The sequence below is a fragment of the Rattus norvegicus genome, chromosome 4, assembly GCF_021556685.1.
Source record: "Rattus norvegicus strain SHRSP/BbbUtx chromosome 4, alternate assembly SHRSP_T2T, whole genome shotgun sequence".
In the NCBI taxonomy this organism is placed as follows: Eukaryota; Metazoa; Chordata; class Mammalia; order Rodentia; family Muridae; genus Rattus; species Rattus norvegicus.
In genome coordinates, this window is record NC_141537.1 from 34,123,214 (window position 1) to 34,267,392 (window position 144,179).

Here is a 144,179-nt window from a genome sequence, read left to right on the forward strand (position 1 = left end):
CCTAGCAAGCGCAAGGCCCTGGGTTCGGTCCCCAGTTCCGAAAAAAAGAAAAAAAAAAGAAGTTTTCAAAGAACTAAGAAAAATATTATATTTACATTTTAAAAGTTGCAAGGCTGGACAGGCTTTTTCCTAAGGCTATAAGCGTTAAGTAATTGAAGGAAATAATGGTGCTCTTCTCTTGAGTTGCCAGTGAGCTGGACAGTGAGCTCTAGGCTTCCAGCTTTCATGTGTAATCAATCACCTATTCTGGGTTGGATTTTTCCGTGACTTAAGTGCCCTTGAGCCATCCATGCTCCTGCAAGTAACCCTGATGAACTCATTGGATCACCAAGCTTAAAAACTAAGGTACTTTTGTTATCTCTTAATATCTACTGAGAGGGAACCCAGGCACGGTATGGTAAGTTTTTACCACGACACTGAAGCTGGATGCTGTTGAACTGGCAGACATGGTTTCAGCAGCTTCAGCAAGTTCAGCTGAGGTAAAATCAGACATGGTTCCTTCCAGAGTTGTCAGTCCCTTGCTTCATAGGCTTGTCTCCAGAACTATGGCGGGAAAGGACAACTAGTCTCTCTTAAGAGTGAGCTGTCTTTCAGAGTGAGACAGCAAGCCAACAGACATCTCCCCTCCTCCCCCATCAGAAGCTGCCATCTTTGAAAAGGTTAAGCCCTAAAGTGACATCCCAAGTTCTAGTTCACATTCAAGGGCAGAAGTAATTAAGTCCCACCTCTTGTGGGGAGGCACAAAGAAGATGTTCACAGGTGTCTGGAAACCCACCACAACTCCTGAATAACCTTTCCACATTTCCACAGCTGCCCCCGCATTCCGCTCGCCATTCTCAGACTAGAACAACCCATTCTCTGTTTTTGTCCTAATCCTCACCCATTGCACAAGAAATTTTCGAAAAATGTAAATCAGATTATGCCAGTTCCCCCTGCTTCAAATCCTCCCTCCCACAGCTTCTGGCTTTACTTTCCTGTCACAATCCTAAAAAGTTCCTCAAGACCTGACCTATGCTTAACCACCTGATCGAATTTCTTATCAGTCCCTCTGCACCCTGTGCCAGCTACCCAAGCTTTGTGCTGTTCTGCATGTGTGTCAAGCTGCTCTGAGTCCTTACCTTTGCTGGGTGTTGAATCGCGTGCTCTCCCCTTGTCCTCAGTTGGCCCCTGGCTGACCATCCCTTGCATTTCCTTCTTGCCACTTGGGGATTAGCTTGCATGCTGCTTCTTCTTGATGTCCTTTTCTCACTTCCCTACCCACAAAGGGGCCTTCTGCCTCTATCCCTGCTATCAGGTTCTAACACCTCAGAGCTCATTATCAGATGGTTGTTTCAAAAACAGTGTTAGTTGTGAGGATAGTAAACTTTGGTTGCTGGTTGGTAAATAACCACTTTATCAGCACCACAGTCTCTCACAACCTTGACCCTTCTACCACCTCTCTGAACTCTCCTCTCTTCGTTTCACAATAATTGGCAGCTGAGAGGCTTTAGTCTGGCACAGCAAGTTCTCTGTGGTGTGTTTCCAAATAGCACTTTGCCACATCTGACCACAGACCTCTGCTCTTTCGGCCCTCTTGCTTCATCCTTTCTTCATTTGCCTACAGCCTGGTTTCTCTCACCAGCCTGTGAACTGTAGGAGGGGCATCATCCTCAATTGACTTGCTAGCTACTGTCATCTCTATCTCCTACAGTAGTTTCTGCCTCACAACAATTACTCAAACATTTGTAAAGCACGAGGAAAGGGCAAAGGACGAGGACTGAGCTATTGAGGAGTTGGTAAGCAGCAGCAGATTAAAGGTCCTGTCACGTCCTGTCCCTCAAGTCCAGTTGTTCCAGAAGCCAAGTGGTTCCGGCAGCACAAGGAACACAGTTTGAGGTGCTTGGTTGCTTATCTTATCTATGTCCTCTTATTTTTTTTCAGCCCATCTTGTCTCACTTTCCTTGTCCAGCCTGCTTATCTCTTCCAAAGGCGAGAGCAAGGTTCATCTAAGCCAGTCTGCAGCATGTGATATTGTGGGCTGGAGATGCAATGACAGAGACCTTTCTTTTGTTGTGTTGCTCTGACCTACACATTGATTTTCTCTTGAGCCCTCCCATCCTTCTGACTGCCCATAGCACCCACAGGCTAATTCACCTGGAAGAAAAAGAAAAGTAGATGACTCCCCAGGGGGACGGGGCTGCTTTGCAAGTTCCTGGTCTCCTACCAGGGAGAAGTACATACAGTCTCTGACACCAGAGTCAAGTGGGTTTCTTGAAATTTGCCTCATTCAATCCAGATGTACCGTTTACTATTCATCAGTCCTCTTCGAGATTAATCATACAACCTGGAGTAATGAGGAGGTTATCTCAGTCCTCATTTCTACCACCAACTTGCTTCTTTGCTTCCCCAAAGCTCCTATATTAACAAGATTGCCAGCATGGGAGGTGCTTTCGGAATCAGAAACCGTATGCTGGTTTGTCTTGGAAAGAGCTGAACTTCCTAAAGACAGGTGGAAGGTGGCGATTTAACCACATCCGCAAGAGGTGCAGCACGCAGGGAGTAACAAAGCTTCTAAACACCTTCATTTCTTTTCTGAGGGAGAAATATGCTCAGTTTTTGCTGGAACAAATAGGGAAACAGTACTATTCCCATGGGAAATTCTTAGAGGTCTTGAGAAGTAGAGCTCGTGCAGAACATCTCCATCATCATCTTTCAGAAGCCAATGGGTAAGAGCCAAGAAACATGAACAAGCAAAGGTCTGTCAAGGAAATATAACAAACACAGTGAAATATCACACAGCATTTAAAAAGAAAAAGATCCTGTCTCCCTGCAAGAGGCAGATGAATCTACAAGGCATTGTGCTAAATGCAGGAACTCTGGCAAGAAAGAGAGATCCTGCATGATCTCACTTAAATGTAGCATCTAAAAATGTTGAATGTACAGGAGTAGAGAGTAGAAAACCTTTGGTTACCAAAGGCTCTGGTGGTGGTTGGTTGAGGAGGTATAAGTCAAAGAATATAAGATTTCAGTCAGGAAAAATCTATAATGTAATTGGTAAGTAAAACATAATATTGTTTTGCTCAAAATTGGGAAGAGAATGGATATTGGCCTTTTGGCCACAGTACAAGGTTAAGCTTTAAAATAGAGGCACATGCTCCAGTATTGTATACATACCCTAAATCATCAACTAGTCCACAATGGATGTAAGTAAGCAATTTTTAGTTGTTCGCTGTCAATAAGTTTAGAAAAGAATAAAGCCAGGTTCTGTTCAAATGGCTTTATTATCAATATTTAAAACTAAAGCTTGGACTATATGAATCAGCTGTAACTTTTCCAATTTATTTGTTCAGCTCCACTGGCTGCACAGCAACAAGTCTTAGTGTGGTTTCCAGTATCTAAGTAGCCCTGAGATTCAGATGGCTGTGACCAATCTTCCCTGAGCTTCATGCATATGCATAACACTCACATTCCACCCCCACAGAGGCCATCGTGGCCAGGTCATAAGCTGGGACTCTTGACCAGGAGAAAAGTGATTAAGTCCCAGCTAGTTAGGAATACCCAGGAGACAACCATGACTTTCAGTCTGTGAACACTTCTGAAACTCTGGTCCTTGCTTTTGTCCTCACCTCTTCTTTTCCGATGTGTGTGTGTGTGTGTGTTCGTGTATGTGTTGGGAGGCTTTTTCTTTGTTTTGTCCTTTAGATTTTTTTTTATTGAAAATATTTTTTCTCACATATTTCCTAATCGTTTTCCCTTCCCTCTACTCCCTTCGATATCTCCTCCCCTTTCATCTAGACACACTCTCTGTCTGTCATCAGAAAACAAGTAAGCTTCTAAAGGGATTAAATAAAATAAAATAATGCAAATCTAACATATTGGCCAAAACAGAAGGAAAACAGTCCAAGAGAAGGCATATGAATCAGAGACCCACTTATTCACACTCTCAGAAATCTCATAAAAATGTTAAGCTGGGGGATTGGGGATTTAGCTCAGTGGTAGAGCGCTTGCCTAGCAAGCGCAAGGCCCTGAGTTCGGTCCCCAGCTCTGAAAAAAAGAAAAGAAAAAAAAAGTTAAGCTGGAAGTCAAAGTATGGTACAGACTGGTGCGGCCCTGTGCCCTATGTACCCAGTCTCTGTGGTTCATATGAGTTGAATCATGTTGATTTACAGGGCCTGTTTCCTTGGTGTCCTCTGTCCCTTTTGACACTTACACTCTTTCTGCCTTCTCTTCCACCTTGTTTTCTGAGTCCTGGGAGGAGGAATTTTATAGAAATATCCCACTTAGTGCTGTGTTCTAAGGTCTCTCACTTTCTAAATAATGTCTGGCTGATATGTTTCCCAACTGCCACATGAGAAAGCCTCTTTGATAATGGCTAAGCCAGGTTCTGCTTTATGAGTATGGTAGAATGCCACTAAGAGTCCTTTTATTGTTACATTTGTTGTTGTTGTTGTTGTTTTTGTTGTTGTTGTTGTTTTTAGACCAGCAGTATTTGATCCTTGGGCTGTCTACTCTCAGTTCCTTGGTCACCCAACTAATCAGCTCAGGTATGGTTTCTATCTTGTGGAATTGTCCTTAAGTCAAATCAGATATTGAATGGTGGCTCCCACAAACCTTGTGCCACCATTGAGTGAGCATATATTGCAAGCAGAACAGCATTGTCAATCAAAAGGCTTATGGCTGGCTTGGAGTTTATGTTTCTTCTTTGGGAGAGTGCAGAGAACCTTCCTGTACCAAAGACACTTGCATATAGGGATCAAGGCTCTATGTAGACACCAGCCGAACTTCTCCATGTTCAATCAGCAATGGGGCTTTGCAGTCAGTTTGTGGAGAGCATTCTCCTTTCTTGGCAACAGTCTAGTGTTTTGTTTGTTTGTGTGTTTTGCTTATTTGCTTGGTCAGAGGAGGGATCCTATAGGTCGTCTTTAGACAACAACTAAGTTAGATGTAACCCAGTGCAAACTTCATTTGGTGACAAGAAATGGTCAATTAGGGCTTTGTGATGATTTTATGTAGATCACATATATATCTCCACCAGAAATTGAGCAGTGTCCTCACCATGTATGTGTATAGAGATGTATAGATATAGATATATAGATATAGGTTAGATATAGATATAAATTAGATATAGATATAGAAATAGAGATGTGGAAGTTTCTACTGTACTAGGTTTCCCTACTACTCCTCAAATGACCCAGAATTTTAGCTGTTTCTCCCTGTGTTCCCACCCTTGTCTCCCGACCCACCTCACCCTCCTTCTCCAGGCCCACTTCCATCCATAAATATGTGTTCTATTTTCCAAACAAGTTATATCTGTAACCCCTACTCTGGTACTCTATACCTAACTGTGCTTCTACAGATCGTAGCTCAGTTATTATTTATTAAATGCTAATATCTGCATATGATCAAATTCATACCATATCTTTTCCCTGGTTCTGGGATACCACACTCAGGAAGGTTTCTTTTCTAGTTGCATTCATTTGCCTACAATAGTCATGATTATATGTTTTTTAATGGTCGAGTAATATGCCATTGTGTGAACATTCCACATTTTCTTTATCAATTCTTCATTTGAGGAACATCTAAGTTGTTTCCAATTTCTGGGCATTATGAACAAAGCAATGAACATGATTAAGCAAATGTCTTTGTGGCAGGATGACGTATCCTTTGGGTATATGCCTAAGAGTGGCTTAACTGGATCTTGACCTAGATTAATTCACATCTTCCTGAAGAACAATCATATGATTTTGATAGAGGCTGTGTAAGTTTGCACTCCCACTGGAAATAGAGGAGTGTCCCCCTTGCTCCATATCCTCACCAGCATGAGCTGCCACTTGTGTTATTAATCTTGGCCATTCTGACTAGTATAAGATGAAATCTTAAAATACTTTTGATTTATATTTCCCTGATCGCTAAGGATTTTGAACATTTCTGTGTGTTTCAGCAATTCGAGAAGCCTCTATTGAGAATTCTCTGCTTAGACATGTACCTCATCTTTAAAATTGAGTTATTTCTCTTTCTATTCTAGACATTTAGTTTCATATATGTTGAATATTAGTCCTCTATTAGAAGTAGAGTTGGTAAGAAACTTTTTCCATTCAGTAGGCTGCCTCTTTGTCCAATTGATGGTGTCCTTTGCCTTACAGATGCTTTTCACTTTCATAGGTCCCATTTATTAATTGTTGATCACAGTGCCTGCACATCTGTGTTCTGTTTAGGAGGTCTTTTCCTGTGCCAGAAAGTAGGCATTCCCCTACTTTCTCTTCTATCAGGTTTAGAAAATCTGCTTTTATGTTGAGGTCTTTGATCCCACTTAGACTTGTGTTTTGTGCATGGTGATAAATACGGATCTATTTTCAGACATGTATTTCTCTGTTTTCTACAGGAGGACATCTAGTTTGACCAGCACCATTTGCTGAAGATGCTGTATTTTTTCCAATGCGTATTTATTTCTGGCTTCTTTATCAAAAATCAGATGTCCATACATATGTAGACTTATGTCTGCATATTCATATCAATTCCATTCATTATTGTGTCTGTTTTTGTGCCAATATCATAATTTTTACTACTATACTTCTAAAGTACAACTTGACATTGGGAATGGTGACACCTCCAGCAGATCTTTTATTATTCAGGATAGTTTTAACTTTCCTGGTGTGTGTGTGTGTGTGTGTGTGTGTGTGTGTGTGTGTGTGTATGTGTTTCAATATGAAGCTAAAAATAGTCCTCTCGAGATCTATCAAGAAATGTGTTGGCACTTTGGTGGGGCTAGATTGAACGTGCAGATTGCTTTCGGTAGAATGGGAGTTTTTCTGTACTCATCCTACCACTACACGAGCATGAATGAGCTTTCCATTTTCTGAAATCTTCTTCAATTTCTCTCTTTAAGGACTTAAAGTTTTGTTACACAGGTCTTTCACTTGCTTGGCTAAAGTTACCCAATTTGTCTTATATTATTTAAGGCCATTCTGAAAGGTGCTGTTTCCCTGAATTCTTTCTTAGTCCATTTATCATTTGTATTTAGTCGGGCTACTGACTTTTGTGAATTAACTTTGCCAAAAGTATTTTATCAGCTGTAGGAGTTTTCTGGTGAAGTGTTTAGGGTCAATTATACATACTATCATATTAACTACAATAATACTTTGACTTTTTCCTTTCCAATTTGTAACCCCTTGAATTTAGTATGTGTTGAATATGTATGGAGAGAATGGACAACCTTGTTTTGTTCTTGATTTTAGTGGAATTGCCTTGAGTTTCTTTCCATTTATTTATATTGGCTATGGATGGGTTTTCTATAAAATGCCTTTATTATGCTGAGGAATTTCCCTGTATTCCTAGTCTTCCCAGACTTTTACCTTAGAGGAATGTTGGATTTTGTCAAAGGCCTTTTCTACATCTAATGAGAAAATCATGTGATTTATGTCTTTCAGTTTGTTTATATGGTGAGCCACATTTATTGATTTATATATGTTGAACTATCTTTCATCTCTGGGATGAAGCCTACTTGATCATGGTAGACATCATGTATTTTATTGAGTATTTTTGCATCTATGTTCCTAAGGGAAAGTGGCCAGTAATTGTCTTCTTTGTTGAGTCTTTATGTAGTTGGGTATCCAAGTAACTGTGGGCTCACAAAATAAATTGGGCAATGTTCCTTCTATTTCTCTTTTGTGAAATAATTTGAGGAGTATTAGCTTTAACTCCTCTTTGAAAGTTTTATAGAATTCTGTGCCAAACCCATTTGATCCTGGATTTTTTTAGGGTTGTAGGTCTGTTTAAATTGTTTATCTGAGTTTGATTTAACTTTGGTAAACGCTATGTATCAAGAAATATTTTCATTTATTTTAGATTTTTCAATTTGGCAGAATTTACATTTTTTAAAGGATATCCTTATGACTCTCTGAATTTTCCTGGTATCTATTGTTAAATCACCTTTTTCATCTTTACTTATGTTGATCTGGATATTCTCTCTATACCTTTTAGTTAAATCGGATAGGATTTGCTAATGTCACTGATTTTTTTTCAAAGAAACAATTCTTTGTTTTATTGATTCTTTGTATTTTTTTTATTCTGTTTCATTTCTGTTGCTTCTATTTTATTTGATTTCAGTTCTAATTCTGATTATATTTTAGCATCTATTTCTTTTGAGTATGATTTCTTCTTTTAGTTCTAGAGCTTTTAGTTTAAGGTATGCTGTTAAGTATGAAATCTCTCTCTCTCTCTCTCTCTCTCTCTCTCACACACACACACACACACACACATCTACTAATAACTTGCCTCTTAAAATTACCTTCATTGTGTCCCATAAGTTTTGGTATGCTGTGTATTCATTTTCATTCAATCCTAGGAAGTCTTTAATGAAAGACATTCGTTTCTTTAATGACCCATTTTTTTTTTCAGTAAAGAGTAGTTCAGTTTCCATAAGTTAGTAAGCTTTCTGTTGTTTCTGTTGTTGTGAAATCCCATTTTAATCTGTGTTAGTTAGGTAAGATGCTGGTCTTTATTCCAATTTTCTTGTATCTGTTGAGACTTGCTTTGTGACCCAGTATGTGGTCAATATTGAAGAAAGTTCCATAAGGTGTTGTTTTGTATTTACATCAAGTATTCCATAAATATCTGTTGTCAATGTGGTTTACAATGTCAGTTAGCCCTAGAATTTTTCCATTTAGTTTTTGTCTGGATAACTTGTCTACTGCTGAGAGTGGGATATTGTAGTCTCTCTCTTCTGGTAAGGATTGATATGTAATTTAAGCTGTAGTAGTGTTTCTTTTATGAAGTTTGTGTGCCCCTGCCGAAGGGTTCCTGAGAGAAAGGGTATTTTGGAGTGTCAAAAAGAAAAAAAAGACACAAAGTCAAATCATGGGTCCAAGCTGGCAGCCTAGATTCTGCTGTAATGGCTTTCTAAACTGTGATCTCTCTCTCTCTCTCTCTCTCTCTCTCTCTCTCTCTCTCTCTCTCTCTCTGTGTGTGTGTGTGTGTGTGTGTGTGTGTGTGTGTGTGTGTGTGTGTACGTGCTGGCTCTGCTCTGCTTTAAACAGGTTTTCTTGCTATTCTAAAAACTCTCTGTTTGAGATAGCTCTTTCTGCTAGTAAATATTCTAAAAGCTATCTGGAGAACTCATGGGTTTTGTTTTTTGACCAAAGTCAGCAAAAGTGCTATAAAAAATGATTGGATCTTCTGATCAAGTCAGAAATCCTGTTAGAAAAATCCTTGAAGAGCTGTTTTCGCTCTCCACAGATCTTCAGACAGCTCAGTTCTCTCTAGAGAAAATTCTATAGAACTGTTACCACTTTCTGTTAGCTCATCTCATGCAGACCAAAAGCCCAACTTTTTATTTACATATCAGTTCAGTTATTTATTCCAGGTTTCCTTTTGATTATCCTACGAATCAGTATCGGTGACCCTAGCCCCTTAATTCTTAGGAGACAGCAAGCACACATTTTTTTTAAAACCATTGGAAACAAATTCAGAGTTCCCTCGACATTTGTTAAACTAGTTGGGACCATGCCCTGAAATTACCATTTTCACCACACCTGGTCCTAACCTTACTTTGTTCTAGGCTGACCCTAAACTCAGGAATCTGTCTGCCTTGTAAGCATAAACCAAAAACTTAGTCAGGTGGGATCTCCTGCAGTCACCACATGCTAAATCTCTTAATCTCCTTCCTTAGTAATTTTCTAACCAGTTGGCTCACAGTGCAGCTGCTTTCCTTCTTTTAGATTTGTGAAGCCCCTCATATAATTCATATTGCATCATTAGTTTTTGCATAGTTGAGAACCAATCTTTTATTTCAGAGCCATTAAAATGAGCAAACAAGACCACGAGTCTGGGGATCATGATAAAGTAAATGTATGGCAAGCTATTTAAATGCTCTGAACTTGACATTTCTTTCTCACCAGAAATCCATTATCCATTATCTTTAAAGTTTACTTAAAAACCCACTGTGATTTTAAAATCTCTACCTTTTTTCATTTTCCTCTACTAGTCCTTATTTCCTTTCTGTAAAGTATACCACCTTGCAATATTCCAATATAAACGAAAACAGATTTATGAGCGTCATGTTATACAGGCTTATCTGATATGAATTTTAAGAGTGTCACATTTGTACACTCCAGTTTGATCATTTTTTAACCCCAAAACTAGCATTTCAAAAGAAAACTAGCACTTCACTTAAAAGAAAACAAATTAAACTATGTCACTTTCCTTAAGTTACCCAGGCATCTCAAGAAGCTGAAAAGCCCCAAAGGTAACAGAGGATAGAAATAATAAGAAGTTGTCCATGAAATAGAAGCATAAATGTGAAGAAGAAAATTTTACGTTTATCCATTCATTTGAAAGGATGGTCTTCACTCATGCTGTGACATGTGTAAAATCTTGCAATCACTATGCTACATAAAGCTAATCAGACAGAAAAAGCAACAAGTGCCAGGACTGCAATTCTAGGAAATGGTTGTGATGGGTGAGTGTTTAATCCAAAACGGATAAGTAGTTACTAGGGCTGGAGGGGCTGAAAGGTGGGTGTAGTACTTGATGAATTTCCTTCCAGAGATGATGAAAATATTCTGACAGAAGAGAGGAGTGATAGTGGCTCATTGAATGCCCTATACATTATTGAATTGTACACTGCAAAATAGTGGAAGAGTGTATTTTATTTCACAGGAATTTTTAAAAGGTAAAAGTATTTAAAAGTTGACCATAGGGGTGGGGACTAATGAAATGTGTGAATTCCTACTAAGAACGAGCAGCACAAATTGTATGTACTAGGAAAAATAAAGAGGTTTCACCACAAGGTCCAAAAGAAAATTTAAAACAGCAAAATGATATTTTAAAAAAACTACGTTATTTCACTGTGAAGGACCCTAGGGGCTTTCACCAGCCTTACCCCCACCGCCTCAGGTCAAGGCTAGACCAAGTTCCATTCTTTGCCCACAGTTCCTGGGAGGAACAGGGACATTCTTGAAAAACTGCAGAATGTATTGACTGATAGTCACCTGACCCTCTGGTCCCAGATAGAGTTTGAATGTGTGTCATATGCGTGCCAGCCAATAGAGTCAAAGGTCAATATGCTTAGCCAATAAGTTTAAACTGTAACCTTGCTACTGTAACCTGTACCCCTAAAATGTATAAAAACTGCTTGTTATAGCCATTCAGAGTCTCCTTCTAGTCACTCACCATGACGAGCTGATTGAGGGTTGACCCTGACGCACCAGAAAAATAAATCTCTTTCATTTGCATTGAACTATGCTCTCATGTGTCACTGGGGGGGGGGGGGGCTGTCTCCTAGTAGATAAGACTAACTTCAAGTCTTACAATTGAAATTTTGAAATTAGACAAAAAGAATTCATTTCTAAAGTTAACAACGCTTATAGAAAATAAAAACAACAGGAAAAACAAAACAAAAAACATAGCATTGTGTGTTTGCTGACAAAATTTAAACTCTGTATATGTGTGGTACATATTCATGTAATACATGTGTGTGTGTGTGTGTGTGTGTGTGTGTGTGTGTGTGTGTGTGTGTGTGTGTATGTGTGCACGCTCTTGTGAAAGTTAGAGAGGAATATTAGCTATCCTGTTCTGTCGATGTGATAGCTATTCCTGGTTGTCAACTTAACTAGATCTAGAATGAACTACCATCCAGAAATAGAGGGCACACACGTGATTGAGATCTGGAGGCTAGAAGACACAGGTTTCTGACCCAGATCTTGACATGGGATGACATACACTTTTTATCTAGATCTTAAGGCATAATGGCCATGGAAAACTTAGGTCCAGGCAAGGTAGTGCATGCTTTTAATCCCAGGAGGCTGGAACAAGTCTGAGTTCAAGGGCAGCCTGGGACAGAGCAAGTTCCAAATTCAGGCATGATGGTACATACCTTTAATCTAGGCCACACTTTTTTCTGAAGGCCTACCTAAGGACAATGGAAGAAAGAAGGCTCACTCTTCTTCACCTGCTTGCATTTACTTGCCAACACATCTGTTGGAACCTACTTCTACAGAAGACCAGATGAAACAACGAGCCTCATGGGACTGAGAAACTAATAGATTCCCATTGAGAAACAATAGGATTTCCCATTTTTAACTGCCCATTGTTGGGTTAGTTGGACTACAGACTGTAAGTTATTCCAATAAATTCCCTCGCTATATGGAGACATTGCATAAGTTCTGGAGACTGGCTCTCTTACCTCAGTAAGGAGCTATGCTAACAGCCATCAAGCCCCAGCAATCCCCTTGTCCCTCCCCACAATGGCAATGACATCATATACCCATGCTCGGCTTTTCCCATGGGCTCCAGAGGTTTGACTCAGGCCAGTCTGTGTAGACAGCAGTGTTTTTAAACTATCCCACACACCCCCAACACACTTTCTTCTTTAAATTCTCCCTGAAAGTTATCTCCAAAGGTAGCTTCATGAATATGTGCTCTTCTAATACTTCATGGAGGAAGAAATACTAAGTTTTACATGAACTCTTCTAGAAAATAGGAAAAAAAAAGAATCCCTCTTAGCTCTTGTCAGGTCAATATGACCTTGGCATTAAAACCTGGTAAACCTATTAAACAGGGAGGAATTGAAATTCCAGATCAGTCTTTTTAATGATTATGGACATTAGTGTTTTGAGAAAGACATTAGCCAAGTTAGTCTATGACATGTAAAAAGGCACAGACATAATACTCGAGGGGAACATGCATTGATCATAAAAACTTGGTTTAACATTTTAAATTGACCCTGTAATTAACAGGACAAAAGAGAAAAATTATCAGAGCACCTCAGCACATGCAGAAAAGGGATTTGTAATAGACTTTCTATAATAAAATGTTAGTAAATCTCGATTGTTTCGTTATATTGTAAATATGTCAGATGAAGAGATTCTACTCACAGGAAATGGTGGCAAACAGCAGACCTGTCCGAAACGGAAGGCTTGCCTTGTGTGAGAGCGTTCACTCCTGTCGTTTCTGCTTATGTGAAATGAAAGGAAAGAAAAAACAAACCTCAAAAGTAAAAAGCTGTAGAACAGTATCCACAGAGAATGTGATTGGAGGGGAGATAATTAAACACGCTCTACAGATGAACTATTCAAATCCACAGGCAAGTTTGCCTACAGAGCTAGACGAAGAATCAGCATGCATAATAATGTGTGCTTGTGTGGTAACAAAAAAATTATTGTTTCTGTATGCATTTGAATTTGTTCATTTTATTAAAAGAATGAAAGAATAAGCAAAAACAGCAGCATACTAAAATGAGCCCCTTAATCTACGCTTCTCAACACAAACAGACTCTACAGCACTGTGACTTTTAAAATCCCAAGGTCTGCAATAGAGGGAATAAATTATTGCATTTGAGGGCAAAATCTTATGCGAATGGTTTTTATTCATAAAATATTTTGATCATTACCTATGTCTATAATTATTGAACTGAGCTAAAAACATTTCCTATTATAGGCATTTTAAAATTGCCATTTATCTGCCCAAGACAAAAGCTTCCACTTTTCACTGCACAGACTGTTGAATGGGTAATATTATCTTTCTAAAAATGACACAAAGGAGTAACCTATGTTTTCATGTTAAAGCAAAGTAAGCCAGACTCAGAGAGATAGGACTCTTTCCCTAATGGATGGTGTCTAGACACACTGAAAAGTGGAGAAGGACTACCCAGAAGAGAGGGGGCAAGAGAGGAAATTTGGTGAGAAGGAACTTGATCAAAATATATTTTATACGTTTATTGAAATACTCTAACAAAATATGTTATATTGTAAAATCATAGTTATCTACTATGTATAGATAGTATTTACTAGCAAGAAAAGAAGAAAAATCCTCATTTATAAGTGGACATGGTGGTTCATACTTTCAGTCTTAGCTACTTTGGAGGCAAGGATGAGAGAATCAAATCACTTGAGGTGAATTTTGGATTAGTTAAGGCGATACACTGAGACTTTTTTTTTCCGGAGCTGGGGACTGAACCCAGGGCCTTAGCGTTTGCTAGGCAAGCGCTCTACCACTGAGCTAAATCCCCAACCCACACTGAGACTTTTTAAAACAGTGGACTTAATTTAAATTATTGTAATTTGGGAACAAATGGCTCATTTTCTAATAACTGGAGCAACAGTTACAATAATAAAAGAAACACATTGGAAAATGCCGACACCAGAATATAATGAAGTGATGGTTCTAGTATTCCCTCGACTGCTACATAATGAAACACAAAACAACAACATAATCTGTGCTCCATCATCAACAAATGATGTCTGTACACAGAAAGCAAGCTTCACGGCCATGCAGCTCTATAATGGACAGTCTTAAGGTTGTATATTTTGGAGAAAAGGCCACTTAATAACTGGATTACTTTTAGATCTGTTGACATGGGTACTTCAAAAGTAGCAAGATGAAAAGAGGACTTCAGAGAATTCTCACAATACCTGCAAAGAGTGGTAACTGATTTCAGAAAGACGTTCTCTTCATGTTAGGGACTGTAACTGAAGTCCTATGTAAACATCAGACTTCTCTGGGATAATCCAGTTTCTGAAGTAGGTGAGTAATTCACTTACAGACAAGAGCAGGTAGAAGGGCTGGAATTTGTAAATCAATCGAGCAGTCCTAGCTGAGGTCATTTTGGCTTTAGTTACATGGTGGATTTGTTATAGTTAAGTCTCAACTTTGCTTCACTGATTAAAACACAGGCATAATGTTTAAACTTCAGCATGTAACTACATGACTGTCACTCTACCCCTTAGGGCATAAATTGACTGGGTATCATTTATGATGCTTCAAGGTTCATTCCTACTCATTTATAGTCAACTTCCGTGAACCTAACATCTTATCACTGCTTAGGGATGTAGCTCAATGGTCCATCACTTGTGTGGCATTTGTGAAACCTTAGGTTATATTCCAAGCACCACATACAACATTTTATCTCTCTATTGTCCTTATGAAAGTTACTTTTTTTTTCTGACTTGCAGATTAATAAAGAAATGCTCACTTAAAGACACTAGTCAAGTAGTGAGGTTAATGGTGGCAGTAAATCTCAAGGGAGCATTCTTACATATAAGATGAAAGATGTGTTTGCATTTTATATCTACAGAAATGGCTGGTCAGATTGTCAGGCCATCTGCTATATGGCTGACCCTTAAATAGTCATGAACCAATGGGGAAAAACAAAAGACATGTCTAAGCTGGCTCCAACTGCATATGTAGCAGAGAATAACCTTGTTGGGGACCAGTGGAAGGGGAAGCCCTTGGTCCTGCCAAGGTTGGACCCCCAGTGCAAGGGAATATGGGGGACAGTAAGGAGGATGTATGGGGGGAATACCCATATGGGGGGAGGGGCAGAGGAGGGGATGGGGCCTTATGGACAGGAAACTGGGAAGGGGAATAACATTTAAGATGTAAGTAAAGAAATATATCTAATAAAAAATTAAAAAAGAAAAAGAAAAGAAATGTATAAGCCAACAGGCCACAAGTCATGGGGCATGTGTAAGGCTTGCTCTGCTTTCTGGCTGTGGTTTATTTTCAGTTGTTTGCTCTGTTTATTTCTTAGTTCTTATTGCAGTGTTGGGAAAGAACCCAGGACCTCATTTATCTGGGAAAGGACTCTACCACTGAAATACGGGAGCAATGGTACTATTTTTTGTTTCCAAAGAGTTAATAATATGGGTAACGATATTTCCACAACCAAGTATTCCAGCCCCAACAATTTTTCCTGAAACCCTCGGCTCCTGTTTAAGAACTTGCCTCTTGGTGTCCCTCCGTTGCACGACTTGCCCATGGCTCTACTAAGTGTGGTCTTTTCTATATCCAATAAACCACTTTGCAAGTTATGATTTTTAAAAAATGTTTTGGTAAGAAGCATGAATAATTTGCTTTCCTACCAGAGGCTAGTTCCTATGGCATTGACAAAGAGCCAAACATGAGTGTGCCACTAACACTGCATGGGCACCCTGATCTTGCCTGTAGGAGGTATGGTGAGACCCTAAACCAATAGCGTAAGCTTCACTTCAAACGTTATGTGTTCCAGAACCTGCTAACATACACGAGTTATAGAGTTTGCTGAATCCTAACTAGTGAGTCAGATTACACACTTCTAGGGCCTTCCCTCCCCAGATACAAAATAGAGACAAGAATGTAGGATGCAATCTTGCATCTTTGGGTCAGTAGGACTTAAGGAGAAGTCATACTTAGAACTAATTAAGTGTGGGAAGAGGTATTATAAGCAAGTCTTTGCTGGGTCGAACCGTGAAAGCAAGACTACATCTGGGTCTCACAGTGTGTGAAAGGCTCTTTGCTGTCTAGACCTTACCAGCCAGTCCTGTACACATTAACTCTCCCACTGATGGAGTAGGAGGTTACCTATATTTTCACCTCCCCATCAACATTTGCCAGTACCAGCCTGTTAATGGTCACTGGCCTGGCAGGTATAAAGTAACTTGAAAGAGCTTCCTTAATTGGCACTTTTCCGACTACTGAAAGCTCTGAGCACCTCTCATGTACTTCATCTTCCCCTTTTCTGTAAATTGCCTCTTCACACTACCCACCTGCTATTCCTTGGGGTTAATACCCTCACTTTGTCATTGTAAGAGTCCCTAATATACTGCTTGTTAATGTCTTGTCAGCTTTTGGATCACTCTTACTCTGACACACATCTACTCTCTTGCATCAGAGTGAAAGAGGACACTGTTAGCATCCCATAAGATCCCCCTACGTTTTCTGTAGTCACAGTCCCCAAATTTCCTTCAAGCAACCAAAACCTACATAGTTAAGATCAACACTGCCTTCGTGCTCTGTGCTCTTACCGCCTTTGCACCTTTAAACACTACTGTTCGATTTCGCCTCTTTGGGGACCCCCAAATAAAGACCTATTGTGCGGCTTTATTTTGACCCACTTTAGCTCCACGCTAAATGCGAACTGTGTCAGTATTGTTAGGTGTGACTTTGCCTGTACAGACACACACATGTTGTATAGAGTCTCATCGGACACTTTAATCCATTTCAGCATTTACGGGAACAGCTGCCTCTAGGATTTAATTTTGTTTTATGTCAACTTCTTAGTTTCCTTAGTGATTATAGAATTATACAAAGATTGCCAAAATTGTTTGTTAAAACTTTATTGTAAAAACAAAACAAAATAAAAAACCGTATAACATGCATTAAAATTAACCAGGCTCCAAGTCTCAACAACTGCTTAACAGTTGGATCCCCCATTTTGCAGCTGTGGTGCTTCAGGTGGGACTTTATACTTTCACTGTTTAGCACATTTTCATGCTTTTGTCTATCACCAAATAACTGGAAAATGTTGTGGTCAAAATTGCCCTCTCAGTACTGTCCCCTAGGCAGTAGTTACCATGCCTGGCGCGCGCGCGCGCACACACACACACACACATACAAACACACACACACACACAAACACACACACACACACACACACACACACAGAGACACACACACAGGCCCTGTGCTATTGTACTCCGCATGGGCAACAGAACCAGATCCACACGCACGCTCCAACTGCCTCTCAGCCATTTCTTTCACACACCGTCCTCTTTAGCCCGGTAAAATCAAAGTTTCAGAAACTTCTAATTTAGCAATTAGATTTATATGTTAAATTCTCAATCCACAATTCATCCATGTAATAAATTCACTGCCAATTGATAAAGATATAAACCGCCTACCCGGACAAGTTAAAATCTATCTAGTCCACCTAAATTTGAACCATCCTCCTCTGTAGACACCATCTTGATCCCCCTTTTCCCTCCTGTCTCCCACCTTCCAAAAACTTTGTCCCCACCCCAACTCTCTACTGTCCAATCATCTATTGCCTTGATATCAACCTACAGGAAAAAACCCATGAATAACTTAGAACTAGAAAACCAATTAGCTGTCTTCCTCTCATGACTCATGTCTACTACCTACATGCAGTCACCCTCCATCATCTAATATCGAACCTTCCTTTTTCTCCCATCTACAGGTTACAGTGCACCCACAGGTCAATTTATATTTTTTACATATTTACAAACATTTAATAGGCTGCCATATTTGCAGCTGTTTTGTTCACCATAGCAAAGAAATTGAATGAACTAGTTTTGAGTCAGTTTGAAGACTATGATGGGGAAGCTATTAAAATCTCTTCGTTTTTGAGCACAAGGCTAAAGTTCCTTAACTCAGTGAAAAAGATAAACTGATTGTGTGTGTGTGTGTGTGTGTGTGTGTGTGTGTGTTGTGTGTATTTTGGGGGGAGGGATTTATGTTTGTTTTTCTTTTTCAAAACAGGATTTCTCTGTGTAGCCCTCCCTGGCTGTCTTAGAATTTACTCAGTAGATCATACTGGCCTAGCACTCAGAAAGGTGCCCCTGCTGCCTGTCTCTGCCTCCCTGCTTGGATGAAAGGTGCATTACCATCACCCTGCTGATAAGCTGGTTTTGATCTCAAAGGTAGCAGCATTGCCCCACAGAATGTATCGAAGTAGAAAACTATTAGTTCTAGATGGACATGAAGACCAAACTTTTCACAAATTCAGACAGTCATCTGGAGTCTTTAAAATCTTCGTCAGAGTGCTGAGTTTTTGAAGCATAAGTGTCTTTGCCACACAAACCCTCAACCACTGAGCTACATTCTCAGCCCTTTCTTATTTTAACTTAGAAATGCAGTCTTTGCCTTAATTATGGTTCCGGTTGCTGTGAAGAGACATGATGACCATGGTAAAGAACATTTAAATGGATCTGGCTAGCAGGTTCAGAGATTCAGTCCATTATCATCAAGGTAAGGGTATGGCAGAGTCCAGGCAGGAATGGTGCAGGAGGAGCTGAGAGTTCTACATCTTCTTCTGAAGGCAAACAGGAGAAGACTGCCTTCCAGTCAGCTAGGAGAAGGGTCTCAAAGCCCACACCCAAAGTGACATGCTTAGTCCAACAAGGCCACACCTACTCCAGCAAGCCCATTCCTCCTAATGGTGCCACTCCCTGGGCCAAGCATATTCAGATTACCACAGTCTTCACCAAAGCTGGCCCTGAGATCTCTGTTGCTTAAGATTCAATGGTGTCATACGATAAGCACTATTCTCTCAGTCACGTACCAACTGTAGGCTGTAATTACTGTTGCTGGTTTCTTAGATGGCAACCACTAATGGTAAATGATAATCGCTGTATTAATAGAAGCCTTAGGCTCAGAGGCCAGAGTCACAGAATAATAGACTGAATTTGGAGTCGAGTCCAGAAAACCGGCCTCCTGGGTCTTCCCCTTGTTGAAAACACCATGATCTCCCAGCAGCGGTTCCATTCTTTAAGCCTCTGTATTTAAGGAGGTCACAGTTTGAACCACTTAATGTGAACTTAAACATATAGGGATTTAAACCCTGCAGGGGGATTCTATAAGACTTTAAGTCCCTGTGAAAAGGGGGGTTAGGGCTTTAATGTGTCTCACAGTTACATAACTGGGAGTCCTCGCTTTGTCATTGCAAAAGAGTCAGTAAACTGTTTCCTGCCATGACTAGAGAGGCTGGCCACTCCTACAGAGACTGATACTAATGGTTGTCAGGCTGGGTACGGCCCGAAGCCTTTGCCACAGGACAGCAAAAAGCTGTGGGCTCAGCTAAGACCTGATAAGGATAGAGGAGAAACGCAGACTGGAGCTTTAGCTAAGGGTTAAAAGTATTTAGCTAGCATGTGCAAGGCTCTGGGTTCAAGCCTCAGTGCTCTAACATACAATATTAAAATAAAGCAATAAGAAAAATACTTCTAAAACTAATGAACTAGAGAAAATATCCAAGGCAGAAATTCGATTCAGTGTCTCAGTAGCCGGAGGTACTACTGTGACAGCTCACGTCCTTCTCAGTGTCTCCCAGTTAGGAAAATCAGGGTCTATAGTGCTGTGCACCGTGACAGCAAAGCTCTCCCTTCTTGATGCTCTTTTATTCAGGTAGTCTCCAAGAAGACATCATTTAAATGAGGAAGTGAGAAATGGATCATGGGAACCAGGAAGTTAAGTCAGAGCTGTGCTCTGACATGAGGTCTGGGTGCCACTGTTGGCACAGAGCTAACAGGAAGTAAACAGGCTAGAACCTATTGAGTTCCCAAGGTACTTGGATTTCAAAAGTACCCAGAAGGAAGGTCAGCCTGAAAATGTTCTGACTCTCACATTGACACTTGTGAAAAGCAGGTCAGTAAGAGCACCAGTGGAAGGGGAAGCCCTGGGTCCTGCTAAGACTGAACCCCCAGTGAACTAGATTGTTGTGGGGAAGGCAGGAATGGGGGGAGGATGGGGACGGGAACACCCATAAAGAAGGGGAGGGGGAGGGTTTAGGGGGATGTTTGCCTGGAAACCAGGAAAGGGAATAACACTCGAAATGTAAATAAGAAATACTCAAGTTAATAAAAAAAAAATTACAGCCTTTCAAAGACCTGATTCAGATTTGACCTTGAGGTCTGACAGAATGGAAAGAATTCAGAATTGAATTTCAGAGAACCTTGGAGAATAGATAATTGCTAGGATGGGAACCTTTCAGTCTCATCTGCAGGTCCTGTAGGCTGTTGAATACATTCATTTTTATATATTATTAAAACTGACTGTTGCAGGTCTAGAGGTCACACTTAACTGCAATTTGGACACGTTGGAGTAGAGCTTTCTCCTTCTAGGCTTATACCTTCAGCCACATCTGGACCTAATCTGAATATGAGAACACTATCCAGTGACTTTTGGTCTTGGTGCTGTAGGTAGGAATTAGGTGGAGCTTAGGAAAAGAATGAAGAGTTGAATTGTGAGATGCAGATGAATTATTCACTAAGATTTACTTTGCATCTCCTGAGCATATTTCTCTCTAGTTGTAGGACAACTGTCTCTCTTGGCTGTCAGTTAGGTGTGGCCTTCTGATTAGCTTTTAGCACTGGAAAGGGAGCAGAAGTGATGGATACCATTCCTGGTTGTGATAGTTTGTATATGCTTTGTCTGGGGACTATTAGGAGGTATAGCCTTATTGGAGTAGATATGTCACTATGAACATGGGCTTTAATAACCTGGTCCTAGCTGCCAGGAAGCCAGTCTTCTTCTAGAAGGCTTCAGATGAAGATGTAGACCTTTTAGCTCCTCCTGCACTATGCCTGCCTGGACACTGCCATGTTCCCACCTTGAGGATACTGGACTGAATCCCTGAACCTGTAAACCAGGCCCAATTAAATGGTGTCCTTATAAGAGTTGCCTTGGTCATGGTGTCTGTTCCCAGCAGTAAAACCCTGACTAAGACAGAAGCTGGTACCAGGGACTGGGGTATTGCTGTGATTGTTCTGACCATGCTTTTGTCTGGAAGAACGTGTATTTTGAGACTTTGGATTTGGAAAGAATGCTTTAAGTTGAGCTTTATGGGCCATCCTAGTAAGAATATGAAAGACTTTGTTGCTGAGATTGACTTTAACTGTGCAGACCTGGCTCAAGAGAGTTCAGTGGAGAAGATTTTTAGTATGTAGTCTAGAGACTGTTTTTGTGGTATTTTTGAAGAATGTGGCTGCTTTCTGCCCTTGTCTGAAGAGCCTAAAGAAATCTCAATAAAAAGGCCAGCAGAAACTTTCATGGACAGCATTTTGAGCTATCATAACAAGCTTAGAAAGGAAAAATATCAAAATATATGGTTTGAGTATTAAAGAGGCACCAGGAAGTGAAATAGAGATGAATCCTGTGTTTAAGGATATTAAATTGAATTAAGGGAGTGGTGACCTTGGGGCATGATCCCACCCTGGTAAGTTTAGGACCAGGCATGGTAGTACATGCTTTTAATTCCAGGAGACTAAGGCAAGCAGATCTGACTTCAAGGTCAGCCTGGGACAAGGCAAGTCTTAGATCTAGGCATAGTGGTACACACCTTTAATTTCAGTGTTTAGGAGACAGGCATGAGTTCAAAATCCTCAGTCTACAGAGCAAGTTCCAGCACAGCTAAGCTTAGGCAGTAAAGGCATTGGAAAACAGAAAGCTGGTGATAATGTAATAGAACAAGGGGGCAAGTTTCAGCCCCAGGAAGCAGCAGAACCCAGAAGTTTTGGTCTTTTGACTCTGGGTTTATAGTCAGGAGAAGGAAGCTACTGGGACAATTGATGCTGGTTAGCTGGAGGTAAGAAATTAGTGGTAATTAAGAGGCCAGCATCACTGAGGTGAAATCTTCCGTGAAATGTTTTCTGACAGCACGAAGAAGCTGTATTCCAAGATAGCAAGGTTGTGCTGCAGTTGCACTTGGTAATGTGTAAGAGTCACCCAAGTGGAACTGGTTTTGAAGGTATGAACGGGTCATGAAAAGCAGCTGAGACTTGTCACTGTGAGAGGCCATGGAAGGACTTGGCGAAGGGGCAGCCTCAGTTGCAGTTGATGGCCCAGGACTGAATGGGATCATGCACAGGAGTTGAGGTTCGGCACCATGAAGAGAGCCTATGGGAGGCTATTGGTGAAGCCTAGTTGTAGTGGAAGACCCCAGCGTATTGTAGATGCCAGTACCATGGGATGATGACCAAGAACAGCAGCAGCAGTGGAGTCGATCAACCTGAGCTTAGAGTGCTGCAGAGGGCAGAGTTAGAGAAGCTAAGTCAACCCTTTGCAGGAGACCAGATCATGTGTGGATCCCAGCCATTGAAACAAGAAGCTGTAACATTGTAGTTGCCTTGGAGACCTCAAGAGTTTGGAGATGCCAGTGCCATTGGATATCTCCTAAGGAAATAGTGACAGGAGGAACAGAAGCTCAGTGTCACCCATGACCACACAGTGAGGTCAAAGACAGTCTGAGCTAGAGAACTCTTAGCTTAAAATAAAACAAAATTACTTCAGACTTGCCTTCAGTAGACTTTTCCTACGTGGCTTCTCTTTCCTGTGGAGTCTAACAAACAGAGTCTCTCAGATGAGATGAGTAGGAGCTCGGAGCCTGAATGATAAGCTCAGCAGGTAAAGGTGCAAACCACCCGACTCAGGTTCAACTTGTGGGACCCACATGGCAGTGGAAGAGAACTAACTTCTACAAGTCGTCCTCTTACAAATGCACACTCAACAAATATAAATGTACTTCTTATAAGGACGTGTCCCCAGGACCTCACAGAAACTGAACCGCCAACCAAAGAGCATGCGTGGTCTGGACCTAGACCCTCTACACATGCAGAGCCGATGTGCAGCTTGGTCTTTACGTAGGTCTTCTAACAATTGAAGCAGGGGCTGTCTCTGACTCTTTTCCTTGATTTCAGATCCCCTTTCCCTAACTGGGCTACCTTGTCGGGCCTCAGTGGGAAAGGATGCTTGGTCCTGCTATGACTTGATGTGTCAGGTCAGGTTCGTACCCACAGAGGGCCGGGGGGAGGGTGCTTCCGTTCTCTGAGGAGAAAGGCAGGAGGAGAATGAGGGGAGGAAGTATATGAGGCTGGGACCGGAAGAAGAGGAGAAAGGAGGGTTGAGATCCTGATGTAAAGTGAATTAATAAGTAAATTAATGGAAAAAAATGTGGTTCCCTGAGGACTCTTAAATAAAAGAGAAATAAGTATATGTTTTTAGGCAGTGAATTTTTATTCTATTTGTTATAATAACAGATTCAACAGTAATTAATAAAGATAGTTTTCTAGTTATTTTTATTTCCTAAGATTTAAAAATTTATTGGTATAATTTATGAACTTTTCTCTCTAGCACCTATAACTTCTATACCTCCTATTCCTTATTTCTGACATCATATATTTGAAACTTTTTCTTATACATCTCATCAAATGTATATTGTTTTTGTTTTATTTCTCAAGGAATAAGTATACAGCTACTGTTGAGTATTTCCATTATACATGGATTTTTCTGTCGCACTAGTCGTATATGTTGTATAAGCTATCATTAGGAAATTATTCCAAAACATAGCTTATGAAAAGAATCCAACATTTAGGATTTTCCGTTTTTATGAGCAAGCAGAAATGGCCTAGATTTCCTGTGATGTGGCTTCCCCAGTCACTGAACAGCATTTCTGGAACATTCTATTAGTAACACATGTCACCCATCTTTGATAGAGGAGGGGACGATGCAAGGGTGTGAACACCAGGAAGTTAGGATAGATTCAGGCTTCTTGGAGGATCGTACCATTTTCTTTCTTGAACTTTCTTTGGGCCTGTTTTATTGTTCTCTTCTCTCAGCTAAACAATGCTTGATTCTGTATCATTGGTCTTCTTTTCTCCTGTGACTGATTCACTTAAATTGAACTTTGGCTGATTTCTGTAGGATTTACCTTTAGGAAATTTTCATTGTTTCATCAAAATAATGTTTTACACAAGATACCACTGTATAGCCCAGGCTGGTATTAGACTTATAAACTTATTTCTGTTCCCTCCACATAAGGACTGAAGAAGATATATCACCAGGCGGAGTTCAAATCTCATTCTAGAATCCTTTCCACCCATCTTCAGTTCTAAAAATTCTTTGGCCCATGGGGTTATTTAGAAATGCTACTTAATTTCCCAACAGATGTCCAATAACTTCCAAATAAGGTAATTTTATAGAATATTTAGAAAATGGAACCAGAAATTCAGTTGATTTGTGACCAGACAATCAGCATACTTTATTGTCTTTCCTGCCTGCCCAGAATGGAATCCGTAATTGAATATGTTCTTTGTGAGTTAGCAAAACAAAGTGTGCCCTCAGTTGCTTGGTACGAGTTTGTATTAGATCAACTCTACCTCATCAGGTTTGCTTATATTCCTGTTCTACTTAGGTATTTTTTAAAATTTCTACTTGTACTACTGCCTAGCGAATATAATTAAATCCAGTGCTCTATTATGACAGCTTATTTGTCATCATCCATGCAGCTCTGCGTGTCACCCTTTATTCAAAGATTCCAAGGGGCTGGAGAGATGGCTCAGCAGATAAGAGTACCGGCTGCTCTTCCAGAGGTCCTGAGTTCAATTCCCAGCAACCACATGGCGGCTCACAATCATCTGTAATGGGGTCCGATGCCTTTTTCTGGTGTGTCTGAAGACAGCTACAGTGTACTCACATACATAAAATAAAATAAAAATCTTTAAAAAAAAAAAGAAGAAGAAGAAGCAGGGGGATCTCTGAATTCGAAGCCAGCCTGGTCTACAGTGTGAGTTCCAGGACATCCAGGGCTATGAAGAGAAACCCTATGTGGGGGGAAAATAAACTCAAAGATTCCATTACAAACAGGGTGACCATTTTTTCAAGTCACTCATGGAAGCTGTGGAAATGACTCTGTGGTTCATGTAGAGGAGGATTCATGCTTTTGTAGAGGAGCCAGTCTCCATTCCCATCAACTGAGCCGAGCTGCACACAGCTACTTGCAATTCCAGCTCGGGATCTGACACCGTCTTCTGGACTCTGAAGGGACCAGCACACGCACTTAGCATACGAAGACACAGAAAAACTGAATCCCTTAAAAACAGACACCAGAAAGACTCTGAAGCCATTCGGTCTTCTGGGGTTTCCCTTTTGACCATGGTGATATTTCCTCTTGACGATGCTGTGCCTTCCACCTTTGACTCTTTCTGAACTTTTTTTTGATTTGGTATTCTGAAATTTTATCAATTTATGCAACTTTATGATGTGTATTTCAAATTTAAAATGTAATCGCTTATTTCATCCAAATTCTTTTTTTATCCCTTTCTTCTCAGACTCCAATTTGTCACAAGCAAAATATTATTACTTTAGCCACCGTGTCTCTTTCTGATGTTTCCTGTTAAGTGTAACGCTTTGTTGCACATACTCTCTTATGTGCTAGCTCCCATTTCACTATTTCCAGCTCTGTATCATCTCTGGTTGAATTTATCCATTTCCTTCTCTCCATATCTTTTTCCCTCACTCCTTTCTTCCCTGTTTTTTTTTGTTTTTGTTCCCTCCCTTCCTTCCTTCCTTCCTTCCTTCCTTCCTTCCTTCCTTCCTTCCTTTCTTTCTTTTTTCAGTCTTACTATCTGAAACAACCACAAGTGTCTTAGTTAGGGTTTTACTGTTGTCAATAGACACCATGACCAAGGCAACTCTTATAAGGACATTTAACTGGGGCTGGGTTACAGGTTCAGAGGTTCGGTCCATTATCATCAAGGCAGGAGCGTGGCAGCATCTAGGCAGGCCTGGTGCAGAAGAAGCTGAGAGTTCTACATCTTCATCCGAAGGCTGCTCAGAGAATAATGGCATAGGATGAAGGTCTTAAAGCCCATGTTCACAGTGGCACACCTCCTCCAACAGGGCTAAACCTTCTAATAGTTCCACTCCCTGGGTTGACCATATACAAACCATCACACCATGTTTCTAAACAAGTCTAGATTATGCCCCACATGACTCACTCAGTCAGCCATTGCCTTATGTGAGCAGGCTCTGACCTTGTATGTTCTTGTAGTCTGTATAACCTCAACAGCTAACAAATCATATGCCTTCCATAGATTCAATGATGGATGTTGAGTAACTATCCAGTGACAAATTCCTTGGGTTTTCAATGTCTTAGAAGTCACTCTTACCAAACTGTTAAGTAGAGAAAGAACTCTTGAGTGCTTTGAAAGAAAATAATAGTAAGAAAAATGCATGAAAGACTCATATTGGAAGAATCTTTGTGAATATATATGTGGGCAATTTTCAAACTTCTGTATTCTAGGATGTTTTTCTTTAATTATTATTGTTAAGAATTAAATTCCTTCAATTTTATTTTGCTCAGTTGAGGTGTGTATTTTCCAGGTCCATTCAGTATTTCAGTTCATTAAGTTCTTTTAGTTTACTAGTCTCTGCGTTTAAGCTTGCCTTTTATTTCTTTAACCTTGTAAGTATGCTTGTCAATCCTATAGTTATTATTCTGGTATATACACTGTCTTTATAAGCCTATTTATGCTATAATTTGTTTCTCCTCTTCTTATTTATGTTTACTTTTCTTTCTTTTTCTTGAATGCCCACTCATTTGCCTTGGGAAAATAGTTACAGGGTTTTTGTAACACACAGTATAAAGTCACAAGAGGGCCTGCATTTGTTTCTGCCAAGGAGTTAGTTTACTAGCATGGCATAAGTAAGTTTATTACTTGTTATTTTTTATTGCTATATAAAAAATTTAGAACATATACTGATTACTATGAGATGCTTTGAAGTATTATACTTTGGGTAGTCTTTAAGTCAGGAAAATTTTTCTATCTCCTCAAATATTTGTCATTCTAGGTGGTAAAAACATTCAAGATCCTTTCTCATAGATTTTTGAAATATTAAGAGCATTTCTGTCATCTATACTAATTGCCTTGGGTAATAACACTCTTCACCTCCTCCACTCTATCTAACTGTAACTTAGAACTCGATGATTAACCCCTCAGCATCCATCATCCTTTCCCAGAAAACCCCTACTCTCTTGGTCTCTGGTAACTACCAATCTACCCTCAACTTCTCAGGGCTTCAGGTAGGTTGTGATGATTCAATGTGAATCTGAGCTCCAACTTTGAATAATGACAGGCATATGATTATCATCTCTCCCCAACATCCGATCTCTTCCTTCTCAACTGTCCTTTTAGTCTTCTGGGAGTAGAATGTGGGGGTAGTTCACATCGACTTTGACCTTAACTGAATATTTGTCTCTTTGAAATCTCGGGTTTTCTAGTAGGTGTTTCACTATCTGACTCCCTTTCGATTTAGCTTATGCTTCTTTTGTTCAGTTACAAACGTTCATAGACAAACGTTAAATAATTCATTAGCTCTGATGGTTAGAGATCAAAAAAAAGATTACCATATTATACAAAATGAACTGAATTATAAGTGTGCATGGCTTTTAATCATCATTTTTATTCAGAGTCTTCTCCATACCTACATTTTGTACATGCATAAAGTTTTGCATGCTTGTGTACATAGGTATGTGAAAGCCAGAAAACAGCTTCTGGGGTTGCTCTGTAGGCATCATCTACAATTGATTTTTGTTGATGTTGTTGTTGTTTGAGACAGTTTTTTACGGGCTGGCCTGAAGTATACAAAATATGCTAGACTTTCAGCCAGAAAGTCTCCAAGATCCACTTCCCTGTGCTGGGATTGCAAACACAAGCCACACAACTAGGTTTTTTTATGTAGATGTTGAGGATCGAATTTAATTCCTCATGCTTGTAAGGCAAGCAATCAAATAACTGAGCCCTCTACAACATACAGCCATGTTTTGAAACATAAATTATGACAGCTACGTCTAACATTCAGCTGGGCTACTCCTTCCTTGAAGTATTGAAAGTTATAAAATCTTAATGTCTGAATAAAAAGTGATTACACAGTTTAAACCATTTTATCCTGGTTTAAAACTATACACAAAACTTTAACTAAGTAGTGCTCTTTAGAATATAAATAGGTCTCGAGTCCTCATCACCAGTGTGGGAAGGGTTGACAGGACTCTGCCAGCTCTAGTGTGGCAAACATGTCCTGGCATGCCTGTCCCTTCTCTCCTATTCCCTCTAACTTGCAAAAAAATCTTTAGTTCAAATTCCTAAAGACAACTCCAAAGATCTATTCCCTTCTTTGGCCACTTCTCCGAAGTCTGACTACCAAGGTCCACCTATCAAAGTATTGAAGTCTAGCAATCAAAAGCCCCCTTTGGCTCACTGAATTAACACACTCAATTAAAATTGTCTGGTGTCATGATGCACTCCTTTAATCTCAGCACTCAAAAGGCAGAGGCAGTTCTCTCTCTGTGAGTTTAAGGATAGCCTGGTCTACAAAGTGAGTTCAAAGGACAGCCAGGACTGTTCACAGAGAAACCCTGTATCACCCCTCCTCAAATAATAAATAAAAAATAATAAAATAAATAAATAAACACCCATCCTAACATGGAGGCATTCCATTTTATGTTTAAAATCACCATTTGCCTGTGTCCTCTCTATTAAGAAATAGTCCTGACTGGCCCCCGAACCTCGCTGATCCCGGCCCAGAGCTCCCTGCTCCCAAACTCTGTGGGAGAAAGAGCTCATCACCCAGACAGGTGGGCACTCCTGAGACTGAGGGGACTTCTGCCCACCTTTGCCCACCTTTGCCCACATCCCTGGCCCTAGAGGAAACTGTATAGGGCCTCTGGGCACAGGAAGATAGGGGCAGTCAAGCTGCAGGGCATGATCATTTCAATAGATGCTGAGAAAGCATCTGACAAAATTCAACACTCCTTCATGATAAAAGTCCTGGAAAGAACAGGAATTCAAGGCCCATACCTAAACATAGTAAAAGCCATATACAGCAAACCAGTAGCTAACATTAAACTAAATGGAGAGAAACTTGAAGCAATCCCACTAAAATCAGGAACTAGACAAGGCTGCCCGCTCTCTCCCTACTTATTCAATATAGTTCTCAAAGTCCTAGCCAGAGGAATCAGAAAACAAAAGGAGATCAAAGGGAGAGAGATTGGAAAAGAAGTCAAAATATCACTATTTGCAGATGATATGATAGTATATTTAAGTGATCCCAAAAGTTCCACCAGAGAACTACTAAAGCTGATAAACAACTTCAGCAAAGTGGCTGGGTATAAAATTAACTCAAATAAATCAGTAGCCTTCTTCTACACAAAAAAGAAACAAACCGAGCAAGAAATTAGTGAAACGACACCCTTTATAATAGTCCCAAATAATATAAAGTACCTTGGTGTGACTTTAACCAAGCAAGTGAAAGATCTGTACAATAAGAACTTCAAGCCTCTGAAGAAAGAAATTGAAGAAGATCTCAGAGGATGGAAAGATCTCCCATGCTCATGGATTGGCAGGATTAATATAGTAAAAATGGCCATTTTACCAAAAGCCATCTACAGATTTAATGCAATTCCCATCAAAATACCAATCCAATTCTTCATAGAGTTAGACAGAACAATTTGCAAATTCATCTGGAATAACAAAAAACCCAGGATAGCTAAAACTATCCTCAACAATAAAAGGACTTCTGGGGGAATCACTATCCCTGAACTCAAGCAGTATTACAGAGCAATAGTGATAAAAACTGCATGGTATTGGTACAGAGACAGGCAGGTAGACCAGTGGAATAGAATTGAAGAACCAGAAACAAATCCACACACGTATGGTCACTTGATTTTTGACAAAGGAGCCAAACCCATGGAAAATGGAAAAAAGATAGCATTTTTCAACAAATGGTGCTGGGTCAACTGGAGGTCAGCATGTAGAAGAATGCAGATCGATCCATGCTTATCACCCTTACAAAGCTTAAGTTCAAGTGGATCAAGGACTTCCACATCAAACCAGATACACTCAAACTAATAGAAGAAAAAGTGGGGAAGCATCTCGAACACATGGGCACTGGAAAAAATTTCCTGAGCAAAACACCAATGGCTTATGCTCTAAGATCAAGAATCGACAAATGGGATCTCATAAAACTGCAAAGCTTCTGTAAGGCAAAGGATACTGTTTTTAGGACAGAACGGCAACCAACAGATTGGGAAAAGATCTTTACCAATCCTACAACAAATAGAGGGCTTATTTCCAAAATATACAAAGAACTCAAGAAGTTAGACTGCAGGGAGACAAATAACCCTATTAAAAATGGGGTTCAGAGCTAAAGAAAGAATTCGCAGCTGAGGAATGCCGAATGGCTGAGAAACACCTAAAGAAATGTTCAACATCTTTAGTCATAAGGGAAATGCAAATCACAACAACCCTGAGATTCCACCTCACACCAGTCAGAATGGCTGAGATCAAAAACTCAGGTGACAGCAGATGCTGGCAAGGATTCGGAGAAGGAGGAACACTCCTCCATTGTTGGTGGGATTGCAGACTGGTACAACCATTCTGGAAATCAGTCTGGAGGTTCCTCAGAAAACTGGACATTGCACTTCCCAGCTATACCTCTCTTGGGCACATACCCAAAAGATGCTCCAACATATAACAAAGACACATGCTTCACTATGTTCATAGAAGCCTTATTTATAATAGCCAGAAGCTGGAAAGAACCCAGATGCCCTTCAACAGAGGAATGGATACAGAAAATGTGGTACATCTACACAATGGAATATTACTCAGCTATCAAAAACAATGACTTTATGAAATTCATAGGCAAATGGATGGAACTGGAAAATATCATCCTGAGTGAGGTAACCCAATCACAGAAAGACCTACATGGTATGCACTCATTAATACGTGGCTATTAGCCCAAATGCTTGAATTACCTTAGATGCACAGAACACATGAAACTCAAGAAGGATGATCAAAATACAAAGGCTTCATTCCTTCTTTAAAAGAGGAACAAGAATACCCTTGGGAGGGAATAGAGAGGCAAAGTTTAGAACAGAGACTGAAGGAACGCCTATTCAGAGCCTGCCCCACAAGTGGCCCATACAAATACAGCCACCAAACTAGATAAGACAGATCAAGCAAAGAAGTACAGGCTGACAGGAACTGGCTGTAGACCTTTCCTGAGAGACACAGCCAGAATACAGCAAATACATAGGCGAATGCCAGCAGCAAACCACTGAACTGAGAATAGGACCCCTGTTGAAGGAATCAGAGAAAGAACTGGAAGAGCTTGAAGGGACTCGAGACCCCATATGTACAACAATGCCAACCAACCAGAGCTTCTAGGGACTAAGCCACTACCTAAAGACTATACATGGACTGACCCTGGGCTCTGACCTCATAGGTAGCAATGAATATCCTAGTAAGAGCACCAGTGGAAGGGGAAGCCCTGGGTCCTGCTAAGACTGAACCCCCAGTGAACTAGATTGTTGGGGGGAGGGTGGTAATGGGGGGAGGATGGGGAGGGGAACACCCATAGGGAAGGGGAGGGGGAGAGGTTAGGGGGATGTTGGCCTGGAAACCGGGAAAGGGAATAACATTTGAAATGTAAATAAGAAGTACCCAATTTAATAAAGATGGAAAGAAAATTTTCAAAAAGAAAGAAGAGAAAAGAAAAAAGAAAAGAAAAGAAATAGTCCTTTGTCCTGTTCCCAATCTCTCTCAACTCTGGGACAAATACTCCTCCTCTTTCTCTGTTGTCTCTGTCCTCTCCATTGTTCCTGTTTCCTTCTCTCTCTTCCTCTATCTCCTGCATCTGTCCCTTATCTGTCCTTCTAGGGCTAATAAATCTCTTTGAGCTGAGAACTTGGACTTGTGGTGTCTTGAAGTTCCCTACAGGAAAGGTGGTGGTAATCAACCACGAATTATTGGCTATTATTTGCTTGTTTGTTTGTTTGTTGTTGTTTTAACCAATATAGGAATGTCTTTACTTATTCTCATCAAATTAAGTTTAGATTTGTCCTTAGTACATGCCATTTAGCCAGAATTTTTGTTTTCATTTTAGATTTATTGGTGCCAGTCCGTTGGAGGCTGCTTACTAAGTGTTTATTGAGTTAACTAGTCGAAAAGCTGATCATGCCTGAAGAAGATAACTGTCCCAGGGCCCTTCATACATTCAGAGCCAAGATTAGTGGCACTTATAGTGGAAATATCAGTATAAATAAGCCTTATTCAAATAAAAAACAACATAACATGTGCCAAAGCTAGCTGGTGAGATTTATGTATATTAAATTTCCAGAGTCCTCCTCCCTGTATGACTATATTTTGCAGCAAATCCATGTTCAAGGCAGGCTTTGGAGTTTAAAGATGAGAGTTACAGGTCAGAATATGTGCCTGGAAGATGGTGTTGTACACAAGGTAGAAAACAGAACAAGAACTGTAAATAGTTAGCCACTAGCTTCTTTATTTCTATGGACTGCAGAAGCCTCAGACTATCACAGGTGTAGGAGGTGACATTGCTGGATAGATAACAAGGGGCACAAGTTCAAGTGAGTGGGAAACCTAAATGGTCACAGCCTACACATCACAGCGTATACAGAATGTTGGGCATATTAAATGTAGCAGAACACTTGGGTTTCTGGTTGCCTTGCTACTAACCTGACTCTTGATTTTGTGTATGTAAGTTTCTATACTCACTTACTTTTCTCCATAAGAAAAGCCATACATACTGTCACTGGTAATTGTAAAGAATTACAGTTCCCCTTATCAAACAATTACAATTTTACTTCTGTCAAATATAAAGATTTTTAGGAAGATCTAGAGTTCACAATAGAGAGCTTTGTGAAATATTGTGCCTATGAGCATTTTTTTATGATACACAGAAGCCACGGTGCTGCCCTGAAGCACAGAGCCGTTGTTCGAATACAGTGTGCTCACCCGGGGGTTATCTGACAAAGGATCCTGGATGCGTAGTACCTGTCAAGAGAAGATCATTCATTAATATACTGTCCAGGAACATATATTTCGAGATATTTCCCTTCCCACCAATTCTGGGACAAATGCATATTTTCAGAAACCAGTAAACTAAAAATCTGAATTACATCTGAAAGGTACTAATGTCCTAAACTGGACTGTTAACATTCCTGTCAAATTCCTCCATAGACACTTCAGCAGTTTGATAATGCAGGCATCCCTAGAGAAGAAACTTGGGTCTCATAAACACTTGTCTAACTCCTGAGTTGCCAGTAGCTCCCATCTGTACATGTGCCTTTGACTGAGCCTATAACATGGACAGAAAATCCCAGGACGAGTTGAGTAAAAGACACTCAGTTAGCCTAATCTGATAGTCAAGAGGGTGGCCATCCTCTCTGCTGAAGGACCCCATATCTAAGAGGCAGCTAAAAAACAGAAATAAAACACAGGAGTTTGGAGGCACCACTGCCTAGGGCTGTTATTGATCCCTAGGATTAGCTCACCCAGCTTTGCTAATCAGTAAACACATAAGCTCTTAGGTTTCCAAGTAATCTGGATGAAGTTCACAGGGTGGGGGATGGGGTGGGGGTGGGGGTGGGGGATGACTAAGATAGGAACCAAAGGAAAACAGCCAAGCACTGAAGCACCGGTTATGTATATTGATCTCTATGAAGCTTAGGATTGTTTTTTATTTTTCCATTTAATTTTTGTTCTCCTTTTAAGCTCTAACAACTTTTTTTCGAGTTTACTATATGAAAACTCTGAAGCTTGGGTCTCATGCAGAAAACACAAGACTCTACTGAGTGGAGAAAGGTCAGTCACTGTGGTTAAGTAAGTCTTATCTGGAATAAACAGGTATTTAAACTAGAGAACCAGATGTTAAAAAGTTTTCAATTATTTCACAGTGATAAATTTGCATTCCCTGTGTTGACTGGCTTTATGTCAACTATTGATACAAGGTAGAGTTGTCGGAAAGGAAGGAACCTCAATTGAAAACAAAATGCTGATATAAAATCTGGCTCTAGGAAATTTTCTTGATTGATCATTGATGGGGGAGGTCCCAGACCATTGTGGGAGGTGCCATTCCTGAGCTGATGGTCCTGGGTTCTATAAGAAAGCAGACTGAGCAAGCTATGGGGACCAAGCCAGAAAGCTGCACCCCTCCGTGGCCTCTGCATCAGCTCCTGCCTCCAGTTCCCGAGTTCCTATCCTCACTTCCTTTGATAATGAAAAGCAATATGGACGCTTAAACTGAATAAACCTTGTCTTCCCCAAGTTATTTTCATCCTGGTGTTTCCTCACAGCAACATTAACCCTAACTTTAAGGGCAGCCACTGTGATTGAGCTTCTGTAGGGAAGCTCTGTCTTATCTAGAAAGTCAGTGGAATATATAACTGAATAAGGATGGGTAGCTCACTGGGTGGGGTAATGATTCTTCTTATTCTAGGTGTAGGCTATACTTCTGGAAATAATAAATATATGTATATTATTTATTACATTACATTTTAATATAAATATATAAGTATATAAAATTTATGTATAAATAATATATACATATCATATTATATCTTATATATTTTAAAATGTAATTTATTGTGAAAAGAATCTAAAGACAAAGTGAGAATAGGTTGACTAAATAAACCTCAAAGTCCAAGGGATTGTTCTAGGTTCACTTGAGGGCTTCCATGCTGTAGAAAGACAAGTGTTAGCTGCATGATTTTTACTCACTGGATGAACATTGTAACTCATTTAAATGATTGCAAATGAGATCTAGACTTTCTTCAGTATCTAGAATAGGAGCTGTATCCATCCAAAGACATTTAATCAGCTTATCTTACATCTTAAAAAATGGTTTAAAAAGGAAATCTATTACTTTCACATTTGACGTGCTTTTTATTTATTTTATATAAATATAGATGTAAAAAACTAATAATGAAATCAAATAAGTATATGTCAGGCTTTAGATACCTCTATATAATAAGAAAAGTTGGTTTACTGTACTGAAACTTATTATTACATGGTATTTACTTTTCACTATCCCTAGCTCAACTGTTCCCATAGCCCAGTCCCTCTCAGATACATGGTCTCTTCTTCTTTAATTACTAGTTGTATACCCATTCATATTCTGCTGAGTCTGTTTGGTGCTGATGCCCATGTGTTTAGGACTGACCACCTGGGAAATGGATTCTTCTTTTCTCAGCAGCCATTGATTGGCTGTAGCCTTTCGTCTAGGGGCAGGACTTTGTGACATTTTCCCCATCCTTGTTGGCATGTCAACTGCTGTTGTCATTATGGGGATCCTATTTGTAAATGTCTTCTAGAGGTTGCTCGGAAACTGTAACCATAAAATCTCAATAATATGATTGCCTTAAATATTTCTTTAAATTTCTCTTTTAAAGTTCTCATGACTGATCTGTGAATTGCAAAGAAAAAGAATTAAAAACCAGCCACACCGTTAAGAAGGAAATAATCCCACCTTGGTGAATGAACATGTTAAGATTTGAATCTCAGTTTTTCGACTTACCAAATGGGTCACAAAGTACTTCAACCCACACCTTATATTCTAACCTAGGACCTACCATACCTCTGTACATCAGTCTTAACCCTCTATTTAGCTGTGCTGTGTTGTTCTATACAACTTGCCATCTGTACTTTCATTTAGAGTCTGTCCTTCTGTCCCCTAAGAATGGAAGCCTTGCATGGGTTTTTTATGTTTGTTTAAAGTTTTATTTCATAGCTTATTAGTTTTGGTAAGTATGTGTGTTTCAGGGAGCACATGGGCATGCAGGACAGGCACACCCATGCCATATCCCTTGTGGGGTCAGAGGAAAACACTTGGTAGTTGGTTCTCTCCTTCCATGGTGAGACCCAGGATCAAACTCAAGTCATAAGGCTTGAGTGGCAAGTGTTTTACCGTCTAACTAGTCTATGTGTGTTTACTTTCTTTTTTGTTTTTTCGGAGCTGAGGACCGAACCCAGGGCCTTGGGCTTGCTAGGCAAGCGCTCTACCACTGAGCTAAATCCTCAACACCGTGTGTTTACTTTCTGATATAGTCCAAGCATTAAAACAATATCTAGCAAAATGTAATTGTCAGTAATAAGTCTTTCCAAATATCTGTGAAAGAATTTATAGTTGCAGCTAAATTCAATGAAAATTTCTAAATTATGATTATTATCATTAAGCTCAACACCATATTAAATTGCCTTATGCATATTGTCTTATTCAGTTGGTTTAAATGTTTCAGATAATTCAATAGTTTTTCACTTTAGGAGATATACTTTAAAATAAATCAGTCTTTATTACTATCATAATTAGAATTTGAGAATAAAAATACATTTGCTTCAGAGACTAGTCACTTAAACCCTTTGTGCAGGCTCGTGTTCAACGAATGAAGACGGTTTTATACATTTCTCCCTCTCTGACCCCTGCAGAGGCTTCTAAGCTGGAAATACAGTAGTACAAATCTATATCAATATGAATTATCAAGGTCATCTTTCCTCTTTACTCTCAATAGCACAGAAAGCCACAGTGAAGTTAGGACCTGCTGTCTGGCAATGATATTATATTGGCCCCTGGTGACTTAAAAAATGTAGGAGCCCCATCTCTCTAAACTGCCAATATGTCTACATTTTTACATAAAGACTTTGTTCGGTTTTGGAATATAAATGGAACCCAACCCACATGAATCCCCTCAACATCACCTCAGCGAAATTTTCACTCATGTAGATTTCCATGTTAGTTCAAGGAGAAATCGATACTTACTTCTGATCCTGGGGGATCCTCCGGGTTATAGATCAAGAGCTTCATGGGGTTAGGATGGCATCCTGCCAAAATATCTCCGGTGGCTGGATCAACAGTCAGGTTATCCACTAAGGTGCCCAGCTGAATTACCTTCCACAAATATGAAGTAGTAAGGACATTATCTCAATGTTCTTCTCTGCCCTCCCTGCCTCCGGCCAGCTCTTCCCCAGCACTGGACACTAGTATCGCTAAGGGTTTGTGATTGCATCTAAAAATGTAAATAAACGTACATCCTTAAGAGCATCGCTGGGTCAAGTATGAGACTAATGTATGGGGCTTTGTGGTGTGGGTTGGCTGGGGTACTCTTACCTTCACTGGAGTTAAATCCCAATTATTGTGTTTTTTCATTATGTGAATGTTCTTAGCTGTTACATCAGCTACATAGACATACCTGTAAAGTAACACTTACACTTAAGCAAGTGGTAATGAAATATGATACTGTGTCTTATATAAAAATTCACACTAGCTTGAAGAGACACTGTGATGCCTTTCTACACGATAAAAGTAGAAAATGAAGCAGTATTTTTAATATTATTGAAAGGTTTTATACGCTTTTGATGTAAAATATGACCATAAAGTGAAAAGTGGTATTGCAGATGACATACGGCCTCAAAGTCATTGCAGAGGAGAATGAGGAAAGGGAATCCTTCCAAGGATAGAGTCCACACTTCCAAACTTAGTACAGGGGAAATGATGGTGTGGCCACGAAGCTCGATCACACTCATGTTTTTAAAACATAAGGAATGTTTAGAGGCAATTTCTTTTCTGTAGTTGTTTTTGTTTTGGTTTGGTTTGTTTGTTTGTTTTGTTTTTGACAATGGTCCCACTGTAGCCTTTGGTTGTCCTGGAACTGACTATATGTAGGACAGGCTGGCCTCAAAATCACAGATACCTTCCTGCTTCTGATCCTAAGTTCTGGCATTAAATACACGCACCACTACATCCAGCCAACAGGCATGTTCTACAAGGATCATCTCTACTCAGAATCTCAGATCTAAAGGTTGCTATTCATAGTGCATCGCTGTTCTGAAAGCCTTCGCTTCTTAGTCATCTGCCAAGGGTGTTTGCTTTTACAATTTCATGCTTTCTTAAAAACAGTCAGGGAATAATCATATGTCTGACAACTATACCATCACATGTCTAGGGCAGATTTCTCTCTCTGATAAGAGCTTTTGGTTAGCCTGACCTTATTCATGTGGTTAAATAATTTTTGGGCTCATAAAGTGCAGTGATATTTAATAAGCATCCTGCTTTCGGAAAGAATGTTGGAAAGGACTATATCTAGTTATATAAGAATTTAGAACAAGGGCCATATTTTCTCTTCCTACTGGAGGGGACTTGAAATTCAAGAAAACAAAGGGCTTTTAAGATCACACATTTACTATGAACTGTGGGCACAACTGAGGCCTCCACGCACATACTAACTACTTGAACCTAGTGGATCTCTTCAGGCAAGGAGCTCTTCAAAATAACAGGGGCAAAGGGCAGAAAATAAAAAGCATACTTCTGGTCTAGTGAGACTGTGATCCCATTGGCAGAACTAAATCCTTGGGCTACTACTTTGACCTCTTTGGGGCTGTAGAAAAGAACAGAAGTCCAGTGAGGGTCCAAGATCATCTCCAGAAGTACCAAGAAATGACTGGTAAAGTAGTGGTCTCTTGTAGCATAGAACTGCTCTGGCCCAAGAACCACAATGTCATTCACACTAGAAAGAAAAAGAACGAGAAACCCATTAGGTATTTGAATATCTTGATTATTGACAAAGCTCTTAATATCTACCTAGATCAACATGTTCGTCTGTTTTAAATGGTAGAGATCAATTAACTAATCCCATAAAATATTCAGATTTTACTTCCACATATTTTCTTTTGTCTATGATTTTAAGTAAAAAGTGAATATGTATATTAACAAAATCTAGACTTGTAGATGTCAATGATAGTTTTCTGTGACACATACAATATCTTTATTTTAGATCCTCTAGAGTTAGGCTTAATTTTAAAAGCAAAGCACTGTCATATGGCTTGATTTTACCGAAAAAAGATGTGGTTTCTTTTGTTTGTGGATATTTGTGTGCCTATTCATGTATGTGTCTGGGGAGAGCAGGTAAGAGTTCAAGTTCAAGTGTAGTTCCTCAAGTCCCATCTACCTTGATTCTTGAGGTTTCTTACTGGCCTGGAACTTCCCGTGTAGGCTAGGGTGGTTGACCCATAAGCCCCAAGGATTGACCTATCTCTCTCTCCCTGTCACTGAGATTACAAGCACATGCTACTATGCCTAGCCATTCTTTTGTAATTGAGTTCTGAGGGTTAAACCTGAGTCCTCATGCTTGTGAGATAAGAAGTTTACTGACTGAGCCATCTCCCCAGGCCCTGGGTTTGGTTTCTTAATGAAAGAGCTGGAGAACCAATGAGTGGTCCATTGTATTTTCATAACCACCATTTTTTCCCTGAGGGTACACTGTTCTGTCCTCCTAGGACCCTAAGCGACACTAGGTCCCTTGATTGCCATGTGCAACTTGAGTAAGATAATGAAAGAAAACCACACAGCTTTGAGCCATGGGCATTCCTTCCTGTCTTTATCTCTTAACCAAGTCTATCTGGGCATTTACATTTTCTCTTTCTTTTAAGAAAGCTTCGAGTCTATAATACAACCAATGTCATTTTAGAGAAGAGAGTATGGAAATGTGAAAAAGTTAAAAGAAAGATGGAAAATTTTTATTTATCATTTATCTCTGTATGTGTTTGCATGCACATGCGAGCGTGTGAGCGTGCAAGCGTGCAAGCGTGTATGCATGTGCACATTCATTAGCTCTCCAAGACATCCACAATAGTGCATGTGCAGAGGTCAAAGGACAACTTGCAGGAGCCTGTTCTCTTTCTTCTACCATGTATGTCCCAGAGATCAAGCACAGGTTGTCAGGCTTGCTGGCAAGCATCTATACCTACTAAGCCATCTCATGAACCCAGAGGGTTTTCTGTTGTTTGTTTGTTTTGTTTTTTTTAAACAAATACTATTTTAGGAAAGGAAACTTTGGATGAAAATCAGAAATCATTCTGCAGTTTTGTACAGCTTTCCACGTTGCTAGCCTATCCATCCTTCGTGACTTGGCCTGAGTACCTCTCTGCCAAAAGACTTTGAGTGACATCATAAATTGCATTCAAGTCTTGCCTGGCACTCTGTACTAAGTTGCCTCACAGTTTCCTCCTGTGAGGCTGAGTTTTGCCCTTTGTATTTATTGCCCATTGTGTGTGTTACTCCTCTCAAACTCCTTATATCCTGCAGTCTCACTGGCCTCTTCCTACTGTCAAGTAGGCTCAAATTCAACCAGTCTGGGGAGGGCTCCCACAGATGCCACTTCACAAAAGGTCACAGCTATGACCTCTTGCCTTCCACTGTCAAAGCACAGAATAGCATGGGCTTACCTCTCACATGTACGAGTGGGTAGGGCAAGAGTGAGAAGGTCCTTGGCGCACCTTTGACTAAGGAGAACTGAGGTCACAGGATAAACTTCTCTTTTCTTATCATGGTCAGATTATTATGAAACAAGGCTGTTGTTGCATTTTCGAGGTAACCTCTGATTTTAATCTGTGTCAACTGCACTTGGTAATGAGTGACTTGACCAGGCATCTCTACCCCTTCTTCACGTATGTTTCCTGTGTCTGTTATAATAAGCTACCATCAACTGTAGGGATTAAACAACAGAAGCTATTCGAACATGGTTCAACAGAGTCGGAGAGTTAGCAGAGCCATAATCCCACTGAAGTTTCTGTGGAAAAACTCTTGTTTGTGGCTTTTCCACATTCAGGAAACTCCCCCTGACCTATTGATCTTTCACTCCAGAGTTGGGCCAGTATTTGCCTTTGTATGTCTCTCTTCTGCACGCATCTGCCTTCTAACTGGATTACAGATCTGTCTTAGTCTACTAAGTCTGCATCTTTAATTGACCATTTCCAAGCAAGGTGGCATTCTGAAATATGTGTGGAAGAAATTCAAGCATACACTTAATATAAAATTTTAGAAAAGTGAAATTTGGATGACTTGGGGATTATTTTGCATTTTGTAGGACACCGTTCAACTCCCAACAATCCCCTTTCTTTCTTTTCCCTCCCTTTCCCTAGAAATCCTGTGAGGTTCGAATCCACTGTGGCTGCAGAACCTCCTGATGTGCTTACTTCATAAGAGAGAGAGAGAGAGAGAGAGAGAGAGAGGGAGAGAGAGGGAGAGAGAGAGATCTTACCGTTTAAACCCTGAAATTGGCTATCTACTAAAGAATATTAATTTTCCAAATTTAATAAGAATGATGCCTATCACTGCAAATTAAGAGTTCAGCTTTGTCAGACTGGAGCTTACGTGATGACTACGTCAATCACAAACTGACTCAGGCAACCTGCCTGGCCCACAACTTCTATGAGACTCGGTTTACTTATGCTCGTTACTAAATGCCGTGTGACCGTTCAGTTAAACAAAGTATTTTTCCCCTAGCACTTGGCACACAATCGACACACTTAAGGTAATTTTTATAAGTTCCCACAGGTTGTTTTCATTTATTTAATTTTTTATCAAATTCTTCTTTAAAGAATTGGATACAAAGAAATAACTCATCTGGAGGTTGATTATAATACCCAGTGGGTAAGACTCAGAGAACACAACCCACCACTATGATTGGCAGAGGGAGTAGGTGTTTAAAGAGAGCACAGTATTGAGTTGCTGTGGCAAAGAGGTTGGAATTGGAGCTGGGAATCTAATTGAGCACCTTTATGGGATTAAAGAGCTTTCAAAAAGTGGGAAAATATAGAGACATTCAATACTGAACACAGCAATTTCTACTGAGGTGCTGGGCAGTCCCACCATGGGAGGCTTTAGAAAGCTTTAGAGAGAAAAAAAGAATTGCTTGCGAAACAAAAGCTGACGAATGCCTGCTGAACCAAAGAAAGCGGAGGTGCACAGCGGAGGTGCAGGGTAAACAGAAGCACGCCTGGCTTTAACCCCAATACCTCTCGAAAAGCTCATGTTTTATGGTTTTCAGGTGGACGAGAGAACGCGGTTGTTCTTCAAACTTAAATATCTCCACCGTGGAGTCCATGTGGGGGTGATTCACAGCATAAAGATACACAGTGTTGTCTAAATGGGAGAGGGAGGGAGAGATATGATTTCAGAGAAAGATATAATTTTCTCAGAGAAGTTTGAGTGAGCTTCTTGTAACCATTATTAGATGTCTTTAAAAAAAACCTGATTGTCTCCCAAGGCTTTGGTTTTGTCTTGGATGGGATCTTGCTATGCTCTCCGGCTTAAGTTGAACTTCAAGGCTCCACTCATGGAGTATTGGAACGATAGAGGCAGGCACTACTGGGCGATAGTTGCTTTTATGAACTGCCAGTTAGGTCCTTAACGCCAATGCTAGATGCTTCTGGTTTTTTGAAGAAATTAAACCTCCAATAGGGGGTGACCCAGCAATTTTATCAAACACAGCAATTTTACCAAGCAACAGTGCATAGCATGTGTGTTTGTGCAGTGGTTTCTACAGCTTCACTAACACACCCTCTCTAAAGAGAAGAGGCAGAAATGTAGTGGTAGGCAAGCATGTATGTGGTTCCCCTGGATGGCTTGTCACCCAGGGAGTAATCACTTCTGAGACATTTTGGGGGTGTGTCACAAAGGTCTACATTTCGACCAAAGTTCAAGAAAACTCGGGGTATGGGAATGCTTTAAGGGAAGCTGTTCCTCAGCCGTACAATGAACTTCTAACGCAAGCCAAATACCTGAGTTGAGTAACAACATTTACAGACCTGTAAAGTAAACACACTAACATGAACAAGCCAGCTAAACCCGGGCATTGCCAACCTCAAGAATGTTCTTAGCTGCCTGCTTTTGCTCTGAAATGCAAACTGCTGTGAAGAGGATTGAAGGTGGAGGATAACTGACTTATAGGAAGGTGTAGGTCTGAGGCTTTTAGGGACTCCTCTGATCCTGTCCTCTCACTGGGAAATTTATCTGTATCTGTTGTTCCTATTTGCTTCCACACATGTAACGGAGCAGGCCTGAGGCCCATTACACTCAGTGCCTCTGACCACATTAATCTCGTCCATGCAAATTAGGTGGAATTGCTCCCCCTGACAGGTGAATCTTTCCTTTGGTCTCATTTTGCTGTGTTATAGGGCCCAGCATTGGGCAACAGAATGTGGGGTGGATTCCAGGTTCTACTCAGACACTTTTGTGGGACGCAGAATGACAGGTGTCCATTCTGCACTGGATTGGCCCAGTCTTAGGTCTCCACAGCTCTCCCTTCCACAGCAGAAAGATGTTTTATGAAGATAAGTTTTGTTCTGCAGGCTCATTCCATCCCTACAGTCCTCCATGCGACATTTTGGCCTGGTGAATTAGTCCCTTAATTAAGGAATAAATAAATAAAGTTGGCTGTCAGTCACGGTACATTCAACATCTAGAAGTGGAAGTATATGGTTGGCAGTTAATCTGTAAGATGATCCTTTCTTTGAATCTGAGCTCCTGATATCCCTAACTCTAACATCCAATACAATGAAGTAGTCTAGGCTAACTGACTGCTCTCTTACCTCAGCTCTCTTTGGAATGTGTTAGCCAGCACAGTGTTGGGCAAAGAAGGTGTGGCTGAAGAGGGTTAGATACAATGTGCTTCCCTAGTTTTACCAAATAAGAGACACAAGATAAATGAATCCACCTGGCCATTTCCTCAGAGAAGTCAACCCTGGATCACATTTCTCTCAATCCCCGCTTCTCCATCTTATTAAATGGAGTATTAGTGTAAGCTGTCCGATGCTACAGCATCCATATTCACTTGCTTATCAAATACCTGTTGGCTCAGTTCCTATTCTGTCTTGGTTATAGTTCTTGAATCTCCGATTCCAGTAATAAACGTGTTGCATACATTTTCATGGTGAATATATTTTGAGAAGAAAACAGGAGTAAAAACTAGTAAGTAGAAGCAAAGAATGCCAAGAGAGGGAGATGCCCTTTTTATTTCTACAATGGCATCCATATATGTTCAATGGATTCACAAATATATTACATTTAAATTAGTTTGGAATTATGGGCTATACACAAGCAACATGTACCAGACATGGCTATTTTCAGGGTGGATAATAGAAGATTTGTTTCTGGGGTAGTTTCTTGAGATATGAGTCACATACCATTAAATTCAGTCTTGTAAAATGTAAAATTTAGTGCGTTTTAGTATATTCATAGAGTTGTGCAGTAATAAGCACTACCTAGTTCCAGAATATGTGCATCAGCCCTCATATAAATCCCCCATTATTTAGCTGTTCCTTTCCATTTCCCCTTCTTCCAAGCCTCTGCCCAGTGACTGGACTACTCCACATGGCATAGCATTTTCAAAGCCTTGTGTGTCACAGCACACTACCCCACCACCTCCTTTCTATTGCCAAATGATGCTCTATTGTAGAAATTATGTTACATGCTCATCAGTTAATGGGCATGTGAGTAGTAGGAGAAAGGCTGGCACGAACATCGATGCAGGAGTGTTTGTGTAGAAGTGTTGCCAGTTCTGCTGATCACACACCAGAGAGCAAAGCCGCTGCGTTACATGATAACGCCAGATTTTGAACTGACAGACAGCTTCCGGAAGTGGATGCACCGCTCACAATATCACCAGCAAAGGAGTCCAATTTCTCCACATCTTTACTTACATTTGTTGTTACTTGCCTCGTGTGTGTGTGTGTGTGTGTGTGTGTGTGTGCGTGTGTGTGTGTGAGTAGTAGTAGTAGTAGTAGTAGTAGTAGTAGTAGTAGTAGTAGTAGTAGCAGCAGTAGTAGTAGTAGTAGAGTAATGTATATATGTGTGGTACATGCATATTATTGGGTATGAAGGTTAGAGCAAGACACTTCATGTCTTCCTCTATTACTTTCTGCCTTTTTGCCTTGAGACAAGGTCTCTCACTGGCTGGTTGGTGAATTCTGAGAATCTACTTGTCCCCACTCTCAATATTGGAGTTTCAGGAATAAACAGACATACTTGGCTTTTTAGGTAGGTGCTAAGGATTCAAACTAGGGTCTATACTTGAAGACCAATGGGTAGATCCTGTTACCTACTGCCCTGTTCCTAGTCTCATGTTCCTTTTATTATTCTTGTGTACATGAAGTGACTTATTTTGACTTCATTTGCATTTCACAAATGGTTAAAATGGTCAAATGTCCTTTAATGTCTTAATTGGCGTTTGTATACTTTCATAGGAGAAATGTCTATGCGGAAACCTGTCTACATTTAAATAAGTTTATTGTCTTTCGGATATTGAGGGGCATGCTGGATGGTTTAATGTCAACTTGCCGCAAGCTAGAGCCATTGGAAAGGGAATCTCAACTGGCAAAATGCTTCCATGTTTCCTAACTGTTGGATATTTTCTTAATTAGTAATTTATGAGGGCCCAGCCCATTGTGGACACTGCTATACATGGGCCAGTGGTCATAGGTTCTATAAAAAAGCAGGTTGAACGAGCACTAATGAGTAAGCCAGTAAGCAGCACTCCTCCATGGCCTTAGCACTTGTTCCTGCCTCCAGATTCCTGCCCTGCTTGAGTTCCTGCTCCGACTTACTTTATTATTTGGTAGAAGTCAAATAGTCCCTTTCTTCCCCAACTTGCTTGGGTCATGGTGTCTCTTCATAGTAATAAAGCGGTTATTAAAACAAGTTGTAAATATGGTCTGTGGAAGCTCTGAATCAGACATATTGTCTTGCATGTCTTATCTGTCATTCTTTGAGCGTGTTTTTTTCACTTTTTTGGCAGTATTTTTAGGTACAAAATTGGGGTTTCAGTTCCTAGGATTCCAATTTATTCCTTTGTCTCTTATGGTATGATTTTTTCCCTGTTATACTATTGTTGTCAAAGGGCCTTCACTTTATATGTTTGATTTCTTATTTAAACAGGTTATAGGCAAAGAAGAAAGGTGGATGAAAGGAAACCACCGGGCCTCAGTTTCGCCTTCCTTCTTTAGATCAATGTTTAAAACTGTTTCTTGTGAACATTGAAAGTTTTGCAAATGTTCCCTACATTTCTTTGGTGGAATAGCACCTGACCTATACCTTTAACATAAATGCTGCCCTGCAGGGGATCTATGTCGTCGTCTCTCCCTTCCAATCTCCCTTACTCTTGGTCACTTGGGTTGTACCTTTGTCGATGAAAGTGCTGATCCCATGGGGATTCAGTGAGTCCTGGTCGAACCCATCACTGATTTCCAGTGCTTGTGCCTTTGGGTATGGCTCATTCAGATCCATCAGGAAGATTCTTCCTGGCTTGTCTGGTGCAAAGCTTGGCATACCTGGATATTTTAGTCCCTATAGAAACAGAGAATAAGTGTACACGCTTACGCATATTTAAACGCTATTTTCCTATGGTAGCCAAAATCTCAAAGACAAACAAAAATGTTTCGGGTTCTGCATTTTCATTTTGATTTGGTGGCTTGTTCTCTGTCCGCTAAAACCATTCAGGGATCTGGGGGAGGGGCATGGTCAGAAACACCATTCTTTGTTTGTGAATACAGGAAAAGCCACAATTGAGAAAAGGAAGCATTTTTTTTTATCTTAGAAAGAATTAAGCCACAGATTACAACGCTGGGCACCAAGCTGTGTTACTTTCTTAGAGTCCTTTGGTCTGCCCAGGTCTTGGGGTACTCTTCTGTAAAATGCAGCAACTGAAACTTACACAGCCTAGGATTCTTTCCAACCTTGATAGTTGATAGTTTCCATATCCAAATTCTATTGATTCTACTGATCGTATGCTTCCACTAGTTGTATTATATTATCATAAATAGTACCAGCTACAAGTCAGCACAGGTGTCAGCATCATAAAGATTTCTGACTTACCTTGTTGCTATAGGAAATGTCTGAAAATTCTACCTTGAACCTTTACTCCAAAGAGTACAAAAACTTCATTCTAATACTTTGAACAGTATCCATAGGACCAAGTCTTTATCAATCAACAATAGACATCGACAAGGACTAAACCTTTAACATACCCCAGGTCCCTGTGTCCAACCTTGAGGTTTCTATCCAATAACTAAACAGTTCTTATGCTCAGATTTCTTCCCTTTCACTCTAATTTAACTCAAAATAGACTAGCTTTTTTTTTCCCTCTCTAAGTCTTAGCTAGACTTTCTCCTTTCTACTCTACTGTCTCCCCCAGTTCTCTTTCTGCTCTTATCCTTGTAAATATAGACACTCACTGGCCCTTCTGTTGCCCCTCACTTTGGGGTGGACAGTGTCCTCTGCACACTCCCGTCCACATCTCCCCATTTTTTTGAAATGATTAGTTCATTCTTGTTTTATGTAGATGAGTGTTTGAGTGCATGTATGTATGGGCTTCACATGTCGGGGTCTGACAGCCTTGGAGATGAGAAGAGGGTGTAGGATATCATAAAACAAGTTTTAGACAGATGTGAGCTGCCATGCTGGTGTTGAGCACTGTACCAGGCACTATGTCAAAGACTTAAGTGATCTTACTGCTGGGCCATCTCTTTAGCCTCCTCCAAGTTTTATGTGAAATCTTCCTCCTACAAACCTTGTATCTCAGTGCTGTTGGAAGGAAATCTCTGAAACCATAGAGAAGTTCCGGGTTTTTTTTTTTTTTAAATTTTCCTCCTTTACCACACCTGGAGCAAGGATGGGTAGGGCCTGACTCTCAGACTCTGTTCTGGGCCAGATTCTGTCCCACCAAGTCAACAATCTCTCTGAAGTAGCCACACTACTTGTTCTGTAATGGATATTCTCTCTGCCCTTTCTTTGCCTGGCCAAGCTCTTAAGAAGGAGGACATCCTTCCTTTATCCTCTTTACACCTGATCCCTCCTGTTTCCATCCCTATCTGCCCCCAGTCCACAGAGACAACTGGGGTTGGGGGGGTGTTTTCATGATTATTTTCTTTAGGAGTATGGCCCTTGGTTCACCCAAGTTCCAGTGGGTAGTCCCATAGACAGCACAAAGTGAACTCTGTGTTATTAAAAAGAGGGACGAGATGGGAAGCTGAGAAGAGGTGTGGATATGGGAATTAATCTGGGAAGAATTTGGGAGAAGAGTTGGAGTGAATATGATCCAAATAAATTGTTTGCAATTCTCAACATATTACAGTAAACACAATAGGGAGACACTGTCACATATACTATAATGATTATGAAGAAAAGAGGGGGGCTTCTAAAATCACCTTGAAGAATTCTTAGTATATCTCTTTATCATCTGGAAGTCACCATGCACCATTGGATTTCTTATTCACTGGCATAGAAACTTCATTCTGTTTTCCATACATGTATCCTAGATGTGTTTCATCTCATGCCATTCTGTCCATGTGCCATTCTGCTTCTCATGAAATGATCATTTGCCTCCTTCCTCTCTGGACATGCCATGGCAGTTAATGGAAATTGCCTCTGACTCCATTCTGTGACTAATCCTTCAGTTCTTCTCTTCTCCCTCTTTTCTTGAGGCTGAGACATGCTTCTACTCTTCTATTAAACCTGTCACCTCTTTTCCTGATCCCCTGTTCCACATTTTTCATTAATGACTTCCGTGACCTGGAATTTTTCATTTTTCATTTGTTCATTTTTCATTCCTCAACATAATCATCCTTCTTACTTACTTCAAATATGTATTTATCTTTTTATTTTACCAGAAATTTCTCAGCAATATCACCCAACCTTATTACCTGATTTATTGCAACTCTCCTTTCTCTGGGATCCACATTGTACCTCTAGGATTTTGTGGAAACACTATCTCCACAGGTCATGCCAACAGTCTCAAAATGTCTTCCTGGGTAGTTCTTTCTCTATTTACTGCTGTGGGTTCTAGACACTGTCATGTGCCTCCTTCACTCATATCAAAAGGTCAGAAGCAGAGGTCTGAGAGAGAATTTCTGTCTCTATTTCTGCCTCTTAGATTTTTCTTTGGTCTGTCCTTAGACCCATTTTCTCCCGGTGCACTTTCCTACTTCTTTTATTCATAAAGCTTCAGCTATTTCATGTCCCCCAGTAATCCCCTCATATGTATGTCTACTCAGAACCTCTTTCTGTGACTATAGCCTACATTCTTCATTTTCCTCCTAAGGTCAGCTTCAAGTAGACTTGCCAAAACCAGTCAAACACGTCCCTCCAGATCCTCTCTCTGGTGGATATTTCTTCTTCTCAGTTAAGTGTGTCACTGATTCATTGGGCCATGAAATTTCACTCTCTGTAGCTAATTTGTCAGTAATGTGTTTGGATCAAAGAATAGCAATACCAAAGGAGGAAATGTTACGGACCTCAAGCTATTTGCTTGACTCATTCATTGTAAAGCTCTTCTGCCATTCCATACATAGGGATACACTGCCTTGAGACACATACACCATTGTATGTGTGCGTGAAGGCAACATATCTCCAAAAGCACCATGGAGTCATAGAGACAGATGAGGAGGACACTGTCATCAAACAAAGAAAGCAGAAATAATAAAAAGACAAGATTTAACAGATGCAACAGTAAGGCACGGGATTAAGAGTGCTAAGGAAATATTTCTGGAAGAAGATTTAAATTTCTGTTTATGGCATTCTGTTGGGTTAGAATTTGTGGCAGGAATCCTATTGGATGCCAGTAACAGCATGCAAATGCATCCATACCACTCATGACTGGAAATAGTGACAGTCGATTTGAGGTACAGGCTTCTGATTCCCTCCTGTATATTGCATATATGGGTAGACATTCATGAAGCCCTCCTCAGATTTTATATGTTCAGTACTAGACTGGGTGTCTGGAGCATTAATGAACACATCCAAGTCCCCGATTCAAAGAACTTAAAGTTGAATGACATTGCAACAAGAACATATCAGGATATGGTGTTACCTAGGATAGATAGCTCACTCCTATCCAACAACAGAACCAGGGAAGACTTGCTGAAGAATCTGAGTACCTTCACAGGGAGGCTTCACTAAGAACTAGAAGCTAAACTGGAAAAATGGGAGGATGGAAGTAATCGTGAGGGCAAGAAGCATGCCAAGTCCCAAGGCTAGGGTTGGGGGGTGGGGATAAGCTCTTTGTCACTTTACAAATGCTCTATCTATCTCCATAGAATCTCTTTCTGCCTCTGCAGCTTCTAAACCTTGTCAAAAGAGTCAAGAAGGCCTTAGGAGAGGCAAGGAGAACAAGATAACGAATGCAGGAAGATTAGAAACAGAGCGAAAGAGCATGATTCTAAGCTCTAAGCAGGAGTTGCCAGTTTACAGCAGGATGAGAAGAGCAGGCACGCACACATCTCTCACACAATACTCAGGATGATAATGTGTTCTTCTTGTTTAGCAATGACTTGGAATCTCTGCTGATGGGGAAGCATAGAATAGAAGCAACAAATACTTCCCAAGAGCAATGACATCTCCTAACTATACAGAATAATGGCATTTGCAGGTCTTTTTGGCATAGCCCAGGAAAATCAAACTTAACAACAGAAAATTGAGGTCAAGGTAAAAGAGACTTTTCCAGACAGTTTTGTTTTATCCTTGAGTTTGAAGGAAAAGTAAAGAAAGACAATCCTGCCTCTCCATATTTAAAATTCAACGGAGACCTCTGTACTATACTCTGCATACTTACAAACCTGCAAATTCAGATCACGATACCTATAGGACGTCTTTCTTTAAGTCAAACATATTTAGACTTAGAATTCATGGAATTAGTGGTGTGTAAACAATTGAATATTTCACATGCAATTCTAGCAACCACAACAACAACAAAAGCAGCAGCAACAAAATTCACACTGAAAGTGTGGTAAATCTTTTTCAAAAATCTTGAATCCAAAGCTCTGGACTTAGCGAGTTGGTAGGGTTCCTGATATGCACACACCTCTGGTTTCAATGTTTAACAAACACCACAAAAACAAAACCAGTAAATCTCAGACACTATCCCAATGAGCTATTGGCTTGATAGATGCATGGAAACCTTCAATATGTAATAAATACATAGTTCTTCCTTTCTTTTTCTGATCTTCCTGCCTTCCTGCCTTCCTTCCTTTCTTCCTTCCTTCCCAAGCATAAAGTCCTAGTCATTTAAAACTTCACAAGGTGATATAAAGAATAAAATAATCTTCTACTCTACTCATGGAAACACATTGAAGGAATAGCTGAGAGCTCACCTATTGACTTTTAAACTCATTAACATTTACAGAGCTGCACACATGAGCAGGCATGGCAAGAATACTGGCTAGTGAGATGACTATCAGACACTGAAGTACCCCCCAATAAGTCAGTGATAGAGCTGAGAAGCAACAAGACAGATCTGGAGGCCAGCCTAAGAGCCAAATGGACATCAATACACATTTATGGAGACCCTAACCGAGCATGCAGCTGACCACAGGAAGCTGCCCACATGAGGCAGCCAGAGTTAGGCATGCCTGTGGTGCTCTAATTAGCCCTCCAGATTGCAGTCTGGCTTTTGTAGTTGACTGGTCTACCCAGAGGTGGGATGAACATGTAGGGGTCCATCTGGCATCTTTAGCTGGAAACTTTAATGCACCGTCTACACAGCTATTGATGTGAGCATCAGAGCGGTTGGCAGATACTCACGGTGGAGATAAAAGCCAGCCCACTAGGAAGTATATCAATATCTTCAGAGCCATTCTCTGCAAAACACAAAACAGAAAATAATCGCAAGGATGCATATGTAGAGCCTTCAAAGAAGTTCAATAGCCCAAACTTTCGAGTTTTGTTTTTTTTTTTTTGGAAAATTCACTGACTGTTTCAACCATTTACTTGGGAAATTAAGGTAACTTTCAGAAATCCCACAGGTATAGCTGCTCTTAGAACACTTATGTCTGTCTCTACAAGCATTAAATTCTTCCTAAAAATTCCATTTTCAGGAGAAAAGTGCAAAGCAAACTACGCTATAAAAATAAAATCATATCCTAGTTTTATTTTTTAAATTACAACTTGCACAGCATATAAAGTCTGTGTTACTCCTCACAAAAAGACTGTTCCTTACTTACTGAATGGAATTGTTAGTCAACACTAAGTTGCTTCCCTTGGAAGTCTCTCTGCCGAGTATTCTTCATTCTACAACCTGTCAGAGCTAAGCATGTACAATCACACTGAGAAATTATTGGATAGGTGTTCAGTAGGTGACAGTCAGGCTTGGGACAGGCTGTGGAGAACAGTTAGTTTAATGAGAAAGAGTAGGGTCAGATCATCTACTCCTTGAAAGCCTTGCACATTGTTCTAACTATACAATGTTTGAGCAGGGATGGGCCAGAGGACTGTATCTAGTAGAAAGAAATTTAATATGGCTAATTAAACATCAGAGCCCAGCTTCACAGTCTACTAGATGATGTGAGTTTTCACACTCTTCCACAGTGAGGCAAGGTCTAAATTCTCTTCCCTAAAGCCTGAAGGAATTTTGACATTGTCTTGACAAATCAAGAGGGCTAAATACAATGTCATGTGACTTCAGAGGCTAAATTCATAGCCATTGCTGCCCTGGTCTAGTCTGTCCCTCCATCTCTTCCTTCTTGTGTTCCTTCTTCCCTCCTCTTCCTCCTTCTGTCTCCTTTCTCTCCCTCCTCCACTGTCTCAAGGATGTGCCCTGAAGTAAAATATAGAAGTCTGGTTATTCAAAGCTACAGAGCAAGGGATGTAAAGAATGGAAAAGATGAGGAGAAAAGCCAGGGGGTCCCAGGTGGCTTATTACCAACCTCTGAGTCATCTTTGCTAGTACAAATAGAACAACTGGACTTTCTTCACTAAACCCTGCCAATACTGAAGAAAAGAAAAAAAAAACTAAAATTTTCTTGTTTGTCATGACACAGTTCTCCCTAGGTAGCACAGAAGGACTTTGAACTCATGATCCTCCTGCCTCAGCCTCCTGAATGCTGGAATTACAGGTGTGTGTTGCTATGTCCTAACTTACTGTTCAGTGTCACTAAGTGTGGGGCTGAGTGTTACACAGCCACAATAATTGGAACATGAGGGAAATGGATGCCTGGGGAAATGGATGACTAGGTTGTCACTAGGCAACTGAGAGAGAATATGGGTGGATGTGGAAAAGAAAACCAGGATAAAGCCAAAGAAAATGTAAATTTGAACCAATAGAATGGCAGGCCTCCTGAATGCTGGAATTACAGGTGTGTGTTGCTATGTCCTAACTTACTGTTCAGTGTCACTAAGTGTGGGGCTGTGTGTTACACAGCCACAATAATTGGAACATGAGGGAAATGGATGCCTGGGGAAATGGATGACTAGGTTGTCACTAGGCAACTGAGAGAGAATATGGGTGGATGTGGAAAAGAAAACCAGGATAAAGCCAAAGAAAATGTAAATTTGAACCAATAGAATGGCAGGCGAGTGAGAGGAACTGAAGACCTGAGATCGGAGAGAAGCTAATCCCCAACTAGTAATGTGAAAACTAAAGTTAAACAGAGCGTCCCACCCCTGAGCATTTGTGTTCATCAAGATTTACCTACCTCGGTGCCCAGATGCCTTGCGAAGCTTGATGCTATTTCCATAAGGAGTGAAATGCACTCTGGGAAAACCCACCCATGGAATAAAGTCATTCAGCACTGCAGGTCGGTTACTTCCTTGGTATTTCTCCCGTCTTTCTGATTACCCCTTCTTAGTTTCCTGTTGCCTTTGTCTCTCACTCAGCTCTCGATATAGAATAAAGTCTGTCTGCCCTTACCTTGCTTCTCAAGGCAGAGCGAGCAACAGCCGGGTCCTGCAGTTTCAGCTGCCACCCACCTGTCCTCGGTTCTCTGATCAGCATCAAGTCCTTCTTGCAAGTTCAGACTCCTAACGGTCATCCAGTGCTGAGCACGCCACCTGGCTTCTCATGCTCAACAGGCTCCTAACAGATCTGGACACTTCGTCTTCCTCTATCTTTTCTATCTTTCAGCGACAATGAATAGCAGCACCTCCATCCTCAGGTTCCCAGAGCAGGGAACCTGGAGCTATCTTTTCCACCTCCCCTTTTCTTTCGTCCCCCAAACCTTCACTTATTTGTCATATATGTACTCCCAGGTTTCTACAACAAGTTCCGATTAGGCTAGCTTGCTTCCATAGGCCACTGTCTGTCAACACATCTTTCTAGACTAAGTTGACCCTATCACTCCCCCACTTTAAGGCTTCTCTTCTAAAGGCCTGCTAGAGCTAGCTGTACAAATCTCATGCTCCTTCGTGTAGCTCCAAATCCATTCCCATTTTGGCTTGGGCTCAGTTCCCTTTGATACTCCCCTCCTGGATACATTCTAGCTCTGTATTGGTGTTTTCTTGAGTAGTTGAACCTTGCTAGAGTTGTTCATTTGTATACACACACACACACACACACACACACACACACACACACACACACACAAAGTAAAAATAATTTAAATAACAAATAAAACCCATCTAGTTGTAAAGAAAAAAAGAAAAAAGAACTTTATTTGGCTATGTGTCTGCTGTATTCCACTTAAAGTCCTTCAGTCCCTCCATTGCTACATTAAACCCTCTACCATCAAGTACATAGGGCTTGTGACGAGTGTCTTCTTAGCTATCTCTACTTAAATATCTAGTCACCTTCTTCCGGTCATTTTTCATTTAGTAATAGTCTACCTACTGGCATCTTCTGTTGCAATAAGATTTTTGGAACGTCAATAATAAAAATGTGCTGTTGTGAGATTAGCATTATACAGCAGAGACTGCAGAGGCGTGGAAGAAACCATCCTAATCCCTAATCCAAGCGAATATATGCACCATCAGGCAACTAATTTAATCAGTGTCTTCCATGCAAAGCACAGATACGGGCTTCAAAGCTCTGTGAGGCTAGAACAGGTGTTTGCGAAGGAGTTAACACCGCACTTGTAGGTACACTCCATTGACCCGAGAACTTCCTGCTTTTGTTGTTTTGTTTTTACACAACCACCAGCATTGTTTTTATTAACAAATGAACTGCATTCATTCTAATATATTCAGTTCTTCAAGCATAAAATATAAACACGCGACAGATGTAAAATGTGCCAATGTTAAATCTTTTTTTTCATCCCATATAAGCCTATTAAGCTATTTGGTTAATCAGGGCACTTGACCTATGCCTTACGGTATTTACTGTAGCCTTAGTTTTTCAACTTTAGCTAACTTATATAATTTGAGAATTACAGTAGACATTAAAAATCTCGCAATGTAATTATTTCCCTAAACTGCTTGGCAGACTCACGTTTTGAGAAATACACATGCAGTGAGCATGGCTGTTACTCTGTAGACCAGTGGCTCTTAACCTGTGAGTCTCAACCCCTTTGGCAAACCGCTCTTGTCAAAAATATTCATATTGTGATTCACAACAATAGCAAAACTACAGTTATGAAGTAGCAAAAAAACTGATTTTATGATGGGGGCCACCATGACGTGAGGAACTATATAAGAGGGCTGCAGTGTTGGGAGGCTAAGAACCACTGATCCAGAGAGTGAGCAAGTAGGTGAATGTCCTGTTGCCTTGCCATTCATATTAAATTAAGTCTGATCCATTTAAAAAATTTTTGCTTTTGTTTATTGTTGCCTTGTGTGTGTGTGTGTGTGTGTGTGAGAGAGAGAGAGAGAGAGACAGAAAAGCAGAGACAGAGATAAAGAGGAGAGAAGAGAGAGAGAGAGAGAGAGAGAGAGAGAGAGAGAGAGAGAGAGAGAGAGAGAGTCAGTCTTTGGGACTTTATTGGGGCTTTAATCGAGAGCCTCATTTTTATAAGACTGATAAAAAAAATGCACTGGAGCCATTATTGTCTATTGTCTGTTAAGACTTGTACTGTGATCCTAGAGAAGGTTCTTAAAAATCAAGCAGAACGTAACCTTCTGGATAATTCCCTGTAACCCTTTTAAATACTGACGATTCCGTCACTTCTGACCTGAGGCCACTGTTTGGGCTGGAACACACAGAGTACTGGTGCAGCTTCTCTGGAGACACCTTGAGCCTCCATCTGACGCTTGCTACTTCCCAAACTGGCCTGAGGTGGTCGAAGGGCCAGCTAACCTCATAAGTCCACATATGCTGCGCATGCTCACGCCTTTCCAATAGAATCCCTTTAATACTTGGTTTCTGAAACACCACAATTACCTAGGGGGTGTCGCTACCTGGCAGCACAAACCATTTTTAAGTGCCTGGAACAGGGTTGTCGATGTAGCTCAGTTGATAGAATTCAAGCCAGGGATTCTATCCCTACCACCACACAAACTGGGTGATATAGGGCACCACTGTAATCCCAGCACTAGTGGAGGCAAGAGGGTGAGAAGCTCAGCTTATTATTGGGTAGGTAATGGGTTCAAAGCCACCCTGAGATACCTGAGAAACTATCTCAAAAATCAAAACTAATATAAACAAATGAACAAGACAAGACAAAAGAAAAGACAAAAGAACAAAAGAAAAGACAAGGTAGGAGGTAAAAGAATAAAAACCCCAAACCAAGGGGCTACTTTTCTGCTTCTTTAAAAAGTCTTTTAACAAGAAAAAGAAAACACAGATTCACATCAGAAAATAAGCTGTCTTAGCTCATACCAATAAATAAAGTCTTTGACCCTAGGAGTTTACAATCTGATAATGAGCAAGAACACCAGCTCAGAAATAAACTCTGTGGGAGGCGTGGATTCAAACTGAGTTTCGGCATGCTGTGAGAATGAGGAGGAGAGCGGAACCTGTAGCTGACTACAGTGCTCAACTGGGGGAGAAAATGTCTCAGCGAAGATGAGAAAGACGGAGTGCATTCCTATTCTCGGACAGTGAGCAGACTCTGACTGGATTGTCGTTTTATTTCCTAGTAGTAAAACTGGAGGCTTGCAGCCCAAGTAAACAAGGTTGCAGGGCCAAGTAGATGAGGTCTATAGGCACAGAGGAGACTGCTGCTTGCTGGTCTCCTGTGGGAGCAGGAGGAACAAAGAGGAAACCAATGGTCCTCAGGTTTTTAACCACGTCTCCAGAGGATGATGGGCCACACTGTAGAAAAGGGTTTAAGAGCCAGCCATGGGCTGAGGAACTGCAAAAGGAGTGTCAGGGTTGTGAGGCTGATGCCAGTTAAATCAGAATCTAAATAATCGAAACTGGCCTCAGCATTGGGGAGAGGAGACTTCCAGTTTGTGAGGCTGGAGGTATAGATGCAGAGTTGATATTCATATTTTTTCTTCCCACCCCATCCCGCCGCCACCACCTCCCCAGATTCATAATTTTGAAAGACATCTAGGTAGGCTGAAAGTCTGAATATATCTGAGAAGTGCTTACCAGAAAATGATGAAGGAAAGGATACTTGACTCCAAGTTTGCCAAGGAGAGAGAGAGAGAGAGAGAGAGAGAGAGAGAGGGAGGAGGAGGAAGAGGAGGAAGAGGAAGAGGAGGAGCAGGAGGAGGAAGAGGAGCAGGAGGAGGGAGGGGGAGGAAGAGGAGCAGGAGGAGGGAGGGGGAGGAGGGGAGGGAGAAGAGTCAGTAGAGAAGAAATAGTAAGTGGAATTCATCAGATGATGGAGAAATGCCCTTAAGGAGGCAGTCTGAGGAAAGCCCTTTAGATGGTGGTCTATGGAAACTCCATGGAGACTATATGTGGAGGTACCAAGAAGTAATAGGAAATTAAATGATTTAGTAGATGCAGGGAAATGACGACCAAGAAATCCCACTGCCTCCTCTTAGTCCTACCATGTACTCACCAAGTCCCTCAATCAAGTGGCAGTTCTGTGGTTCTGTGGGCTTTATTTCTCGAGAGGTACTAACTCGTTCTCTGTAGAAGATAAAAATCAACACGAAGAAACCAACATGGAGGTCAAAGCACCTCATCCCAAGTCAATGTCTGAACTGTAGAAATGGAGGTCTTTCAGTCACTGTTCTGTGATGAAAATTATGATGCTTCTTTTCATGGGTGCCATACAGATAGGTAGGCAACGCCTCTGATTTCTAATTCCGTGATCTGTTTCACATGAGCACTGTGCCTACAGAAGCTGACTTCACAGTTATTGCTGAAGGAACACAGCACAATTCTATAAGAAATATAAGACCCCCACTTAATGCTAGGCAGAACCTAACAACACTCTCCATTTAAAGGAATAAAATAGCATTACATCATAGTCCTAAATATTACCTATTATGAATCTGTACTTACCACCCTTCATATTTTCTTGTTTTCTTTTGACCTTCTTCCTCCAGTAGGGAGAAAAAAAAATCCAAATTTCTTTGAGGTCTCCAAGGAGCTGAACTGTTAACTTTTGCTGTTAGCTCATTTCAACTAATCCTATGCTGACTTACTATTAAAGGCATTAGCCAAAATACTTTTCAGCACAGTACCCTTATTTTGCAGTGCAACAGTGTTCTAAATGCTAGGTAAAATTTAAAATATTAATCGAACTATATTCATGAAGACTGAAGTTAGATTTACCTTTCGATCACTTATAAAAATTACTCTTTAGGGATACAGTTGTAACTCAGATGGGGTAGGGGAGCAGGTGTTGATCACCCTAGCTGTACCAGATGTCGTGGTGTGTGTGTGTGTGTGTGTGTGTGTGTGTGTTTGACACCCTTAAATTTACTACTTGACGATTCTGTCATTTGTTATTTGGGGAGGAAGTGTGTCAATGAGCACTCTTAAGCTGGAGTACAAAGTGTTGCCAACAGACATCAAGTATCTGAACAGATTGCAGCAGCAAACCTCTGAGACCAGTGCCTCCTTAGAGAAAGAATAAAAACAACTTGATGGCAAGCAAAGACCTCAGCCCCATGTAGCAATAAGGCAAAAAAAAAAAAAAAGCGTTTTTGTTTTGTTTTGTTTTAAAAGTTCTTTCAGATCAAACTGAGTTTAATTCCGGGATGGCTGTCCCTGCCGGATCTTCTACTTCAAAATGTCAACCACCCTCCAAGCCAGTTTCTGTCTGCGGGGTTCAGCTCTCTTCCCCATTTTTCTGGAGCTCTCTTCCCAGTTTCCTGGCTCATCTTCCAAAGTGGCATGGGTTCTGTAACACACAGCACTTTCAGTGTCTGAGTCAGTCATAAACACCCAGCTGCTAGTCTGGTCCCCTCCCCCAAGTTCAGCACTTGCAGAGGACTTTAGTATTTCACAAAGGCAACAGAGCTGCAACAGAAGACCTGGAAAAGGTACCCAACCTTCAGAAATCAACCGTGGGCTTTCCTACCCTGGCAGCCTAGAAAGGCGAGCAGCTGTCCCTTTTCCTAACGGGTGAGTCTCAAGGAGAAGTTCATTAGGGACTGAGGTCCAAAACTGCTTTCCACCCGCGAGTAAGTTGGAAGTGGGTCATCCTTGACATGGACTAGAAAGGAAAGAGAGCTAAAGACATCTCCACGGAGATGTCCACTCACCTAAAATTCAGAAGCCTTTCCCCCAGTAAGGCCAAACTGGCCCCCAGCACGGTCAGCGCCACTAGCTTCCCCATGGTGTCTGGGAGCCTTGCAGCAAAACCACGGAGTCTGATGTCCCTCCCTGGGCGCGGACGCCCTGGTCCCGCCCACTGATCAGTCCCTTGCGCCCCGCCTGCCTGCACCTCCTGGCAGGTGCGCTGTCCCCTCCTAGCAGTCCTAAGGGTTTTGCTCTCTCCTGCTTTAACATTCAAGGCCACTTCCGTGAGAAGGGCACAAAGCAACTTGTTTGTTTGAGTTTCAAGGGAATTTTTGCTTTTCTGATTCAAGTCCACCTTTATTGCCGATGGTTCAAGGCCACTTAAAGGTGCAGATTCCAAGGCTGCCTGGAATAGTTCAAGAACACATTTCTGCCTAGGATTTGGACCTCGAGCCAGTCTAAGGTCAGCCAAGCTGGAGTCAGCACAAGGTGGGGAGTTTGTTTCTTAAAGTCACAGAGCTTAAGTAACCTCAGCTCCTCCAGTGAACTGAGGTGGGAGAACTGCCTGAGAATCCAGAGTTTACACTACAGCTTTGGGTTCTGGCAAGCTAGATGTAGGAGGAGAAATTGTTCCTGAAACGCCCTAAACGAGAGAAAATACTGAAAACCAAGCCCTATGACTCATCCTTCTCAAGAAACTAGACCTGAACTTTGGCTCTGTACCTTCCTGGTTCCTTCAGGGTGCTAGACATGAGGAGAGTCCAAGTCCATCTGTCTGGCAATCTGGAGGATGAGCAGAATGTAGTAGTAGTAGTAGTAGTAGTAGTAGTAGTAGTAGTAGTAGTAGTAGTAGTAGTAACAATAGCAACAACAAACAACAACAACAACAACAACAGCAACAACAACAACAACAACAACAACAATAATAATAATAATAATAATGACATAGTAGTTTTGATGGGAGAGTCTTACTCTTCTGTGGACCCCTCAGGTCCTACCAGTGAAGAGCACATTTTCTTTTCCAATAAGCAACACTGTTGAGGGCACTTGAGTTTAGGGAACACTGCATCTTCAAAGACCATCTGTATTTAGTTACTAATAGAAGATAGCAGTAGTAGAATTCAATAACAAAGAGCCTCTTTTGTTTGAAATAGGGAGATTTGATAGGACTAAGGCTGTTGAGAAGAAGGTAGCCCCTGACCTATAGGATATGCCTAAGTAAAATATTGGATGATGGACAGAATGGCTCAGCATAGATAAAACATACTGCTCTGGCAAAAGGACCCAGGTTTCAGAAAAATATGATAACATTAGTTCTTTCTCAAGAAATATCTTGGTATCTGGCAAATCTCATTTTGCTCGCCGTACAATGTGCCAGTCACTAAGTCTTTCACGAGTTTATTCTCAAGTAAGCGAAACACAGAAAAGCTCAGCCCAGGTCTTGAACCCACCTCTCTGAGGCTAGGCCATGAGGATGTTGATGGGACAAAGAAGCGAGTGAAAGCTACCTAGAAGTAGAAGCATCAATAGTCAATGAATTTATCCATCCTTACGGAACACATGACCATGCAGCCTTTAGCAGGATCTGAGGCTAGAGGGTGCCAAAAGTTCTGACAAATTGTGATTCACTTCCCAGAAAAGTCTGGGACTTGTCATGACCTATTCATCAGAGGCGTCTCCTCCAAAAGTCTTCCTGGGAGACCAGTATGCAGCTGGATGGTTTTCAATGTTATCAATTTGTAGCATCACCCTGGAGAAATCAGCTGAGTATGTATCGGGTTAGGACAGGAAGACTGAATGTTCAAAGCCAGGCTGGGGTTTGATACTCTAGTGAGATGCTGGGTTTTGTTTTTAAGTGAAGCTAGGGGATCTGAGGGGGAGCGATAACATTTCCCTAAGATTCCATTCTCTCAATCCTTTGAATGTCTAAGTCTTTGTTTGCTTTCTGTTCTAACGAGTGGCACAATTTCTTGAGCTGCCAAACTCCACGAAGAATTACAGAGCTGGGAGCATGGGTCACAAACAGTGCTTTCCAACATGCACGAGTCCCTGAGTTCTCTCTACTACTGCAAACTAAAAAACCTGACAATTTTATTATTAAAAGTTGGCAATGGAGACTGGTAAAACCATTCTGGAAATTAGTCTGGAGGTTCCTCAGAAAATTGGACATTGAACTGCCTGAGGATCCAGCTATACCTCTCTTGGGCATATACCCAAAAGATGCCCCAACATATAAAAAAGACACGTGCTCCACTATGTTCATCGCAGCCTTATTTATAATAGCCAGAAGCTGGAAAGAACCCAGATGCCCTTCAACAGAGGAATGGATACAGAAAATGTGGTACATCTACACAATGGAATATTACTCAGCTATCAAAAACAACGAGTTTATGAAATTCGTAGGCAAATGGTTGGAACTGGAAAATATCATCCTGAGTGAGGTAACCCAATCACAGAAAAACACACATGGTATGCACTCATTGATAAGTGGCTATTAGCCCAAATGCTTGAATTACCCTAGATGTCTAGAACACATCAAGACAGATGATCAAAATGTGAATGCTTCACTCCTTCTTTAAAAGGGAAACAAGAATACCCTTGGCAGGGAAGAGAGAGGCAAAGATTAAAACAGAGACTGAAGGAACATCCATTCAGAGCCTGCCCCACATGTGGCCCATACATATACAGCCACCCAATTAGACAAGATGGATGAAGCAAAGAAGTGCAGACTGACAGGAGCCGGATGTAGATCGCTCCTGAGAGACACAGCCAGAATACAGCAAACACAGAGGCGAATGCCAGCAGCAAACCACTGAACTGAGAATAGGACCCCCGTTGAAGGAATCAGAGAAAGAACTGGAAGAGCTTGAAGGGGCTCGAGACCCCATATGTACAACAATGCCAAGCAACCAGAGCTTCCAGGGACTAAGCCACTACCTAAAGACTATACATGGACTGACCCTGGACTCTGACCTCATAGGTAGCAATGAATATCCTAGTAAGAGCACCAGTGGAAGGGGAAGCCCTGGGTCCTGCTAAGACTGAACCCCCAGTGAACTAGACTGTTGGGGGGAGGGCGGCAATGGGGGGAGGGTTGGGAGGGGAACACCCATAAGGAAGGAGGGGGGGAGGGGGATGTTTGCCCGGAAACCGGGAAAGGGAATAACACTCAAAATGTATATAAGAAATACTCAAGTTAATAAAAAAAAAAGTTGGCAATGGAAAAAGTTTCTAGTTTTGACATGTACAGAATCCCAAGGCCACAGGGGCGGTTCAGCAGTCAAGAACACTGACTGCTACAGCACACAATACAGGTTTGATTCCCAGCAGCAAATGGCAGCTTACAATCCACTGTAACTCCAGGCAGGCCCAGGGGATCTGATGGGTTTATGTTTTGTTTTCTTTGTTGTTTACTTTGTTGTTGCTGTTGTTGTGTTTTGGAGGTTTGTTGGTTTGTTTTTTTGTTTCCATGGATGCTGTTTACATATGTTACACGTGTGGTATACATGTGGTACACACGTGGCACACATGTATACCTGCACCAAAAGCACGAAAACACATTTTAAAACAAAAAATAATTCCTATTCACAAGAAAAGGGTCTACTAAAAGCCCCCTGCCTCTGCTTCCAGAGTGCTGAGAGTGAAGAATGCATCCTGCCCCCACCTAAGGGTGTTTAAAATCACTCATAATAAAAGAATGAAACTTAAACACATTGGAAGAAAACTTGTAAAGAGCAAGAAGTAAGACTATAGCAAGACTATTAATGTGAATACACACACACACACACACACACACACACACACACACATACACAGAGGCCTCCTCTTCTCACACACGCACAGATTCTTACCTAAAAATTGTATCAGGAATGAAAAGTGTAAGGAACCATAGGAAAGCAGGTGGGGTGGGGTGGGCTGGGGGCTGTAACGCAGTCGCCCCTGCTTTCTGCATGGTGCTCAGCGGGTGCTTGCTTTAAGATAGGACTGACTGAGCACATCAACATCCAGAGAAAGGATCATCCTCAGAGTAGTTATCAGGAATGATTAGTCCATGCCAAAACAAACCAACAGAAAAATGAAAATAATACCACATAGATGATTTCACTTTCCTTGTTCCCTCTATTAAGCACTCATGAATCATAAAACAGCTGAGGTTTTATCAAAGGAAAGAGGAAGACAAATAAAGGCTGGAGAGGTGGCTGAGTGGGTCAGAGTGTTTACCAGAGGCTCTGAGTTGGAATCTCCAGTCCCACTTAAAAGCTGGGCATGGTTGCAGGTGCTGTAACCCCAGTAACCCTAATGCTAAGAAAGCTCAGGCTAAGGCAAGCAATGTAAAGCAATAGAGGAAGACACTTGAATGTCCTCCCCTGACCTGTGCAGACACATGTACATAAACACACAGACAGACAGACACACACACACAGAGACACACAGACACACACACACACACACACAGAGAGAGAGAGAGAGAGAGACAGAGACAGAGACAGAGAGAGACAGAGAGAGAATTAGAGAACAAGAAAGGGCCGAGATAAGACTGTTGGTTCATCTTGGAAGTCACTGATGCTTTTTGTAGAGTTTACAGAGGGAAGAAGTACAACCCTTAGGAGTGCCAAATCCCACCTTCGGTTTCTGTTTTGGGCAATGATGACTTAATCGCCCAATCCATTCCGTCAGCATACGATCATAAAAAGGTCATCGTAAATAAACACACATTATATTTAAAGTTGGTAAAAACAATCTCTCATACCTATAATACCCCAAATCAGGATTTACTAAAAACCTTTCCTTGCCTAGGATAAGCAAGGCAAATGTTTATTAATGCAGACCCACTTTTCCACAAATGAAACGTTGAGTAAACGTAAGAATGAGAAGCATTCACCTGATGCTTATTGTACGCTGGTATTTCTTATGAATGTGTCTTTTTAGATAGATAGCCATTATTAACATCCCCCAAAATCAAAAGCATCCCCTTCCTGGATTGTATCCTTAAGTAAACATTGCTTAATCCTGGCTTAGTCATCTGTGACCTAACGTTTTCTCCTTAGATAATGGAAGTGGCAAGGAGTATTAATTCCCTTGGCCTGAAATATACTCTCAATTCATTCCTATCTGAATAAACTGAAAAATCAAAAAATAGTAAATAACAGAAATATATAAATACAAATACAGGCTAAATGAATCAGAATCCAAGTTTAAGAATACTTCTGCAATTTCCATTTGAAAGTCATTAAATTATACAGCAAAACACAGAACTCAAATCAGTGTCTTTCAAACACACACACACACACACACACACACACACAAAGCACACCCTAGAACACACTATTTACCATAGGGAAAAGGTAACTATGATGCATTGGCTCGATGGCAGTAGCTTCATGTAGTTGCTAATGGCACGGGGTCTGGCATTAGAAACAGATTGATATTCACCCTCAGGCGGTGTGTGACCTTGACCGGCTGTGAAATGTTAACAATGGTACAATATCGACATGTACTCCCTGCAGGCTGCAATTAAGATTAAGTGAAATAATGAGGGAAACATTTCCCAATTGCTGGAAATTTGGTAACTAACAGCCCAGCATCTTGGAGGAGGAAGATGGGGGGAAAGTGAAACAAAAGGCTTTGAGAAGACAATGGTGATTCATGGGGAAGTCCTTTATAATAAAACTTTAATTAAAAAAAAATACAAAGTGACAATGGAAAGAAAGACGTTAATGTCTCTCTTCAGGATGCAAGAAGGCTTTTTGGAGATTCAGTGGAAAGAAATCTTCCTCTAGTGATTCTGGCGTCTTGACCCTGTCTTTGTGTAGTTGCTGCAAACCAGACAGGTCTAGACATCTAACCATGTCTCTTCTGGCTTCTGGTCATAATTCTGTTTGCTGGGCAGGTAAGAAGTAAGATACCAGCTCCAATCCTTTATCTCCTCTTTGTGTCAAAAATGGGATTGTATTTAGGAACAGAACCTACGGAAGACGCCTTAAGAATTTTAAACATTTGAAGGTTTGCTGTGACATAGGTAGGTTTGTCTGCGAGTTTGAGGCCACCTTGGTCTATGTATTAAGTTCCAGGCCAGTTAGAGGTACATCCTGAGATTCTGTTTCGAATGAAAGAATAAATAATTAAGTAAGTCGAGTTATAGAAGTCGGTTGTTTTATTTTATTTTTCCAATAAAGAGTCCCTTTACATACAGCTTTTATGAGAAATTAACATGGTCATTTATTCTTGTCCAACAGAATCCCCCCGCCCCCGGCCTCCTTCTGAGGATCTCCCTTGGGAATCAAACACAAACAACCCCCTGGATTTTGGTTAGCCTTTAATACAATTCTAATTTGTAAAACAGTAAACAAAGCTGGAGGTACAAAACATGGAAATGCTATCTGTCAGTAGTCTTGAACACATTCAGTAGTCACAGCATGGGGACCGAGGCCACTGACATTTTTATAACACTCCCTGTTTCAGTGGACTCCTAGAGGTTGGTGGCACGGAGGTGAAACCCCTCTGTGCAAAATGCACTCACTTCGTAGAAAAGCAGCTTTCTTCTTTCTCGCTGGATCGGCATAACACAAACAAACAAACAAACAAAACCAAAAATAAAGTTCGTTTTCTTCTAACGCTAAAAGTGCATCAGAATTGTGGGGAATCGGAATTATTGAAATAAAAGGAACTACGTATGTGGTGTCTTACTAGGTCAGTACTGATGGTTAAATACCCTCAGAATTAGTCATTAATCAAAAGGTTATTTTGTTAAAACTTATTGCACTTACATGCCAACAAATTAGAGTTCACAGTACAAAGCTCTCTGGTATAAAGTGCCTACAAGAAGTTTCCTGTCATATATGGTTGCCACAGAACTACCCTGGAGGACAGACCCGTTGTTGATGTACACTGTCGTCACCGATGGCTTCTCGGATAGAATGTTCTGAATTCGGAGAACCTACCCAGGAGATACAAAGGATTAATAAAGAGCCCACACACCCATGCCGCTCGAACTCCAATAATCCCTTGTGTTCCCCAATGACACATGATTAAGAAGGCATGCTGCTGGAAACAGCAGTTACCAATCTCCTTAATACTTAAATTAAAGCACTTTCTCCAACGTTCAAAGAAAGGACCTTTTAAAGCACCTAGTCATGCCATGCCAACACAGGATTTTGTGTGATTACAGCAATTCAACCTTAATAGAAATAGGCTCCCACCACTGTGCCCACTTTGACGCTACTTCAACATGCACAAAGCTCACATCATGTGCTGAGCCGACAATAAACCAGATATTTTTAAGATTGCCAGAATACCACATGAACATGAACAGGACCTGTGTCTTTATAAAAATTACTTTTGACTAGTTTCCACCATAATTTAATACATCAAAAGATTACTTTTCTCAAAGCATTTGAGCAATGTAACATTCTGCCAATTATTGGCTTAAAGCAATTACAAAACTACCTCCCAGGTTTATTGTATTATTGGTTTAAAAGAACTAACAAATCATCCTAGTGACAGTTTATTCCATTATTAGTTCAAAGGACTTGAATAATTAAGGTAGAAAAATTCAAAATATAAGAACCTCTGACGAGGGAGGATGGTTCGGGTCGTACACGAAGAGCTTCTGGCCGTTAGGGTGACAGCCGACCCAGATGTCGCCTGAAGAAGGATCAATAGATAAATTGTCCACCAGCGTGCCCAACTGCAGAACCTTAAGAAGAAATAATGTCAATGTCTAAATGATGCAAGCAACTTGATTAAATAATTTAGAGTTAACCTTTCCTGCTCTTGTATATGTGGGGCCATTACACACACCTCCCTGCATCTGCCCTTCTGACACCAATATCGTTTAAAATAAATTTAATGAACTGGCTTCAAGCCATTTTTCATCTTCCCTGAACGTAAGAAAATTTGGTGTGATCCATATGGTATTCCAGTGATAATCATAACAAACCCCTTTTGCTTTAAAAGATGCACAATGATCAGTTAGCTTAAGGAAGTCCATCAAAGCAAGATGGGAAATTCTTAATCACCCTAAAATATGTTTGTTGGCAGAACACGATAATGGTGGGCAACTCAATTTCTACCTTCATTTATTACTGAAAAAAAACTGAATGTTCATAAATCTTTGCTTGAAGATTCACCTATTTCTTTTCAACTGTGAAAGTCTTATTGGAATCATTAGATGCAATCAATAAATCATGGAACAGTCCCAAATCTGTTGTCAATATCACTCAATCGATTGCAGGCTGCAGTCATTGACCATTCTAGTGGCAGCTACCAACTTTGTCTTGTTGGAAGGATGACACCTAAGAATGTAGGCTGGCTGCCCTGTCTGACCCCTATTGTGATTATAGGGTGATATTTTTATAGTGAGCTTCACTACAAGACTGCAAAGAACATTTAATTAACATCTACACAGAAAAACTAAATATTTACCTTTAGTTGAGTTAAATTCATATTAGGCTGTTTTTCCAAAACATGGATTTCATGAGCCAATATGTCAGCAACGTAAACATACCTGTTCAGAAAAGACACTAGTTAGTACTTCCTGCCGTCAAAGACGTCTTTTTTTTTTTTTTTTTTTTTGGTTCTTTTTTTCGGAGCTGGGGACCGAACCCAGGGCCTTGCGCTTCCTAGGCAAGCGCTTTACCACTGAGCTAAATCCCCGGCCCCCAAAGACGTCTTAACACAGCAGAAAAGAGAAGGTCCTGAACCCTGCTTGGGAGTTCAACGGGATGCCCTGCAGGAATGCTTGATAAAGGTCAACTTTTATCAAATAATAATAATAATAATAATAATAATAATAATAATAATAATAATAAATAATAATAAATAATAATAAGCTTTCAAAATCAGCTTAGTGTTACTATAACAATCATGGGGTTATTAAATTAGTTGTCAAAGGGTTTGTAAAAATTCAATTGAATATAAATTTCACAATATTTGCCACTGAAATAAAGAGTTTGTTTTTTTAAAGAAAATACTTTGCACCATATAATTTAATATTTCTCTCATGTATGTGTAGAATTGTATGCTATGGAATACTTTATTATTTCTTAATATGTGCTAGAGTATAATCAAATATTAATACATAGAGTCTTAACGATAAGTATTAATCCAGAGTCGCATGTCTATACTTGAGGGGCAGTGAGTGGCGCTAACTCATGGAATTGGGACTCAATCGTCCATGGCGACTGTGTCACTGAGCAGTCTCTCTGGATTAGGCAACAATACCAGATTGTGTAAACTACACACAGGGAAGGGACATAACTTTGGTCTGCAAACATTTCCAATGCATTGACCAGTTCAATGATCTGAGCTCATGTACACCTGAGTCAACAGCACCGTGAAAAACAGTTCCGTTCTAGAGACTGACGAAATGTCAGGGTGCTGACAGACCGTTGAAGGGGAGACACTTACACAAAATCCACTGAGACAGGGCAAAGGGGTGTGAGCTACAGATGGGCATCAGCCATGTGAAGAGCTAACTGTCTCATGGGAAGTAAGTGTGGAAACAGAAACAAGAGTGGGGAGCTACCCCATGACAGGAAGTCCAGACCTTTCTTCCCTTGGTCTGACAGGGAGCTGGACTCTAATACTCAGAATAAAGAATGGCTTGACATGAAAGGCTGGCTGAGTCCAACAGTGACTGGGTATGTTCCTTCTTGCTGGCGCTGTGGTGGATGCTTGCAGCCAGAGGTGAGCAAGGCATGGCCAGCCATACAAGGACCACAAGCGGCCAAGAGTACAAAGACAGAGGTAGGTTGAAAGCAGCTAGAAGTGGAGAAAATAGAGATTTAACTGGATAGGGCAGACTGGACCAATTGGAGATGGTTTGAATGATCTATATTTGTTTTCTATACTAAAAGGGTGAAAACAGATTGCATCACAAAACAAGAACACTTGATTTATCAAAGAATGTCAAGTTCACAACCCATTACATTGTGGTAGCTTAACTTGTTCAATGCAGTAAGGCATAAAAAAAAACCAAAACAAAACACCAAAACCCTTAAGAATCAAAAACCCTTTCTTCTAAGTTGTGATTGTGCACATAAAAGTAAGGAGAGAACTTTTGGTAAACAATTGGGCAACATATATTTAGGCTAATACAAAAAAATGCACATGAGGTCTACTCATAGGACCTCATTCTACAGAACTTTTATACAAGTATTTAAATAAGTGGGATTCGCAGTGAAGTCACTGGTATCTTTCCTGTGTAAGTCCAAAATGCTCAAGTGTAACTATTATGCTTGAAAGATGTCTTAGAGAATGTTTACTTTACAATAGTAACTGGATGTATTGTGGTGGTGAGTGAGAAGCATGAAATGGTTTGGGTACAGAAAATAAATAAGCGAATTCATAGCCATTCACAGGGAAATCGTTAAGGCAGTTTAGAATCACCCTGATGATGGAATAACAGCCAACAGAATGGCATTAATCCATAATTTTAAATTCTGTTTTGAAGGAGGAAGTTTAAAAGCTGGAATATTTCCTTTTTGTCGTGTATTTGAAACGTCAAAGCATTCTATTATAGTGTTATTTAATATGAAAACCATATTGTTATACATAAAATTAAAAGTGGTGTAGTGAAGCGAAGGGATTTGGCTTTTGGAACAATTTATTTAAAAGGGGGAGCGATCACGTGAAGAGCCGTATACTTTTTATCAGGTGAAATGTTGATCCCGTTGGCTGAGTCGAATCCTTCTGCCACCAGCTTAACTTCTTCTGGACTGTAGTAAACAACATTTGCCCAACGTAGGTTCAAGTATGTTTCCAAATACTTCAAGAAAGGGTCGGAGAAGTAGTGGTCATTGGTGGCGTAGAAGTGGGAGGGCCCAACAGCTATGACATCATTCACACTGCAAGAGACAAATACCATGGGAGAAGAAACCCAAGCCTTAAAATCTCCACACGGAAGATTAGATGTATGTTCTCAAGCTTTGCACAGCACGTATTTTAAATTTTGGGAAGTTTCCCTTCCTCCGCCCCAAGAGAAGGGAAGCTATAATGAGAATTACAGGATGATCCAAAACCAGAGGCAATGCATTATGGCAGCAACTGTAAGAGACCAGTTACACACAGTACCAGGTAACTAGAGGGCAGGGTCTTTGGCAGTCATGGGAGGCTCCCTTATGTTAGGAAGAGATCTAGCCAGGTGCAGTGACTCACATGTAATCCCAGAACATGTGAATTAGAGGACAGAGGAACTTCAGGTCAAGCTCAACCAGGGCTACACAATGAGGCCTTGTCTCAATAAATAAATAAATAAAAGTATATATTTTAAAACATTTCGTTTATTGTTATTGTTATTACTGTTATTGTTATGATGATGATGATGATGATGACGACGACAACGACGACGACGGCAACTCATGGCCTCCTATTGGGTAGGCTGGCTCTCCTGGCCCCTTTACCATCCAAGTCCTGGTGTTACCTGGGTGTACCATCATGCCCAGCTAAAAATGTTTTCTGACACACGCTTTAACAGCTACCTATAAAGGAGGGAGCTGTTGGCCTGGGCTGACTGTCATTAGGCTGTCAGTCACTTATAGCCCTACCTCGTTTATTCTGCCGCAGGACTTTCCTGAGGCCCGTTGCTTAGTCATTAGTCAAACGAAGGTTGACTGTTCAATTTCTACTTTCCTCACAAAGCTGCCATGCCGGGAATGAACAAGCATTCAATAAACACGTGCGGAGAGACAGATGATGAAATGGTCAGGGACCAGCGCTTCAAGCGAGAGACTGGTATGCTAAAAACAATTACAGTTCCCAACCAGTTAGGCAAAGGTGTGTTATTAAATTGAAATTCCAATTATCTTATGCAAAAATTTCTGAAAGAGCTGCTTTCTTCTCTGTCAAATGCAAAATTCGGAGCTACAAGGGAGGATTTTCCTTTTTCTTTTTTCTTTTTCTGAAAAGGCTCCACAATTTAGACACTGCCTGACCGGCATTCATGCTCCTACTTATTGTGAAGTGCATTTGGGGGAAGAAGGATTGGACATTACACGATTATCACCTAGATAGGAAAGTAAAGATTAAAAAATATCTATCAAGTTCAAGCTTAAAGCAGGAGTGGAGTGCAAGCTGGGCTGGGAGGAACCCATGAGTCTCCTGTAGTTATCTACTCACTATTCGTGTCGTTTTTCTAGTACTGGTCCCCCTTGCAACTTGGATGCTCAATTCTGCAGGGATATTGACCCCCAGCTATCATGAGTGTGCTTTGTATAAAGCATGTAGGCCTCCCAGAAGACAAGCTGCTCCTCCGGGGAAGGCCAGTATTTGACTGCTAAGTTATCTGAGATGAGGGTGACAGCCATAAAAAATGGTAGGGTTCATCAAACCAGGCCTGAGGAGTGTTACCCTGAAGTCTGGTGTTTCATCATTTCTCAAGAAAGTTTGCTCAGATCACTAATCATTATGAAGATTGGCATCATTCTGATCTACATGGAAATTACACACACACACACACACACACACGAGAGAAAGAGAGAGAGAGATAGGGAGACAGAGAGATAGAGAGACAGAGAGAGACGTTGAGTGTCCTTTATCAAAAATCCTTGGGAGACTAGAAGTGTTTTTGATATTTTGATATTTGTAAAAATATAATGAGATCTCTCTTATAAATTAGTCTCAAATCTAAGCATAAGAGTCATTAACAAATCACATAGATCTTGATTCTTACAAAATTAGTACTGCAAGTCTGCCATAGTGTGCAACCATGCACTGGTTCACAGTCAGCCTATTAGAGGCTATACCCTGAAGTAAAAGTACATTTCCTCCTCCAACTGCTAACAGGTTTTCAGCAAGGTGTAGGGTCTCTTGAATTCCCTCCTATCCAGGCTGGAATGCTGACTCATTTGATATTGTGCCTGTCTTGCACAAGGAGCCACACAATGTTTTATTTAAAACATTTAAAAAAGAAAGAAAATGTCATGTGGCATCATGGCTTAAAATTACTCAAATTACTGGGCATTCTAGACTTTGGGTTTGCAGTTTGGAAACGCTTACACACACACACACACACACACACACACACACACACACACACACACACACCTACATATATGCACATAGAAATGCCAGAGATAGCCAGGCAAGTTAAGTACCTTGGAAGGAGCTCATGTTTAATTGTTTTCAGGTGCAGCAGAGAATTTTCTTCTTCTTGAAATTTAAAAATTTCCACTGTATTCTTGAATTCTGGGTGGTTCACAACAAAGAGATAAACTGTATCATCTAAAGGATGAAAAGAACAGAGCTACTTTATAAGACATAGACACAGGACCAGTGGGTAGGCACTGGCATTTCAGTAGCATTGGCATGGGAAGGTTGAAGGTCCAAGTTCTTCAAAGCCCTAACAGTTCGTTCCTATTGCCAGTCCTTCCCATTGCCACTGACCTGGGGTTAGTACTGATCACTGGTCCCCTGACCTTCAAGATGAAGTGGTCCACACTCTATATAAAGAATTCATGTCAAACACATTCACAGACTCATTTGGAGATGGCCCTTTTTAACCTGGTGATCACAGCAATATGAAAACGTCTGGAAATTTAAGCATCCTTTTGGTTGTTAACTGTTAGATATTTCAACATTCAGCTTCGGAGACACGTGAACAAGCTGTTAGTAGAAAGAACACAGGCTTCTTTCATAAGGTTATCGTCTCCTTTCAGGGTGTATGTGTGTGTGGGGGGGGCTATTTCCTTTTTTCATCTTGGCCGCTCATCAGCTCTTACCATCATCTATGAAAGTGCTAATGCCATGTGGGTTGAATGAAGCCAAATCAAAGCCCCAGCTGACTCTTAACTCCAGTGCTCTTGGTTTCTCCTCTTTGAGATCCATCATCAGTATCCCTCCAGGTTTGTCTGGTGCAAAGCTGTGAAGTCCTGGAAACTTGAGGCCCTTGGGAAACAATGGGAGGAAGCAGTTAAATGCAAAGGCTTAAGGACCTTCCTCAATTAGGTGTCTACTCTACATGAATTATAAGTAGCAACTTTAGTTAAAGTTCATGGCATGGAGCCACCAATACAAAGAAAAGTGGTGGGACAGAAAGCCAGGAACACCAAAGGAAACAGAACAAGAGAAGAAAGGACGATTGGAAGCTGGAAATTTAACAACAGATAATTTTGTAGAACTCTGACAGATGAAGCTCTTCATTCCCTTGAAGGGCTACCAAAGGGATGGTAGTCTGGAAGATTCCAGGTACAGCAGGAGGTCCAGAGAGTAGAGACTCTCCCATTCATGCCTGAACTCTGCGAGAGGCTGAAAGGCTTGAGATCTGGTCAGCAAAACCTGTTGGTGTTATCCTGAAAGGATATATATCCCTTATATGGATATGGGTAGATCACTCCAACCCTCCATGGCTACCTTCATTGACATTGAGGTCCGGGAAAATGGCTCTGTTGCTTCTGCCTTTACTTTTTGATATCAGTGTTCCCTCTGCACCCAGACTGTGACGGATTATGACACACCTTTAACCAAAATGTTAATGCTCCCCAACTTGGTCTGATTACAAGGGAAGACTTAGGGTCGCCTGAAGGCCCTGTGTGATATGCCTTTCTCACCCTCCCTACCTCCCATACCCATCTCTTCACACCCCATATCTCTCTCCCAAACCCACAATGTCTTAGGCTTTCAGGCTCTATGACATTCAGCATAAGCAAACATGGTCACACGCCAGGGTTTACTCTCAGAGCCACCTGTGCAGAAATGCTTCCCTCCAAAGAAGCAGGGCTCCATCCCTCAGTTTATTTACATCTATTCCAGAGGCCACCTTCCCAGTGAGGCCCCCTCCAAGCAGTACCTGGCTTATTCTAGCCCCTCTTCCTAGCTTACCATTCTCTATCACCCAGTGCCATTGGCATGCACACATATTAAGGCCTACATGAGCAAATATGCTGTGGGTAGCACGCAGAGGAGGCTACCACCATCTTCCGTCCAGCTAGTTTACACAAGCCACGGGGCTTGTGCATCATACTTGCTGTCTGAAAGCCTCTTCTCAGTGGATAGACAAGACTTCCACTCTCATCCACCTGAATTCTGGGCAATGTCCCTATCCAGAGAGATCTCAGCTCCCTCTCCGAATGACGGCATGATGCCACACATACTGGAATCATTGTGCCCCACTGCCCTGTCTCTCTATCACTATCAGACACATTGACCAAACTGGTAGGAACTCATGTGAGGGACATTTTCTATTTCCCACTAAGTCTCAGGGCCTGGAATATGGCAAATAGCCCATCCTTTCTCTCATCTATCCATAGTGTCTCCTTAACCCCATGTTGGATCATTACTTTCATACTGGTCTCTCAGGGGACACTATTTCGTTCTTTTGATGTTTCATATCATTCTGGTACCCATTCTGGTACCAGTGTCTCCCCTCTAGCATAACTCCTTAACCACCAGTAGAGTAGCTCTGTCTGAGTGGAGCACAGTTAATCACTTTGTCTTTTGTATGGTCCCTGATATTTTATATGTTCATGTTGAACCCAAATCTTCTTTTATTAATAACAGTCTATTAGCTGACTCTCTAGTTTGTTTAAAAAATAGTATATGAAAATAATGAGGCCCAAATTATATGAAAATAATGACCACTTGTCTTTTGACTTTTCCTCACATTGCCTTTTCTTATTGTATTAGGTTATTAGGAACTCCAATGGGTTGGTAACATTTTGGGGGGGTACAGAGCCTTTCCCTCCTCTTAAACATTAAAGGGAACATAGCTCATATTTTGCCATTAAGAATGGTGTTTGCCAACAATGGGTTATGCTCTAAGATCAAGAATCGACAAATGGGATCTCATAAAACTGCAAAGCTTCTGTAAGGCAAAGGACACTGTGGTTAGGACAAAATGGCAACCAACAGATTGGGAAAAGATCTTTACCAATCCTACAACAGATAGAGGCCTTATATCCAAAATATACAAAGAACTCAAGAAGTTAGACCGCACGGAGACAAATAACCCTATTAAAAATGGGGTTCAGAGCTAAACAAAGAATTCACAGCTGAGGAATGCCGAATGGCTGAGAAACACCTAAAGAAATGTTCAACATCTTTAGTTATAAGGGAAATGCAAATCAAAACAACCTTGAGATTTCACCTCACGCCAGTGAGAATGGCTAAGATCAAAAACTCAGGTGACGGTTGGGGATTTGGCTCAGTGGCAGAGCGCTTGCCTAGGAAGCGCAAGGCCCTGGGTTCGGTCCCCAGCTCCGGGAAAAAAAAAAAAAAAAAACTCAGGTGACAGCAGATGCTGGCGAGGAGCGAGGATGCGGAGAAAGAGGAACACTCCTCCATTGTTGGTGGGATTGCAGACTGGTAAAACCATTCTGGAAAACAGTCTGGAGGTTCCTCAGAAAATTGGACATTGAACTACCCGAGGATCCAGCTATACCTCTCTTGGGCATATACCCAAAAGATGCCCCAATATATAAAAAAGACACGTGCTCCACTATGTTCACAGCAGCCTTATTTATAATAGCCAGAAGCTGGAAAGAACCCAGATGCCCTTCAACAGAGGAATGGATACAGAAAATGTGGTACATCTACACAATGGAATATTACTCAGCTATCAAAAACAATGACTTTATGAAATTCATAGGCAAATGGTTGGAACTGGAAAATATCATCCTGAGTGAGGTAACCCAATCACAGAAAAACACACATGGTATGCACTCATTGATAAGTGGCTATTAGCCCAAATGCTTGAATTACCCTAGATCCCTAGAACAAACGAAACTCAAGACGGATGATCAAAATGTGAATGTTTCACTCCTTCTTTAAAAGGGAAACAAGAATACCCTTGGCAGGGAAGAGAGAGGCAAAGATTAAAACAGACACAGAAGGAACACCCATTCAGAGCCTGCCCCACATGTGGCCCATACATATACAGCCATCCAATTAGACAAGATGGATGAAGCAAAGAAGTGCAGGCAGACAGGAGTCAGATGTAGATCGCTCCTGAGAGACACAGCCAGAATACAGCAAATACAGCGGCGAATGCCAGCAGCAAACCACTGAACTGAGAACGGGACCCCCGTTGAAGGAATCAGAGAAAGAATTGGAAGAGCTTGAAGGGGCTCGAGACCCCATATGTACAACAATGCCAAGCAACCAGAGCTTCCAGGGACTAAGCCACTACCCAAAGACTATACATGGACTGACCCTGGACTCTGACCTCATAGGTAGCAATGAATATCCTAGTAAGAGCACCAGTGGAAGGGGAAGCCCTGGGTCCTGCTAAGACTGAACCTCCAGTGAATGTGATTGTTGGGGGGAGGGCGGCAATGGGGGGAGGGTGGAGAGGGAACACCCATAAAGAAGGGGAGGGGTTAGGGGGATGTTTGCCCAGAAACCAGGAAAGGGAATAACACTCGAAATGTAAATAAGAAATAGTCAAGTTAATAAAAAATAAAAATAAAAATAAAAAATAAAAAAAAGAATGGTGTTTGCTGTTGTTTTCTGGGACTTCTTCTCATTTCTAGTTTGCTTGGAACTTTTAAGCAGGTGTAGTATTGAGTCGTATCAACAGCTTCCTGTAGGATTTGCAGAGATGATCTGGATTGTCTTGCTAACTATAAAATGCAGAACAATCATTCTCTTCTTAAGAAAAACCTTAAGGGCAATAAAAAAGCTTTATGCAAATCTACAACTATATTCAGTTGACTATATTTTGTGTGAATTTAAAGGGTGAAATAAAAACACAAAGAATTTTATGCACAAATATGGACAGAAAAATTCTTAATTTGTAAGGACGATCTACAACTGCCTATTTTCATGGTGGCTGGACCAATAGGCAGGGTAAACTGCAGCCCTGTCAGCACTTCCTGACAGCTCTATGTCAGCAGTGAATAATCTCCTTTCTTGACTTAGGTCTCAACAGTAGTGTGACTCCATCGTCAGTCAGCTAGAGGGGGATCACTGTTCATAACTGTAGTAACACCTTCAATTATTTTCATATTTCTCTGCTTTAAACATCTGTTTATTTTTAATTGCATCAAAACACAAATACCAAACCCTACCACTGTGATCATTTTAAGAAGACACTCCAGTAACGCAACATAGATTCACCTTTCTCTGTTCTAGTCTACTTTGTGTCATTTTTTTTTTTTTTGGTTCTTTTTTTCGGAGCTGGGGACCGAACCCAGGGCCTTGCGCTTCCTAGGCAAGCACTCTACCACTGAGCTAAATCCCCAACCCCTACTTTATGTCATCTTGTTGGTCACCAAGCACGTCAGCTTTGTGATGCCTCTTAAACCTACTTTTTGGGAGTAGGATGGTTTAGGAGAGTTCCCGTGTTAGAAATCAAAGCAAGTCATCCCCCCACCCACTCCCCGAGATGTAAGAACTATGTATATAGGTTTATATGCTGTGGAGTGTTAGGAGACTATGCTGGAGGAAATGAAAACCAGCAAAAGGCAAATAACCAATGGCTGATAACAGAAGATGAAAAGTTGACATGGATCAGTCATAAGCCTATTAGCTTAAATGTCTGGGGATTTCAGTGTTTCGGATGGCTGTCTAACTCCTTGGTCAAAGTCATTTCTTTGGAAGTAAAAATCTTGAAATAGTTAAGTTCTAAATTTCCAAGAGCACGTCCTTGCAAAAACAAACAAATATCGCCACCAAAACCCACAACGTCATTTTCTTCTTCTTTATTCAGGATCATATCATCTCTAGTGATGAGTAATTCTGACCGGAAATCCTGAGTTCTTTCCTATGGACGCATGCTTCACAATAAACCTAGAGTTCTACTGTGTGTGCCCTAATTCATTCTTCATAGGCAATTTAAAACCACCTATTTTGGGAGTTAAATATAAGTGTTAATTCTCCCCTGAAGGCCACAGCATTCCTTTTGGCACCAGTAGTCCATTCAGCTACTCCTAGTCCTTTGTATAAGAACCATCGGGAACTTGCAGAGTGCTCCAACGCTTAGTATCTACCATATCCAGTGCTTTGGCCTTTCTTATAAGTCCAGTAATTATTTTATTACCGTTGTGTGTCTCTCCTAATATATCTCCAGGTTTCTCCATCTCTTTCCTGAGCCTCACAAGAATGGCTGCTGGGAAAGAAAACATAACTACAAGCAGGCTGTGGAGTCAGATACTTCTTCCTCAAAAGAAACTGGACAAGGAAGGTAGAAAGGCTCTGACTTCTGCCCAAGCCAGGAAAACATGGCCAGAAGCACCCAATTGCCTTCCATATATACGCTCTGTGTCAGAACCACACAGACAATGAGTCTGAAAGACTTTCTATCAGATACTCAGAAGGCCAATTGTTCATCAGCATATAGGAATTCTTAGAGGCATACGAATAAATGTAGTTGCAAAGTTTTTTCCTTATGATGAACTATTTGGGGAGGTCTAGGGGCCTTGGTTTGGGAAAATTGGAATATGGGAAATAAGTAGCCCATATGAATACAGAATTCAATGTGCCTAAAATGGAACATATAGTGGGATGGATATATGCTGTATTGAAAATAGCATAGTGGTGGCATCTAATATCTACAGTGATGCCTCTCTCTCTCTCTCTCTCTCTCTCTCTCTCTCTCTCTCTCTGTGTGTGTGTGTGTGTGTGTGTGTGTGTGTGTGTGTAACCACACAGATGGAGGTCAGAGGACGATTTGAGGAAGTAAGTTTTTTTCTTTCTATTATGTGGGTTAGACATTAAACTCACCTCATGTTGCTTGGAAGCATGATGAGCCATCTTTCCAGATCTCCCCACTTTATTTTATTTTTGAGTAAGGTTCTCTCAGTGAACATGGAGTTCTCTGCCCTGTGAACCCCTCCAGTGCTGTGATTATGAGCATCCACTGCTGCGTTCCTTTTGTTTTTGCTTTTACACCTGGGTTCATGGGATGGAAACTCAGGCCCTCATGCTTGCATAGGAAGCACCATACCAACTAAGCCAAGCCTCAGATATCTGCTAAAATAACATGTTGACAAAACCAGTTTGAACTGGAACATTCCAGTGCTATGCAACTGGGAGACAAAAGACAATTGATCAATCAGCGAAGACTGCCACCTCTACACTCAGAAAAGTTTAAGGACATTTCCCTATCCAGACTGACCTGTCTTTTTCTCAGAAGTTACTGGAGAGTTGAGAAATTTAAAACCTGCTTCTATCCTATGGGTTTAAATTAATGGTCCTGTCTGTTGCTGACTACACATAGGACAAGAAAATGGTACTCACCACGCTAAAGAATGCCAGACCATTGGGAAGAATGTCAATGTCCTCAGCGCCAGTTTCTGCAAGTCCAAGGAGTAGATAAATAGCATTACCAAACCGTGCTATTGGCTTAAGAAAGTGTAACTATAGCTTTGTTTACTTTATCTGAGTGTCTATTTCTTTAGGGATGGTTCCAATTTCTTTTCTAAGGCACCCTTGTTTTTAATAAACGTCAGTCTAAACTCTTTCCTACAGTGAACTTCTGACCTTAAATGCTAGATATTTTATGTTTACTCAAATCAAAGTCAAGTTATCACCACATTTCCAAGTATGATACAGAACAAGTTGACATCTGCACACTTCTAGGGTAAACATCCAGATGTCTGGATAGAAGTAATTGACAACAGGGGAATATTACTTCCACAAGGAAAGGCCCACAGTCATTTAACCATGCAAATCTCCCGTCCCCCGCTCTGCTCATTCAATCTGAAGCAAAAAGACATTTTTCTCATTAACAGAGAGAAAACACCTGGGATTACATTGTCTCTCTTTTTCTCTCTCTCGAAAAAAAAAAAGAGAAAGAGAAAAGAAGCAGTGACTATTTGTTCTCATAAGCAAACAAAGCTTCTAAATTAATTAATGCAAAGTACCATGGACCTATGCACCCTATAGCTTCTGACTGCAGTCTCTCAGTCAGGCTACAGTTACTATTGATTGTTATTGACTGTCCGAGGTACCGTCCACACAGCATAGCAAATAATTAGACAGAAGACCTTCCCCACGGCCTCACTGTACACATTTCACAGACAGGTGATAGAGAACCAAACACAAGAAGGATGAAAATGGATTATATTAAGCTAAATCATGACACATTCTTTCAGTTTGCAGGATTCAATCTTCCTCCTTAAGACCACTCCAAAGGTTATGGCCGAGAATATTTCTATGCTGTCAAAATAAAAGCAGCATTTATGCCACCATTTGGTCTTGATTCATAGCTCTGGTCACAGGTGTTCCCTGCTCCCCAGTACCCTTTACTCTGTTTTAGAACCCAAAAGCAAAACATAATTAAGAATACAGGAAAGTTTAGTTTATAACTTTAGTGGCCCTTCTGCCTGGTCCTCAGAAGGAAGGCATCTGCAAAAACACATAAGCATGTTGTAGTGGGGGGGAGGGACCCTAGCTGGGTTCCTAATGGGTCACAGATAGGCTGCAGGGGGTGGGTGAACCTGTTGAAGTTCTATGCACTGAAAAATGGCTTGTGCATATACAGATGGGAACTCTCTGAGACAAGGTCCTCGGTTTATAGCAGCTCATGGAAGGCTCTGTGCTAAACCCCAAATGTCTAAGAATCACCAGACACCTTGGTAGGTTCCACCTCTGGCACTGGACGCTACGTTATTAACATCATCTACGATGTCCATGCTTGAATTAAACAAAAAAAAAGAGACTCACAATATTTAAATAAGTTTAAGAGTTTAGAAGTTAGCTATTATTGGCCGCAGGTGGTCATACTCATGTTTGTTCATACACACACACACACACACACACACACACACACACACACACACACAGAGAGAGAGAGAGAGAGAGAGAGACACTTCTAGTCTGAGCATTTTTTTCTGCATCCATGTAGAAGGAAGTCAACTAATTACCATTTTCCCTCAAAAATCGTTTCAGAAAATATAACTTCAATATGTACACATTCAAACACATTAAAAAAAAGGATAACAATACCATCCCCACTGTTTCTCAAGTGGGAAAAGGATGGGTAACTTGTTTTCTAATTTAGCTTTTCTGCTTTTCCCATTTCCTACAGGCTACTGATATAACTTTGTCAGAGAATCCATGCCTGCTTGAGTGGGCCTGTGCTTAGTCACCAAGCCTTAAACTAAATGCATGTATGAGTAAATGAATTAATGCCTCAGAAGATAAAGAGATGATTTCCCACAAATAACAGTAGTGTATTAATAACCAAGGAGACAACTTGGTCTTTTAAGCCACACTGTAGCCTTTTTCTTTTATTCCTATGGCCCAGTTTTAGTTAGGAAATGGATGTTCGCCTCTTGTACATTGTGGAAGGTTTCCTGGATCTACTTGCCCATGTTTGTGTCTAGAGCTAATAGCACAGCAGGTTTTTACCCTCGCCCATCACCACGTCAATGGTAACTCCAAGTGCAGTCATTTCTGCAGGGAAAGGCTTCCTGCCTCATGACAGTATCATTAGTGATAGCTGCTAGTGCAATTCAATGTTTACAAACTATGAGCTATTTGTAAGCGATTTTCATAATCTCACAGAATTTTAGAACACTGAGGAGCAGAAATATTTTCTCATACATTATCTATAAAGGGGGAGGGGTCTTTAAAAGGTTAAGCAAATTGAAAATCAACCAATCATCCAGCTAATCAATCACTCTTCAACTGGGAATTGGAGACTTTTGGTCTGACCTACAAGTTATTAGCCCATTATTTAGTGGACTTTCCATTAGAAAAATATGGTTTTTCTCTAAAAACACCATACTTGGGCAAATAGCTCAGTGGGAAGAGCTTGTCATACAGCCTAAGTATCTGAGCCTGAGTCCTGGGATCTACAGGACCTACTCTCCAGAGTTGTCCTCTGGCTTCCATAAAGTGACACATCAATATGAATGAATGATACATTACACTTGGTATGTTTAGTCATGGACCATTCCAAATTTGATGTTTTCTCCCCAAATTTTTTGGTTTACTAAAATCATCATCAATTCAAATACCGAGCCTTTCTTTAAAACCTCCTTTAAAAACCTTTCTCTGGGAATTCTATTTAGCACATCTGCTTTTAACCCTTCTTCTTATGTCAGCAATTGTCTGTCTGTGTCAAAGAAGGCCAGATGTTCCTTGGTTTTATACTCCCTTGTTTCTTGTTATTTCAGCAACTGTCTACCATCTGTGTCAGAGAAGCCCAGTGGTTTTATGGTTCCCACACTTTTCTGGTTCCTTCTTAGCAACAGACACCTGGCAACGCAGCTGCCACCGCTTCTTGCTGACACTGATGACCACGTGTATAAGCCCAGGTCAATAGAACATGAGGTTAAAGATAAACTAAGTACTGGACAAGATACAACTTAAAACAAAAATCTATGGACACTCTTCTCCTGCTCTATCCTGCATTGAAATGGCAGCAAATGAGATTGTAATCCTGAACAGAAACAGAAGCGATATGTTGGAGACAGTTTTATTACTTCACTTAACCTTTGCCCCTGAATGACAATGAGAAACAGTCATCTGATCAGCCACATGACCTGCTGCCAGACTATCAGGTACTAGAAAAATCAAAAGAAACCTCTTCTTTAGCTCAGGTTAGTCTGAAATTCTCAAAATAAACAGAGGTGGCCTTGAACTTATGATGTTCCTTCCGCATCTGCCTCTGCCTCCCAAGTTTCAGGGTCACAGACCTATGCTATCCCACCCTGCCTCTTTCTGAATTTTCGATTCACTTCTCTGGTTCATACTTCAATCACTCAGAAAATAAAAGGATTCTACACTGAAAAATAATTTATAAGTTATATGAAACCTTTGGGTTTTAGATTCTTATGTGTCATAAAAAGAAAAAAGGAAATGTAAATCTGTTCCTTATGGTTTGGAACTTGCCAGTGTCCTTTCTACATGGGTAGATTGCAGCACAGATGGTAAAAAGCTCGAGATCTGAAACTAACTCAGGAGAAAGTAATAGAGTGAGGGGCGGAGGAGAGCGGGGAGAAAGGGAAGGAGGAGGAGGAGGGAGGAAGGTAGCATTGGAGAAGAGCAACTGAGAAATTGAAAACTTTGTATTAGGCTATAACTCTGGAAAATAAAATTGTTTGGAATCTCAAGCTAAGCTTAACCTACCCAGTTCTTGGCACTATGCATTTTATTACATATTTGCTGGTATTGTACTCAATTGTCAGTATGTAAAAGTTTGCCCATAAAATAGACAAGGAAGAGCTTTAAAATGCAGGAAGTAGTAAACTATCTTTCTTCACCACAGAAGATGCATCTTGTATGCTCTGGAGTAAATGCCTATTACTGATTAAGCCAGAAAGGCATTATAATATGATATATGATAGATACACATCTAAAATACTTAAAAAGTTACCAAGACTTCATTTCCAGTGATAATAAAAGTAATACTGCTATGTGTGTGTGTGTGTGTGTGCATGTGTGTGTGTGTGCATGTGTGTGTGTGGGAGAGAGAGACAGAGAGAGACAGACAGAGACAGAGACAGAGACAGAGACAGAGGGAGAGGGAGAGAGTATGTTTGTGTATGTGCGTGTGTGGGGAGAGGCAGAGCAGGAAGTCTCCACTCTTGCACAGATTAATGTCAAGTGCACAACTACTAAAGTTTCCCCCAAATAGTTCATCCTTACCGTTGTGCCTATCATAAAAATGTGATTTCGTGTACATGGGGATGTTGGTCCACCTCACACTTATTCCTTGTAATCAAAGACCATTGGATAGTCAACTGCTGTCAATATTAATATTCACAAGTTTTATTAACCATTACAGATCGTGAACATGGCACTCAACAAATGTTCATATGCTGTGTTCCAACCACAGGGCAAAAGCAAACTAGAATGGGAAGAAGCACAATTGTAATTAGATCTAAAAACGTATCCCAAATGTGCCTCTAATCACTCATCTTCTCCGCTCTGTTGGCTACTGAAGAGCCTCAGAGGCATTAAACAATTCAGGAGAGTGGGCATAGGTGACATATTTCCTCCTTCTTCCCAATTCCAGACAGCAGCTCACACACATCACCACATAAAGGTCAGAAACACAACAGACGCCTGTTCAGAATACAAATGCTACAGGGCTTGTTTTCCTCAGAGGCACACTCTGACCCAGTGAGCTGTAACAGAAACACGTGGCGGTTTGTCCAGTAATGTGTCTGATTGTGCCCTATTGTTTTCTGTGAAACTGAAACTCAAAGAAGGTGGTCTTCACTGAGCTAAGGGCTGTTTGATAATGTGACAATTATTAACTCAATAGCAAAAGTAGCCAAAGAGTTCAGTCTCCCACTTTTGTCTAACACCCTTCATAGAAGTCTCTGGGTGCTGGCAAGACCAGTTCTGAGGCTCTTTCTCATTTTCCTGCCAGGAGGCAGCATAAAATAAGTTTGCTGGATTATTTGTGACTCCACAAAACCTTCCCTTCTAGAATGGGCTTTGTTAAAAATAAAACAGAAATACAGTCAGCCTGGCTTTGGTGCCTGAGTCTGGGGGCTCCTCTTAAATGTCTGGAGGGCAGTAACAAGGAGAAGTACCGTGAAATAGGGAGAAGGAGCTAGGACTAGGAAATACTAAAACAGCAATGAAGAAGAGGGGACCGAACTCTCGAGAAATTCATAAAGAATAAGGGACCAGCAGAGAAACTCTTTGGTAAGCTAGACAACTTGATTTTGCTGAAGTGAACTTTTGCTGTTTGGACTTACATGGTTTGGACAGGTGGCATTATCAGTCTTGTCAACATGATGGTAATTCATTAGTGATTACCAAAAATTGAAACATTTCCTAAAGACAACAGTTTCTTTCTCTGTTAAGGATCTATTCACAGACATACAAATGCAAGGGCAACGAGGACCACTGGTTTGTCTAAGGGATCCATCAGCAAAGTGAAGAGAATACCCAAAGAACAGGAGAACCCGTGCATCAGTCATTCATCTGACAAGGGGTTAATATACAAAATGCATAAAGAACTCGGAAAATCCAATGGCAAAACCGTACCAAACACCAACACAAAAAAACCAACTGAAAAGTGGGCAAATGTCTCAGACAGACATTTATTTATTGAAAGAAGACTTACAAAGAGCCAACAAAAAAGTAGAAGTGCAAGGCAAAACTACAGTAAGATATATCTCACCCCTGTTACAATGCCTCTGATTAAAAGGACTAAAAGCCAACAAATGTTGGGATGTTGGTGAAGATGCAGAAAATGGGGAAATCTTACCTGTTGCTGCTGCTCCTGCTTCTCTCTCTCTCTCTCTCTTTCTCTCTTTCTCCCTCTCTCTCTCTCTCTCTCTTTCTCTCTTTCTCCCTCTCTTTCTTTCTCTCTCTCTCCTTCCCTCCCCCTCCCCTCCCCCACTCTGTGTGTGTGTGTGTGTGTGTGTGTGTGTGTCGAGTGTAAATAATATAGCCACTGTGGATAAAAGGTTCATAAAACTGAAACAAACTACCTGTGATCTAGCAATCCCTCTACTGAGTAGAATTCCAAGAAAATAAAGTTATTAAATGAAGACATACCTGCATGGGTTTGCTTATTTTGGGATAATTTACAGCAAATAAGATGTAGAATCAATCAAGATGTCCATCCATGGATGGCTAGACATAAAAAATTGGTAGTCTCCATAGTTATATTAGAATATTGTTCTGCTAGAAAAGTGTGAAATCTTATCAGCTGTGGGGTCAGATACTTATAATCACAGCAGTCAAGATTAAGGTAGAAAGACCATGAATTTGAGGCCAGGTTGAGGTAAAAACAAACAAGCAAACAAACATGAACTATAAGACCAACTGGGGTTATACCGTGAGAATGTCTCCAAAACCAAAAACCCCAGAAAACCAAAAAAAACTTCTATACTACGAAAACAAACATGCAAAGGACAATATCCTCTCATTTGTAGTAACGTGGCTAGAACTGAACAGTATCATATGGTCAGACCAACCAGGCTCAAAAGGATATATCTGTTCTTAGTCAGTTGGTGGTAGTAACCTGTTCTTATTCAGTCGTGGAAGCTTAAAAAAAAGTTTGTCACACAGAAATAAAGACTTTAACAGAGGTTACTAGATGTTAGGAAGACCAAGGACAGAGAATAACAGGTTGAATAATTCATACCAAAAACTGGTTGGAAGTCATTCTGGTGTTATATAGCACAGAGGATTAAGTTCAGTCTATACTCACTAGGCAGGCCCTTTAAAATAACATAAAGGGCAAAATTTGAAGATGTAATCATGATAGTATGAGGAGGAGATGGAAATCTGATTCATTTGACTTAATCATTACAGACTACATATATGTATAAATTATAATATTGCATCCAAAAGAAACATAAACATTTACCATCAAAAAATTAAGAAAGAAATATAGTCTGAAATCTATATGTTTGATATAATTGGCAAACAGAGATTTGTTTTATGGTTGTTATATACTCTGACCAAGCAGAAGAAAGTCAGTTATATTACTTTAAGTTTGTGTTTCATAACTAATCTTCATTACTTACATATGGCATGTTAAAAATTAATGTGTTTTTAAAAATAAACTATAGGTAGTCAGCTTTAGCCAAGTATTTAAAAAACTAAGTATTTAGCAAAAGTATTTCACTGCACTTTATTCTGTTAAAAGTATTAATCAGTTTCATGTAAATATTTAAGAATGTAGGATAACTTTGTACACTGAGATAACAATATCTTTGACATAAAAATAGGGGGTTGGGGATTTGGCTCAGTGGTAAAGCGCTTGCCTAGGAAGCGCAAGGTTCTGGGTTCGGTCCCCAGCCCCGAAAAAAAAAAAAGAATAAAAATAGTGCAATTGAAATCTTGTGCAAAATTCCCTTTTAGGATAGGTTGGAAGGTTGACCAGTTATCCATTTTCTCAATTTGTTCTTTAGATCAATATTTGTTTTATTTGTTCCTCCTTCCTATTTCCATCTCTTTTCCTTTGTTCTTTTGTCTTCTCTCCCTTTTCTTAATTTTTCTCCTTTATCCTCAAACAAACAAACAAATAAACAAAAATCCCTCTTAGAGTAAAAGAAAAAAAAGAAGCCCCTTATGGCAGCACTCACATGGTGTTTCACTCTGTTTTACTTCTACCATTATTTATTTTGAAATATTTGGAGCAATATTTATGTTGGGATATTTAGAGCAATCTGATGAAAGCTATGAAAACATAGTAGCCCTTTCCTATATCCTGAAAACCCAGGGTGCCAGTCTACATCAGATATTCCTTCAGTTTTAAAATATTAGGCATCCCAATCATAATAAACACCCCAGGCCCTTTTTTTGTTTCTGAGGTAGTCTGTGAAACTCCTTTGCTAAATTAATATGATCAAGATGAGATTCCTTTGGGAAATACTCTGTAATCTGGACAGGAAATTATAAGGTAGGGGATTATAATTAGCAACCCAATGGGTAAACAAATGTGGCACATTCTACAACAGACTACACAAAATGCTAGCACATACTTGTAATAGTAGTATTTTTTGAGTCAGAAGCAGAATGATTGCTAGGAGTCAAGGTCAGCCTGAATTACATAGTGAGTTCCAGCTTAGTCTACACATACAGAATAAGTCATCTATAATAATTAAATAGACTTTTTCCTTGTATTTATTTTTCTCTCATGTATCACATCCCAACTGCAGTTTTCCGTCCTCCCACCACCACCACTCATTACTGCATTTTACACTTCAGATGGTTAAAACGATAAACTCTGCATTTATACGCATAATTCTTAAAAATTTCCAACTGCATTTTACCTTCTTCCCTCTCCCCACTCATTACTGCATTTTACACTTCAGATGGTTAAAACGATAAACTCTGCATTTTATACACATAATTTTTTTGAAATTTAAAGAAATAAAAAAGCCCTTACAGTATGTCAAATGTACATTAAAAAGGGACTTAGTCAATAAATCATTAAAAATAAAAAACATTAAAAATAACAAACAATATAGTGAGTTCCAGGCTAGTCAGGGCTACATAGTGAAACTCTGTCTCAAACAACAAATAAACAAAACAACATCAACAAAAGAAACCCTGAGGTAGGGCTCAGGTGATAGCTCACTGGATAAGTGCTTGCTTTGCAAATATAAAGACCTGCATTTGATCCTGGCTAGGCAAATGAAAGATGGTCTCTCAAAACAAAATGGAGAAAATCAAAGTGGATGGCACCAAAGAAACATTAGCTAAGGTTGTCCTATAGCCCCCACACCTATACACACGAATGATCCCCCAACATGCCCCTGCACACACATGCAGCTTTGAATATGTGTTCCTGTGAATGTGTACACACACACACTCACACACACACACACACACACACACACACACACACACACACACACAGAGGCAATGTGTACACACCTAAGAGATAGATATACATGTGTCAATACATAGAACTGCTCACATCTTTCAGGAATAAAGAGAATAAACCTGGACGAGCAATGGCTCATTCAAATGCCATTTGTGACAACAGTCATGCATGGATTTGCCTGAGTATTTACTAAGTCTACCAAGGGAAAGGGAACCGTTTTATTCCTAGAATTATTTCTGTGAAAGAACGGAGTTTGGTGAAGACTGTATTATTTGCCACTTTAGATTGCATTGAACATAAAATGTTCATATGAACTTTCCATAGACAACAGTGTTAAAAAAGGAAGGTAATTATCTGGATATAAGTGGCCAAAGCAGAGCATTAAGTGAGATTGGAAATATTCAAAATGTATTTAACAGTAGCACTGGCTATAGCAGGTCACTTTCTGTGTGATACAGATTTTAATTTGCTTAAAAAGAAATCCGACAAATGCTGTCACATAAACAGTGAAAGGGACATAATGTTACTTGTTCCCATATTACATCTCTTAAAGTATTCTTAAGGAAGAGCTCAAGAATTTTAAAGTTTAAAAACCTGTACTCCAATTACAAAGGCGACAATATCAGTAACTAATAAGAAGACCAAGCTTTGGCCACAATCATGATACCATGTGTAGTAGGATCAGAACAGGAAACAGGGTGTTCTGACATCCGACTATCTCTAATTACACCGTGAGCGGCCTTTAAGAAAAGCTAGCATTTCTATCACCCATTGATAAGTAAATAGTAATTACTAAGAATCTACTCAGTTCTGGGGACTTTGGTAGATGGCAAAGGTAAAAACCAACAAGACGGGGACTCTGTCCTGAAGGAAACTGTAGAGAAAGGGTGGGGAGGCCGACAGACACTGTGCAGATCCCTCATAGTCTGCTGCAGACCAAAGCTGCACTCTCTCTCTCTCTCTCTATCTCTCTCTCTCTCTCTCTCTCTCTCTCTCTCTCTCTCTCTCTCTCTCTCTCTCTCACACACACACACACACACACACACACACACACACACACCTGTATTTACCTTTTAAAGTGGAATGTTATTGGTCTATATTTTCACTCCCGCACCTTGCTGAGTTACAAGACCTAGAGAAGCTTAGGGTTTTGTTCTCAGCACTTTCGGGAAACAAGCCACATGGGGAATTCCTCTTGTCAAGTTGTGTTAGCATGTGTTCTTACTTCTAAGACTAGTACATGCAGAATTAACTACAGGGAATGAAAAAAATTCGAGGTAGAACTTAAGCCATCTTAATTTGGTCTACTAAAGATTTCAGCTCAACAGCCAAACACTTCAGACCACAAAGTTAACCGTAGATTACACTGCATCTTAAAACAAACGTTCTACCAACCTCTTGAATCAAAGCTACTGTATCACATGTAGACATTTTATCTTCCCCTTAGTGTTCATGCCACATAGATGATTTAAATGTTAACAAAAATAAGCAAAAATCATGAGAAATATAGTGCTGCTAACACTCAGGCACTTTTGTGTAGTCTACAGAGATTCAGGAGTGCAGGGCCCACCCTGGTTATTTGCTCTCCCCCTTATGTTCATAGCTGAGAAAACTAAATAAGTGGAGTTTGTTGTTACTGCTTCTGGTGTTTTGAATGAGAATGGCTTCCATAGGCTAGTATGGTTTGAATGCTTGGTCCCCAGTTAGAGAAATTGGTCGGGAAAGACTAGGAGATGTGGCTTTGTTGAAGTGGGCATAGTTTTGTTGGATGAGGTGCATCACTGTGGGGTTCAGCTTTGAGGTTTGGGGGTTTCCTAGTCTTTTTGCCTGGAAACTGTGGGTCAGATGTGAGACCTCAATTACCGCAGCAGTGGCACATCTACCTGCCTGCTTCTGCTTGAGAGGTGATGCGTGGCCAACTCACTGAAACTATAGGCAAGCCCCCATTTAACAATTTCTCTTATAGGCTGCCTTGGTCATGGTGTCTCTCACGGTATCAGAAGAGTGACTAATACACTACAGTGTCGCTGTTTCCAAAAAGTAGTAGTAAGGATCAATTATACATCAGGGATAAGGCCAGATGTTGGTGACAGGATGGTCAGCAATATCAATACTATTCCTGCTTATGCAGAATATACCTTCCTTCCAAATTCCCACCGTTGGGAACATAGACTGCTGGAGCCATGTAAAGTTTCAACTTTACAGACGCAACTCACAGAAGTCCCTAAGGGAACATTGCAATAGATAGATAGATAGATAGATAGATAGATAGATAGATAGATAGATAGATAAACAATTAACATATACACAATTAATCAGTCTAAGAAAGAAGAAACAATGGAACCTTCAGATCAAAATGGATAGATCAGAGAGGTCCCTATTGACCAAATGAGCTACACTAATAATTGCTAACTGACAGTAAAAACACACACAGCACCTCTAGCGGGCACCAGGTAGCCCCAGGAATAGCAGCATCTTCTCATACCTACCAATTCCTTTAATGAGGCGGCAGTTTGGAAGGTCTACAGATTCTACTTCTCTGGAGGCTTTAAGTCGACTTCTGTTGGGAAGTAAAAGAAACTATTTGTGTTATGAGTCTCCTGATTCATCCCAGGGAGGTTTTTAAGAAGCACAGAGCAAGCCATAACATGGAGAGCGAGAACAAGGGTAGAAATCTAAAGCCCAAGAAATGACATCAGTCATGTGAGGCGTTCAGTTCTCCATATGTGCAGGACTGAAAGACAGACCTGTGGACTCAGGGAGCCACACTTGCAATTTCCCCGGCATATATAAACAGAGCACTCTTCCTGTGGCTCTGTCTTGGGAAGGGAGTGCAAGTGTCTATCTAGAAATCCAACCTTCTATTGCAGATCCATAACAGTTTGGAAAATGACTGCGAACTTTCCTCTGTGAAGAGAAATTACTAAGAGAAAGGGGCCAACTTGGGGACAGTGAGATGGCTCAGTGGGTAAAGATGGCTGCTGCTAAGGCTAGCCTCCTGAGTTCTATGCACAGAATCCATATGACGGAAGGAAAAGACATTGCCACGTATTGTCCTCTGCCTCTATATTGGTATCTTTCTACCCCCCACATGCACAGAAAGTAGAACTATGAATATAACTGTCAAAAGTAAGAAAGAATAGGCTGAGGGTATGGGCCTATTGGCGGAGCCTTTCCTGGTTCACACAGAGCCCTGAGTTTGAGCTGTACCATATAAGGCCCAGTGTGGAGGCAAACGGCTAAAATTCCAGCACTCGGGAGGTGGAGGCAGGGGGACCAGAATCCCATGGTGATCCCCGAGTACAGAGAGATTGAGACCAGACTCTGACACACGTGAGCATCAGAGTATGTCTCAAGTATTAAAAAATGTATAATAAACTACCAGCGTCTCAGAACCTAACACACACCAAAGACTCATAGATAGTGATTAAGGAGTTTAGAAAGTTCCCATCCTTATGAAAACATTTGTGGGGGGTTGGAAGTTTAGAGAGCAACAATTCCATTTGTGACTCTCAAAATTACTTAGGAAAGTGTTCATGTGTGTTGTGCGGTACTAAAGGAAGACATGAGTAATAAGAAAGGACTGCTGGAGACTGCTGGGCTATCTTGTGTTTCCTTTCCATCCCGGAGGCCCTCCAGGTAGCCTGGCCATCACACAAGGAAACTTTAGTTTGAAGGTCACAAACTTCTCCCTCTCCCTTACCGCCCCCAACACACACTGGTGTCCTGCAGTCTGGAAAGTGAGAACTGGACTGCAGGGAATGTCACACTTCCCACAGTGGTTCCAACGACCCGTACAGTTAAGTGTCAAAACAGCAGTTTGGTGTGTGCAGCTCTCTGTTCCAGTCTCTGGCTTCCACCCCCAGAGAAGGAGGAAGCCTACGGGGTTTAACCAATGGAAGGATGCCTGGACCTAGCTAACCCAGCAGCTATGGGTCCATGCCAACTATACATTGTACATGCATGTGCATATGTAAAATTTACAAATAAAGTCTTAAAAGTTATTGACATTGTATGTGTGGGTAATGTGTATATTGGGAGGGTGCCAGCGGGTCTCAGAATATGTTTGGGGTCAGAGGACAATACTGTGGATTTAGTTCTTTCCTTCCACCTTTAACATGGGTTCTGAGGCTAGACTTTACCATGTCAGGATTATAAAGTAAGCCTTGTACCCTCTGAGCCATCTTTCTAGTGCCAAAACAAAAACAATAAAATCAAATATTACATTATTTGAAAAGTAACCATAAAGCAAATAAACAGTATATGTATGTGAATGTGGTAAAAAAAATACATTAAATAAATGAAAGTTTTAAAACGAATGTAATAGAATATAATAAATCTTAGTTCCGCATGTTCCTGGAGCACTTTAAAAGATAAATTGCAACAAGAAGCACAAATAATTGAAGCACCTGTAGCCAGGACAGTACAGATACAATGCCAGTGGTTACCGTGATCAAGGGAAGGAATAGCAAAAAGATCTAGAATGGTAATATATGGTATTATTTAACTATTACTATATATGTTATCTATACACCACTACAATAATAAAAATATCTATTTGGCATGGGGATAAGTTGGCTACCCTCAGTGAACTTACTCAGTTCTTCTACTAACCTCAAGAACTGGGTACCGTCAGACCCATCTTATATCCGATAAAACCAACTCAGAGAGATAGAATCGACTTTCCTTGCAAGTGTTTGGCAGCTCCACTATTCCCATGGTACTTTACCCCTACAGGAGTGAATAGACCTGGGTTCTTGGGTTATCAGTAACACAGCTATGACTCTGGGCATGTCAGTGGCTCTCTGCTGGCCTTAGTCTTTCTCACAGATGCAGTAAGGATCAATGAAGAAAACTGCCAGATTCTACTGATGTTGTGTGGCTCCAGAAATGTGCAGTTCCATCTGGTCAATGAGCTCTGGTAAGCCTCCTGTGTTGGTCTGGATGTTTATTTTATACACCTTGCTTGGAAAGCTATGGAAAACTAGGGAGGACAACGTCTGGATGACCATTAAGTCAATCAACTATGTGGTTAGACGCAATCTGTTTCAGGTAACAGGCTCAAACGCACCTGAGCAGCCTAGCAGCCTAGGGCGAGCCGTTTGTTTCAGAGCGATCTTCATCTAGGTTAGCTGCACTGTGCCATCTTTAGGCATGCAGTCTACCGACTACTAACACTGTAGAGTTATATCACCGAAAGCTGAGTGTGACCTTCCGTTAATCGAATAATTTTCACCTGGATCTTCTTTACTATAAAATGAAAGAGAGATCTACTTAAATCCTCTGTGGCTCAATTACCTCCCAGGAGTTAACTGCTAGCCATTTGTCCTGGACGGGCTGTCTGCCCCGATAGCTAGTTGACTTCTGTAGACCCCAGATTCGATGGCTCCCCAGAACCAACAGCATTTCCACTGTTCACTCTTCTTCCACGGTCGTCCCACTGCGGAGGTGTAAGGACCTCTGCCTTTTCTGTATCTAGATGTACTCACAGAAATAAAGTTTTGAAAACACTTGTGTTCCTAACGGGAAAAGCCCCAAAAGACAGTCAGCTGCCACCCCCTTCTTCCTCCACAACTGGAACATATAACATATACAGTGCTTGGCACATCAGCGACCGTTCTGCACTCTTGAGAAAAATAAAGACGTAAAGCCAAGAGTGAAGGGTGAAATCACACAAATACACAAATAATCGAATTGCTTGTTTGTCTCTATTCAGAAAAGTACAGTTACTAGTCAAGGGTAGAGCGTCAACAGAGTTTTCAAATGCTTTGAGCGATCTGGCTACAAACCGAAGACTCTTAACTGACAGTCATTAAATGGAAACCAATCTCTTTTTTATTCTGGAGACAGTGGTCCCCACCCAGACTGGATCCAGACCGAGAGTTGTTCGCTCTCATTTTACCTGGTGACAGGTAGCAATTAAGATAGTGGTGTAACCTGCTGAATAAGGGGAACCATGCCACCATCAGCAAGCCTTTCCTCTTTCCTAGGTCTCTCTGCCTTTGAGTTTAAAAAAAGTTGACAGTTCTTTATCTTCAGTGTACAAATGTATATAAAAGGGGGCCTTTATCTTCTATACTCAGACTTAGAAAGCCCTTTGGAATTCACCCCAACAGCCTCTGTGATGCTTACAGTGGGTAACTGAAATTTGTGCTGAGGCAGGCAAACCTGGGGAATTTTGCTCAACCACAGAGAAGCCAAGAAGCTGTGTGGGAACTGGGCCATTGTGGCCTGAAAGTTAAAGAGCTGGTTGGCCTAGAGGGCAGATGTGGTGCTAAGGAGGTGGGCTCGCCAGCTAAATCGCTCCAGAAGTCAATTATTTACATGTGAATTAGAGAAAGGAAGCTATTTGTCTAAGAAGTCAACGAGGGCAGAAAAGTAAAAAAGCATTCTCACCAAGTGTCAATAAATGTACCTTTGGGGTTGAGGATATAGAGCTGATGGAGGGCTTGCCTTCTGCGCACAAAAGCCCGATTTTACTCTCTAGCTCTATGTAAACTAGGTTTGGCTACAAAAAGTTTGTAATTAGGAATACAAAAAAAATTGAGGCCAGCCTAGACTACATGAGACCCTGTACTTTTTCTTTTAATGTTTATTTATTGCTTAATATAAAGACATTCTACACTTATTTAATGCATGTGTATGCATATATGGTGTATGTGGGTGGGCAGATATATGTGTACATGCATATGTGGAGGCCAGAGGTCAACCTCAGTTGTCTACATAAGTAGTTGGCCACATAATTTTTTAAAGGAGGATCTTCCACTAAACTTGGAACTCACTGATGGACTAAACTGGCTGGCCACTGAGTTTCACAGATTTACTGTCTCCATTCCTTGCTTCCAAGCTGTGCTGGGATTATAGGTAAATACTCATGTAGGTAGCTTTTATGTGCATGCTGGGGATCTGAACCTAAGTCCTCATGCTTGCCCTGTGGACACTTTACTGACTGAGCTATCTATGTAAGCAAGAAACACTATACTTTGAACAAAGCTCTCAGCACATTGTAGTCCCGCAATAAATGCTAAGAGGGGGTGGATTGCAAAAAGATAACTAAAAAGGTGGCCTCTTCTGAAGTGGTCTGAGGAAAACTCTATCACTTTCCATGAGAGCTGTGAGAAAAGGTGTCAGGCATCAACCACTGAGATGGCTCAGTATACAGGAATTCTCGCCACTGCATCTCAATGATCTGAGTCTTAATTCTAGAACGTAAGGTAAGTAGGTAGAGAGAATTGACTCCTACAAGTTAGTTGTCCTCTGACTACATTCACACATACGTGTATACAAACCCATGTGCAAGTGTGCGCGTGTGCGCGCACACACACTCACACACACACACACACATACACACACACACTACAACAATAAAATATTTTAAAGTTCTGAAGTTACAAACTTCAACAAATTGTTGAGACTTGTGTCTTGGGGTTCCTGCCCACACTTTGTTCTCTAGTGTACTCGAGTCTCAAGACTCCTCCAAGTCTGTCTGACAGCAACTAGCTTGGGAGTGCTGGCCTACTTCTACTCTCTCTTCTATTGCTTAAGAAGGGAGGGGCAGAAAGGGTGGCTACACAGCAGCATCCCTCCCACCTTCACCCCCGGAGAAAACTTAGCGACAGCTTAGTGGGATAAACGACAACTTCAATGACATTTATCCATTGGGGACGAACTTAACTAAAATGTATCCACTGTTTATCTAAAACTCAAGTCGAAATTTAAGTGGGCATCCTGGGAGAAACAGCTTGACAGCCAACATCCCATCTTTAATAATTGAATAAACAGAGAGAAAGTACCGGTTAGAGCAAAAAGAGCGCACAACTCAGTAGCCCTTTCTCCTTGCTCTGAATGCCTTTCCTGCAGGAATCTTGGAGCCTGCTGCTCTATGAAGAAGACTCTGAGTGTCCGAGAGAAGGGTGCATTTGCTCGTGTCACCACATTGCAGGCAGGGGAGTCAGCCTATGCTCTAGTCAGATGGTCCCCACATGCAACATAGGGTGCTCAGCTAAATCTGCCTTTAGTGAAATGATGTCTCAGACTGCATACTTATTCTAAAATGGGTTGTTATGCTAAAGAATGACGGGGGTTGATGAGATAGCTCAGTGGGTAAAGTGCTTCCTTCACAAGCACGGGGACCTGAGTTTCACCCATGTGAAAGTTGGATGCAGTGGACCGGGTCTGAAACCCTTGTACTGAGAAGGCAGAGACAGGAGGATCCATGGAGTCTGCTAGTGAACCAGTCTAGCTGAAGCAGTGAGCTCCTGTCTTAAAATGTAAGGCAGTAAACAATTGAGGAAGACACTCAGTGTTCACCTTTGTCTTCCATGGGAACACACACATACACACATACAAATGCATACATGTACAAACAAACAAACATACATCTAGTGTATACCCACACAAAATGATTCTCTGTTACTCTGAAATTCAAACTAAACTAGAAGAACCTGATAGTTTTTTGGGGTGTTGGAGCAGGAGCGGGGGGGGGGGAATCCAACTACATAACATTTCCCCCCACAGTCTTACATCACCCTATGTGGAGCTTCAATTTGCCGATGAAGTCACCAAGTCACCGGCTCCAAAATCACTGCTCATCGAAATTTATCTTAGTCAGAGCTTTGTAAAGAAAGCTTGCACCAAGTTGTAAATTACCTACCCTCTGCATTCAGTGTGTGCATGCATGCGTGCATACGTGTGTGTGTGTGTGTGTGTGTGTGTGTGTGTGTGTGTGTGTGGTGTCTGTGTTGTGGATGTGTGAATATATACACTCATGTGTATACATACAGAAATTGGATGAGGACATTGGGTACCCTCCTCTATTGCCCTCCATTGTATCACCTAGGGACAGTCTGGCATTACAGGACACAGTGCCATGTATGAACTTTACATGTGTCCTTTGGTTTCAAACTCCTCATGCTTGTACCACAAGCCCTCTTACTAGCCATCTGCCCAGCCACATCCATCATGGGTATATTTACCTTTTCTAATTTGTAACTATACTGAACAATCAAAGGGACTTAAACTTTGGACCTTAATGTGAATAAGGAAAGGGGATAGAGTTGACTATTGATTGAGAAAAATTCAGTTTATGGAAACACTGACGGTTTGACCACTGGTGATAACTGAAGGAGTCTAGGAATTTTCATGTCCTGTTTTCACTACTGAAAGCTGAGTGGACTGCACAGAACCACCTAACTGCTAAGGCCCTAGAGAGTGCAGGAAACAGACAACATCAAGCCAGACAGACCACATCAAACCAGACTACATCAAACCAGACAGTCTCTGTCAAATGAAGCAAGCGATCAACAGATTTAAGAAACGCCCCATGGAATGGGAGGGCACATTCGTGATAAAACTGGTAACAGCCAGAACACAGCGGAGACTTGCATTAGCTCACTAGCAAAACAGGGCAAAGCACACAAACAAAACCCAGTTTCCAAGAGATACTATCTCACTCTAGTTAGAATGACAGCTGCCAGAGAGAGGGAGAGAGAGAAAGAGAGAGAGAGAGAGAGAGAGAGAGAGAGAGAGAGAGAGAGCAACAGTGAACTCATCCCTACACTGGAGCTTGAACACAGGCCCCCACACACTCTGGCACTGTACCACTGAGTCACACACCCTGTTCAGAAAGAGATCCTTTACTTTCTGTGGGTGTAAAACACTATGATGTTATGAAACGGGCATGGAGATGCCTTAAAACTTGTTAAAGTATAAGTATTGTATATGACCAGCAATCCCAGGACTGGTTATGCATCCAAAGGGAGAGAAGTCGGTGTTGAAGAGACACTTGCATCCTGGTAGTTTCCAAATGGGAACTGCCTAATCACCCTCCCATCAACAGAGAAATGGAAAAGAACAACATGGTGGACTTATACAGTGGATACAGTGAGAGAAAACGATTGTAGAGGCATGGTGTTGCATGTATGTAATGTTAGTACTCGGGAGACTGAGACAAGATTTGCATGACACTGATGCCAGCCTGGGCTACACAAAGAGAGACCCTGTCTTAAAGAGCCAGGAAGGAAAGAATGAGGAAGGGAGGGAGGAAGGGAGGGAGGGAGGGAAGGAGGCAAGGGAAGGAAGAAAAGGAAGGAAGCAAGAAAGAGAAAATGGGAAAATTCACCGATATGTGTGAAAACTACTAGTAGAAGTTGAAAATTACTAAGAGTGGTCACCCAAGGATTACTCTGAGCCAGTCAGTGGTGGCAGTGAGACTGGCCAAAGGGCACAACGCTACGATTAGAAGACAGGCAGTGCAGTGACTGTAGCTAATAGTAGTGTGTGCTTCAAACTAGGAAGAAAGTTTTTTAATATTCTCATCTTGAAAGAAAAGCAAGCATTTACGGTGACTGTTGTACCTATCACCATAGATCTCATAATACATAAACATTAACATCACAGTCCATAAGTGTGTATGTTTATTGTATATCGACTAAAAGCAAAACATGACCCAAACCCATCCAAATGCATCCCAGTGCATGGGTATTCTACAGGAGCAGAAGCATTTACTAAGAGTGGTTACCCAAGGATTAGCCTGAGCCACACTGCCAGTCCCTACCATACGCATAAACATTCCTCCTAGTTCCGGGGTTCCCATCCCATCCAGTTCTCACATGGCCTTACCCCCAAATGAGGCTGCAGCTATGGGACAGACGGTGGACTCACCTTGCCAGCTGGGCTCTCTCACTTTGGCTCTGTCTCTCATTCTTGGGGATGCAGTCTGGGACTCCTTTATCATTCCCAACCTGCTTTTGCCCATGTCTAGTCCACTAGCTCTCAATGCTTACAACACATACTGTACACGAGGATTACCAAGACAAGGGGTGCAAGGGGTGTGCTTCCTGTTTTGGTTTTGTAGTGTGGGGCTGAGGCTGGTGTCCCTAGTTTCATGCATGCTGGGCAAGTGCTGTATCCCTGAGCTACATGCTACACCTGCACATCATTAGCAAAGATCTAGATGTGAAAAGAAGGAAGGAAAGAAGGAAGGAGGGAGGGAGGAAAAGAAAGAAAGAAAGAAAGAAAGAAAGAAAGAAAGAAAGAAAGAAAGAAAGAAAACCCCGTGTGCCATGATGGTGTGTGTCTGTAATAGCAGGAGTCGGGAGACCAAGGATCCTGAGTTTCGAGAGCAGACTAAGCTTCAAAACGGAGAGGGCACAAAATGAGATTTCAACTCAAAACCAAGAATTAATTTAAAATTTAGAGAAGCACCCAAAACCCAAGGCCTAGGTCGCACCAGGAGCAACTGAATTAGAATGTTTCACATGGTGCCCCTGGGACACCAGGACTCCAAGAGATCCTATTATCCAGCCTACGATGCTCCGCCCTTCAGGCTTGTTTGTACAATGCAAGACTCAGGTCAGCTTGCTGCTAAACGACCAATGAGTACTAACGCTTCCCTTTTGCCTATCAGAGAGAGGCGCAACTTTGCAGTGCTAAGTACACCCTTCAGACTTACCCGCCTTTCTCATCTGTTGCCTTCCAGAACACCTTCAGAGGACCTGTCTTTTCTCCTTAACCCTATAAGGAGTTTCATTTTCCTGTCTTCGATAGCTAGTTTCAATATTTCTCTCCTTTCCCATATCAGAAAAGACTCTATTTAGGGTTTCCAGTTCTCCACAGGAGCCTGGGGCTGAGGTGTACCTACTGCCTAGTAGGCACTCAACTGTTCTAGAAATCTTTTGCAAGAAGCTTATAAAGTTTGAAATGGTAACTTGAAAACATGATGTCGACCCGGAAGGAACAACTGCTTGCTCTACTCCTGGAGCTCTGGTCAATAAATAAGGAAATGATGTAAGAACAGTAGCTGTCTCTGTCAAGTGTCTTTGATCTCCAGCGCCAAGACTGAAACCCTGAAGTTTCCCCAACTATTATGCTGGAGAGGGATGGATTCCAGTTGCACAGAACAGCACCAGTGACCTGAAATAAAACTGTGCAATTAGAGCGTCCACGCATGAGTAATGGTTTTGTTTTCAAATTAAAGCACTGAGTTTTGCCCCCTGAGAAATTTGCAAACCTCACTTGTCAGCCTAGGCAGAGGAACCTCGCTACCAGCAAAGGCTAGGAAACTTTTCACAAAGTATCTAGGTCTTGGTGGAAGTGGACTGGGCCAGTTAAACGGGTAGCGATCCCAAGTACTTCCCTCCATCTCGTTCCCCAAACTAAATGAGCTCTGTCTCCAGTGCCCAACACAAGCAGCTCGGCCGTAGGGACCTGCGACCCGGGACCCTCGGCAGAACCTACCTGAGCGCCAAGAACCGCTCGCCCAGAAGCGCCAGCCCGATGCCTAGCAAACTCAGAGCCACCAGCCGGCCCATGGCGCGGGACCGGCCCGCCGTCTGGTTTGGGCCTGACCGGGCTGCACCGGACGCTGGGCCAGCTCCCCGCCCCGAGCGCGGAACCGCGCCTGATCCCCGCCCCGAGCGCCGGCTCTGCAGCCCAGGCTCCGCCCGGCGCCGCGGCCTCAGAGCACATCCGCACATGCCCGCGTGGGAACCCAACTGAACTTGACTCCTTTCACAAACACTCGGCCAACCCTCCAAAGCCCGCGCAGCTGCACCTGCTCTGCTCCCTGAAAACTTTAGGGTGGCCTCTGCGGAGCTCTCTTGATTTAGTTAAGTTTGGGGTTGCTTTTTTGTTGTTTTGGTCTGGAGTTTGAGGATGTTTTCCCCCTTTGTTGTGTTTATTTTTGATTTTTGAGAAGCTAGGAAACAAACCCAGGACTTTGTTCATATTACGCAAATAACGAGCCACATCTACACAGAACAGTTTCGTTGTTGAACATACTTGTGTGTGTGTGTAATATGTCTATGTTTAAATGTAAAATATATTTAAATATTAATTATTAAACATAGGAATGTATACTAAATATATGAAATCTATTAAAATAGTACTTTTAAATTTTCTTATTGGTCCAGGATGGTAGTGAACATCTGATCTGTCTAATTCATATGCCAAGTTCTTGGGCAACTCAGGGCCCTGCCTAGAGTAATGTGTTTTGGTTTAGTTCTTTATTTCATATGCATGGATGTTTTGCTTGCATGCATGTGTATGCACACATCCATGTCTGGTATCCACAGAGGTCAGAAAAGGGTGCGCACTACCCCAGTAAGTACAGCCAGTGTTCTTGGTGCTAAGCCATCTCTCTAATTTTAAATATTCACTTCCTTTTTTCTTCTTTTAGTTAGGAAAAAATGGCTCTGGACAGGCCTTATGTAAAAAGTTAGAATTGGAGTTACATCCTTTTATTTTAAGATTTATATTAGACTAGACCGCCACAAACTCAGAATTTATTGGAGTACTAATAAATTTTCTCTCCTTTCTCCCTTTTCATTTTAACACTTATTTATATACACTTATAAAAATATAAAGAGCGAGGTCGCTCATTGAGATTGTGACAGCTACTGAGTATAACTTGGAATCATTTCCTAATTGTTCCCAGCACAATTCCTACCTGCAATGTGTTTGCAGAAGTTAAGCAGTCAGTTCTTAAGGAACATCATTCTTTGACAGTGTTTTGTTATTGCAGCCGGAGATGACCTTGGATTTGAGGCTTTCTTGACTTCCCCTCCTGAGGATTACCAGCATATGTTGACACATCAGGCCAGTCTTCTGTTTCATAACCAACCATTAAAGAAAAGCAGATGCCAGTTTGTACCTGGCCCCTCACCAAAGAGAAAAGAGAAAGATCTTCCTGCTCCACACATCTGTGACCAGCCATAAGGGACTCTGGGAGGTATCCAGTGGCCGATGGAGAGCCAAACAACTGTCCCTTCAAAGTCCCAGAAGGTGCACATTTCATGCACTTTCCAACATAGATAACTTTGCAAAGTAATGTTTGCTAGTGCACACAATTAGATGGGTAGGATTGCAAAAGGAACCGATTGTACTGAAATGTGATTATTTGAAGTGTTTGAAAAGTGAGTTTGTGTCACAGAAATATAGTAATACCACAGTCCTTCTCATCTTGGCATGGGAACCACCCTGTGCCCTTAATGGCATCCGTGTGTTAGGTGTGATCTTACCCCACCAAATAAGAAAGATCTAGAAGCATTGTTTCAAAGGAAGAAAAAGGGAGGGGGGTAGCTGGTGACTGACTGGAATCATACCATGAAGCCAAAGCAGAGACTGGAGAATATTGGGGTTAAAACTAGCCTGAACTAGATAAAAGACTGAAGGAAAAATTCACAAGAGGTTAAACATGTTGTTTAAAGATACTTGTAACAGGCTGCCGCTGCAGAGAGCCTGTGGGCAGCACCCCACGAGCGAACTTGAGCCTCGGGACCACAGGTAAGACCAACTTTTCTGCTGCAAGAAAGCTGCCTGGTGAGCTTGGGACACACGGAAGCAGAATTCCTCTAGGACCGGGCACGTTCTGTGTTTACCGGAAGTCCCACACCCTCGGATCCCGGCCCGCAGCAGCTCTCTGCTCCCAGACCCCGTGAGAGAGAGACCCAACCGCCTGGTCAGGTGGGCACTCCTGAGGCTGCAGAGCGGAAGAGATCACCAACACTGCTCACCCCTGCCCACATCCCTGGCCCAAGAGGAAACTGTATGAGGCCTCTGGGCTCCCGTGGGGGAGGGCCCAGGAGCGGCAGGACCCCTGCCTGAGACACCGCCGGACCCTGAAGGAAACAGACCGGATAAACAGTTCTCTGCACCCAAATCCCGTGGAAGGGAGAGCTAAACCTTCAGAGAGGCAGACAAGCCTGGGAAACCAGAAGAGACTGCTCTCTGCACACACATCTCGGACGCCAGAGGAAAAAGACAAAGACCATCTGGAACCCTGGTGCACTGAAGCTCCCGGAAGGGGCGGCACAGGTCTTCCTGGTTGCTGCCTCTGCAGAGAGCCCGTGGGCGGCACCCCACGAGTGAACTTGAGCCTTGGGACCACAGGTAAGACCAAATTTTCTGCTGCAAGAAAGCTGCCTGGTGAACTCAAGACACAGGCCCACAGGAACAGCTGAAGACCTGTAGAGAGGAAAAACTACATGCCCGAAAGCTGAACACTCTGTCCCCATGACTGGCTGAAAGAAAACAGGAAAACAGGTCTACAGCACTCCTGACACACAGGCTTATAGGAGAGTCTAGCCACTGTCAGAAATAGCAGAACAAAGTAACACTAGAGATAATCTGATGGCAAGAGGCAAGCGCAGGAACCCAAGCAACAGAAACCAAGACTACATGGCACCATCGGAGCCCAATTCTCCCATCAAAACAAACATGGAATATCCAAACACACCAGAAAAGCAAGATCTAGTTACAAAATCATATTTGATCATGATGCTGGAGGACTTCAAACTTCAAGAAAGACGTGAAGAACTTCCTTAGAGAACAAGTAGAAGCCTACAGAGAGGAATCGTAAAAATGCCTGAAAGAATTCCAGGAAAACATAAATAAACAAGTAGAAGCCCATAGAGAGGAGACACAAAAATCCCTGAAAGAATTCCAGGAAAACATAAATAAACAAGTAGAAGCCCATAGAGAGGAGACACAAAAATCCCTGAAAGAATTCCAGGAAAACACAATCAAACAGTTGAAGGAATTAAAAATGGAAATAGAAGCGATCAAGAAAGAACACATGGAAACAACCCTGGATATAGAAAATCAAAAGAAGAGACAAGGAGCTGTAGATACAAGCCTCACCAACAGAATACAAGAGATGGAAGAGAGAATCTCAGGAGCAGAAGATTCCATAGAAATCATTGATTCAACTGTCAAAGATAATGTAAAGCGGAAAAAGCTACTGGTCCAAAACATACAGGAAATCCAGGACTCAATGAGAAGATCAAACCTAAGGATAATAGGTATAGAAGAGAGTGAAGACTCCCAGCCCAAAGGACCAGTAAATATCTTCAACAACATCATAGAAGAAAACTTCCCTAACCTAAAAAAAGAGATACCCATAGACATACAAGAAGCCTACAGAACTCCAAATAGAATGGACCAGAAAAGAAACACCTCCCGTTACATAATTGTCAAAACACCAAACGCACAAAATAAAGAAAGAATATTAAAAGCAGTAAGGGAAAAAGGTCAAGTAACATATAAAGGCAGACCTATCAGAATCACACCAGACTTCTCGGCAGAAACTATGAAGGCCAGAAGATCCTGGACTGATGTCATACAGACCCTAAGAGAACACAAATGCCAGCCCAGGTTACTGTATCCAGCAAAACTCTCAATTAACATTGATGGAGAAACCAAGATATTCCATGACAAAACCAAATTTACACAATATCTTTCTACAAATCCAGCACTACAAAGGATAATAAATGGTAAAGCCCAACATAAGGAGGCAAGCTATACCCTAGAAGAAGCAAGAAACTAATCGTCTTGGCAACAAAGCAAAGAGAATGAAAGCACACAAACATAACCTCACATCCAAATATGAATATAACGGGAAGCAATAATCACTATTCCTTAATATCTCTCAATATCAGTGGCCTCAACTCCCCAATATAAAGACATAGATTAACAAACTGGATACACAACGAGGACCCTGCATTCTGCTGCCTACAGGAAACACACCTCAGAGACAAAGACAGACACTACCTCAGAGTGAAAGGCTGGAAAACAACTTTCCAAGCAAATGGTCAGAAGAAGCAAGCTGGAGTAGCCATTCTAATATCAAATAAAATCAATTTCCAACTAACAGTCATCAAAAAAGATAAGGGAGGACACTTCATATTCATCAAAGGAAAAATCCACCAAGATGAACTCTCAATCCTAAATATCTATGCCCCAAATACAAGGGCACCTACATACATAAAAGAAACCTTACTAAAGCTCAAAACACACATTGCACCTCACACAATAATAGTGGGAGATTTCAACACCCCACTCTCATCAATGGACAGATCATGGAAACAGAAATTAAACATTGATGTCGACAGACTAAGAGAAGTCATTAGCCAAATGGACTTAACGGATATTTATAGAACATTCTATCCTAAAGCAAAAGGATATACCTTCTTCTCAGCTCCTCATGGTACTTTCTCCAAAATTGACCATATAATTGGTCAAAAAACGGGCCTCAACAGGTACAGAAAGATAGAAATAATCCCATGCGTGCTATCGGACCACCACGGCCTAAAACTGGTCTTCAATAACAATAAGGGAAGAATGCCCACATATACGTGGAAATTGAACAATGCTCTACTCAATGATAACCTGGTCAAGGAAGAAATAAAGAAAGAAATTAAAAACTTTTTAGAATTTAATGAAAATGAAGGTACAACATACTCAAACTTATGGGACACAATGAAAGCTGTGCTAAGAGGAAAACTCATAGCGCTGAGTGCCTGCAGAAAGAAACAGGAAAGAGCATATGTCAGCAGCTTGACAGCACACCTAAAAGCTCTGGAACAAAAAGAAGCAAATACACCCAGGAGGAGTAGAAGGCAGGAAATAATCAAACTCAGAGCTGAAATCAACCAAGTAGAAACAAAAAGGACCATAGAAAGAATCAACAGAACCAAAAGTTGGTTCTTTGAGAAAATCAACAAGATAGATAAACCCTTAGCCAGACTAACGAGAGGACCCAGAGAGTGTGTCCAAATTAACAAAATCAGAAATGAAAAGGGAGACATAACTACAGATTCAGAGGAAATTCAAAAAATCATCAGATCTTACTATAAAAACCTATATTCAACAAAATTTGAAAATCTTCAGGAAATGGACAATTTCCTAGACAGATACCAGGTATCGAAGTTAAATCAGGAACAGATAAACCAGTTAAACAACCCCGTAACTCCTAAGGAAATAGAAGCAGTCATTAAAGGTCTCCCAACCAAAAAGAGCCCAGGTCCAGACGGGTTTAGTGCAGAATTCTATCAAACCTTCATAGAAGACCTCATACCAATATTATCCAAACTATTCCACAAAATTGAAACAGATGGAGCCCTACCGAATTCCTTCTACGAAGCCACAATTACTCTTATACCTAAACTACACAAAGACACAACAAAGAAAGAGAACTTCAGACCAATTTCCCTTATGAATATCGACGCAAAAATACTCAATAAAATTCTGGCAAACCGAATCCAAGAGCACATCAAAACAATCATCCACCATGATCAAGTAGGCTTCATCCCAGGCATGCAGGGATGGTTTAATATACGGAAAACCATCAACGTGATCCATTATATAAACAAACTGAAAGAACAAAACCACATGATCATTTCATTAGATGCTGAGAAAGCATTTGACAAAATTCAACACCCCTTCATGATAAAAGTCCTGGAAAGAATAGGAATTGAAGGCCCATACCTAAACATAGTAAAAGCCATATACAGCAAACCAGTTGCTAACACTAAACTAAATGGAGAGAAACTTGAAGCAATCCCACTAAAATCAGGGACTAGACAAGGCTGCCCACTCTCTCCCTACTTATTCAATATAGTTCTTGAAGTTCTAGCCAGAGCAATCAGACAACAAAAGGAGATCAAGGGGATACAGATCGGAAAAGAAGAGGTCAAAATATCACTATTTGCAGATGACATGATAGTATATTTAAGTGATCCCAAAAGCTCCACCAGAGAACTACTAAAGCTGATAAACAACTTCAGCAAAGTGGCTGGGTATAAAATTAACTCAAATAAATCAGTTGCCTTCCTCTATACAAAAGAGAAACAAGCCGAGAAAGAAATTAGGGAAACGACACCCTTCATAATAGACCCAAATAATATAAAGTACCTCGGTGTGACTTTAACCAAGCAAGTAAAAGATCTGTACAATAAGAACTTCAAGACACTGAGGAAAGAAATTGAAGAAGACCTCAGAAGATGGAAAGATCTCCCATGCTCATGGATTGGCAGGATTAATATAGTAAAAATGGCCATTTTACCAAAAGCAATCTACAGATTCAATGCAATCCCCATCAAAATACCAATCCAATTCTCCAACGAGCTAGACAGAACAATTTGCAAATTCATCTGGAATAACAAAAAACCCAGGATAGCTAAAACTATCCTCAACAATAAAAGGAGTTCAGGGGGAATCACTATCCCTGAACTCAAGCAGTATTACAGAGCAATAGTGATAAAAACTGCATGGTATTGGTACAGAGACAGACAGATAGGCCAATGGAATAGAATTGAAGACCCAGAAATGAACACACACATCTATGGTCACTTGATTTTTGACAAAGGAGCCAAAACCATCCAATGGAAAAAAGATAGCATTTTCAGCAAATGGTGCTGGTTCAACTGGAGGGCAACATTTAGAAGACTGCAGATCTATCCATGCTTATCACCCTGTACAAAGCTTAAGTCCAAGTGGATCAAGGACCTCCACATCAAACCAGATACACTCAAACTAATAGAAGAAAAACTAGGGAAGCATCTGGAACACATGGGCACTGGAAAAAATTTCCTGAACAAAACACCAATGGCTTATGCTCTAAGATCAAGAATCGACAAATGGGATCTCATAAAACTACAAAGGTTCTGTAAGGCAAAGGACACTGTGGTTAGGACAAAACGGCAACCAACAGATTGGGAAAAGATCTTTACCAATCCTACAACAGATAGAGGCCTTATATCCAAAATAGACAAAGAACTCAAGAAGTTAGACCGCAGGGAAACAAATAACCCTATTAAAAATGGGGTTCAGAGCTAAACAAAGAATTCACAGCTGAGGAATGCCGAATGGCTGAGAAACACCTAAAGAAATGTTCAACATCTTTAGTCATAAGGGAAATGCAAATCAAAACAACCCTGAGATTTCACCTCACACCAGTGAGAATGGCTAAGATCAAAAACTCAGGTGACAGCAGATGCTGGCGAGGATGTGGAGAAAGAGGAACACTCCTCCATTGTTGGTGGGATTGAAGAGTGGTAAAACCATTCTGGAAATCAGTCTGGAGGTTCCTCAGAAAATTGGACATTGAACTGCCTGAGGATCCAGCTATACCTCTCTTGGGCATATACCCAAAAGATGCCTCAACATATAAAAGAGACACGTGCTCCACTATGTTCAACGCAGCCTTATTTATAATAGCCAGAAACTGGAAAGAACCCAGATGCCCTTCAACAGAGGAATGGATACAGAAAATGTGGTACATCTACACAATGGAATATTACTCAGCTATCAAAAACAACGACTTTATGAAATTCGTAGGCAAATGGTTGGAACTGGAAAATATCATCCTGAGTGAGCTAACCCAATCACAGAAAGACATACATGGTATGCACTCACTGATAAGTGGCTTTTAGCCTAAATGCTTGAATTACCCTAGATGTCTGGAACACATCAAGACGGATGATCAAAATGTGAATGCTTCACTCCTTCTTTAAATGAGGAAAAAGAATACCCTTGGCAGGGATGGGAGAGGCAAAGATTAAAACAGAGACTGAAGGAACACCCATTCAGAGCCTGCCCCACATGTGGCCCATACATATACAGCCACCCAATTAGACAAGATGGATGAAGCAAAGAAGTGCAGACCGACAGGAGCCGGATGTAGATCGCTCCTGAGAGACACAGCCAGAATACAGCAAATACAGAGGCGAATGCCAGCAGCAAACCACTGAACTGAGAGTAGGTCCCCTGTTCAAGGAATCAGAGAAAGAACTGGAAGAGCTTGAAGGGGCTCGAGACCCCAAAAGTACAACAATGTCAAGCAACCAGAGCTTCCAGGGACTAAGCCACTACCTAAAGACTATACATGGACTGACCCTGGACTCTGACCCCATAGGTAGCAATGAATATCCTAGTAAGAGCACCAGTGGAAGGGGAAGCCCTGGGTCCTGCTAAGACTGAACCCCCAGTGAACTAGACTATGGGGGGAGGGCGGCAATGGGGGGACGGTTGGGAGGGGAACACCCATAAGGAAGGGGAGGGGGGAGGGGGATGTTTGCCCGGAAACCGGGAAAGGGAATAACACTTGAAATGTATATAAGAAACACTCAAGTTAATAAAAAAAAAAAGAAAGAAAGAAAAGAAAACAGAAATAAAGCATCCCTAAAATTTTGCAGGTAAAAAAAAAAAAAAAGATACTTGTAACAACCATAGTGACAACTATTGCTTCTTTTGGTAACAAAAAAATTTTAGTGGTTTTTTTACCTCCATATATGAAAGAAATGCAAAATTTTCCTTTGAAATCAGTGTTTTTTTCCCCCCTTCATCTAAAATTATCAACTGCTCTGGACTTCCTTCCTTCCTTTTCTTTTTCTTCCCTTTCCAAGAATCCTGTCTCTAAAATATACCCTCAGAGCCTTTTAAATCATCCATGAGCCTCTTAAGTGAAGAAGTCTAACTTGGGATGCAGCTAAGACTGACTGACTGGATAAACAGGTATTAAATTTTACCATCTGTGGCATGAGTCATTAAGGAAGGAACCTCACAAATGTGATCAGAATTTAGGAAGGTGCGGCTTTATTACCTAAGTCCCTGGCTTAAGTCTGAGAGTTTATTCAAGGATGCCTGGTGAGTCTGAGAAGTATATAAAAGTATGTCTCGTGTATTGTGAGATATGCCTCAGGTACTGTTGGGGCAAGAGTCAGGCAAAGAACCTCCCCACGTATCCTAAAGTGAAGTAAAAGATCATGAAGCATTCAAATTCTGTGCTATCCTTAATGTCTAGGGAACAGATCGTTACAGTCATGCTCACCAAGTCCAGACTTGCCCTAAGAGTGTTCCCCGACAACAGCTGGGAAACAAAAATCCATTGGCTGGCTTCAGTAACATCGAGCCTGCTGATAACTCGTTGCTCTGGGAACACGGTCCTGGAGTTCCGCACACCCCTCCGAGGATCTGAAGGAAGTCATGCTTTACTTATTTAGTTTGAAAGACTGTGTTTTTGTTTGCTTGTTTGTTTGTTTGGTTGGTTTCGTTTTGTTTAGTAAGACTTCTTTCCGTACCCGCATGTGCAGGTGTCCGTGGAGGCCAGAAGAGAGCATTGAAACCCCTTGAGTGGCGTTAGCCATCCAAACTGTATGCTGGGACCACGCCCAGGTCTCCGAAAGAGCAGCAAGTGCTCGTCAGCAATAATCACTCCAGTCCAGTCCTGCTTTGATTCTACTAGCACAGCCAGTCAGGCCAACACCTCCTCACAGGAGCAGTGCAATTCACCACACTTTCAGAATGTTGCAAGGTGAATTAGTTTCTCTGGAAGAACTTATAATTATACACAATCATTGGGCCGCCATTAGGCCGCCATCTTTTATAAGAGGTATTTTTTTTTACATCAAAAACTCAGCTATTTTACAGCAAGAATGCTAGATTAATTCTTGAGTTTCTTGAATAACTAAGCTGTCTTTCAGATATTTGGAGCCTACAGGGAACTATCAAGAATGTATCCCCCTGTTTTGTGTGGTTTCTGACTGCCAAATAACTGAGTTACTCAGTACAAATCAAACTTGTTTTGGAACCTGCTTGATGTATATGAACAAGTCCTGATGCTCCATTTCCAGCCGTGTTTCTCAGTGGGGCGACTGGTTTGTAATTAGAAAATTGCTGTGCTTAAACAAGATTTCAAAACAAGATGATGACACCTTTTAATCAAGGCTCCTCTGCTTTATATAGGGAAGGACAGGTTTTTTGTTGTCTTTGTAAAACACAGTGAAAGTGAATTACTGGGCATTAAATTAAAATCCCAGGCATCTAAATACAAGTCATATCTTTCACCTGATATAGCAGACATAAAATTATTTTGCCCCATCTCCTAAACACCCACTCTTAGTTTTCCATATTTATCTCACTGTGGACCTCAAACAATGGGTTCACAGACTACAGGAGTCCTGGCAGCACACTGCCTTTCTTGACTAGAGTGACAGTGGTTTTTGCTTCACTGTGACTTTTGTGGTCCTTTGAAGGGTATAGTCTCATTTACAACACTGCAAGTTTGTGGAGAGGGTCTCACGGTTATGAGCATTTTGTGTAACAGGGGACAGGAGTTGGTTACCCACAACCTTTCCTTTCCTTGCCCAGGCTTCAAAAAGGGAGACAGATGTTTGAGTACACATGTGCGTGTGAGAGAGTGCACATGCATGCATACATATGTGTGTGTGTGGTGTATGTGCGTGTGTGTGTGTGTGTGTGTGTGTGTGTGTGTGTGGTGTATGTGCATGCACACACCACAAGTCTATTGAAGAAATATTACAAAGAGGTGGTTATTATAACAAGAGAAACATTTGTCTTCTTGGTATTTCACTCCGGGGTCTCCTAGAGGGGGAAGAGTCTCTCTCTCCAGCCTTGCTATTTTCCAATACCTTAGAAAAGCAAAGCTCAATACGCCTGAGCCTTGGGCTCTATCCCTAACATTAGAAAAAAAAAAAAAGGAAAGAAACAAGTAATGCCGTGGCAGAAGCATAAAGATGGTCACATCATATTTAAGTTATTTATAATCAACAAATTACTACAGGTATATGGTTACTGTCTAGGGGTCTGGATTACATTCATTTTCTTTGCTAGTTAAAAATTCAAAAGAAGGAGAAATGTTGAACGCAATGGGTGGTAACAGAGAAAGCCTCAAACCCAGGAGCCAAATCAGCTGATGGGGGAAGGCTTATTTAGGCTAATGACATGCACACATACACACACATACATACACAAACATATACACACATGCACATATATACATACAATAAATACATATGAACATGTATATCTACCATATCCACACATATACTCATATGCACACACATACACATATACACCCATGCACACACACATATACACACATGCACACATATATACATAATACACACACATGCACACACATACACACAAACACATAGACACATGCATATATATGTGCACACATACACACATTAACATACATTTGAACACAGACGTGTATACACATATGCACATACATACACATATACACTCATATGTACACACACATACACACATGCACACACATGCACACATATTAACACAATATACATACACATATATACATACACACAGCAAGGCACACAAAAGCAAGAACTTCTAGAAGGGGAACTCCAGAGCCCAAATCTTGTCTCCCCTTGAGGGTTGGGAGTCTTGAAGGTTTTATGGTGTCTTTCTCCTCTCCAATAAAGATAGGGAGGTCAGTAGGCCTATAACTTTGGAATAAACATGTTGTGATCTGACCCTGAACTAGTCAGACCAGTCCATAGGCAGGGATCCTCCACGCAAGAGAAAAAGCCTGCCAGGCCTTTAAGTCTCTGTCTCTCATCAGGAGTGTGAAGAAGAAACCTGGAAGTTCGCCATCTTTATTCTCCCTTTGTCACCCCTACCTGCCTGCCTCCCAGTCCTTCAATACTAGGTTGAAAAATAAACTTGCTAATAGACGTCCAAAACATCCATAAATCTAAGATACAATGTATATGCTAGTCATAAAATAATTATTAAAAATAGTTATTCTTGGTGAGGCATGGCTCAGTTTTAAATTAATATTTTCAGTTGGCTCAATGTAACTTTATGTATGCAGAAATTAACTTAATTAAATTAATTTAGAAATTTGAAAGTCAGCCTTTAAGGTTTTTGAGAACTTGAAGCTTAGGCAAGAAATTACATCTGTCTCCTGAGACTTTCTTCATGTCTGTCTTTAGCTTTTTCTCCTTCCAGCATTTTCAACTCCTCAAACTCCCAAACACCAACTGAGGTAGACTTTATATTCCTGTGTTCTAAGAGGGAAATATAGATTTGTTTTAATGTGTATCAGGGTGAACAGTTTCTATTGTTCAGAGCTATGCTGTTCATGCCCCACCCCCAAATAAGAACACTGCCTTTCAAAGTCGTTCATGAAGACTCAGCAGTGAGCCAGCTGAAGTAACAGCTATGGCAATTATTCACTGAGCACTTCCTATTTAATTTACAACCTTGTTTAGTTAGATATCATGATGGTCTCTCATTTCTAATGATAGAAAAGAGGCCAACGTTAAGAATCATGACCAGGGTTATACATGTGGAAAGTGACGGATCCAATCCAAGTGTCTTAGATAGGGCTACTGTTTGTGCTAGAACACCATGACCAAAAGCAACTGGGGAAGGAAAGGGTTTATTTGGTTTCTACGTTGCTGTTGATTATTGAAAGCTCTACCTGCTTTCTTATAGAACCCAGGAGCACCAGCCCAGGGGTGGTTCACACGATGGGTCGGGCTTACATTAGGAAAATGTCCTACAGGGTTACAGCCCAATCTTGTAGCATTTTCTCAATTGAGGCTCTCTCCTCTCTGATGGCTGGTTTGTGTCAAGTCAACATAAAACTAGCCAGCAGGATAAGGAAATAATTTTCAGACTCTTGCCCACCCTTGTTATATTTTTTTTTTGCTATCCATGATAAAAAGCAGACAAAAATGAGCAATGTCAACAGAGCTTGAGAGGGCATACAGGTAAGCTTCCGGCACGCTCCTCTGCCTGCTTCCCTCATTTATTTGCTATTTATTAGGTTCTGTGTCTCCAAGCAGACATTCCCTGCTATGGCCAGTGGTGATGGATAGAGAGGGAGGGAGGAAGAGACAGAGACAGACAGACAGAGAGATAGAGAGAGGGGGAGACAGAGACAAAGAGATAGACAGACAGAGACAGAGAGAAACAGAGAGTGAGCAAGAGTGAGCAAGAGCGAGAGGGAAAGAGAGAGAGAGAGAGAGAGAGAGAGAGAGAGAGAGAGAGAGGACCGAGACTTCATTCCAGCTTTCATTTAAAGGACATACCTTTCAGTCTTTATCATGCACGTGATGTAAAGCTGCTAAAACCTTTTAAGGGATCAGAGTAACTATTTGTCAAAGGTGAACAGCACAAGCAAACAAATACAACCCCCAAACCTGTCATCTGTGACGGCATGTGATGAAACTGGAGATCTTTGAGGTAACTGAAAGAAGCCAGGCACAGGACAGCTAATACTGCATGATCTCAGTTAGATGTGAAATCTGTGACTGGGTGAATGTAGGAAGAGAGTAGAATGGAGGTGATCAGAGGCTATGGGGAAGAGAAGAGAAACTAGGGGAAAGGTTGATCCATCCTCTTAAGGTTTGCTTGGAGAGGAGTAAGATGTTTGACTGTGCTATTACACAATAAGTTGACTATAGGTGAGAATTGCGTACTGTAGGTCTCAGACCACTTACAGAATATCCTCTTCATGGTAGTACTCTCTCTCTCTCTCTCTCTCTCTCTCTCTCTCTCTCTCTCTCTCTCTCCCTCCCTCCCTCTCCCCCCCCCTCCCTCTCTCTCTCTCTCTCTCTCTCTGTGTGTGTGTGTGTGTGTGTGTGTGTGTGTGTGTGTGTGTGTTGGCTGTCTGTCTCAGTGAAACTCCAGGCTTTGATGGGAAGCATCTTCAGCCTCCCTTAAGCCCCCCTTACGTTTAGATCTCCTTGTATGTATTATATTGTTTATGTAAAAATGTCTCCCTCCCACCATTAGTTCCCATCATGGCACTGAAATCTACGACTAACTTAACCGGCATGTTTTTGTTTTTGTTGTCATTTGCTTGTTTATTTCACTTTTTTCTACATCTCCCCACCTCCTGGTGGCTTCTGGAATTTGCCTGTCCTGGTGTTTTGGTTTGTTTGGGGTGTTTTGTTTTGTTTTTGTTTTCTCCCAAACTTCAATAAGTATTGTCCTTGAGCTTCTTCTTGAAGCCCATTTTTGAGTTTATTTTTAGGACACCAATACTCAAAAAGAACTTGAGTTTTCCCAGGTGACCATGGCAGTGCTGAAGTCTTACAAAGTGGCCCAAAGTGAGAGGCAAAGTGAGAGGCTGGGGCAAGTGAGAAGGGGGCCCTGACCTGAAGAATAAGACAGAAAAAAATTGATAAATGTTAGCTGAGTGCCATCTGTTCACAAGGTTTAAAGGAAATGTCTTATCAGCTAGGGCTAGAACCTTCCAGGACAGAAGAGAAGTGCCTTGCTAATGATAGTACAAAAAGCTGAAGAGAATATTTGGAGAATTTAAATAGAGCATTTTAATACAGCTCTGGTGGCCAGGGGAATGAGGAGTTTTGAAAGCCAGGGAGGATTCATGTGGTAGATGGGAGAAAGACTGTTCAATAAAAGTTACACTAGGCGAATATCGCTTAGTGACAGAGCTAGCCTTGTATATATGAGGCCCCAGTTCAATTCCCAGCACCAGTTAAAAAAAAATTACACAGACAAATCCACACCGTGGATGGTTAAGATGGCTGATTAAAGATGCTTGCCTCCAACCCTGACAGTCAGAGTTCAGTCTTCAGGACCCACAGGGTAGAAGGAAAAAAGGAACCCCTCCAAGTTCTGACACCCCTCAACCTTCCCTCCTCATACACTAACACAAAAAACTAATAAATAAAGTAATATAAATATTATGTAGAAGACTATTTTAGACTAGCCTTCTTCACCAATGCTCCAACAGACAGGGCTAAAAGTACAAAAGGAGTCACTGGCCAAACCTCCCAGTCCACACACTGAAACAATGGTTGTTATCAAACATTCCCAGACAAATCAGCATTAGAGAGAGAACCAATTCTCTAACCGGTCAGGCCGGTTTCAACTAGTCTGACAATGAAGTTCCCTCAGTCTTCATTGTTTCCTCCCCTTTCAGACAGCATCTCACTATTGCAAAGACCAAGTTGGCCTCAGATACACAATCCTCAGTCACAGTCTCATGATTGCTGGAATTAAAGATGTGTACTGTGGTGCCAAGTCCTCTGCCTTAAATACCACATTGAGAGAGAAAAGCTGAAGTATTCCTATGTTAACACACCAGCTATTTTTCCTTATGGGGAAGTAACTTTGAGATGACTCCTCTTTTTGTTTAGGCAATCTTCTGCCTTTTTTTTTTCAATCAATAAAATTAACTTTGTTAGAAAAGATGATAAAACAAATACCCCAACAGCGTGTCCACACAGGACACTGGCAGAAAATCCCCTTTTACGAGGTTTATTATAAAGAAAGGATTTTAGTGCCATGATGGGAACTAATGGTGGGAGGGAGACATTTTTACATAAACAATATAATACATACAAGGAGATCTAAACGTAAGGGGGGCTTAAGGGAGGCTGGAGATGCTTCCCATCAAAGCCTGGAGTTTCACTGAGACAGACAGCCAACACACAGAGAGAGAGGGGGGGGAGGGGGGGAGGGGGAGGGGGAGAGAGAGAAAGAGAGAGAGAGAGAGAGAGAGAGAGAGAGAGAGAGAGAGAGAGAGAGAGAGAAGAGAGAACAACAGCAAAAATCGGGAACGTGTCAAGCAAAGTCTGCTTAGGCATGCTGAGCTTTGGGTCTGGACCAGAGGGCACCCAGTCCCAGGATTTTGTGTTCCAGCACAAAGGACTGTCCTACTGTAAGATATTTTATATTTGAGTTGTCCCTTCATATATCTGGGAGATTGGACCCAAGACTCCTCTGTGCACACACAGTCCTAAATCCAATGAAAGTCAATTTCCCCTTATATAAAATGGTGCGTTATTTGCCTAGAACCTAAGCACATCCCTCTGTATGCCTTCCAATTATCTGCACTTGTGATAATATACACTATGATGTAAATGGTGTATAAATTGCTGTGCTGTATTGCTTAGGGGATGATAAAAATATGTCTGTGTTCAATAAATACAGAGTATTTTTTTTCAGATTTTTTTTCTCTGTAGTTGATTGGATTCACAATCCTAGAGCCCACAGATACAGAGGACCAGCTGTGCATGAGGCCAACAGAGTACTGTGCATGCATTTTCCTTGAATTCTGAGGTCCATTGTGTATTCTTCCCTAGGAAGACTTAGTGAATCACTCTTTCTGGTCATTCCTTTAGGTAGCCCAGTGGTCTAAGTGATGCATTAATTCGTTCTTTGGGTAATAATCATGGCATCTGCTTATTAGATAAAGAATTGACTCATGGGGTTGGGGATTTAGCTCAGTGGTAGAGCGCTTGCCTAGCAAGTGCAAGGCCCTGGGTTCGGTCCCCAACTCCAAAAAAAAGAAAAGAAAAAAAAAAAAAAGAATTGACTCATACACATTTCTTCACAGTTCCTAGTTTGCCACAGCACAGAGAGAAGGACACTGAGCCCTGCCCACCTCACCCACACCCCCTGCACCTAGAACCAGGGTTAGAGGATTGAGCCAAAACCCACTGAATGAGACACCCATGAAAGAAGTGATTGGAGTATGCCTGGAATCTGGAAACCTGCGTTTGCACTGTAACGAATAGAGGCCGGGGTCCTATCATGGGCTGCGGTAGTCAGTGGTCTTAAAATATCAGAGACTCTTTGGATAGTGGTTTGATAGGAAGGCAGGAACCTTCTCTTTCAGTCCCTGACCTGGCTTCTAGCCCATGTACTCTTTGCTACTGAACTCTTTGTAGATAGCCCAGAGGGGAGTTCTTAAGAGTTTTATGGGTAGAACTTTAGGTGGTCATAGATGAGGGACTTGGAAGTGCTATTTTTGGAGAGATAATTTCTGCCTTTCATCTGTCTCAGACAGAAATGTTTTACTATTTACTATCTCATTTTTAAGCCTGGTGTCTTTTACTTTTTCTCTATTTATATTTCACAGGTGCTATCGAACTTGAATTGCCCACCAGCCTTAAGGGGAAGGTGAGTTTACCCTCTGCATGGAGAGTTACGTGTAGGGTTTTTTCTTACCTCAAACACACAGAGTCCTTTCCAGTGTTGACTTATTATTTCTCCCTTTATAGAGAATGGTCCTTTACATGAGGTAGCACTAGTGGCCGACATAGAGCAGTCCTCTGGGCTCTTCATTCCCTGTGGATGAAGGTATAATTCACATAGCAGCTTCTGGCATAGTACCCAGATCTTGAAGCTCCGAGGTTTTCTTTCTCTTTACTGTGTGTATTTAAACTTGCTCAAGGCCCATCTCTTTTGTTCCGTAGAGTTACAGCTTGGAATTTTTTTTCTAGGATTCCCTAGTGTAGATTTTCAAGCTCTACCATGTCCTGCCCTTCCCTCTAACTCCCCTCCCCTCTCCTTTCCTCCTTCCTTCTCCTGTTTCCCTTCTTCCTTGCCCTCTTGTTTGTTTGTTTGATTGATTGTTTTCTTGTTTTTAGATAGTCTCACTATGTAGCCCTGGCTAGCCTATGTGAATCACTTTGTGAAAGTGAACTCTGAGAAGAGTGAAGAATGTTTACCTGTAAATAATTCTATTTGCCTTCCTTTGATTAAGTCCCTTTTAACTAACATCTTAACTATGTGGGAGAAGATAGTATTTTTCTCAGACTGGGTTGTGTGGTTCAGTGGTAGAGCCCTGGCTTTATCAGAGGTAAAGGCCAGCACTTCAAATCCCAAGTTCCTGGTTTGCAGGGTGGAGGGGAGCTTTGTCCTGTGCTGAGCAAATTTTTTACGTGGATTTACATCTCAGAATTGGTAACCCTATAGACATTGTTTATTAGGGAACACAACAAGCTTCCCTTGTTTTGGTTCTTAAGAAAGTAGAGTATATAGCACAAGTGTTTTTGTTTTGTTTCTCCAATCACAGGGTCTTGATCTAATCACACTTGTTTCAAGAACCATCCTAATTTGGCTGTCAGACAGTCATCCCTGACCCTCTCTGTTCAGCCTTCTCTTCTGGACCACATCCAAAGCCTGCCTTTCACAACCAATCTGCCTACAGAGTCTCCCTGGCAAACAAGCAGGAGCCTTTTTTCTCAAGAGGAATTCTGTGTTTAATTCTCTAAGAATAGCAGCAGTTTGCTTTTGACTGTTGTTGAAATTTTGGTCTAGTGTGACAATAACTCTTCACTCAGGTATTGCCTTCAAACATTCTTTCTCCCCTCATTGCCATTCCTTAAACCTTTGTCATGGTAATACTGTCAAATACAAATAGCTCTCACTGTTGGTGCCAAAATTACATTCTGAGTCTTGTGTGTATCTTTTGGTTGTATGCATGCTACAAGGATCTCAAGCAGGACAGTGGCTAGAAATGGCAGTGGAGGGAAAATAGCTTTCTGTTGATCACAGGACCAAGGTTCACTACCTCTGTCACACATATGCTTTGAGGAGAGAGAGAGAGAGAGAGAGAGAGAGAGACAGAGACAGAGACAGAGACAGAGACAGAGGGAGAATGATGCTGACCCTGCTGATTGAATGTAAAATGGACACATGTGAGTTGATAATGGATTTTCTTCGTTGTTTAAATAAGTAATATATATTTAATACATATTTAAAGGCTACTGATAAAATTAAAGTCTTTAAAACTTTCTAGGGCAAAACACTGTGACAGTTTTTTGTTTGTTTTGTCTCTTAGTCTCACGAGGCCTAGGCTGGTCTGGTATTGCTTAAGAGGTTCTGAAACCCTTCATCTTCCGCCCCTACCTACCAAGTGCTGGGATTGTGGGCAAATGTCCCCACTCAATTCCATGTGTATGACTTTCTTATACTGTGTTCTATTTTGTTATTATCACTTAAATCTTAGATAATCATTTTATATATGTGCTTGAATATATAAATATCTCTGATTTTTAAAAAAGTATTTTATTAAATAGTGTAGGCTGTAAAACTTAGTTTTTATATTTAAGATACAACTACCCATCTTATAATTTGTTTATAAGATTATCAAAACTTTGACAAGTATCTATGAAACATTTTAAATTAATGGTAAGCTTTATTCATAAGCACAGCTATCTAGACTTCTTTGTGCTAAATTGTGCTCATGAAACCAATATTTCCTTTTAAATTATACATTTAGCAAACAATATTTTCCTGAGTAATTAGGTAATTCATGTATTAGATAAATAGTATCCATTAAACAATTGCTTTTTAAATTATCTCAAAATTTCTGCGATGTTATGAAACTAACATTAATTTAAAATCACTAAAATAAATCATAAAATAAAATAAATCAATAAAATATACAATAATACTTTTAAAATTAAAACTGAGAGACTCCTTTCCAAGTAAGGCATCATTCTACTGACCCAAATTATACTGATTATTGGACTACATCGTACAAGTGTCTAGTTTTAGAAAACATTATTTTTATTATTTTGAAAGTATGTGTCTGTGTATAGGTGTGTGTACATAGATGTAGGTTCCTTTGGAGTTCAGACAGAGGGTGTCAGATCCCCTCGAGCTGGAGTTACAGTCAGCTGTGAGTTGCCTGATCTGGGTGCTGGGAATCCAGAGCTTACAAAAGCTTTGCGTTCTCTTAATCACTGAGCCTCCTCTCCAGATGCCGATGTGCAAATCTTAAACATAAGATTATTGACAGTAGAGTTTGTTTATCTTGATACTTGCATGTTTATTGCAGGTTTCTTGGAGTTTAATTTTTTTTAATTTATTAAAATTGCTGTCTTTTATTATTAGCCATTATTAATCTCTTAGTATACCTAGTTTGTAAGTAATATATGTTTAAATACATATGTCTATATATTTGTGTGTGGGTACATGGTTCGACAGATCTGTTGTCTCATGCTTTCGCCCATACATCTTGGGATGTATCATCCCCCATGAGTAGGGTGGGAGAATACTGTTGTTCACGCACAGATCTATTTTCCATTCCAGGTCTCGGCTCTGCTCCGTGTCTGGGAGGGCAGGTAGCTCTTGCTGATGTACTCCAGTTGCATTTAGCCAATGGGAGAGACCCGTGGGATTCTGGGAATGAAAGCTGGTGTGTGTTTTATTTGCATTGTTTTCAGGCAGAGGCTGGGAATAGCAAAACACTCCTTCATACTCCCTCAGCCCAGACAACCTGATCTCCTTTCACTCACAGGCTGTGAAGAGGTACCTGCTTCCCGCTCTTGCTCATGTCTGGGTGGCCCGCCTTCATGCTTTAGTTCTGTATGCCGTCACCCATGTCTCATTAAATTACCTTCCTACTAGAGTCTCTTCTGCAGACTGTGGAGAGAGAATTCTGCTTCCTGCCTTGACTGAGACAGTCATATTTCTCTTTCAGGGTCTCACCTTTCTTTTCCTAGACACCTTCTTAACCGCCCAATGACAACGTATTATCATGGCCTATGTTTATGAGCACTTATGCTAATCGTCTACGTTTCTTGTTCTTATCTGAGCTTCTCCACATTGCTGTGATTTTGCCCCAGAGCACAAAACATTTCCTTAACCCATTCTGCCACACTTTGCAGTGAAACATTATGTACTTAAAATAATATTCACTTTTATTTATTTACTTTTGAAATAGTGTCTTCCTATGTCACAAGGGCAGCCTCGAATTTATGATCCTCCTGCTGTTGGGATGACAGGACTCTGCCGTCACACTTGATTTGAAATGTTCTAAAATTTTCAGCAATCGTGTTGTATTTTCAAGGGTCCTTTTTTATTGTTTTGTTTTGTTTGCTGTTCTTTTTTTCTTTCCCCCTTTCTGGCTTTTATTGGATTTTTATTTACATTTCAAATGCTATCCTCTTTCCTGGTTTCCCACCCATAAACCCCATATCCCCTCCCCCTTCTTCTATGAGGGTGCTTAACCACCCACCCACCCTCTCCCTCCCACTTCCCGGCCTTGACATTCCCCTACACTGGGACATCGAGCCTTCATAGGACCAAGGGCCTCTCCTCCCACTGATGCCCCACAAGGCCATTCTCTGCTACATATGCAGCTGGAGCCATAGGTCCATCCCTGTGTACTCTTGGGATGGTGGTTTAGTCTCTGGGGGGGGGGTCTGGTTGGTTGATATTGTTGTTCTTATGGGGTTGAAAACCCCTTCAGCTACCTCTGTCCTTTCTCTGTCTCCTCCATTGGGGACCTCATTCTCAGTTCAATGGTTGGCTGTAAGTATCAGCCTCTGTATTTGTCAGGCCCTGGCAGACCCTCTCAGGAGACAGTTATATCAGGCTCCTGACAGCATGCACTTCTTGGCATCCACAATATTGTCTGGGTTTGGTGGCTGTGTATGGGATGGGTCCCCAAGGTTTGCAGTCTCTGGATGGCCTTTCAGTCTTTGCTCTACACTTTGTCTCCATATTTCCTCCTGTGAGTATTTTTGTTACCCCTTCTAAGATGGTCTGAAGCATCCACACTTTGATCTTCTTTCTTCTTGAACTTCATGTGGTTTGTGAATTTTATCTTGGGTATTTCTGAACTTTTGGGCTAATATCCACTTATCAATGAGTGCATACCATGTGTGTTCTTCTGTGATTGGGTTACATCACTCAGGATGATATTTTCCAGTTCCATCCATTTGCCTACGAATTTCATAAAGTCATTGTTTTTGATAGCTGAGTAATATTCCATTGTGTAGATGTACCACATTTTCTGTATCCATTCCTCTGTTGAAGGGCATCTGGGTTCTTTCCAGCTTCTGGCTATTATAAATAAGGCTGCAATGAACATAGTGGAGCATGTGTCTTTGTTATATGTTGGGGCATCTTTTGGATATATACCAGGAGAGGTATAGCTGGGTCCTCAGGTAGTGCAATGTCCAATTTTCTGAGGAACCTCCAGACTGATTTCCAGAGTGGTTGTACCAGCTTGCAATCCTACCAACAATGGAGAAGTGTTCCTCTTTCTCCACATCTTTGCCAGCATCTGTTGTCACCTGAGTTTTTGATCTTAGCCATTCTGACTGGTGTGAGGTGGAATCTCAGGGTTTTTTGATTTGCATTTCCCTGATGACTAAGGATGTCAAACATTTCTTTTGGGGCTTCTCAGCCATTCGGTATTCCTCAGCTGAGAATTCTTTGTTCAGCTCTGTACCCCATTTTTAATAGGGTTATTTGACTCTCTGGAGTCTAACTTCTTGAGTTCTTTGTATATATTGGATATTAGCCTGCGGTTGGATGTAGGATTGGTAAAGATCTTTCCCCAATCTGTTGGTTGCCTCAAGGGTCCTTTCTTGCTTTTGTTGTTTCTTTTTGCTTTCTGCCAATCTGCCTCTGTTACATGGATACAACCATGTCTGTAATCCAAATCCCAACAGGAAGCTTTCGACATCTTGACATGCTTTCCTATTTTGAGGTCATTTTTGATACGTCCTCTCTGTGCTGTTAGTTTTCTTTTTTTTTTTTTTAATTAACTTGAGTATTTCTTATATACATTTCGAGTGTTTTTCCCTTTCCTGGTTTCCGGGCAAACATCCCCCTCCCCCCCTCCCCTTCCTTATGGGTATTCCCCTCACAACCCTCCCCCTATTGCTGCCCTCCCCCCAACAGTCTAGTTCACTGGGGGTTCAGTCTTAGCAGGACCCAGGGCTTCCCCTTCCACTGGTGCTCTTACTAGGATATTCATTGCTACCTATGAGGTCAGAGTCCAGGGTCAGTCCATGTATAGTCTTTAGGTAGTGGCTTAGTCCCTGGAAGCTCTGGTTGCTTGGCATTGTTGTACATATGGGGTCTCGAGCCCCTTCAAGCTCTTCCAGTTCTTTCTCTGATTCCTTCAACGGGGGTCCCGTTCTCAGTTCAGTGGTTTGCTGCTGGCATTCGCCTCTGTATTTGCTGTATTCTGGCTGTGTCTCTCAGGAGCGATCTACATCCGGCTCCTGTTGGTCTGCACTTCTTTGCTTCATCCATCTTGTCTAATTGGGTGGCTGTATATGTATGTGCCACATGTGGGGCAGGCTCTGAATGGGTGTTCCTTCAGTCTCTGTTTTAATCTTTGCCTCTCCCATCCCTGCCGAGGGTATTCTTTTTCCCCTTTTAAAGAAGGAGTGAAGCATTCACATTTTGATCATCTGTCTCGAGTTTCATTTGTTCTAGGCATCTAGGGTAATTCAAGCATTTGGGCTAATAGCCACTTATCAATGATTGCATACCATGTATGTCTTTCTGTGATTGGGTTAGCTCACTCAGGATGATATTTTCCAGTTCCAACCATTTGCCTACGAATTTCATAAAGTCATTGTTTTTGATAGCTGAGTAATATTCCATTGTGTGGATGTACCACATTTTCTGTATCCATTCCTCTGTTGAAGGGCATCTGGGTTCTTTCCAGCTTCTGGCTATTATAAATAAGGCTGCTGTGAACATAGTGGAGCACGTGTCTCTTTTATATGTTGGGGCATCTTTTGGGTATATGCCCAAGAGAGGTATAGCTGGATTCTCAGGCAGTTCAATGTCCAATTTTCTGAGGATCCTCCAGACTGATTTCCAGAATGGTTGTACCAGTCTGCAATCCCACCAACAATGGAGGAGTGTTCCTCTTTCTCCACATCCTCGCCAGCATTTGGTGTCACCTGAGTTTTTGATCTTAGCCATTCTCACTGGTGTGAGGTGAAATCTCAGGGTTGTTTTGATTTGCATTTCCCTTATGACTAAAGATGTTGAACATTTCTTTAGGTGTTTCTCAGCCATTCGGCGTCCTCAGCTGTGAATTCTTTGTTTAGCTCTGAACCCCATTTTTTAATAGGGTTATTTGTCTCCCTGCGGTCTAACTTCTTGAGTTCTTTGTATATTTTGGATATAAGGCCTCTATCTGTTGTAGGAATGGTAAAGATCTTTTCCCAATCTGTTGGTTGCCGTTTTGTCCTAACCACAGTGTCCTTTGCCTTACAGAAGCTTTGCAGTTTTATGAGATCCCATTTGTCGATTCTTGATCTTAGAGCATAAGCCATTGGTGTTTTCTTCAGGAAAATTTTCCAGTGCCCATGTGTTCCAGATGCTTCCCTAGTTTTTCTTCTATTAGTTTGAGTGTATCTGGTTTGATGTGGAGGTCCTTGATCCACTTGGACTTAAGCTTTGTACAGGGTGATAAGCATGGATCGATCTGCATTCTTCTACATGTTGCCCTCCAGTTGAACCAGCACCATTTGCTGAAAATGCTATCTTTTTTCCATTGGATGGTTTTGGCTCCTTTGTCAAAAATCAAGTGACCATAGGTGTGTGGGTTCATTTCTGGGTCTTCAATTCTGTTCCATTGGTCTATCTGTCTGTCTCTGTACCAATACCAAGCAGTTTTTATCACTATTGCTCTGTAATACTGCTTGAGTTCAGGGATAGTGATTCCCCATGAAGTCCTTTTATTGTTGAGGATAGTTTTAGCTAATCCTGGGTTTTTTGTTATTCCAGATGAATTTGCAAATTGTTCTGTCTAACTCTTTGAAGAATTGGATTGGTATTTTGATGGGGATTGCATTGAATCTGTAGATTGCTTTTGGTAAAATGGCCATTTTTACTATATTAATCCTGCCAATCCATGAGCATGGGAGATCTTTCCATCTTCTGAGGAATTCTTCAATTTCTTTCCTCAGTGTCTTGAAGTTCTTATTGTACAGATCTTTTACTTGCTTGGTTAAAGTCCACCGAGGTACTTTATATTATTTGGGTCTATTATGAAGGGTGTCGTTTCCTTAATTTCTTTCTCGGCTTGTTTCTCTTTTGTGTAGAGGAAGGCTACTGATTTATTTGAGTTAATTTTATACCCAGCCACTTTGCTGAAGTTGTTTATGAGCTTTAGTAGTTCTCTGGTGGAACTTTTGGGATCACTTAAATATACTATCATGTCATCTGCAAATAGTGATATTTTGACCTCTTCTTTTCCGATCTGTATCCCCTTGACCTCCTTTTGTTGTCTGATTGCTCTGGCTAGAACTTCAAGAACTATATTGAATAAGTAGGGAGAGAGTGGGCAGCCTTGTCTAGTCCCTGATTTTAGTGGGATTGCTTCAAGTTTCTCTCCATTTAGTTTAATGTTAGCAACTGGTTTGCTGTATATGGCTTTTACTATGTTTAGGTATGGGCCTTGAATTCCTATTCTTTCCAGGACTTTTATCATGAAGGGGTGTTGAATTTTGTCAAATGCTTTCTCAGCATCTAATGAAATGATCATGTGGTTTTGTTCTTTCAGTTTGTTTATATAATGAATCACGTTGATGGTTTTCCGTATATTAAACCATCCCTGCATGCCTGGGATGAAGCCTACTTGATCATGGTGGATGATTGTTTTGATGTGCTCTTGGATTCGGTTTGCCAGAATTTTATTGAGTATTTTTGCGTCAATATTCATAAGGGATATTGGTCTGAAATTCTCTTTCTTTGTTGTGTCTTTGTGTGGTTTAGGTATAAGAGTAATTGTGGCTTCATAGAAGGAATTTGGTAGTGCTCCATCTGTTTCAATTTTGTGGAATAGTTGGATAATATTGGTATGAGGTCTTCTATGAAGGTTTGATAGGATTCTGCACTAAACCCGTCTGGACCTGGCTCTTTTTGGTTGGGAGACCTTTAATGACTGCTTCTATTTCCTTAGGAGTTATGGGGTTGTTTAACTGGTTTATCTGTTCCTGATTTAACTTCGGTACCTGGTATTTGACTAGGAAATTGTCCATTTCCTGTAGATTTTCAAGTTTTGTTGAATATAGGCTTTTATAGTAAGATCTGATGATTTTTGAATTTCCTCTGAATCTGTAGTTATGTCTCCCTTTTCATTTCTGATTTTGTTAATTTGGACACACTCTCTGGGTCCTCTTGTTAGTCTGGCTAAGGGTTTATCTATCTTGTTGATTTTCTCAAAGAACCAACTTTTGGTTCTGTTGATTCTTTCTATGGTCCTTTTTGTTTCTACTTGGTTGATTTCAGCTCTGAGTTTGATTATTTCCTGCCTTCTACTCCTCCTGGGTGTATTTGCTTCTTTTTGCTCTAGAGCTTTTAGGTGTGCTGTCAAGCTGCTGACATATGCTCTTTCCTGTGTCTTTCTGCAGGCACACAGCGCTATGAGTTTTCCTCTTAGCACAGCTTTCATTGTGTCCCGTAAGTTTGGGTATGTTGTACCTTCATTTTCATTAAATTCTAAAAAGTTTTTAATTTCTTTCTTTATTTCTTCCTTGACCAGGTTATCATTGAGTAGAGCATTGTTCAATTTCCATGTATATGTGGGCATTCTTCCCTTATTGTTATTGAAGACCAGTTTTAGGCCGTGGTGGTCTGATAGCAGGCATGGGATTGTTTCTATCTTTCTGTAGCTGTTGAGGCCCGTTTTTGGACCAATTATATGGTCAATTTTGGAGAAAGTACCATGAGGAGCTGAGAAGAAGGTATATCCTTTTGCTTTAGGATAGAATGTTCTATAAATATCTGTTAAGTCCATTTGGCTCATGACTTCTCTTAGTCTGTCTACGTCTCTGTTTAATTTCTGTTTCCATGATCTGTCCATTGATGAGAGTGGGGTATTGAAATCTCCCACTATTATTGTGTGAGGTGCAATGTGTGTTTTGAGCTTTAGTAAGGTTTCTTTTACGTATGTAGGTGCCCTTTTATTTGGGGCATAGATATTTAGGATTGAGAGTTCATCTTGGTGGATTTTTCCTTTGATGAATATGAAGTGTCCTTCCTTATCTTTTTTGATGACTTTTAATTGAAAATTGATTTTATTTGATATTAGAATGGCTACTCCAGCTAGCTTCTTCCTACCATTTGCTTGGAAAGTTGTTTTCCAGCCTTTCACTCTGAGGTAGTGTCTGTCTTTGTCTCTGAGGTGTGTTTCCTGTAGGCAGCAGAATGCAGGGTCCTCCTTGCGTATCCAGTTTGTTAATCTATGTCTTTTTATTGGGGAGTTGAGGCCATTGATGTTGCGAGATATTAAGGAATAGTGATTATTGTTTCCTGTTATATTCATATTTGGATGTGAGGTTATGTTTGTGTGCTTTTCTTCTCTTTGTTTTGTTGCCAAGACGATTAGTTTCTTGCTTCTTCTGGGGTATAGCTTGCCTCCTTATGTTGGGCTTTACGCTTCATTATCCTTGGTAGTGCTGGATTTGTAGAAAGATATTGTGTAAATTTGGTTTTGTCATGGAATATCTTTGTTTCTCCATCAATGTTAACTGAGAGTTTTGCAGGATACAATAACCTGAGCTGGCATTTGTGTTCTCTTAGGGTCTGTATGACATCTCTCCAGGATCTTCTGGCCTTCCTAGTTTCTGGCAAAAAGTCTGGTGTGATTCTGATAGGTCTGCCTTAATTTGTTACTTGACCTTTTCCCTTACTGCTTTTAATATTCTTTCTTTATTTTGTGCGTTTGGTGTTTTGACTATTATGTGACGGGAGGTGTTTCTTTTCTGGTCCAATCTATTTGGAGTTCTGTAGGCTTCTTGTATGCCCATGGGTATCTCTTTTTTTAGGTTAGGGAAGTTTTCTTCTATGATTTTGTTGAAGATATTTACTGGTCCTTTGAGCTGGGAGTCTTCACTCTCTTCTATACCTATTATCCTTAGGTTTGATCTTCTCATTGAGTCCTGGATTTCCTGTATGTTTTGGACCAGTAGCTTTTTCTGCTTTATATTATCTTTGACAGTTGAATCAATGATTTCTATGGAATCTTCTGCTCCTGAGATTCTCTCTTCCATCTCTTGTATTCTGTTGGTGAAGCTTGTATCTACAGTTCCTTGTCTCTTCTTTTGATTTTCTATATCCAGGGTTGTTTCTATGTGTTCTTTCTTGATTGCTTCTATTTCCATTTTTAATTTTTTCAACTGTTTGATTGTGTTTTCCTGGAATTCTTTCAGGGATTTTTGTGTCTCCTCTCGATGGGTTTCTACTTGTTTATTTATGTTTTCCTGGAATTCTTTCAGGCATTTTTGCGATTCCTCTCTGTAGGCTTCTACTTGTTCTGTAAGGGAGTTCTTCATGTCTTTCTTGAAGTCCTCCAGCATCATGATCAAATATGATTTTGAACGTAGATCTTGCTTTTCTGGTGTGTTTGGATATTCCATGTTTATTTTGGTGGGAGAATTAGGCTCCGATGATGCCATGTAGTCTTGGTTTCTGTTGCTTGGGTTCCTGTGCTTGCCTCTCGCCATCAGATTATCTCTAGTGTTACTTTGTTCTGCTATTTCTGACAGTGGCTAGACTGTCCTATAAGCCTGTGTGTCAGGAGTGCTGTAGACCTGTTTTCCTGTTTTCTTTCAGCCAGTCATGGGGACAGAGTGTTCTGCTTTCGGGCGTGTAGTCTTTCCTCTCTACAGGTCTTCAGCTGTTCCTGTGGGCCTGTGTCTTGAGTTCACCAGGCAGGTCACTTGCAGCAGAAAAGTTGGTCTTACCTGTGGTCCTGAGGCTCAAGTTTAGTCGCGGGGTCCTGCCCACGAGCTCTCTGCGGCGGCAGCAACCAGGAAGATATGCGCCGCCCTTTCCGGAGCTTCCGTGCACTAGGGTTCCAGATGGAGTTTGGTGTTTTCCTCTGGCGTCCGAGATGTGTGTGCAGAGAGCAGTCTCTTCTGGTTTCCCAGGCGTGTCTGCCTCTCTGAAGGTTTAGCTCTCCCTCCCACGGGATTTGGGTGCAGAGAACTGTTTATCCGGTCTGTTTCCTTCAGGTTCTGGCAGTGTCTCAGGCGCAGGGTTCCTGCCGCTCCTGGGCCCTCCCCTACGGGAACCCAGAGGCCTTATACAGTTTCCTCTTGGGCCAGGGATGTGGGCAGGGGTGGGCAGTGTTGGTGGTCTCCTCCGCTCTGCAGCCTCGGGAGTGCCCACCTGACCAGGTGGTGAGGTCTCTCTCCCACGGGGTTTGGGAGCAGAGAGCTGCTGCGGGCCGGGATCCGCGGGTGTGAGACTTCCGGTAAACACAGGAAGTGCCCGGTCCTAGAAGAATTTTGCCTCTGTGTGTCCTGAGTTCACCAGGCAGGTTTCTTGCAGCAGAAAAGTTGGTCTTACCTGTGGTTCCGAGGCTCAAGTTTGCTCTTGGGGTACTGCTTAAGTCCTCTCCGTGGCAGTAGCAACCGGGAAGATCTGTGCCGCTCTTTCCGGGAGCCTCCGTGTACCAGGGTTCCAGATGGCATTTGGTGTTTTCCTCTGGCGTCTGGATGTGTGCAGAGTGCAGTCTATTCTGGTTTCCCAGGCGTGTCTGCCTCTCTAAGGGTTTCGCTCTCCCTCCCACCGGATTTGGGTGCAGAGAACTGTTTATCCTGTCTGTTTCCTTCAGGTTCCGGCGGTGTCTCATGCGCAGGGGTCTGCCGCTCCTGGGCCCTCCCCTACAGGAACCCAGAGGCCTTATACAGTTTCCTCTGGGCCAGGGATGTGGGCAGTGGTGGGCAGTGTTGGTGGTCTCCTCCGCTCTGCAGCATCAGGAGTGCCCACCTGACCAGGTGGTGAGGTCTCTCTCCCACGGGGTTTGGGAGCAGAGAGCTCTTCGTCAAACTTTTTACTGATTCTTTGTGAATTTCACACTAAGCCCCCCAATCCCTCTCATCTCCCCATCCCTCCATATTCCCTCTCTGCCTTGCAACTTTCCCCCCACATACACCAAAGCAAACAAACAGCAACACATTTTGCTGTGGAAGAAACAGCTTTTCTCACAAATGTTCAATGCAGTGAGTCATTGGTCTGGTTCAAGGTCTCTGGCTTCTGCTACACCATCATCATCATCATCATCAGGACTCTTCCTGGTTATCCTGCTTTTGCCTTGTGTCATAGAGATCCTGTAGCTTTGGTTCTGGAGGGGTCACCCTTTCACCTGCTCTAGCAGTTCATAGGTGGGGTAGAGGCAGGGGTCCCAGCTCAAAGCCTTGAATCCATGCCTGGGTAGCAGCTGAGTTGCTCAGCCCAACGGCTCTCCTGTACCCACACAGGTACCAGAAGAGGAACAGGGATGGTTCTTCCACTCCCACATCACCAGAGCCACCTCTACTGTGCTGCCCAGGCAAGCCACTCTCCCAGGGAGGGACAGTGCTATGACCCCAAGAGTCAGTCCAGACCAGGAATGTCTGCACGGCCTTTGGTGGTAACATGGATCATGGACACCAACACAGATACTTGCTGCTGCAGGACCATGACAGACATGGCTGTCAGTGACAGCACAGATTGGGACCTTACCACGGCTTCAGGTGGCATTGACGTCTACTCATGTCAGCCTGTTTATCATTACCTTCAAGTCTCCAGTTCCCCTCTCTTCATTGGACACACACTATTCTGCCTCTCTCTTCTCTCTCTCTCTCTCTCTCTCTCTCTCTCTCTCTCTCTCTCTCCTCTCTCTCTCTCTCTCTCTCTCTCTCTCTCTCTCTCTCTCTCTCAGATCTCTCTACCACTTACTTGCCCATCTTAGTAGTACCCAGGTCTTCCAGGTGTTTTCCACATGTCATCAAGTGTGGGTCATCTGTGGTTAAATTTACTACTACTACTACTACTACTACTACTACTACTACTGCTACTACTACTACTACTGCTACTACTGTTGTGGTATAATTAAAGAAGCACATGACCAGTTACTGAGAGTTCCCACTCTGTTCGATTCTGTGCTCTCTAGCTGTTTCTCTGTCAGCCGCTTTTGCACACTGTCCCCTTGGCAGGTTTTCACCACACCTGACACACACATCTTGTTTCATGGGCCGTGCCAGTGTGGCCCCATGCTATGCTAGCCCCAAGCAATCTATAACCTAGCACAGCTTCCTATCACAGACTTTACTCACACTCCCCAAATCCCAGTGAAGTCATGACAACAAACTAACCCCAAAAAAAACCAGATTTATACGTTAAATGCTCAATGTACAATACATCCACACAATTAACTTACAACAAATTAATAAGAATATAAACCTCCCACCTAGATAAGATATAGTTTGCTCATCTAGACATACAAAATCCTGTATACATCCATCTCTTAAGAGTATTTATAACAACCTGTATCTGTGTAAGGGTGCACGGCGAGGATCGTTTATGTCTCCTTCCATGTTGTCTCTCTCGGCTGCTCTCCCCCTCGATCCTCTCCTCTCTCTAAAACTTTTCTCCCATCCATCCTTCCTTCTCATCCAATAACAGGCCTCATTCTATCCTATACCTGCCTTCACCTGCATAATGACATCAACTTAGACTGCAATGACGACGACGACGACAACTACAACAACAACTACTACTACTATTACTACTACTACTACTACTACTACTACTACTACTATTACTACTACTACTACTACTACTACTACTACTATTACTATATGTGTGTAAGATGTGTACTTGCATGCCAATGTGTACATATAGAAGTTAAATGACAGCTTTACCATATGTGAATTTTAGCTTCTAATTTTTATATATGTGCATTTATGTAGGAGTGAGTGTGTATAGGGGCCAGAAAACCAGAAAGAGGCCCTGAAGGGAGAGGAAGGCGATTCGTGGTAAGGGGTGGAGTATCTAAGAGGATACATGCAATATTAAAATAGAAGTGGCGATACTGGGGAATAGAAAAGCTGTAGTGGGAATGGAGGTGGAGAGAGGAGCAGCTTGGAGAAAGGGTCAAGGAACGCTAACATGCATGAGAAAGCCAGAAGTAAACCTGCTACTCTGTCAGCTAATTTGATAGTACTTGTTATGAGAGTTTGTATGGAAATACACTGTATGGAAGAATAAAGCACTCCTAGAAGGCAGATTATTAAATGAAAACTAGGGCACTAAGCGGGAACTTCCTCCTTATGCAATGCTATCAGAGAGCCTCTTAAGGTTCAAATGCAGGCTGTTGCCACAGCTAGTGGTTGCTGATCAGACCTAGATAGTTTGACTTGAATAGTAAAGATTTAACATGTGTGAGTCTAACCAAGCATGTGAAAGATCTGTATGACAAGAACGTCAAATCTCTGAGGAAAGAAATTGAAGATCTCAGAAGATGGAAAGATCTTCCATGCTCATGAATTGGCAGGATTAATATAGGAAAAATGGCCATTTGCCAAAACAATGTACAGATTCAATGCAATCTCCATCAAAATTCCTACTCAATTCTTCATAGAGTTAGAAAGAGAAATTTGCAAATTCATTTGGAATAACAAAAAACCCAGGATAGCTAAAACTATCCTCAACAATAAAAGGACTTCTGGGGGGAATCACTATCCCTGAACTCAAGCAGTATTACAGAGCAATAGTGATAAAAACTTCATGGTATTGGTACAGAGACAGGCAGGTAGATCAATGGAATAGAACTGAAAACCCAGAAATGAACCCACACGCCTATGGTCACTTGATCTTTGACAAAGGAGCAAAAAACCATCCAGTGGAAAAAAGATAGAATTTTCAACAAATGGTGCTGGTTCAACTGGAGGTCAGCATGTAGAAGAATGCAGATTGATCCATTCTTATTGCCCTGTACAAAGCTTAAGTCCAAGTGAACCAAGAACCTACACATAAAATCAGGAACACTCAAACTAATAGAAGAAAAAGTGGGGAAAGGCCTCGAACACAATGTGCACTGGAGAAAATTTCCTGAACAAAACACCAATGGCTTATGCTCTAAGATCAAGGATCAACAAGTGGGACCTCGTAAAACTGCAAAGCTTCTGTAAGGCAAAGGGCACTGTCATTAGGACAAAACGGCAACAAACAGATTGGGAAAAAATCTTTACCAACCCTACATCAAATAGAGAGCTAATATCCAATATATACAATGAACTCAAGAAGTTAGACTCCAGATAGTCAAATAACTCTGTTAAAAAATGGGGTACAGAGCTAAACAAAGAATTGTCAGTTGAGGAATATCAAATGGCTAAGAAGTAACTAAAGAAATGTTTGACATCCTTAGTCATCAGGGAAATGCAAATCAAAACAACCCTGAGATTTCACCTCACACCAGTCAAAATGGCTAAGATAAAAAAATTCAGGTGACAACAGATGCTGGCAAAGATGTGGAAAAAGAGGACCACTCCTCTATTGTTAGTGGGATTGCAAACTGGTACAACCACTCTGGAAATCAGTCTGGAGGTTCCTCAGAAAATTGGACATTGTACTACCTGAGGACCTAGCTATACCACTCCTAGGCATATACCCAAATGATGCTCCAACATATAACAAGGACACATGCTCCACTATGTTCATAGCAACCTTATTTATTATAGCCAGAAGCTGGAAAGAAGCCAGATGCCCTTCAACAGAGGAATGGATACAGAAAATGTGATAAACAATGGAGTACTACTCAGCTATCAAAAACAATGACTTCATGAAATTCGTGGGCAAATGGATGGAACTAGAAAATATCATAATGAGTGACGTAACCCAATCACAAAAAAACACACATGCTATGCACTCACTGATAAGTGGATATTAGCCTAAAAGTTCAAATTGCCCAAGATACAATCCATAGATCACATGAAGCTCAAAAAGAAGGACGACCAAAGTGCAGATGCTTTAGTCCTTCTTAAAAGGGGGAACAAAAATATTCATAGGAAGGGATATGGAGACAAAGTTTGGAGCAGAGAAGGAATGGCCATTCAGAGCCTGCCCCACCTGGGTGTCCAGCTCATATATATACAGTCACCAAAACGAGACAATATTGATGAAGCCAAAAAGTGCATGCTGACAGGAGCCTGATATAGCTGTCTCCTGAGAGTCTCAGCCAAAGTGTGACAAACACAGAGGCAAATGCTAGCAGCAGCCATTGAACTGAGAACAGGGTCCCCACTGAAGGAATTAGAAAAAGGACTGAAGGAGCTGAAAGGACTTGCAACCCCATAAGAACAACAATACCAACCAACAAGAGCTCCCAGGGACTAAACCACTACCCAAAGAGTACACATGGACAGACCCATGGCTCCAGCTGCATATGTAGCAGAGGATGGCCTTGTTGGGCACCAATGGGAAGAGAAGCCCTTGATTCTGCCAGTGCTGGAACCCCCAGTGTAGGGGAATATCAGGGCAGGGAGGCGAGAAGGGGGATAGTTGGGGAAGGGGAACACCCTTATAGAAGAAGAGGAGAAGGAAGGGATAGGGGGCTTATGTATGGGAAACTGGGAAAGGGAATAACATTTGAAATATAAATAAAAAATATCCAATAAAAAATATGTCACATGTGTGGGTTTCAGAACATAAGAAAATAAGAAGTCGGAACTGAGATGGGTAGCTTTCATATGTCAGAAGGTACATCCCGAACTGTGGGTGGGAGAGAGAGAAAGTCCCTAATAACAACAGTACACAGCTATAGACCCTGTGTCCTGTACTACTGATCTGCCAGACTAGATGTGCCCACTGCTGCAATAGGGGCATGGCTATTACAGAGGAACTGGAAGCCTAAATGGTAAGTGTTCCTCCGTAGCCTCATTTATCCTCCCTTTGTGGGTGAGTCTGTCTGAGGAGGTATAGAAACTTCAGTAGGTGCACACACACTTGCTGGTGGAAACATGTCACCGTGGGAGGACTTTGATAGCACTCTTCCACTTCTTGTTTGCTTTCTGCTTCCTTGTGTGTTGAGATGTGACTTCTGAACCTGCAACCATGGCTTTATCACAACTATGGACACTAAGCCCTCCAGAATTGTAAGCCAAAGTAAACTCTTTCTTAGGTTGCCTCTAATCATCGTATTTTATTACAGTAACAGAAAAACGATTAGTATAATTACCAGCCGCCTTCTCATTGGATCCGAGACCCATTCTGTAGAGGAATTTTAATCCAGCAGCATGGCCGCTCTGGCAAGGGATCACATCCTATGTTTTTGTGATCTGGCTAGAATCCAGGCACACCCCACACCCTTAATCCCTCTGGCTAGAATAGAGACGCTCTCATGGTACATAGATTTAATCCCAAACAATGGAAGTAAAGTTAACTTATAGAAGGAAGCAGCCATGTTTGAAAGTGACATCTTTGAGAGAGACAAAGTGACAAATCAGAGAACGATTTGACGGAATGAGTCGGAGATGGGATCCACCCAACTCTCATGAGAACAGACAGGAAAGGAAGGTTACTTAAGAGAGAAGCACAGAGAGAAACGGAGAGAGGAAAAGGGAGGAGGCAAGTTTTACCGAGACAGGTTGCAGGTGAAGACAGAATGAACCAGAGAACGAGAAGGAGCCAGAAGATTGGAACGGATTGCCAGAGTTAGTTTTGAGGCGAAGCAGAGCAACTCAGTGTGAGGATGAGAGGAACAAGATTGAATCAGTCAGCTTGGAGAGGCGTTTGAGCCAGAAAGCTGAGTTGAACCAACCAGCCAGACTTCAGGTAGAGATAGAAAGGGTGAATTCATTCATCAGTAAGCCTTCAAGAGGATGGTTCCATGTGGTGAACAAAAGTTACTTTTACACCACTCAATAGGAAGAAACGCATGCATGCTTGGTGCTCAGAGGCACTGGAGGGGTAGCCTGTATTATTGTTTTGTTAAATGGGTGTGTTTGTCCATTAAGCTGCATTGTGAATGTTTAAATCCACAGACAGTTGCTGCTGTCAGCTTTGGTGAGAGTTTTCTTTCTGTAGTGTGTAGGTCCTTGTTCTGCCCACTGCAGAACAAAACCTGGGGAGCTTGACGGTGCTTATCCCACCACTGCTGGGTGGGTGCTACTCTTTAGGGGAGCACTGAGCACCACTCCAGGGGTGGGAAAATGAAGTCTGATATGTGAGAAAGCTAAAGCTGGGGTTCCCAGACCATCAGTCACCCAGTTGTCCATGGGATGCCACACAGGAGTTGAGAATGAACTGTAGGGGATCCATGGCCCACAATAAGACCAAGACCAGGCGATGCTCCCAAACTCCTGGACATTCAGGTGCCCAAGGCCAGGGGGAGGGGGCGCTGTGGAGGGATGGGAGCTCTGGTTTTGATCATTGATGAAAGTCCTTAGCTTGGCTGTGGTTGTGGCTGGGAGTACAGATGGGCCTTCTATGGGAAATTTAGGCAGTGGCTCTGAAGGTGCTCCATGGCCCCAATGGCAGTTCTCAATGAAAGAGATCGTCCTTGGTTCCAAACTGTTTGTTGGTTCTTCATCATGGAAAATGGATGTGTACCATATCAACTTCTCAGGGTGAACCCAAGATTAAGTACGTTTTGCAGAGAGGAATGTCTGGGAAGGGACACTTATTGGCTAAACCCTCAAGGCCTCCAGGTACCTCTTTGGCATGGATAACTCTGTTCTGGCCTACGTGACCACAGGTCACGTTTCCTTATGTGGGAAGTGTGGCACACGTTCCAGGCCGGGAGCAGGGAGCAGGGAGGTGCCTACCATCTCAGGTGTGCACCCATTGTGTTTCCAGGGTCTCAACCCACTTTACCCACCAAGCTTCCTGGTGTGGTTTACTGTCCCACAGCAGTGGTTGATTAATGTAGAGATTCAGGAATCAAAGTACTAGAACAAGTGACTGTTCAGTGCTCATCTGTAAGTGGGACGTCTATGTCACCTGTTCCAAGGCTCAGACCAGATTGTGGGAGCAAGGGCAGAAAGTCTGGGGAAGGGGCAGAGTGTTAAAGACATCATCTTCCAGTCATGATATGGCTGTTGCACTCATGAACTCATGGTGACCCTCATGAAATCTGAATGAGATTACCACTCCATCAGGGAGAAGGTAATCTCTCCTGGGGGAGGGAAAGATATTTTCCTAAGTGATACAGCCACAGGTGATTGTCCCATGTTCTTTACCCATGCTCATGTAAGCAACCCTAGTTAGAGTGGTCACCAGAACACACAACAACAGCAATCATACATGCATATAGAAGGGAGACTAATCAGAAAACGGAAGAGTATCACTGACTGTGGGGGCAAGAAAGTCTGAATGTGATCTATACGCATTATATTTATATATGAGCATGTTATCATGAAGCCCATTGGTGCATATAACTAATAATATGTTAACAAAATACCTGTTTTTCAAAGAACTGGTCCTCTTAGTCTTAAGGTTTCTTCTATTTCTTAGATCTCCTTCTTACCTCTCTGAACTTATTGGCTTTTTTCTTTTTCTTTTTGAGTAGAAATCTTGTCGCACTAACTCTCCTTTTCTTGTGTTCTACATTTTATAAATACACTTTAGCGGTCTTTCCTAAATTTCACACACATAGTTTCAGATATCTTTTGTGCTTATGCACGCATGTGTGTCACATGTGTGCCAGTACAGGATGTGTGCTTAGCAGTATGTGAGGGAGGCAGTGCATGCACACGTGTGTGTGTGTGTGTGTGTGTGTGTGTGTGTGTGTGTGTGTGAATGCCAGGGAACCATCCCAGGCATCCTATCTCTGGAGTGATCCACCTTGTTCTGACTGAGACGGGGTTGGCTATCAGGGTGGGGCTCACCAATTTGGCTGAGATTGCTGGCTAAGAAGCCCCAAATCAGATAAACCTGTCTCTTCCTCTGTTTTGCTGGAATTCCAAGCACAGGGCACGGCCCCTGCTTTTCCTTGTATGTTTTCATGTGAGTACTGTGAACGATATTCAAGGGCGTGTGCTTACATGGCAAGCATTTTTCTGACCAAGCGAGCTTCATCTTTCCAGCTCCAAGGCATCTCATGATTCTAAACGTCTTTCTAAATCTTTTCTTGTGTTCCCAATTCTAACCTATGAAAATTTCTCAATTCATTGCTGAGGATTCCCTGGCTTCAAGATACCTATGAAAATCGAGAACTCATTTTAGCTATACAAAATGTGTTGAGAGTTTTCAACCACCCTCCTCCTCTTTGGGTATATGATGAATGTGAATATGTATGCTAGAATTCATGTATGTGAGTGAGGGTGAGCACATCGCCAGAGGTTAGAGTGACCTTGACTATGAGTCCTTGCTTTCCAGTGTGTTTGAGCCAGTGTCTCTTTTTGTTGTTCTCCGCTGTGTATTCCAGATTAACCAGCCTAAAAGGTGTGGGGATTCCCTGTCTCTTTCTCCTACGTCCACATAGGAGCACTGGGGTTACCGGCATGACCTCCTTGTGGATTCTTGTGTTTCAAACTTGGGTCTTCACATCTGCACCGCTTTACCTATTGAGCATTTCTCTAGGCTAAGTGTACATGTGTGTGTGTGTGTGTGTGTGTGTGTGTGTGTGTGTGTGTGTGTGTTTCTGTTTGAATCCAAAGGGAGACAAGCAGCCTGATGATAGTGGTTCTCCAGATGCCAGCAATGGGTTTTCATAGAGGCAAGCAGAGCTACTCAGCTAAGGGCTTCCACGAGTTGCAAAGTCCTTGTTCATACATCTACGCTTAAGTAAATGAAATGCTATCAATATATTGACGTTCCTTATGAGTTACCTAAGTCCATTTGTTCTCCTTCTCAAAGCAGCCACTCTTTAGAACTTATACAGACCACTACCAGAATACTCGCAAGCACATAACCCACAATTTTTTCACAGAATAATTCACAAACTGCTGCATTTTATAAACTCTAATAAGTGAATGCTGGTCTAGTTTGCTTATCGTGATATTGCATTTTTGAATCAATATATAGGCATAGAAGATTTAATTCTCTAAACTTACTATGTGGACTTACTCAGCTACTGACTTACCCCCAAGCAGATTCCATAGTACGGCTGTTTGCAACAACATCTTAATGAATATTTTGTTCTGTTTTCCTCTGGCTTATTTGGCAGCAGTTCCTAGGCAGTGTAGCCTGTAATTTCTACTACCCCTCTTTAAGCTCCGGGCAGACTGCCCTGATTCCTTTGGATCTGTGGATGAATCACACACACACACACACACACACACACACACACACACACACACACACACACACACATACACACACGGCTCATTGTTAGCCTGCCTGATGGCTCAGCAGCTGGGCTCTAAGCCTCCCAAGGCTAGTGTGGTTCAGTAGCTGGGTTTTTCTAAGTGTCCCATGGCTAGAGTCCTTTTCCTTTCCTCCTTCCTCTAAATTTGCCTTTAGTTTAATTGCCCAGTTACCTTCTCCTTGGTCCGCACCCTACATCTGCCCTCATCTTGTTTGTGTTTCTAACCTCCCGCAGCCAATGGCCACTCCACCCAAGATCTCACATGGCTGTTGACTCTCTCTCTGAAGCATGACCTCCAGCGTTCACACACAGATATCCAATCAGAGCATCAGAAGCACCTCCTGTAAGGCAGTTTTACTTAAGAATAAGCCTTACGACACCTAGTCCTACATGGATGTCTTCATCAAACCCTGTACGGAGCCTTGAGGTAGAGGAGACAGAGAGATTCTAAGAGTTAGAGGGGATCAAGGACAACATGGAAAAGGTGCCTTCCAAACACGACAGGCTGATGCACATACGAACTCTCAGAGACTGAGGTGGCATGCATGGGGCCTGCACAGGTCCAAACCACAGGTCCCAGTACTTAGAGGGGAAATGGACAGGAGTCTCCATCCCTAAAACTGGATTTATCCCAGTGGACAACTACTCCCAAAGGAAAAATTAGATCTCTCCAGGATATAAAAATCATGTTTAAGGGCAGGCCCAATAGCCAGCAGTAGATGGCTAGCAGAAAATGAACTTTTTGGAGATTTTTTTTCTCATACTGTTTTTGTTGTTGTTATATTTTTGTTTTGTTTTGTTTGGTTCTACCTTAAAGATCTATTGCTGGTAAATAATGGCTTCTGATTTTGTATTTTTAATGTGGTGTGTGTGTGTGTGTTTCTTGTACTTTTAAAAAAATAATTCTGATCTTTTTAGAAAAATTGAATGTTCGTTTTCTAAAGACAGAGAAAAATAAAGTGTGATATTGAATGTTTCAGGAGGAGATGATAGAGGAGGAACCATGATTAAAATATATTATATGAAAAATATTTTCAATAGAAATAAAATAATAAAATAAAATATTTGCAGTATAAATAAAATAAAACAGAAATAGAATAAGCTTTGTGGCAAATGCTTATCCCCAACTCTACTTCTGGACTCACTGTGTCAGCTGACATCACCCTCTGGACTCACTAACACCATTGTTATTGTTTCTTCTCTCACTGTCTGATAGGGGTAAACACATTTGACTTGAACCTATAAACTATATTTTAATCTATAAAGATATAGATTATTAAAAAAACAACTGAAAATTTAAAACATTTTAATTGTTCATGCGTGTGTGTGTGTATGTGTGTGTGTGTGTGTGTGTGTGTGTGTGTGTGTGTGTATATGGAGGTGTGGAGGTGTACACAAGCAAGTGCTGGTACCTGCAGAGACCAGAGAAGTTACAGATGGTTGTGAACAACTAAATGGGTATTGGGAACAAATCTACTTCTCGGGAAGAGCAGAGGGTACTTTGACCTGTTGAGCCATCTCTCCAGCAACCTTAAAACTTTTATAGTAACATAAACAAAAAGCATCGTAAGTAACACGGCTAGTCTCTGAGAAAGAACACTTGTCTTTTGTGATGATGGCCTCGGCTTTTATTCCTCATCCTCAGGGAGAACAGGGAAAGGAAACGGAGGAGTGCTGTGTTAAGAGGATCAAAAGTGGGGTTGGGGATTTAGCTCAGTGGTAGAGCACTTGCCTAGCAAGCGCAAGGCCCTGGGTTCGGTCCCCAGCTCCGGAAAAAAAAAGAAAAAAGAGAAGAGAGAGAGAGAGAGAGAGAGAGAGAGAGAGAGAGAGAGAGAGAGAGAGAGAGAGAGAGAGAGAGAGAGAGGATCAAAAGTGCTGGCAAGGGCAGAGAAACCAAAATATTCGGAGCAAAATGGGCAAGCAGGGAATGGTGTCAAGAATCCATTAGGGGCTTTGTCACCTAGGACACTAGAGGAGACTATGCCCTTCTTTCATATCCACGTTCAGAAAGGGAATCCTTGACAGCCTGTCCAAAGACACAAAGCACACTCTTAGATGTCTTGTTCCCCCACCCCATCCCTTATTTATGCTGCTTTTTCTCACAACCAAATTGCCCTGTATTCTATTTTCCCATTGTCCAAGATGGTAGAAACCTTGCCATTCTAGCACAGTAAATGCACCCTACTTAGCACGCTGAGCTTCTAAAACAGAAGCATGGTACACCACACACCTGAAGTCAGAACACTGAATTCTCAGTAGCGCATAGCCGACAGTGGGCCTGTGGTCCAGCCCGTGCTCTCCAGGCGTCCCTTCACGTGCTTCTCCGTACGGAGACACTGGTGGTTTGAGCTTCCCCTGTTCAATCTCAGATAATATGCTAACCAGTCCCAGTTGATAGGGTTCCACTATAGGGCTGCTCACCTGCAATAAAGCCGGCGCTGTTCCCTGAAACAGAGTGGTTTGGTTTATCTCAGCACCCTTCATGGACCCACAGGGATTGCGGTCTTGGAAGGGAACACCCCGTAATGACAGGAATGCATTAATGCAGTAATGCGGGGATTTCTCATGTCTATTTCTGTCTGTTCATCCACCGTTACTGTTCTTTCACAAGATTCTCGGTACTTCATCCGAGGATTGGTGTGTACATTCAGATCTGCGATGTCATGATAGGTCAGTCTATGAAACTCTAACCTTCTGTGGGTGGAGGGATACCCGGAGCAGACTGGCTTTAGGGGAGAGGCAGTAGGGCCTCCTGGTTGGAGTCTCCCAAGTGCTAGTCACTGAAATGGACAGGTCTTACTGTCTTGACGTTACCCCAGTTCTTTCCAATAGAGGTCTCAGACTGTATTAGCTCCTCCTAGATGGGTGTTGTGTGTGTTTCTCACATAGGGGGGGAAGCATGGAATGGTTTACCTCCTTGTTTGTTCCCAACTTAAGAGCAGCACGATTGTTCTCCTTACTGCGTTGCTCCTAGTTAAGAAATGTTTATACTATTTAACTGCATTTTACCTTTATTTAGATAGACCTATATTTACTTTATAGTAAATATATACTTTATACTTACTTTATATTTATACATACTTTATATTTACTTTAGACATTATATCTCTCATCCATGCAAGTGAAACAGTGTCCTTTTTAAAAAATAATTTACTTTAATGACCAATTTTATTATTTTTTGGTAGTAGGTTAAAAGTCCCAAAAAGTCCCAAAATAATACCAGAGAGAATTCCTATGTACTGTCTGTGAAAACCACGGTGCTCCAAGATTATAAACCCACATACAGAATCACAGATACTTTCAATGTTTATGTGTACTCTTGATTTTTAAAACGACCTTAATGACACAGAACTCAAACAGCATATGACTACGATATACAATTCACACACCATAAACCGATAAATTAGTACAACTCAATAATTTTTAGTGCATTCACAGACTGGTTTGTTTACAGACTATGAGACTATTTTGACACTTAACCAAAGAAAAGTGCTACTCGCTTTTTAAAAAAATTAATTTACATCCAAATCTGTCCCCCTTCCCAGTCCCCTCCTCACAGAGTCCCTCTCCCATCTCCTTCTCCTCTGAGAGGTTGCCCTCCACCCCATATCCGCTCACCCTGGAGCATCAAGTCTTCAGGGTTAGGCACATCTCTCCCACCGCAGTTAGACAAGGCAGCCTGTGTATGTTCTTGGGTTGGTGGCTCAGTCTCAAAAAGCTGCCAAGGGACCAGGTCAATTGACTCTGTTGCTCTTCCTGTGGAGTTTCTATCCCCTCTGGGTCTCTCCATCCTTCCCCCAACTCCTCCATAAGAGTCCCTGACCTCTATCCAATGTTTGACTGTGGATCTCTGCATCTGTCTTAGTCAGCTGCTGGGTGGAGCCTCTCAGAGGACAGTTACGCTAGGCTCCTGCCTGCAAAAATAACAGAGTATCATTAGTGGCATCAGGGACTGGTGCTAGCCCATGGGATGGTCTCAAGTTGGGCTGGTTATTGTTTTTTTTTCTTCTGCCCCCCAAACCCTGCACAAACACAGTTTCAATTTTGTCTCTATGATTTTTTTCCCTGTCTTTTATCCGAGATAAAGCATATATCAGTGCTACATTCCTTTCCTTGCCAACTAACATTTCGTTGTAGATGCTGCAACCTGTGGAATAGCCTCTCATCATTGGGTGGACACGTGGGTGACTGTGTTGTTTCTACTTTTTAGCTAGTTTGAATGATCCTGGGTAACCTTCTAGGGAGGGACAGTTATAAAATATCTCATGTTTCAACTTAGATTCAATTTACTGCCACTGTGACAGGATACAGGGCTCTCTCCTCACACAAATAAAGAGTCCATTTACCCCTTAATACTCAATTACCTTCCTACCGACAAGGCTACCAACCGCCGAGCTGCTATCTGTGTCACTTTGAAATGCTTATGGACTGAAATAGCACCTGACCCCTTCGAGATGAACTTTCATTCTAAGTGATAGCCTTTAGATCCATCTGAGATGATGCCTATATCTGTAATTTGTCTCTATTTACTGTTGAGAAGCATTCCACAGGATGGACATATTGTTGTTTGTTTACCCAAAGAAGGGCGCTGGGATAGGTTACAAAGAGAGGTCCTGCTGGAACATTCCTTTACTGGTCTCTGTAATAACCATTTCCAGATTTCTGAGATGAAT

General features: G+C 41.4%; 3 protein-coding genes and 1 long non-coding RNA gene across 6 annotated transcripts in view; 1 reads left to right on the forward strand and 3 right to left on the reverse strand.

Annotated features, from left to right (window-relative positions):
• Positions 1-1,697, reverse strand: part of Pon1 (paraoxonase 1) — a 31,365-nt gene extending 29,668 nt beyond the window's left edge. The window contains exon 1 of the mRNA XM_087659489.1: positions 1,119-1,697. The gene's annotated coding sequence lies outside the window, so the exon portion shown is untranslated. The remainder of the gene's footprint in view (positions 1-1,118) is intronic.
• Positions 1,698-20,008: 18,311 nt separating this feature from the next.
• LOC147994738 (uncharacterized) lies at positions 20,009-25,609 on the forward strand. Of its 2 annotated transcripts, none has more exons than XR_015686366.1 (2): positions 20,009-20,115; positions 24,753-25,609. It is a non-coding gene; the product is annotated as an uncharacterized LOC147994738 (long non-coding RNA). The 2 variants fall into 2 exon arrangements; XR_015686367.1 differs by having other exon boundaries at positions 20,041-20,115; positions 22,126-25,609.
• A 6,957-nt stretch (positions 25,610-32,566) lies between these two features.
• On the reverse strand, positions 32,567-59,269 carry Pon3 (paraoxonase 3). The gene is made up of 9 exons (NM_001004086.1): positions 59,182-59,269; positions 57,525-57,595; positions 51,448-51,503; positions 46,053-46,218; positions 41,892-42,018; positions 38,402-38,602; positions 37,207-37,288; positions 36,859-36,987; positions 32,567-33,098 (listed from the first exon to the last, which is right to left on the reverse strand). The coding sequence occupies exons 1-9, from the start codon at positions 59,253-59,255 to the stop codon at positions 32,940-32,942; spliced, it is 1,065 nt and encodes a 354-aa protein (NP_001004086.1). The 5' UTR covers positions 59,256-59,269; the 3' UTR covers positions 32,567-32,939.
• Positions 59,270-65,294: 6,025 nt separating this feature from the next.
• Pon2 (paraoxonase 2) lies at positions 65,295-100,709 on the reverse strand. Of its 2 annotated transcripts, none has more exons than NM_001013082.1 (9): positions 100,584-100,709; positions 90,836-90,906; positions 79,331-79,386; positions 72,877-73,042; positions 72,253-72,379; positions 69,805-70,005; positions 67,583-67,664; positions 66,726-66,854; positions 65,295-66,095 (listed from the first exon to the last, which is right to left on the reverse strand). In NM_001013082.1, the coding sequence occupies exons 1-9, from the start codon at positions 100,655-100,657 to the stop codon at positions 65,937-65,939; spliced, it is 1,065 nt and encodes a 354-aa protein (NP_001013100.1). In that variant the 5' UTR covers positions 100,658-100,709; the 3' UTR covers positions 65,295-65,936. The 2 variants fall into 2 exon arrangements, with proteins under 2 accessions (NP_001013100.1, XP_087512597.1); XM_087656471.1 differs by having other exon boundaries at positions 72,253-72,343; positions 100,584-100,680.
• Positions 100,710-144,179: the final 43,470 nt, after the last annotated feature.

Excerpts from the sequence above, each read along its gene's own strand:
- Pon3 (NM_001004086.1), bottom strand. The coding sequence starts at position 59,255 with ATGGGGAAGCTAGTGGCGCTGACCGTGCTGGGGGCCAGTTTGGCCTTA. Across the intron at positions 36,988-37,206 it reads GGGATTTAACTCCAGTGAAG|GTAATTCAGCTGGGCACCTT; the intron begins GTAAGAGTACCC and ends TATTTGTGGAAG. Across the intron at positions 33,099-36,858 it reads AGGATCCCCCAGGATCAGAA|GTACTACGCATCCAGGATCC; the intron begins GTAAGTATCGAT and ends TTCTCTTGACAG.
- Pon2 (NM_001013082.1), bottom strand. The coding sequence starts at position 100,657 with ATGGGCCGGCTGGTGGCTCTGAGTTTGCTAGGCATCGGGCTGGCGCTT. Across the intron at positions 72,380-72,876 it reads TAGCACTTTCATAGATGATG|ATGATACAGTTTATCTCTTT; the intron begins GTAAGAGCTGAT and ends TTCATCCTTTAG. Across the intron at positions 67,665-69,804 it reads AACATTTCACCTGATAAAAA|GTATGTTTACGTTGCTGACA; the intron begins GTATACGGCTCT and ends TTTTCTGAACAG.